Source organism: Sciurus vulgaris, assembly GCF_902686455.1.
Source record: "Sciurus vulgaris genome assembly, chromosome: X".
Lineage (NCBI taxonomy): Eukaryota > Metazoa > Chordata > Mammalia > Rodentia > Sciuridae > Sciurus > Sciurus vulgaris.
The window spans coordinates 41887437-42031615 of NC_136471.1; the positions used below are offsets into that span (position 1 = coordinate 41887437).

Here is a 144179-nt window from a genome sequence, read left to right on the forward strand (position 1 = left end):
CATTAAATTTGTGGGTTGCTTTCATCAATAGGCCCATTTTAACAATATTAATTCTGGCTGTCCATAAACATAGAAGTTCTGTCATTCATTGTCTTATTCAATTTATTTCTTCAGTGTTCTGTAATTTTCACTGTAGTGGTGTTTTCCCTCCTTGGTTGGATTTACTCCTATATATGTTTTTTTTGAGGCTACTGTGATTGATGTATTTTTCCTGATTTCTTTTCAGCAGATTCATTATGGGTGTATAGAAAAGCTATCAATCTTTATAAGTCGATTTTGTATTCCATTACTTTGCTGACTTTATTAGCTCTAGAAGTCTTGTGTTGAAGTATTTTGAGTCTTTTAAGTATAGGATTATATAATCTGTAAACAGTGATAGCCGGACTTCTTCTTTTCCTGCCAGTATCCCTTTAATTTCCTTCCCTTGCCTGATTGCTCTAACTGGAGTTTCAAGATTAAATAGGAGTGGAGAGAGTGAACATCCTTTCATTCTTCCTGATTTTAGAGGAAATACTTTCAGTTTTTCCCCATTCACTATGATTTTGGTTTTGAGTTTGTTAAAGATAGTTCCTTCTGTCCCTGGTTTCTTGTGTTTTGTCATGAATGGGTACTGAATTTTGTTGATGGGTTTTTCTATAACTATTGAGATGATTATATGATTCCTGTCCTTAATTCTATTTATGTGGTGAATTACATTTATTGATTTGTGTTTATTAAACCATCCTTGCATCTCTGGAAAGAGACTAATTTGATGATGGTATACAATCGTCTTAAGATGTTGTTGAATAAGATTTGCTATTATCTTATTAAGGACTCTTGCATGTATGTTCATCAAGGATGATGTATATTTTTCTTTCCTTGATGCATCCTTGCAGTTTAGATTTAATGGTGATATTCATTTCATAGAGTGAGTTTGGTAGTGTTTCCCCTTTGTATTTAATGAAATAATTTAATCATTGACATTAGTTCTTCCTTAAGAACCAATGGTGGAAACCAGGTGTGGTGGTGCATGCGTGTAATGCCAGCAACTTGGGAGGCTGAGGCAGGAGGATTGCAAATTGGAAACCAATCTCAGAAACTTAGTGAGGCCCTAAGAACTTAGTGACCCTGTCTCAAAATAAAAACTGAAAAGAGCTAGGGATGTTGTTCAGTGGGCTGGGGATGTGGTTCAGTGGTTGAGTAACCTTGTGTTCAATCCCTAGTACCAAAAAAAAAAGTAATGGTAGAATTCAGCAGAGAATCCATTTGATCCTGGGGTTTTTTTAGGCTCATTTCTTATTATTGGTTTGTTTAGATTTTCTGTATCCTCTTGCTTTAATTTTGGTAACTCATATGTGTCTAGAAGTTTATACATTTCTTCTAGATTTTCCAATTTATTGGAACATGAGTTTTCAAAATAGTCCTTAATGATTCTCTGAACTTCTGTGATATCTGTGGTGATATTGCCTTTTCATCTAATTTTATTAATTTGTTTCTTTATGTCTTTTGGTTAGTTTGGCTAACAGATTATCAATTTTGTTTATCCTTTTAAAAAAACAAACTCTTCATTTCATCAATTCTTTAGTACTTTCTGAAAATTTGAGGCTGGCTATTCTGTCTTCCAGCTCTGAGATTCTGTCTTCTACTTGGTCCACTATATTGGAGAGATTCAACTGAATATTTTTTGTTTATTGTGCCTTTCATTTACAATATTTCTGTTTGTTCTTTTCCAATATGTGTATCTATTTATGGAATTTCTCATTCATGTCCTGTACTGACTTCCTTAATTCATCTGGTTGTTTTTCTGTGTTCTCTTAGAATTCCTTCATCTTTTTGTAATCATTATTTTGAATTCCTTATCCAGTATTTCATATGATTTGATATCATTGGAGTCAGTTTCTGGTGAATTATGAAACTTAGGGAATGTTATGTTACTTTGTTTATTCATATTCCTTAATTCCTGTGCTCAGATATGTGCATCTTTTGGGATGGAGTTTTCTTCAGCTTTTATGTGAGGGCCTTTTTGAGGCACTTATATCTCTTGGTTAAGTATTTTGGGATATCAGGTTATTGTGAATTGTTGAATAAATTTTCAGGTGGGTTTCATAGTGTAGTTTCTCTGCTAGTTCTTATTAGTATACTTTTATATAGTGTACATTGTATCAGAACTTGAATATCCCACTTTCTCTATAGGTCTCACAAGACTGGGGTTGATCTAGTAGGTCAGAAAATTGTGTTGTATACAGCAGGGTATATGGGGTTATACCCTCTGTGATTATTCTTCTAGACTTAACAACTCTTGTATTGTAAATGGGCATGGGAGTTATCTAGGTTGAGGCCCCTGTAGGTGTGGTAGTCACAGACTTTTGGTTATTTCTCCCTGCTATTGCTGTAGGAGTGGATGTCCATGAGTGGGACCTGAGGTCCCTCCCTAAGCATTCCTACTTGGGGGATGAATATCAATTTGTTTTTTTTCTCTCCACTATTCTTTGTGTTAAAGTACTGCTGAAGTTCAATGGGTTTGGTTGTGTGCGGAGCAAAGTGTTTTGTCTCTTGTCTGAGTTGTGGGTGTAGCTCAGTAGATGAGTCTCTATCCTGTAACTTGTAGCATCACAGTAGATTCCCTGAATGTCACAGAAAAGGGGGAAATACACAACAATGACAACAGAATCAAACAATATACAGCATTAATATAAATACCAGATGCCTATTATGACATCTATAATACCAATAACCACAAAACACAATGATGGAGTCAGAGATTAACAACCACAACAAAAGCAAACAACAATGAACTAGTTATAGCAATAAATACCAGATGTAAACTATGGCATCCACAAAACTAATAACCACCACAACATGAATTGTTGGGGTAGAAATTGTATAAGTGAAATAATTTTAAAAGATGGAAAAATGCAGTTCATTGGGTAGGAAGGCAAAAGAGGTTTAGAATATTTATAAGGTAGAAAAAGGGAAGGCAGAAGAGAGGTAGAAATGAAGGCCATAAAAAAGGAGGAGGAAGAAATGAAAGAGAAAGGACAAGAGAATTTGACTCTTAGTGGGAGAACAAAGGAGATAAAAATAACAAAACCAAAACCAAAAACAAACAAAACAAAGCATACAAAAACTCACTAGCTCTCAAAAAAGAAAAAATATACATATAATAAGAAAAAAGGTAGTGAAAAGAAACAAATATGTATATATACAAATCAATCAGCCAATATAAAAAGAAACAAAAAATTCTTAATGAAAAATGAAAATATTGTCTTTGTTGAAGTGTCAAAACTGTGGACAAGGATGGATATGCACTGCCTATACCAGACTTCCATAATTTCCACTACTTGGGCTATGCACCTGTTAAAGTGAGTAAGGGCAAGGAGATATTAATCCCTCTCCCCCTTTGTGTTGCTTATTAAGCTGCCTAGTGGAGTGGCCTGGAACTGAAACTAGTTGAAATAACTCAGCTTCTCTGCTCACCAGTATAAGGTAGAATGGAATGGGAAGTACTGTCCATCGAAATTTGATTTTGACTGATGAACTTGATGCACTCCCAGGTTGGGGATGATGGTTCTAAATGGGAAGTTCCAGTGACTGAGATTCAGTTCTGATAGGAACTTTGGAACTCTGTCAGGTTGTATCTACACCAAAGCAATTAGATCAACATATTCCTTGGACCAGGCAGATGCTGATATCTGCTAGGCATCTGGATCTCAGAGGTCTCCCAAGATTTCTGCTCATATGGCAGGGTAACCAACCACCATTGGTGGAGGGGATATAACAGGTTTTGTGCCCTCCACTGCCCATGAATATGATCTAAGGCTCAGTCCCCAAGTGAAATCATACCTGCCTGTTTGGTTTTCCCACCTTCTTCAGCTATGTGAGCCACGAGACTCAGGGAAAGCAAGATTACTCCTCTCCATATCTTTGACCTGAAACCTCCTGAAAACAATCTTCTCTGTGCCAATGTAAATTGTGTTCTGCCAGGTGCTCCTGAGGTCACACAGTAGGTGATGGCAGGACAATGTGTCAATGATTGTTAGGATCTTCCAGGTTCCCACAGCAGCAAGCTCAATCGTAACCTCCCCAATTGGCACCTGTCTCAAGTCTTTGCTTACAAGTTTAAAAATTTGGAGCACTTTTCAAACACCAGCTCGCTGTGCAGCCTTTGTATCAGCTAAGTTCAGACTGCCCTTCCATTCTACAGGTGTTGCCATGCCAAATTTATCCACTTTGTTTCTCTTTTCCTTTGTGTTATCAGTTCCCTCTGCAGTAACCTGGCACCACTGCTACCACTGATTTGGCTCTGATGTACTCTTTCTTGTCCTCTGTTTGAAACATCAGAATTTCTGAGTCTCGCTAAGTCTCTGACTCTCCAGTATTGAATTTCAACGAATTTCCTCGGTCACCCACCTCACTTGAGAAGCAGTATTCCTGCTGCTATAATTTGGAGCCATGGAGCAACTGGAACATGCAGCTCTCCTGTATTCTGCCATCTTTGTTCTGATCTCCCATCTAGTTAATTCTTTTTTAAATAATTTTTTAGTTGTAGATGGACACAACACCTTTATTTTATGTGCTTTATTTTATGTGGTGCTGAGGATCAAACTCAGTACCTCACATGTGCTAGGTAAGTACTCTGTCACTGAGTTACAGTCCCAGCCTCCTCCATCAAGTTAATTCTTAACTAAACTTTTCATACTTATTTTATCCATTTTAAAAATTATAGTAAAATTACATATCATAAATGTTTCTACTTTTTTGAAGGGCATGATAGTTTATTTTTTAAAATTGTACCACACTGATCATAATGACCATCATACACATGATAATGGCTTTTCTCTTGGGTATCAACATTGCACCATTTTTGTATACTGAAATGTTTCCATAGGAATGAGAATGTTAAGAGAATAAAGATCTTAGATGAAAATGGATACCAATAACTCTGGAACGCTAAACCCCTATGAATCAGTGACATAATGTTATCTAATTATGAACAACAAAAGTTTTCTTAGAAGTAGGCAGCATGAACTCATACTTTTTGTGCTTTAATCTTTAATTTTTATAATTTAAGCTTGGTCCATCCTGGCTAAATGTTTCTATTTTAAACATTTAAAAACATATAGTATAGTAGTGTTAATTATATGTACATTACAATGCAATAGATCTATAGAAACTTTTTTATATTGCAAAACTGAAACTGTTTATATAGGGTAATAATTCCACTTTTCTTTCTCTTTCCAGCTCCTGGTAATCACCATTCTACTAAGAGTTTGACTATTTTAGATACCACAAAAGTGGAATGATGCAGTGTCTCTCCTTTTTGGTTGACTTATTTCACCTACATAATGCCCTCAAGCTTCATCCATATTGTGGCATATTTCTCGTATGTATATAGCACATTTTCTTTATCCATTCATCTGTTGATGAACACCTGGGTTGTTTCTACCTCTTGGCTATTGTGAGTAATGTTGAAATGAACCTGGGTGTGCAAATATCTCTTCATGAGCCTGCTATCAGTTCTTTCAAATAAATACCCAGAAATGGAATTGTTGGAGCATATGTTAACTCCATATTCATTTATTTAAAAACATTTTTTTTAGTTATAGATGGACACAATACTTGTATTTTATTTTATTCATTTTATGTAGTTCTGAGGATGGAACCCAGTGCCTCACATGTGAAAGGCAAGAACTCTACCTCTGAGGCACGATCCCAGTCCCTGTATTCATTTCTTGAGTAACTGTCATATTGTTTTCCATACTGACTGCACTATTGTATATTTCCACTACTGACCAATCTCTCCACATCTCTCATGCTTCCTACTCTCCAAAGTCTCTAATTACTACTTTTCCACTCTCGACTTCTGCACGACTTTAGATCAACATTTTTGAATTCCAAATATGACTGAGATTTTGTGTTGTTTTTCTCTCTGTGCCTGACTTATTTCACTTAACATGTTCCCCAGATCTATTCATGCTGTTGTAAATTATAAGATTGCATGCTTTTTAGATTGAATAATATTCCATTGTGTATGAATACCACATTCTGTCTATCCATTTGTCTGATGATGAATATTTAGGTTGATTTCATTTCCTGGATATTGTGAACAGTGCTGCAAAAAACCATGAGAATGTCTCTTTGACATGCCAACTTCATTTCTTTTGGGTAGTCATTCGGTAGTCATATTTTTGCTTTTATGTGTAATCATATTTTTTCCACAAGTTATGCTAATTTATATTCATACCAACAGTACAACCTCACCAGAATTTGTTAATTTTTGTCTTTGAGAGAAGGCATTCTAACTGGGGTGAAGTGGTATTTTATTGTGATATTAATTTACATTTGCCTGATGATTAGTGATGTTAAGCACTTTTTCATACTTCTGTTGTCCATTTATATCTTCTTTTAATAAATGTCTAATCTTGTCTATTCATGTCTTTAGCCCATTTTTTATTTATATTACTTGGGGTAAATTGCTATTGATTTGTTTGAATTCCTGAATATTAATCTCTTATCAAAAGTATAGTTAATACATATCTTCTCCCATTCTGTAGGTTGTCTCTTCCCTCTATTAATAATTTCCTTTTCTTGGCAGAAGCTTTCTTTATGTAATACCATTTGTCAATTTTTGCATCTGTTTCCTATGCTTTTTGGGTCATGTCCAAAAATCCTTACCCATTCCAATGTCCTAAAGTGTTTCTCCTATGTTTTCTTCTAGTAGTTTCCTCATTCTGGGTATTAAATTAAAGTCTTTAATCCATTTTGAGTTGATATTTGTAAACAGTGAGAAACAAGTATCTAATTTCCTTTCTTCACCATGTGGATATCCAATATTCCAGTACTATTTATTAAAGAATCCATTTTTTCCCTCATGTGTGTTCTTGGTTCCTTTGTCAAAAATCAGGTGCCTATAAATACGTGATATTATCTCTGGGCTCTCTATTTTCTTGCAATGGTCCGTGTGGCTACTTTATGCAAATAGTATGCCATTTTAGTTACTATAGCTTTGTAGTATATTTTGTAGTCAGGTAGTGATACCTTCAGCTTTGTTCTTTCTCAAGATTGTTTTTGTTATTTGGGGTCTTTGGTGGTTCCATATGAATTTCAGGATTTTTTTCCCTATTTTTGTGAAGGTTGATATTGGTATTTTGATGTGAATTGTATTAAAACTGCAGGTTGCTTTGGATAATAGAGATATTTTGACAATATTAATTTTTCAAATCCATGACAGGATGTTTTTCCATTTTTTAATCCTCTTTGATTTATTTCGTCAATATTTTGGTAGTTTTCATCATAGAAATCATTCTCTTTGGTTAAATGTATTCATAGGTATTTTTGTAGCAATTGTAGGTAGGATTATTCTCTTGATTCCTTTTTCTTTTTCAAATAACATATAAAAATGATGTTGACTTTTGTGTGTTGATTTTGTATTCTGTAGGTTTACTGAATTAGTTTATTAGTTCTAACTTTTTGTGAAGTCTTTAGGATCTTCCACATCCAAGATCAGATTATAATAAGTTTGGTTTTCTTATTTTTAATTCAGATGCCTTTGTTTCTTTATCTTGTTCTCACTAGGCCTTCCAGCACTATGTTGAATAACAGTGTTGAAAGTCATAATCTTTATCTTGTTCCAGATCTTTGAGAGAAAGCTTTAAACTTTTCCCCATTCAGTATGATGTTGTCTATGTGTTTATATTATGTGGCCTTTATTGTGCTGAGGTACATTTCTTCTTTACCTAATTTGTTGAAATTTTTCATCATGAAGGGACATTGATTTTTACTAAATGATTTTTTTACATCTATTGAAAAGGGAGTATTGTTTTTGTCCTTGAATATGCTAGTATGGTATATTGCATTTATTGATTCATATATATTGAAACATTACATTACTAGTGAAGCAGACCAGGTACCACCACTCAAAAGATCCTTACCATAATTAAGCTTCTCCAAAGACCCTCCCCATAATTGTGCTTCTTCTTACCAAGAGTTTACAAAGAGTGTCAACAGGATTTCATAGGAGTTCTGCAGAGAGCTCAGAAGCTCAGCAGAGAGCTCAGTGTGGTTTGAAGTTTCCTCTTTGTTGTAAATGCCAGGTTTGCCCACAAAAGCTGTAATGGATTCTGTCTCTAGCTTGTTGCTATACAAAAGATACTATCTCTGTTTTCTTGGTAAAAACTTGTAAAACCTCTGTCTAGCCTGAGAATATGGGACAAAGAGTAACAGTTAAGTTCCCACCCATTTATATGTAACCAACTACCCCACTGAGTATAAATCTAAAAGAATTTTCAGAATAAGCGTCCTGAGATATTTAGGCACTAGACCCTCTGGAAAGCTGCAGCTTAAATAAACCTGCTTCCCAAAAATTCTTTGGGTGTCCAGTCTCATCTGTCCTATATCACTGGGATGGATTACACTTGATCATTGTGAATTTTTTCATGTGTTGTTAAATTCAGTTCACTGGTATTTTGTTGAGGGTTTTTGCATCAATATTTATCAAGGATATTGATATGTAGTTATGATGTATTTGTTTGATTTTAGTATCAGATTTATGCTGGTCTCATCAAATGAGTTTGAGAGTGTTCCTTCTTCATTTTTTTTCAGTTTATGAAGGATTAATGTTAATTCTTTTTAAAATGTTAGAATTTCCTGTTGAATTTACCACTGACCTTTTTTTAGTGGAAGATTTTCAATTTTCATTCAATATCCTTAGTTGCTATAGGTCTATTCATATTTTTATTTCTTCTTAATAATTCAGTCTTGGAGGTGGTATGTTTCTGGAAATTTATCCATTTATTCTAAGTTATTCAATTTTGTCTTGTATGATTGTTCATAGTCATATCATATTATTCCTTTTAGTTTTGTGGCATCAATTGAAATGTCCCTTCTTTCATTTCTTTTTTTTAAATTTGTATGATTTTTAAAAATTTTTACAGACCGTATTTTGATTCATTGTACACAAATGGGGTACAACTTTTCATTTCTAAGATTGTACACGATGTAGACTCACACCGTTCGTGTAATCACATACGTACATAGGGTAATGATGTCTGTCTCAGTTCACTATCTTTCCTTCCCCCATTCCCTCCCTTGCCTCATTTTCCTCTACCCAATCCAAAGTTCCTCCATTCTTCTCTTACTTCCCCCCACCCCAGCCCCTGTTATGTATCATCATCCACTTATCAGAGAAAATATTCAACCTTTGTTTTTTTGGAATTGGTTTATTTCACTTAGCACGATGTTATCCAACTACATTCATTTACCTGCAAATGCCATAATTTTCTTTTTGTGGCTGAATGATATTCCATTGTTTATATATACCAGTTTCTTTATCCATTCATCTATTGAAGGGCATATAGGTTGGTTCCACAATCCAGTTATTGTGAAAGGAAAGCCAATCAAAGGAGAAACCAAATCAAGTTAAAAACTGAAAATAAGTCCAAATGACCAGGAATACAAATCATATCTCAATAATAGCCCTGAATGTTAATGACCTAAACTCAATCAAAAGACATAGACTGGCAGATTGGATTAAAAAGAAAGACCCAACAATATGCTGCCTTCAAGAGATTCATCTAATAGAAAAAGACAACCACAGACTAAAGGTGAAAGGATGGGAAAAACCATACCATGCATACAAACTTAGTAAAAAAAAAAAGCAGGGGTTTCCATCTTTCATTTCTAATTTTTGTTACTTGAATCTTTTTTTCTTAGTCAGTGAGTGGAAGAGTTAATCATGTAGAATCTATTCCTTTGTGATTAGAACTAAAAGTCCTTTTCCTCGTCCAGTCTTTAACTTTAAATGAAGAGGTCAGCTTCCTATGTTTATAGTGATTGCCAATAAATTTGGATTCATTTCTATATTCAACATCTTAATTTGATCTTTCTCTTTGTCCTTCCTCTTCTGCTTCTTTTCCTCCACCATTTCTTGCTTTTTAATTTTTAATATGTGTTTCTGTTTACATTCCTTTTCTATTTGGAAAGTATATGCTATTTTGATTATTTTAGTGATTACACTAGAAATGTCATCATTTGTATTTAATAAAGTTCAAAATAAATAAAATATATCTGCCATCATCCCAAATAGTACAAGGAACATAGAACACTTTAATTCTGATCCTTCTGTCCTGGCTTATATGTATTTATTGCCCAGCATTTCTGTTCTATATTTTTGACCCCACAAATTACATATCATTTTACACAGGCAATGTTTATTTTAGCTTATTCATCTCTTTATCACTTTCTAAATGTCTTAGATTAAGGGTGGGAAATGTAATATTCATCAAGGCAAATCCATTGGCAGAGGTGCACTCTCCCAAGGTTCAAGATCGAATGTGTTGGAAATTAAGTACTTGTGATGAACATTAGTGGATCACTAAGATGACTAATCAAAGCCTGGTCTCAGCTTTGTCTCATCACAGTGACCTAGTTGATAAAAGTGGAAATAATTGAATTTTCTTGATGTACTGTAGAGGAAGGAATTCATACTCTAGTGGAATTGAGTTTCCTGATCACAATAGTAATTTTAGATTCTTGGAGTGGTAGAGTCCAAATAGTGGCACTTAACCAATGGAAATAAAGATAGTACAATTATTGTGATATGCCACATGGACAGAATGGCAGCCAGAGTATTTTCAAATGTAGGGGAACTGTGGTTTCGGCTAATTGGTAACAGAATTCCTCAAGATGAAATATAAGCAGTCTAATGAAATGCTGCTTATTTTATATATGTGGAAAAAATTAGGTATGTTAGAAAAAAAGTCTAACTTGCGGCAGTACATTGGGGATTCACAAGCTGTTAACCAGTTTTGAGACAGAAGTTGGTCATAAAACTTCTGAATTTCTCAGCTGGGGAGATGGGTGAACCCCTTTGAAGAAGCACTCTGCAACATGGTCAGAGGCATATACTGTCACTCTTTTTTCAGCTTTTCCCATAGGGACTTTTAGTCACACAGGGCCGCACATACAGGGGACTGTGCAGTGGGTAAAGGATCATAACAGAATTCTTGATTATCTGTTAGATACCAGCTTTCATTCACTGGGACAAGAGATCCATTCTATAGTTATTTCCATAGCATCAGAATAAATAGTATGAATTGGTATACTTAGCAACTGACAGAAATCCTACTTCGGTTCACTGATCTGAGGCAGGAGGTCTCTTATGGTAGGAAGAGTCCAAGTAAAAGCTCTTGAAAATTCCCTTAATTCCACCCCTAGACATAAACCAAAAGTAACACCCTATTTCTGGAGGAATTTCAGTGATAAAAGTAAAGAGATGGAAGGTGGTGACTTCTCTAACATTCCCATTTACTTCATCTTATTGACCAGTGTAGAAGTAAGATAGTGGGCTGGGGGTAGAGCTCAGTGGTAGAGTCTTGTCTAAAACATTGAGGCCCTGGGTTTGATTTGATCTCCAACATTGAAAAAAAAGAAGATAGGATAATGGCCTTAAATTGTTACAAAACTAACCTGGTGATGATGCACACTACAGCTGAAGTTTTGAACGTTATATTTTTACAAAAAGCAAATTAACACAGCTCCTGGTTCCTGTACATAGATGTTCACTGGCAAATGCTTCCCCCTCCCATTCCACCTAGTAATTAAAAATTTTAAAAATATAGATGACTGTATATGTTTATTTGACCTCAGAGGTATTCTAATTTTCCTGTTCTATGTCATAATATAGTTTAGAGGGACCTTGACTACCTTGATATCCTACATAATATCACTCTGTTCCACCAAACCCACAATATTATACTAATTAGACTTGATTCTTAAGGAGTAAAAATAAAACTAGATAGCTTTGGAAAACAAAGTATATCATAGAGAGAAATCAGTATCCTGTCATATAGGTGAAGTTTCTAGGGGTTCAGTCTGGAATATCTTGAGATACACTTCTAAAGGGAAAGAAACATTGTTCTTCACCTTGAAGAAACAGGCTTAATGATTGGTGAGCCTATTTGAATTCTGAAGGCAATATACACTACATGTGAATATGTTTAATCAGATGTTGTTTTGGGGAAAGGTCTAGAAGAGAAAAGGATCAAGACTGTAGGGCAAGATGCTCCACCATTTTGGTCTTATGACCAGTAGTTTCTGAGTCTCTGGAAAGCACCAAAGAAAATTATATTACAGAAGCTAAAGGTTGGAGCAAGTCCATGCTCTCCTCAACTTAACGATGCTTCATTTGAAAAGCACCACTTGGCTTACTAATAGTGGGGACTGAATTTCTGAATATGGGACATGTGAAGACAATACCACTGTACTTCCCACTGAAGTGGTTGTGTTTACTAATCCACTGAATCCTAAAATAAATATTTGCATCAGTATTTTACTATAAAATTATAATAGTATATACAAGACAGGGAATAAACAGATTTGAAAGGCATGTCCCATGGTATTTGTTCCTACTGCTTCATTATCTCACCTGTAACATCTTTTGTCCTATGGACTCATGGAGAGTTCTTTTTGAGCACTTGCCATGATTTGAATGCTTTTGTCCGTCCTCCCTAAACTCATTCGTTGGAAACATAACAACTAACGCAGCAGTGTTGGTAGGTGAGGCCTAATGGGATGTATTTATCATGAGGGCTCTGCCCTTGTACATGGATTAATGTCATCATAATGCCGTAAATAGGACTTGCAGGAGTGGGCTTTCTCTCTTCTGTCATGTGAGAACATATTGTTCCTCCACTCCAGAGAAAGCAACATCCGAGGCGTCATCTTGGAAACACAGAACTGGGACTTAACCTGTGGCATCTTAATCATAGGCTTCCTGGCCTCCTGCACTGTTTGATAATAAATGCCTGTTCTTTATAATTTATCTAGTCTGTGGTATTCTGTTATAGCACCATAAAATGGACGAAGACAGTAAGGGAAGAACTGCAGGCCTGATTTAGCCATGGGCTTCCACAATAGACCATGAAATAACTGGAAATGGATAGTCACTCCCCTGTAAGCCTCTCTTGGAGGCCCTGACAGTGAAGAAGGCAATTCCTCAGAGAGAACTGAACTTCAGGTGGAATATCTAGATGTCTACTTTGTGTGGAAGGAGATATGACCTGAGATATGCGTTTACCTGTCAGGGACTTGGAAATAAAATAATTGGACAACCAAATGGCAGGAGATCTAAGGAAAAATACATAGATGGATCTCTTGGGAACAGACACATAGTGTGAAGATAAGGATGCCCTATATAAATGCCCACCAGAAAACACCTAGTGCAGATAATCCTTAGTGAGCAGGTGAGAAAGATGAGGCAGCCAGTTGATGTCACCTAGACTCTCTCTTTAGCCCTTTCAGTACTTGCTCAAGAGGCCCATGAAGAGAGTGGACATGCAGGCACAACTGAGGTTGAGTCTGGACTCAGCAGCTTATTAAAACTGATTCTGGCTATTGCCTCTACTAGATATCCATCCCGTCTATAGCACAACTAATATTGAACTCCTGGTATGGCATTATTGCCTGGGAGGACCAACTGACTACTTGGTAGCAGGTCAATTACTTTAGACCTCTTCCATTATAAAGGGGGTAGTACTTTTTCTTCAGAGGGATAGACACATATTTCAGTATAGATTTTTAAAAAAAAATTTTTTGTATTTGTTCTTTTTAGTTATACATGACAGTAGAGTGAATTCGACATATCATACATCATACATGGAGTATAACTTCCCATTCCTGTGGTTGTACGTGATGTGGAGTTTCACTGGTCATGTATTCATAGATGATGATGGGAAAGTGATGTCCCATTCATTCTACTGTCTTTCCTATTCCCATCCCTCCTCCTTTTCCTTCATTCCCCTTTGTCTAATCCAATGAACTTCTATTAGATTTTTCTTAACTTTTCATAAAGCTTCTGTCCAGTCACCATTATTAATGGAATTAAAGAATGATAAATCTCTACCAGGGTAACTCATTGTGATCTTTAGTATTACATGTCAACTTGACTGGACCATGGTGTCCAAATATTTGGTCCAATATTATTTTGGATACTTTTGTGAAAATGTTTTCTTAGATGAAATTAACATTTAAATTGGTGGATTTTAAGTAAAGCATATTACTTTACAAACATGATTGGGCCTCATTCAGTCAGCTGAAGTCTTTAAAAGGTGGAACGTGAACGCAGAAAAATCTCATATATACAAATAAGTCTACTCTTTCTACCTTACTGGTTCACTTTCACCAGCAGACTTCGCATAAGTGCATCTGTTGGTGATATCTAGTTCTCATGAAAAATTCTAGCTGTAGGAGATTCTGAGGTGGAATGGAATTAGAGTCAATCTATCAATAATGTTATCACTGTCTATTAAGTATTATATAGTATTACTAACTACCCATTTCTGCATAAGGTTGTGCAAAACACTAATTTAGGGATATTTCTTGCTTACACCTGGACTTTAGAAGCTGAAAAGGAGATGATTCACAAAACAGGTATGTGTATGTCTTACAAATTTATGTGAAAATTACTTTAAATAACTAATTAGAAATCAAATTTTGTATTAAATAAAATATCAATTCTGGACCATGAAATTGACAAACATAAATTTAGAATATACTGAAGTTGGTGATATGGCAACAAAATAGACACTTTTCCATCATTCCTTATTGTTAATAGCATAAATTGGTCCAAATATTTTGGAAAATAATTATACCCTACATGTTAAGAACCATTAATGATATACCCTCTGATACAGTAATTCAACTTTTGGGAATCTATCCTAAAGTAGCAATCCTAATATATTGTAAAGAGGTTTATATTTAAAGATATACATTGCAAGATCATTCGTAATAGGGAAAAATTAGAAACTACATATATAATAATATAAATGGTTAAGTACATTTTGGAACTCACACAAAATTAAATATTCTTCAGGCATAAAACAAGACATAAGTGAAATGATAATAATGATAGCCAGAGGCTTTTATTTTAATCCATTAAGCACTGTAAGCACAATGCCTAAGGTCCATGAATTTTTCAGGTACCTGCAAAGGGGGTTGAAGTCTTACTAAAGTTATTGACTTCAAAATATGAAGATAACTACAAAATCAAACTCAATACATGTTTAAGGAAGTGTCATGATATAATTCATCAATTATATAATTATTACATTTTTTAAAAATATTTTTTTAGTTGTGGATGGACACAATACTTTTATTTATTCCTTGTTTTTTCAATGTGGTGCTGAGGATCAAACCCAGTGCCTCACACGTGTGAGTCAAGATCTACCACTGAGCTGCAGCCCCAGCCCCAATTATTATATTTTCAATTCAGAAAAATTTCAATACATTGGAAAATTGTTATTTGGATTATATAATTTGTAAGAATTCCTGAATATATATAGTCTTTGTTAAGAAGTATAAATAATAAATATAAAAACAAAGCTTTAAAATTTTCTACATTTTTAGCAAGATATATATTTTACATAAGATATAGATACATGTCAAATCATATACGATAAGGTATGGGTGGGGTCTCCAAAAGCAAAAGTGCTGAGGACTTGGCATGGTCTTAAATTGGTCTGGTAAAGAAATGACATGGTTTGAGCACCTACTGTGTCAAAGACACTTAATGCATCATCTAATTTATCCCCACATCTTTTTTGGGATGTATTTTTGTTTATGATCCTTTCTTTCATTTGACGAAAGAGCGGCTTTAGGGAACTTAAGCCTCATGGGCCACACAACCAGGAAAGGCAGAACTGTGATGTGAAGGTAAATCAGTTTGATTCCAAAGCCTGTGCTCATAATGAGAACATATGCATGTTAAAATACCAAATTAAAAAGAAAGTTAACAAAGTTGTATACCTGGGTTGATTATAATTTTGGAAAAATACAATATTCAATGAATACAAATATTTTTTCTGATTTGTACTTTTCTGCATTAAGAATATTTAAGAATATTTTTACATAATGATGTTTGTCTCATTCTGTTATTTTCCTTCCCCCCACTCCCTCCCACCCCTCTTTTTCCTCTATACAATCCATCCTTCCTCCATTCTTGACTTCCTCCCACCCCCCGTTATGTATCATCATCTGTACAATGAATCAAAATAAATAAATTTTAAAAAAAGAATATTTTTACAATGGACACATAACACATTAAATTAAAAATTGACATTAGAGGAGTTTGTTAATACATAATGGTATAATAGTGACATCCTGTGGCTATGTGGGATCATTATAGCCTTCGCTTAAATTTCAGTTTGGGAGCAGACTACTAGAGGGCAGCATCGAGCTTTGTTTTGGTCAAGTTTTCTGGACTGAAAATGGTGGAAAACTGGGCAGGATACCAGCTTACCACTTAAAAATGTACAAAAACAAACACATTTATTATTCCATAAATATATACATACATATATGTAAACAAAATTATATTTATATATATAAACAAAATATTTGTATAACAACACACATGCACACACATGTGCGCACGCGCGCGCGCGCGCGCACACACACACACACACACACACATACACACACACACACACACACATGCACATGCACATACACAGACAAAATGCCTCCCAATAGCTAACCTGAAGCAACATAGCAAAGCATAGCAAAGCTATTGTCAGGCTCTGGAACCATGCTATCGGAATTTGAGTCATGACTTTCCTGTTTACCAACTATGTGACTTTGGCCATGTCAAATAATCTCTCAGACATTTATTTTTTCTTTATATGCAAAGTGAGATTAAGAATTGTACCTATTTCTTAGGATTGGTGTAAGAAAAACATGAATTGATATACTGCCAGTTTACAGGTGTTCAATAATAAGTAATTATTATGTTGCCTGTGGCCCTTAAGGAACACAAAGATGCAGCATATCTCTTGTTGAACACAATAAGCACTATACACACAGAGAGAAATTTGTTATTACTACTGAACGGGCCAAATAACTTTCAGTGAGACAGGATTATAGTATAATTTTAAAACAAGTTTCAGAATTGCATCTCAGAGCCCTTCCTGGATATAGGTAAGATGTGGAGATTTGTCTGATATATTTTCTTATAGTTTTCCTCTTTCACTCTCACTTGTCTTCCTGCCTACCTCCTTTGCTCCCAGGTTTTCACATGACTTCGTGACGTCAAGGAACTACTTGTCCTAAGCCTTGTTCTGGATGATTAACCAGGACTATACCATTCAGAACCTATTTTTATAGCCATGCCCCAGCTCTGAATCTGTCTTAAAAGGAACACAAAGATCCTGGGCTAATGTCATGTAAGACCTTGGCAACTTTCCCATGATGTATGCAATTGGGGGTTCTCTGTAGTGTTTAGTAATAAAAAATAATTAAATGTAAAGGGTTGTGTTTTTGTCTTTGCAATGACTTTTAAGGGGGAAGCTAGAGTGATTTGTCTGGCTTCACAGTTTTGTGGAGGAAGAGAGTGCTATTTTGAATCCTTTCATTCCATGGCTCCTTAGGAAGTAACAATCATCCAGAGATCCCTGAATTATATTAATTCTTAGGCTTTGGCTTTAGGAACATAGAATGTGAACCTATGTGAGTAGAATCCCATGGATGTTGTGATGCTATAGGCCTATGAAAACACTGATGGCAATGCGTTATGAGATGGCATAGTGAGGTGCTGAGATAGTGCTTCTAAAAGGTCTGTAGGAATGTTCACTAAGTTTGTAATCATGAATGGATTTGATACGTCCATATATTTTTAAACTCACAAGGACACCAAATTGTTTTGGATTTCTGTTCTAAAGCCATGATTAAATTTTATTTTAACCAACATGTAGAGATTCATTGAGAATTTTTTGAGCATATGGATAAATCTAATGGGCTCAAATCTGTGATTTCTTCAAGAGGCAGTGGTTAAAACACTTGACTTTTTACTGCTAGGTCACTTATTTTCATGATTTGGTTCCATATTAGCTGAGTGTCCTTGGGCAAGTTATTTAATCTCTCTGTACCTCAACTCCCTTATCTTTAAAATGTGGATAATAATACATACCCTAGAGGACCATTATGATACTTCAAAGAATTTGTATATGTAAAGCTCACACAGCAGTGTCCAGCACATAGTAAACCCTCAATAACTCTTATCTATTATTATTAACAGAGACAAATGTTTGTGGGGCTCTTAATCAAATGAAACAAACTCACTTTAGAAGTTTTGTTTATAAGATAATTACCAGATCCTCCCACCTATACATTTGGAATGCCATGTTTATTCAGAATTTTGGAGCACTCCTTGAATGATGTCTGCCTAAGCATCCTAGTCCTCTTTAGAACTTTATTGTGAAATACATGCTGGGATTGACTCATGGCACTGTGTATCAGAAGGCAGAGGAGGATAGGAAGGCCTCAGTTGCATCAGTATTTCCATGAGGGCAACTGAAATTCTATAATTAGGGATTGGTTCTTTTGGGCAATCATCTCTTTTCTTGGAGACGCTATTAAAATTTAAGCTGTCTTTGGAGGGATGGGACAAGAGGTGCATTAGTGGAATATAAGAAGGGTAAGCATGAGCTTTCTTGGATCCAAATAGTCTTGGATTTGAATTCTGACCCCACTACTTCAAATTCTGGGTTGGTTGAGTGACTTTAGATAACTTTCTGTAACCTCTTTGCAATTCTGGAAATTCAAACAATGTTTGCTTCCCGGGGTTACCGTGAGGAACAGAGAAGTTAGGGCTTCCAAAAATGCCTGTCACACCATCAACACTCAATAAATATTATTATTGAGTAATTATCTCAACTGTGACATCCTCTTTTATATAATGGGGAGAATAACACCTACATTCATGGTTGTTATGGATATAAAATGAGATGATGTACCATAAAGATGCTTACTAAAATAAAAAGAGTATAACAAGTATTGGCAAAGATGTCGAGAAATAAGAACCCTCATAAATTGCTTATGGGAATATAAAATGGTGCAGAGACTTTAGAACACAGTTTGCCAAGTCTAAGACTTATAATCATATAATTATCATATGCCCAGCAATTCCCTAGATATGCACCCAAGAGAAAAGAAAACAATAAGGCCACATATTTTTTACAAAAAGTTAATATTAGAATTATTAGTAATATCCTAAATGAGGAAACAATTCAAATGTCTGTCAATTGATAAAAGTGGTATAGCCAATGAAGTGAAATATAATTTGGTCACCAAAAGGAATGAAGTACTGATACGTAATGGGACTTGTGTGAATCCTGAAAATAGCACACTAAAAGAAAGAAGCTAGTCAAAAAAGACCACATGTTGTATGATTCCATTGAAACAAAATATCCAGAATAGGCAAATCCATATAGACAGAAAGTAGACTGGTAGTATCCTGGGGCTAGGACAAGGAGAGGAACAATGATTTTTAAGCAGACACAGGCTTTCTTTGTGGGGATAATGAAAATTCTCTGGAATTAGAAAGTGGTAACAGTTATACAATCTTGTGAGTATACTAAAAAGAAAAAAGCTCTGTATACTTTAAAACGGTATCAATTAAGCTGTTATAATAATGTGTGTCATATTAGCATTGTTCACTTAGTAAAAGTCATTTTTAGCCATTAACTCCTCAGTCTTAACCTTAGGAATCTAGAACAGTTCACTTAATGAATGAGGCTCAGGACACAGGTATACTGATAAGGAAAAAGATAGCTGTGAAGTCTAGGGGTAGGAGTGTGTACGTGCCTAGAAGTGTGTGGGGGAAGTTGGGGGTATTGGAAAGAAAGACATGCAAGCCCTTAATAGGAAGAAAAGAGGGAAACAAACTTCATCTACTTTGAATTTTGCAGGGAGCCATCCTGGATCATCTTTCATATCCTGGACTGGAATTACAGTTGAGTGTTCTGGCATTCAGAGCTGTCCTGGAGAAAAGGCAATTTGTAGTTATTAGAAGGGAAAAAGGCAGAACACAGCAGTGAAATCTGAGGTTATGTGAGTTTGACTTTGAAAGGTAGAAGAAGGCAGTAGTCTATGGAGGACGAATTTCTCCAGAGGTGTCTAATTATTTGCTGTTCTCTGGGTCAAGGCATTTAGGTCAGCCCTAACTCGGCGACAGGTGGGATCAATTTAAAGGATTAGAAGTGTCACTCTAAATCCTAATCCAGGTCTTGGTCTGGAGATGCTGAAGCGTGATTTTAAAAAGGTTTACTATCCCTCTCAATTATTTCCCCCATTAGTGGAATTTACCAATGGACTGAAGTCCTCGGCAGGATCATGACTATATAGAGGATGCACGGAAATGGACATATTGGGGTAGCCATGCCAGAAATTTGCATACGCAGGGGGTAAATTGAAGACATTTGAGCAGTGAATTACATGTTGAGTAGTTGACAGCTCTGGTTTATAAGAAAGATTGTAATAGGGAGGAAAACACAGCCCATTTATGAGTTCAGACTCTGACTGAGCTATGTTAGTTTTGCTGCAATATGTAGTAAGAAAATTAAAGAATGAAAGAGGGAAAGGAAAGAAGGAATGACACGGGAAAAGCCTTAGAAACACTTTTAAATCAAGGTTTCGGTTTATAGGCTTTCCTCCAAGCTTTCATTTGGTTTCTCTCATGAGTCTTTTTTATTTCTTCCTGATGTTGTCTTATACAAGCTGTTAACTTGATTCAGGCTGTAACTGCAAAGATCAATCATCCATAGAAGTCTTCAACTTGACAAGCTAGGATGAGGAGCCATTTCCCTCAGAGCTATTTGTCATAGTCTTTCTTTGTATATGTTTAAAGAACAGTGTTTTCCTTGAGAAACCAGGCTTCCCACCAATTCGTGAAAGCTACCTGAAATAAAATGATGCATCCCTATAATCTAGTCACTTTCCACGGAACCTGATCTCACGCAGGTGTTCATACCTGAGTTACCTAGGCAACGGCCCCTGAATAACTGTGGGTCAATAGTATTCTAGTTCCAAAATTTCATACCTTCAGATTTTATCTTAGTTTTGTCCGTATTTCCTGTTAACTCCAGGGGAAGTCTTCAGCTGACTTGTTTTGAAAGCAATAGACAAGGTCTTTTGCACAAGAACTCTATAATTTTGTCTTTAAATCCAAACCAGCAGATGAAGCTTTAGGGCATTCTTCCTTCTCTCTCCCTCCTTTTTACCCTCCATCCAGTTCTTCTCTCCCTCCCTTCTTTCCTTCCTTTTTTAAAAAAAATAAGTTGTCTGTAAAATCTTGGGTTGGGGGATCCAGACTAAATCCAAATATTTGTTGAATATTTACTATGTGTTAGGCATCATGCAGGTCACTGGAGATACAAAAATGGACAAAGGTAAGCTGGGGACTTACAATTAAGCATAGATTTTTGCTTTCTCCCTCCTAATATACTTGATTGCTTTTCCTGATGAGACTTCTTGGCTAGGTCCCTATACTCCGTTTTTTTTTTTTTTTTTTTTTTTTTTTTTCTATTTTGTAGTAACAGTCCTAGCATAAGTGCAGCACAGAAAGAAAGAGGGGTCTTCACATTTTAGGTACTCGATAGAGGATTCTAGGTCAAACAAAAAATCAGGAACTGGCTCTTCCAAATAGAAGTAAGTAGAAACCACATGGGGATATCTAACTCTAATAAGAAACCTACTAGAGCACCAAAGGGAAGGGGATAAACTTAGAATGCAGCTTAACAATTGCAGAGGTTGGGAAAGTAACTGCCTGGAAGAAGGACAGAGCCCGGGATTAATATATGTCAGAGAAGAAAGAGACTTGGCAGGTCCTATAGTCCAGTTTAGGGGGAACAAAAAAGAGACATAGTGGAGGGGAACAATTTGTCTAAAGTCAAATGGTGCATCAGTGGCAGGGGTGTACCTTGGACCCTGGCCTCCTGATTCCCAGTACACTCCTCTTTTACAGTGGTATTTATTGAAAGATAGTCACATGTTTAACATATTGACTTTTTAGTTCCTTATCTCACAAGAATTAAATTAAATCTACCCTTATTTTGCAGATGAAGAAATTGAGAATTAGAGCTATTGTTCTCAAGGATGTACTCCAAAGACTTCATTCTTCATGACAAGAATTAGCTGTATATAGAATGCAGTGTGACTAGTGGCCCCAATCTCCAAATATGCAAACATTAGACCTTAAGTCATGGACAAGTGTGCCATCCCAGGGCTGGATTTAAACACCAGTGGCAGATTCCTTCCAGTTGGATATTGAATATCTGAATTCTCTTCCCAATTTATTCTGCCCCTCCCCCTCTTTATCTAATTAATCTTTCATAAGAGATTAAAAATACGAGTGAGTCATTCAAATTTTATTTGAGTAGCATAGAAGGTATAATAATGGTGGGCTCAATGACTTTGTAGAATAGGGGCTGTCTGTAAGCATAGTAAGTGCTCCATCAATTGGGGTGCAAATTCCCCTTCTAAAATGCTGTGCCCTCAGGCAGTTTACTTACTCTTTCTGAGTATTGACTTCTTCATTTCTAAAAGAACCCAACTACTATGTATAGCCATAAAGCTCTGATAAGAAATTAAAAATAAAAAATGATGATTATACCTACCTGTGTGCTGTGATGAGGGTTTTTTTTTTCTGTTTCTAAATTAAGTTGATACATGAAAATAGTATAGCAGAGTTTGACACTTAGCAAGAACTCAGTAAATTTTCGCCTTTGTTATTCAACATGGGAATTTCTAACTTAAATTTACAGATTCTAGGAAAGAAACTGTCAAACTGGTGTGTTGGGGGCGAAGAGGCAGTTGATTTTCTTCTTAGTCCATTTAGTGCTGCTATAACAAAATACCTGATGCTGGGTACTTTATGATGGAAAAGGCTAATTTAGATTGCTGTTGTGGAGGCAGGGAAGTTCCAAATCAGGCAGCTATATCTGGTGAGGTCTTCGTACTCCACTATAACAAGGTAGATGACATTGTATGGCAGTAATGCATAATAGAATAATGAGTGGGCTCATGTGAAAGAGAGGTCATATGCCAAGAGACTGAGGAGAGGTGCTAGGCTCACTTTATAAGAACATACTCTCTTGAGATCGAATCCATTCCTGTGATAGTGAGAACTCACTCCCTCAAAAAAAAAAAAAAAAAAAAAGCATTAATCCATTCTCACAGCCTAATCACTCCTTGAAGGTCTCACTACCTCTTGCCATTACATTGGAAATCGAGCTTCCACTTGAGTTTTGCCAGGCCTAAGCCACATCCAAACCATTGCAACTCCCTTGCCTTATTGCTGTGCATAGGGTTCTGTTCCCCATGCAGAGTTGCCCTCTTTGTTGCCCCCTCCTTGTGGTTGAAAGAGTGAGGTCCTATAAGAACAGAAACATACAGTTCAATATCCTTATTATAAAACAGACCATAAACGGGGACCCCTCAATGCTACTCCAGAGAAGGGGTTACTCCCCAATTTTGCCAAGACAGAAAAGACTGGGGCTGGAGGAAGGTGGGAAGAGAAGCATGTGGCTCTTGACTAGTTTGGCTTGTAGTCTACTACTTATACTTCACTGTGTATCTTGTCTTTGTGCTTCAACATAGCACACCAAATAGATCTATTGGAAGTGGGGAGAGGTTGGACCATATTATCTTTGAGGGTCTAGGAATAAATTTGAGGTTTTATGCACATAGCCATCCCAGAACTGCTGTTCCACCACCTCCAAAGCAAGGTTGAAGTTTTTCCCTTGTACCCTACACACCACTCAGCCTCCGTCTCATGCCATTTTGTGATAGCTCCTCCCCTAACTCTTTCTTGACCATTATTTAAACTTGCCTTCACCTGTGTATGAAGTTGGGCATAGTATTATGGTGGGTCTTTAAGATTCATCAAGTGTAAACCGTTTGTGGTGATACATGCGTGTTATCCCATTGATTCAGGAGACTGAGGCAGGAGGATAGCAAGTTTGAGGCCAGCCTTAACACCTTAGTAAGAACCTGTTTCAAAATAAAAAGTAGAAAGAACTGGGGATGGAGCTCAGTGGTGGAGCACCCGTGGGCTCAATCCCTAGTACTGTCAAAAAAAAAAAAAAAAAAAAGGTTCACAGATGTGTCCCATATTTGTGTCTTGAGTAGTCAGGGTTTCTCATAAAATTAGGGATGAAAGTCAAGGTAACAAATGGAATGGCATGGGCAGAACTGTTGTTGGCAATAAATAACCAAGTGGACCTGACCAGTATATACCGGTGCTGACTGTCACTGAAGAGAGTTATGCCATTATTTTATATGTGATTAGAATTAAGGATTTACTAAGGCTTTTCCTCATTAACATCTCTCCCAAGCAATTAATTTTTCTCTTTTATTTCTACTGAGGTTATTCCTAACATTAGATCAACTTGAATGTGTTATTCATTCATTTCATAAACATTTATCTGATACCCACTAGGTGCTGGGCATCTGGCTAGGTGTTAAGGCTGTATGTGGACTCTGTAGGAGCTTGCATTCTAGTTGATAGTTGCCTTCATTGTCTATTATGGTTTGGATGTGAAGTGTACTCCAAAAGCTCACATGTGAGACAATGCAGAAGTTTGGAGAAATGAACCTAATCAGTGAATTGATCCCTGATGGGATTAACTGAGTGGTAACTGGAGGCAGGTGGGTTATGGTTGGAGGACATGGTTCATTGGGGGTGTGGCTATGGGGTATGTATTTTGTATCTGGAGAGTGGCGACTTTCTCTCTCTCTGTTGCCTAAACATAATGTGAGCTGCTTCCCTCTGCCACACTTTCTGCTGTGATGTTCTGCCTCAACTCAAGCCCTGAGGAATGGATGCAGCCTTCTATAGACCAAGACCTCTGAAACTGTGAGCTCTCAAATAAACTTTTACTCCTCTACAGTTGTTTTGTAGAGGGGCCTTTAGTTGCAGCAGCAAAAAAAAGCTGACTAAAATATTATCCTTCACTCCTTATGGTTAAAAGTATAAGGTCCCATAAGTATGACAATGTCAAAGAGTTTTGTATCCTTGTCACAACACAGACCAGAAATAGTGACAGTTTATAATCAGGGTGATACCTCTCTAATGGGTACAAGTATAAGGCATTGATGGAGATACAATGAACTCAATCTGGGGTATTAACTAAGACTGCACAAAGCAGTGAACACTTCAGTATGGTCTGAAAGGCGGAGTTCATCAGGAGAACCTGAAAGGGGAGAATGGAAATAAGGAGGGGATTTCAGGAAAAGTGGGTGACATTTTCTAAATCCTGGGCTTGTCAGATGATGGAACACGTGTCTGAAGAACTACATGATATTTACTATAGCATGAAGAAAGAACAGTGGGAGATGGGTTGTGGAGAAAGGCAAAGGCCAGAGACTGCATTTGTCATCTTGAAAGAGTTCTCTACATTTACTGACTCTTCTTCATTAATTCCCATTTATTTTGTATTCATCATGGCCCAACAATTTCCATCCTTACTCTCTGGGTCCAAATCCAATGGATACCTTTCTATCTTTAGCTTACTTGACTTCTTGGCAGAATTTGATGTTAATAAACACTTTCCATCCTCAGAGTTTCATCTTCCTTGGTCTGTAAACTACCATTATCTTCTGGATTTTGCTGCTTTTCTGGGCTTTTAAGCCTTCATTATGGTCTCTTTTCTCTCCAACTGAACTTAAGTGTTGTGAGTTCTCAGAGTTTTGTCCTTGATATTTTAATCTTGGAGGAATTCATCTTCATTCCTCTGGGTCGTCACTACTACGCACTTGGTCTAGCATTATTTCTCAAATGGATTACTATATCACCTCCAAAACAGGTCTCCATGCCTCTCTTGTCTTAATCCCTTCCAACCCATTATCCACACTGCTGCTAGAGCAAACCTTTAAAATGGAAATCTGATAATACCATTTCTTTACCTAAAACCATTGTTGAATCATGGCATATAAGACTCTTAGTGATCTGACCATTGTCTTGGCTGATATCACAGACACAAACAGAACCAGTGCTTTGGAATTCTAAGAATCTAACCTCATAACATATTGGAACCTCTGGGTCTTTCTGCATATTGTTCCTCTTGCCTGGAAGCCTCTTAGCACCCCCCTTGCAACAGCATTCACTTGACTAACTTTACTTTCAATACTCAATCTATAGAGACCTCCCTTCTATTCCCTCCTCCCTTTCCTTCAAATCTGGATTTTGGTGACCCTACTTGTCTTCCTTTATCTGTGCTATATCAACCATAGCACTTTCTACCCTGTATTACCGTTATCTGTTTATACCCCTCACTCTCCAGGAAGGCAGTATGGGGGAGAAATGGACATATTTAAAGCTGTAGTGATGATAATAATATGACCAATATAGTGCTTATGAAATGCCACGTCCTGTTATAAGCACTTGTTATATGTTAATCCATGTCATCATCAAAACACATTGTCAGGTGGGCAGCTATTGTTTTAGTTGAATCAACAGGACTTGATGATGGATTTAAGTGGAGGTATAGAAGAAGGAGTTTTGGTAATTCCAAGAATTTCTGTTTAAAGCATGTGGGTAAACAGTGGATGAGATAAGGAATACAGGAAGAGTAGGAGTTTTGGTTGGAGTGTGGGACAGAATTTTTCACTTTGGGACACTGCCATTCTTTTATAATTGGTATTTCTGGAAGTTTCAGAAATAATGTAATTAACAAGACCTTTCCTCTGATTGACAGGCATTGGAAACCCCACTGTCCATCTAGAGAGAGCAGAATAATCCTCTGGTATTTTATCATTAGCTTTCTGGAAGCAGGATGGTTATGTTCCTGGGACCCTGACCTTTTACTTGCCTTATGCTCTGGTTTGTGATTCCCAGTAGACTGTCAAGAATTCATGGCCTTGGATCTTTCAAACTCAAGTGGTGCTTGTGCCTCCTGGCCCTTATGGCTCTTCTGCAGCAGGTGTGGGCACTCTTCTACAAGGTAGGGGTGGTGGGCCCTTGGACTTGTGATTCCTTGTTCTAAAAGGCCCTGCCTGAGGTTGCTGCTCGTTAACAATTGAGTGAATTAACTGGGACCCATCATTAGACCTGGGTTACACTTTTGAATATGTGTTTCTCAGTGAAGAATGCCAGACTTCAAGGGCCCTCTCCAGTTTCATTTCCTACCACCAGATGGCCTCAGGATTTATTGACCCTGCCAAGCCTGGCTACTGCAAAGGAGCTCCTGGGAAACAGCTGGGACAAAAGGATTTTTCCCTTGGGCTTGTGTGAATCATGAATTAGAAAATAAAGAGAGCTACCCAGCCTTTTCTTGAACACTCCCTTCTCCCTTCTGGGTGCTTATAACTGTCATGAAGTATTTCCAGTGGGCTCATGCTGGAGTCATTTCCTCAGATGAAGACATTTAGGTGCACACAGCCAAACAAATTGCAAGTGCTCTTCGGAGCCACAGCCTACCTGTAGGGGTCGTCCTGACCACAGGACAAGACAGCCAAAGCATTCAGAAAGCTCTTCAGTGCATTCTCCAGGCAGACAGAACAGTGAGTGCTTTCTCCCAGTTGAGATTTAAACCTGGCTTCAGTGAAAGATATCACAATCTCCACAAGGTTTTCTGCCCTTACATCATAGGCTAGCACATTCTTTCCTAGTTCTTTATATGTTTGCCCTCTTTCACTCATACTCAGACCCCAAGATACCTGGTTCCGAAGAGTCTATCTCACCAACTTAATAGAGGTACAAATAATTCTGTGACTCAAATGCCCTTAGGTGCCATTGCCTGCTCTCAGCACCTGGGTGGGGAAGAATGGTATCAAGAGTCCTGTAGCCACAAATTCCCTCTGTCCTTAGGACCATGGTAGTTTCAGAGTAACCAAAGGAAGATGTTCTTATGACTTCATTTTTGTCTATTTTATCTCAGGGGAGATTTATCTTCGACTCCCTTCTGGACACTTTCCTTCCTAGCTGCCCAGTGCCCCTGTGTCATTACATCTCACTTAGATCCTGTCTTCTCCACACTCTCAATGACTCACTATCCCCCAAAGTAGAGTTTTTCTCCCTGCAGCATACAGCTAATTGATATGGAGGTACCTGATAAATGAAAGCATATAAAAGTGAGAAGACTGCCAAAATATTAACATGTTTTCCCTTACAAGGAAAGTTTAATGTTCAAAGATGATTCTTGCAAATACTGGGTAGGGAATTAGAGCAAATTATATTCCATGCTTTTATAATTATGTCAAAATGAATCCTAATGTTATGTATAATTAAAAAGAACTAATAAAAAGTTTTTGTGGACTATAAAAAAAAGATGATTCTTGCAGAAATAATGGGTACAGTATGAAGCAAAGGACTTGACCCATTGAAGTTATGGTCACCGAGGTGAGTTGAGTAGAATTTGAGGGCCAGGGGTGGGAGGGTGATTCCTAGTTGTCTGGAGTCAGATCTCTTTTACTTATGCTTACCACAAGCCCTTGCGACACTTGGTTTTGATCTTTTCTATTCAGTTTTTTAACCTCCACTTTACTTTCCTCTGGAAGTGGCAGTGATTTGTGGGAACACTGTTCTTTTCCCCACTGCAGCCCCTTAACAACTTTAGGAAGGATACCTCAGAAACTCCTTGTCAAACTGATTACTTCTAGAATTATTCCTGGTCCCTATCATTTCTTCAACGTAACAATGGGCTTCTTAGGGTATGGTCCAGCTTAGGCTGGTTTATAACCAGAAGCCCATTTTAAGTTTCAAGTGTCTCCAGTATAGGACCTTAATTATGATCATTATGAGAGGATGAGGGCAAGAGTTTTTAGTTCCAGGAACTATAGTAGTCTGCTTCCAGCTCCCATCTACAAGATCCTATAATATTAAGCAATCAGTGTGGCTCTGATTATTTCATAATAGAGCTTGATATTTTTAATGCAGAGCACAGAATTATTTTTAAAGATATAAAACCATTTCCAGAGAGGAATCATGCCAGAAACAGGCTAACATATTTAGTATCATAACTTTATAATATGTTACAAAACTTCACAAGCCCAATGTCTCTTGCAAGTTTACATTCCATGAGTGTTTCACATCCCACCCATTCTAAATAGGATACTTTGAAATGACATTTTGGCCTCTACCATGAAATGTTAAATAAATCCACATCCTGAGGCTCTTTAGGCTGTCAGACTGAGAGGAATTAGGACTGAGTGCTCACCACCCACAACCCCTTTGAGGCAGGGAGGAAGCAAATGTATATACTATTGCCCTACCATTAGAGATCCATTCCTTCAGGTCAAGGGTTCTCACTCTGACTGCATGCTAGAATTGTCTAGACTTTTCAAAATGACTGTTGCCAGAGTGCCACCTCTAGAGATTCTGATTAAATTGGTCTTTGGTGGGGCATCAGAAAAGTTATTTTATCCAGTTTCCCAGGGCTTCTAGAGTGTAGTCGGGGTCTAGAACCCCTGCTTTAATTAATTTGTTAATGAAAACACAAATGAATGTTCTTCACTTGAAGTGACCAGTCATTTTTGTCTTAATATGACTTTGTTTTATCAGATTGTTTTCTTTGTAACAGTATGGATTGGCCCACTAAGGGAATGGAAATCTGGAGATTAGGGAGAAAAGAAAACTAGAAAAAATGGTTTTGAAAGACCCTGAGTAGTAAGGACAAAAACAAAACATGGAGGAAGTACTCAGAAAGTGTGATAAAAGGAAGTAAAGATCAAGCTCTGTAATCCAGGATGTTTTTCCTCTGGTTTCTGACAAAACAGGCAGATTTAGATGAGGCATATGGGGGACTTCAGTGACTTTAGTCAGAATGTGAGTAGGGGAGGGGAAAGGGAAACTGAGTTGTCAGTTGGGCTGTGGACTGAGTATGGTATGACTTTAGGTAGCACGATTTATGGTGTTCAAAGGGGAGTATATGATACCCACAATTGGTAGAGCTGGGTATTGGTATCTGAGGGCATGCCAAGTGGTGGGTGAGGTGTAGTAGTGGGAGTTATGGAAGAAAACTGTTGAAGTAAAAGAGACCTTATCATTTTGGGCCACTGAAAATGGTTCTCTAGCCAGTGGGAGCATGGAAGCAGGATCCAGAGAATGAACAAAATTAGAGTATCAGGGCTCAAGCCAAGTGGCCTAAAATTCAGGGCACATTGGTGGTCCTATTTGAAAACTGGAGATCAGGTGAGAAACAGCCAGAAGCCAGTGAGTATGGATCAGGCCAACATCACAGTGAGGAAGGTGGCAACACACCAGCCCAAACCTCTAGTGAATTTTCCAGCTCCTCTCAACTAGTGAAACGGAAGCTACCAAGTATCCCTGGCTCTTATCTATCTTGAATGAGAAGAACAAAAAGGCACAGGGATTTTTGTGTGACCTTAGCTGAGATAGGCCAAGAAAGGTAGAGTATACTTTCTTCCCTATTTTGCTGGCTTTGAGGCAACTTCTTAATACTGTGGACCTCCAAGTAAAACTTCAGAAAAGGACCCTTTGTGACATACAAAATTCAGTGGAAAGGGACGCTTTCCTTTGGAGGGGCTTGGCAATATCCAGGATAATGGAAATAGCAGGTCAGTGGTGATAGAGAAGGAGGGGAGTGAGTAGCAGGCTATTACTAGCTGGTATGCCACTTGTTTCTTATAATAGTGTTTAGGAAATATAGCTGGTACCTTAATGGGATTAGAGGAAGTGTCTTTCTCAGAAACAGGCCTAAGTCATGCTTACACAGTACCAAGGCAATGATAATCTTAATAGTAAAGTAATAGTAACAATAATAATAGCAGCAGGCTCTTGGGAGGGAAAACAATGAAGATATTATGACATGCTGCCATAGATACAATAAAAGCAATCACAACACTACACTTAAACAGCACTCTACAGTTTATAAAGCTTTGCACATAATTTCATTATTTATCCCTCAATTTATCCAGGAGATAGGGGTTTTTTTTTTCTCTCAAGTTTTACAACACCTGTGAGTCTCATAAGAACAAATAGATAAGAATAGGCATTATTAACATGGAAGAATGGGGTAAAGTCTCAGAGAAGGAGGATTCAGCCTCTTTCAGATTCTCAACTTATTTCCCTTAAGCTATGGGAGTGATTGCCAATTATCTTTATTTTTGACAAAGTTAAATACAAGAGATATTGATCAAAGACAAAGGCCTCAATTTGTAGTCAGGGATACTAAGTGGGATTATATAGTTTGTGTCCTTTACAAGGGAACTTAGCTGAGTGGGCATGAGGGCCCAAATCCAGTCCATTCTCTGCTCCTCAAACCATGAGCTCTGTTGGAGGTTTTTGTCTGATGGCACAAAAGAGCATTCACTCACCAAGTAGAGCACCTGTGGGATTGCATTCACCCAGGAGGGGTTCTTTTTCTCATTTCTACAAAGGTAGCAGGAGACCCTACCTTTAGCTCTTTAAAAAACTTTTCAATTGGCTATTTCAAGCCCTCCTGCTTTCTCACCTTCTTGCCTACCATCTCTATGCTTGACTGATTGTGAAATCCTTTCAATTTGAGCTTACCCAGCTGTTGGACCATTTGGGGCTCCCTTTAAATCCTTCCAAATTGAGAACACTTCCTTACGATATGACATAGAATTACTGTCTCTTGTTCTTCCCAAATTAGATACCTTATTGCTATCTTTATTGCCAGGAACCTGGCTATCTTCTTTCCATCTGTCAAAGATTCTTGTACATAAAACAATAATAATAACAACAAAACAACAGTGATGATGCTAATATTTATTGAGAGCTTATTATGTGTTAGTCATTTTGCAAAGGCTTTATATGGAACATTTCATTTAATCTTGCAATGCCCCTATAAAGGAAGGCCAGTTATTGTTTTACCAACTTTATGAATAAGACTTCTGAGGCCAACTTGCCAATGTCATATAGCTAGTGAATGAGAAAGCTCGAATATGCATTCAGGTTGGTCTAAAGCAAATATTATCAAATCTAAGTGTTCACCAAAATCCCCTGAAGGGCTTATTATAGCACAGATTGCATGGTCTCTCCCTCAGTTTCTGATTCAGGAAGGGTGAGATGGGGTTCCAGAATTTGCATTTCTATCAAGTTCCCAAGTGAGAATGGATGCTGCTAATTCAGGGACTACACTTTGAGAATTGGTCTAATGAAAGACACATGCTCTACTGCCTCCCGTCCACTTGAGGAATGCTTCTAAAGCATATTCACTTGTGCTGCTGAGTTCTGTATATGACATATAATTTATCCCTTCTGTTTTTCTATCTTAACCTTTGGTTCCACCAGTGAAATTCTCTTTAGTGCCTCAAAATGTACCAGGTGCCAGTACTGTTTTTTACAGTGACAGTAATAGTAATAGTATGGCCAAGGGACATACATAGTGCTGATAGGATCTGCTGTTGATTAATATAAGCAAATATAAATGGTAAAAGGACAACTTGCTTTTATGAATGGATCTACTATCACTAACGATCAAATTATTAAAGACCCAGCATAAAGGGAAACGTCTAAACATCTAGGCTTCCTGCATTTAAGAGACTTATCAATATATAACAGTTTAGGAAAAGTTGGAGAAGACATATGTTGCAAAAAGGGAAGAAATATTATAAACTTATCTCAAGCTGGGAAGCAATGTTAAGACAATGAATGTAGTTGCAATATTAGTTTAATTGGGCATGAAAAAGAATATGCCCATGGTCTGATGAGGACAGAATACTCATTGAATGTATGTGTGTCTTCCATCATGCTGAGCTATTTGGACTGGTTCAACACTGGTGGCAGTTAAATGGTGACCTCAGGACTTAAGACAAAAAATGTGTGGGGTTTCCTCAAGTGATGGAGAAAGTTGCACCTCACTTGGTGTAGTGTTTTTAAAGTGTACTGAATCACTTTGGGAAGTGAGGCCACCTGCACTGAATCACTCTTGGGAGATGGTGCTGGGAAACTTTCAGAGTCCAGAGCCTCCCAACATCTTCTTATGCAGTTTTTATAAAGTAGATGGAAAAAAAATTGAGAGGAAGAGGGTTTGAACCTCTTTCATTCACAATATGTTCAGATGGAGAAATGAGACACTTGGGATACATCTGTATATGTCCCTCTTCCTCTGATCTGCCCTCCCTGCCCCTCAACAATTGTTAAAATGAAATAGGTCAAAATGAATGCCAGTGGAAGGAAATATCACAGAAAGGTTCACATGAAACACAAGGACAGTAGAATGTGGGTTTCTTTGCGTTGGGATCAATGCTGAGGGCTCACAAGTATGAATATGGCTCCTAACAACCTTTCCAGCACTAGATAGTGGAACCATTTCCATCTCAACAAGGTGTGAGATGAGGCTGAGTTTCCTCCATGGAGACATCTATGCCAGTAATCTGTGAGAGATGAAGCAATCTTTGCCTTTTAAGAAACATCAGGTCTTCTATCTCAGAGAAATATTGGATAGAGTATTTCAATACAGGCAGATAAATAAGGGTGACTTGGGAATTGGTTTTTCCTGGAGTTTTATGACTTTTTCTGCTGGTAGCATTGGAGGTAAGAAAGGATCCTCCATATCCTGCCATAGTTAGCCCCACAGTATAAACAAATAGATGCCAGACAGCTTGAGTGGGGCTCAGGTAGCCCAGAAAAAGTGTTAATATATCCTGGTGAGATGTGATCTTAGGAGGGTATATTTCCTGGTCCATGTTTTGGCTATAGACTGACTTGACTGTTAACAATTAGGATGGAAAATTATGAATTAGTATTATTTGGTGACCACCTATTGACCCAAATCTTGTCTAGGTTTTAAGGTTTCTCTATACTAATCCTTTCCTGACAACAACTTATGGGTCAAATCCCATTTTAATGAATGTAATTTTGAGATAATAAAGCTATTTAGTAAAACCATCTTGTAGAACAGATGCATCTATAAATCCCTGTTCACAAAGCACTCAATTTATTAAATTAAGATGCTGTTGTTTGAATTCAGTATTTATGCTTTCTACTTTAATTGTTTTTAATGGCAAGGGCTTTCCATGCAAAAAATCAAGAAGGCTGTGATCATTCCCTCTTGAGGCTTCCATTTCTTCATCTAAAAAGTGAGGGGGACAGGTTGGACAAGATGGTCTCAAAGAGTCTTTCTAGTTATAAAAATTTGGATAAATTTTGTATAAAATTCAGATAAATGCCTTTATCTGAAATGTTAGTAATGTGGACCAAGGAAAGAAAAATAAAGAAGAGGTATTCAGGTGGAGGGGTAAAGTCTTGGACACTAGGCATTAAAGTTAAGCTTGGTCTCTAACTGCCCGGCAAATATCCCTTCCTCCATCTTAACAATCCAAATATGCCCATATCTCATGTCTCAAGAGACCCATACAAATCACACAAGTTCACATCTTCTCCTTCTGAAGAAGCTTTCAGTATGCAATCATTAATTTAAACAACATTCAATGTATGCATAATATGTACCAGGATATGGAAATAAACAGGACAGTCTTTGACCTCAAGAAGCTCATAGTTTCATAGTAGAAGTTGACATAAATAAATAAGGATGATAAATCTGCATGTATCATGACAGAAGTAAGTTCAGGATATGGTGGGGGTATAATTCAGTATTACAAGTCAGTTTCCCTGGAAAACAGGCTGTCAGATGGAGTTTTGTGTAGTGAAGGAAGATAATTGGGTGAATGCTTTTGAGGATAACATATGTGAGGGAATGCTGGATTGGGCAGAGAGAATCAAACTTCCATGCAGTCACAACAAAGGCCTCATCTAGTCCTAAATGGAGGATGACCCTTCAGTGTTGTCCAGAATTGAGATGAGGAGTCTGGGCATTTCTAGTTCCTTGTTGATTAGTCATTAGTTGAAGGATAGCCCAGAGAAAGGTGTATAGTGTGGTAATAGTTAACAACCATCTCTGGGGGTGGGGAAGCCCTGATTTGTTAGTGTTTCCTGATTGCTGCAGTAAACACTCCCACCATGGCCAATTTCAGGCTACCAATACGATGCTAGCTGACTTACAGAATCCCTAATAATTTAACCACAGACTTGTGAATCAGGTCAAGCTAGCTTTAGCACACAACTGAAGGGATGTGACCTTGAGAAAGGTGGCTGTCCTTACTGAGGGCAGTACTCAGTGAGATATTAGTTATTAGTTGCTAACATTCCCAGCAGCTAGGGGACTGAGTACTTCAGTTCTGAAGTGTGTATCTGGACAGTGCCTCATAATAGCACCCACTACATCTGCTTAAGTATTTGCCATATTTTAACCAGTACAAAATACTTAGTTCCATTTAACATTTTCTATGCAGCAAAGTAATTTTAATATCCCTTAAGGAAATTAAATAGAATTGTATTGGGTAACCTTGGTCAGGTCATTTAATTTCTGCCTTTCTAGAAGAAAGATATTAGCATACTGACTTACCTGCCAAAAATACTGTTGGATGAGCTGGCCAACTAACTGAAGCACACAACTTAGCTAGTTCATTCCTTTCAATAGTCCTGTGACTGGACTAAATTGACCAAACAAATTCTTGTTTAATGGTATAGTCAATTGTAGAGGGTTATGCCTTCAGTTCTTGTTTTTCTTTCTATATCCGACTCTTGCCTTGTCAAACCTCTATGGCACTACATCTTCCCATTTTTCAATGTGCAATTATGATCAACTGAGGCTGAATACCTCCTGTGGCTCATGAAATAGCTCCAAAGATATCTTTAGAGAATTGTAAGGAAGGTCTGAGCATCAGAATACACGGGGAAACTCAGGGTATTTATTTAGAAGGAGTTAGTGGTCATTTCAAGTTATACTGTTTTTTTTTTTTTTTTGGTGTGTGTGTGTATGTTTTGTTTAAATCACCTTCATAATTTACTAGTTACATTTTTTAAAAAATGAGGTCTATCAGCTGTAATATGAAAGGCAAACTTTCTGGGAGTATTTAACAAGTGTAAATATTTTTAAAAAATAGATGAAGCAATATGTAAATGCCAAAGACCAGTCATTGAACGTAGTTAAGCACACTTAGTTCCTGAGATTAAAGGTTCCCTGTAAGTATGTATAATTAATATTTACCAATGGCAATAAGACTTTTGCCTTTCTTCAAGGAGCTCAGAATACTTGCCAGGCATTATCTAATTAAACTACTCAATGTACCTGTGAAATGCATTGGAATCTACATTTTAAAGATGTGGGCACTGAAGCACAAGTGGGCTTAAACTAAACTCATTTAGCATGCCAAGGACGAAATTGGATATAAGACTTTCAGTCTCATGATCTAGCTGCCATTCTTCAACCGTGGCCCCCTCTAATCCACTCTATTCTAGCATAGCCTTGCCAAACAACATAGTTTCATAAGTCTAGGAAGAATTAAATTGAGTGCAAAGTAATTCCAATTACAGGGAAGTTCAATTTAAAAAGTTGAGCATATCACCCATATTAGTAGCATTTATAGATGAATGTGCCTTAGTGCCATTCATTGTCTATAATGGCCTTGGTAAGGGTGAGAACAGGTGGCCAAAATTTTTGGAGTACATGTTTGTAGGAGGTGGACAATAAAAAGCAATAGTGATTATGGGAATATCTCCCCTCCTCTCCTTCTAGCCTTCTTATTCTTAGGTATGGGTGTACTTGCTATTTATTGAGTCCTATGTACTAAACCCATTACATGAATCATCTTCAGTCATCACTACCTCTCTGTGAAGTACATATTGTTACCTCTATTCATGGATAAGGCAGAGAAAAGTTAAGTAATGTACCCAAGGTTTTACAACAAATACTTTGTGGTGTTAGAATATTAACCTATCCCTTCCAACCCTAAAGCCTCTTTGTTATGGTATCTCCCATTTATTTTACCTGTTTTTGTTCCTATTGAGTGTTAGGATCTTACCCAGATACACAAACAAGAGGCCCTGAGCATAAACATCAACTTCAGACTTCAATCTCTTACTTATAATTGTAAGAAAGAAATCATGTGCAATTTGGTTAGAACACATTTGTTCATTTATTTATTTCTCCAATCTATAGTTTTGGGCACTACATTACACCAACAGATTGCTGTCATAACCTCCTTGCTTTGTCAGTTTCAGTAAATCATCATGTGTATACATTCCACCTTGGTTGGGGGAGAGACCCAGATACACAACTTGGAATGGACTAATGATCCGAAAATGCTACTCTGCTCTGCAGTTTACCTTGTAAGCACACCCCCTACCAGGAACAAAGCTCTGGGAAGACTATGATGCTGTATTGACCATTACAGAGGAGTTCCAAGGAAAGACCTTCCATGAAGCCTATATGGAAGAAGCAGCTAGGGCTGAAATTCACAAAATGTTGGAATCACACCAAGTAAGTGCATACTCACAGTTATTCTGAATTGAGAACCTCAAAAGTGTAGAAAGTAGCTATCTTTTCCTATCAATAGGAAACCCAATCAGCAGCAGGTGACCACACACAAATTAAAACACCTTTTGTTTGTAGAAAACACTTGAAGAACAGTGTTGGAGATATTTTAAGCAACCCACAATGACAACACAGTCAATGAAGCAAAAACAAAATATATTTAAGAACAGGAAAACAAAACATAAACGAATGCTGTTCAAGGGAACCTAATAAAATAGAAGTGTTATTTGTGACTGGAGTTTTGAGCCATTTCAACAATCAGACAAAAGAACATGTATATAAAAAATATAAACTTTAATATTGATATGCTAATATTTGGAGGGTGTAGATTCTTTCTATAGGCATTTGAGCTTCTGAATACTAAACCTTAGGTTGAAGTAGACTTCACCTACTCACTAGGCTTTCTGGGCCACTAGAATCCAGCTTCACGAGAGCAGACCTTTTGTAAAATATACTGTTTGGAGGAACATAGCAGAGCATGTGACCACACACAAGAGAAAGAAGATGGGAAGGGCAGAGGTACACATACGTAGGTCTTAAAAACAAGAAGTCAGATTAAGTCACTCCTCCTTTGTGAGAAGAAAAGAGTAAGTGGGTAAGGAGAGACCAGCAGTGTTTTGCTGTTAGAGCTGTCTTTATATTAAAAGAATTATTTGGAATGGGCAACAAGTCCTCCTTTCTAATATACAAGGAGGAATAATATTTATACATACACATGAATGTATGTATAGATATACTTAAGATTCAAATCATAGTCACTTAGGGCCCAGAGGAAGAAAAAGGAGTAGGGAGGGTATCAAAGTAGAGAAAAGGAGAGCAAAGACACAATCAAAGAGAAAGAGTACAAAGAAGACAAGGAAAATTAGAAAATTGGGGAGGCAAAAGACAGCAGTTAGATTAAAATGCATATACAGGTTTCTATAGGTTGGAGGTCCAAAGTAGACAGTAGACATTTTCAAAATTATTTAGAATGACACATAAAGAAGTTTAAAAGTTCAGGCATGTGCTAATGTAAGTAACAGGCAGCTCAACACAAATTGTCCTAAATAACACTTCTTTTTCAAAACTTGAAATAGGAAGTACTCCAGAGTTGGTTAATTCAGCAACTTAATGATGTTATCAGTAAACTAGGTTCTTTTCATCTTTACACTTTATAAGCTATAGCATGCTAACTTGCCCTTATGAGCCATTTCTTCTTATGGTTGCAAGATGGCTGCCACAGTTCCAGATATTACATACAGGTAGAAATGTCCAGAGGTAAAAATGGAAATTTCCCTCTCTTATGTTTCTGTTCAAGAGTGAATAAATCTTTCCCAGAAATTCTCCAAACAGACTTCTCCCAGATTGAGTCCCATATCCACTCCTAAACCAATAATCTGGAAAGGGGAATGAGACCATTGTGATTAATCCTGTAATTTCCAGAAAAGTGTGAACAAAATTATGATGCTGTAAGAAAGAAAGCTGTCAGGTAGGCAGTGGATAGGATCTAATATTCACACTTTCCATGACATTCTCCTTTTTATCCACCCTTTATTTATCTAGTGAGCTCCTCTCTCTCTCTCTCTCTCTCTCTCTCTCTCTCTCTCTCTCTCTCTCTCTCTTTCTCTCTCTCTCTCTCCCCCCACCAATAAGTGATTCAGATGAAACAGGTGTATATGTCTCTTTCTGCCATGATGACAAAGATTTTCCCAATTCTTGTTCTAGTAAGAAATGTGACTAGCAGAGTTATTAACAGTGTGAGTTTTGAACTTTACTACTACTGATATGTCTGTAATAAATCTCTCTCTTTTTCCATATAGAATGGAAAACAACTGCTCAATTTAGTCAACAATTACAATAATTTCTCAGATTGCTAAGGATGGTTGGTCAAAGCAGTTGTATGGCATTGCATTTATGGCCAATGATATGGCATCACATAAATATAGTCTGTCATCTTTCTACTTTGAGAGGTATGTGTGTATTGTACATGTGTATGAACAGATATATTGATATAAAAAACTCAGACCTTGTACTCTTGATATTTGATTCAATCCCTTTGAGCTTGTGGAACATAAGGTAATTAAGGCAAAAAAAAAAAAAAAAAGACGCCATTAGGTTGGTTGCTAGGCAGCCTGCTCTCTGCTTTAGACAAGGAAATAGAGCTGCAACAAAGAATCCAGAGCTTATTTTTAAAAAACTGGATTGAATGCATTCTACCCCCACTTTGCAGGTGTCTAGGCTAGACCTTCATAACCAAAGAATGGTGGAAGGTGAGACAATTATCTTCATGTCTCTGATAAACAAAACCCCCATTTTTCTTAATTATTCTGTTCAAAGGTATTTTTGAAGGCAGCTGGTATAGCAGAAAAAGCATATGATAAGGAGTTAGGCAAATTTGGGTTTAAATCCCAGCTTCAGGGGAAAGGTTGATCAATGGTACTAAGTTACAGTTAGATAGGAATATGTAAGAAGTTCTGATGTGCTTTTGAACTGTAGGGTGAATTATAGATAATAAAATATTTTGTATATTTCAAAAAGCTAGAGGAAAGGATTTTGAATGTTTTTACCATTAAAAAATGATAATGATTGAGTAGAGAGATATATTTAACCTGATTCAAACATTATACAATGTATACATGTATCAAAACATCACATGGTGCCTCATTAACATGCACAACTTTTATGTTTTTATCTATCAGTAAAAAATTAAAAAAAATAAAAATCCCAACTCTCAGTCTTACTAGCTTGGACGAGTTCGTTGGAGTTTTTGTTTTTTCAGTTTCCCTGTGTGGTGGGAAGTTATATCTGCTAGAATTATTGTGACTATTAAATGAAGTATAATGTATTAAATGACTAGCAGAGTGTCTGGCTCACAACTCTCTTCTTTTTCACTTTTTCTCTTTTGAGGCAAGGAAGACCTCGTTGGTGGATCATGACCCAGCATCTAAGTTATAGTCTGATCACTAGCACAGTGTCTCTTGATACTTCTGAATTTCAAAATTGTTTTGCTTTCAGAATTTTAAATGGTATTTTCTCAGGTCAAATTATATCATTCCATGTTTATCTAGAGAAAATTGCAAAAAAGAGAGACAAGGTTTCTGTTAGTGTCAGTTCACAAAACCCAACTGGGTGCATCTTTTATCAACTCCATTCAGTGACATCACTTTGGTAGCTTAAAATCAGGCATGGTAGGAATATTTGCATTACAAAATTTGGTAAATGCTACAAATAGGAGCATTTTTCCTGTCCATAAAACCATGTTAAACATTTATTTTCACATCCCTGCCTGTACGTGGTTCAAATGCTGGTGAAATAGATAATAAACAAATAAGTAAATGTATTAACAAGATAGCTGTATTATGCTCTTGCCCAAAATCTTTCATTGTAATTGAAATATCTGTATATAGGCTACATTGCCCATAGCAATGGTTTGCAACCTTTCTTAATTTATATCCTTGCTTCTTTAAAAGGTTTAAAAAAACAAACTATCAAAGGGATACATGGATGTATACATATAGTTTTAAAAGGCAAGAAATGCTGAAAGGCTTATGTCAAAAACAAAATGGTCCTTAGGTCACCCTCCTACCCTTCATCAAAAGTAACAATTTTCATATCTTTTAGATCTTTGTTCTGGCTTTTACCTATATGTTTCTAAATGCTATAATGCTATTAGTGTCTCTTGATTAGTCAATTTTGAACATTTGTTGCATTCCTAGCAAAGTTGAGGGAGAGAAGGATCCTTAGTTCTTTTTTACTTCCTTACCATCCCTCAAACCCTAAATATGATTATGTCACAATTTTAGTTAAATTCATTGTGTATGCTTTGTGTGTGGGGGGGCGGTACTGGGAATCAAACCCAGAGGCCCTCTACTACTGAGCTACACCTTCAACCCTCACCTTTTTTTTTTTTTTTTGATACAAAGGTCTTGCTGCATTGCTGAGGCTGGCCTTGAATTTGGCATTCTGCCTCAGCATCTGAGTTATTGGGATTACAGGTGTGTGGCACCATGCCTGACTCATAGTATTTTTTTTTTGTACTGGTGATTGAATGCAGGAGTGCTTAACCACTGAGCCACATCCCCAAGCCTTTTAGTTTTTAATTTGAGACAGAGTCTCACTGAGTTGCTTAGGGCCTTGCTAAATTCCTGAGACTGGCTTTGAACTTGCAATCCTCCTGCCTCAGCCTGCTGAACGGCTGGGATTTTTGGTATGAGCCACTGCTCCCAAGTACTATTTTTTACATAGCATCTATCTAAATATTATTCAGTGCTGAATCCATGTAATAGTTTATGGTTATAATTCATGTCACATGTAACTTTTTTATTTTTAGACTGAAGTTAAAAATTTCCTTACATTAATTGGAACTCCTAAGTCTGCCAACACTTTCTTTTTTTATTTTTATTTTTATTGTAAACAAATGGGGTACATCTTGTTTCTCTGTTTGTACATGAAGTAGAGGCATATCATTTGGTAATCATACATTTACATGGGGTAATGGTGTTTGTTCATTTTGTTATTTTTTTCCTTCCCCCCAACTCCTCCCACCCCTCTTTTCCCTCTATACAGTCCCTCCTTCCTCCATTCTTGCCCCCCCTCATACCCCCCATTATGTATCATCATCCGCTTATCAGTGAGATCATTCGTCCTTTAGTTTTTTGAGATTGGCTTATCTCACTTAGCATGATATTCTCCAATTTCATTCATTTGCCTGCAAATGCCATAATTTTATTTTTCTTTATGACTGAGTAATATTCCATGGTATATATATTATCATAGTTTCTTTATCCATTCATCAATTGAAGAGCATCTAGGTTGGTTTCACAATCTGGCTATTATGAATTGAGCAGCTATGAACATTGATGTGGCTGCATCACTGTAGTATGCTGATTTTAAGTCCTTTGGGTATAGGCTAAGGAGTGGGATAGCTGGGTCAAATGGTGGTTCCATTCCAAGTTTTCTAAGGAATCTCCACACTACTTTCCAGACTGGCTGCACTAATACTAATTTGCAACCCCACCAGCAATGTATGAGTGTTCCTTTTCCCCCACATCCTCGCCAACACCTATTGTTGCTTGTATTCTTGATAATCGCCATTCTAATTGGGGTGAGATAGAATCTTAGGGTAGTTTTGATTTGCATTTCTCTTATTACTAGAGATGTTGAACATTTTTTCATATATCTGTTGATGGCTTGTAGATCTTCTTCTGTGAAGTGTCTGTTCATTTCCTTAGCCCTTTGTTGATTGGGTTATTTGTATTCTTGGTGTAGAGTTTTTTGAGTTCTTTACATATTCTGGAAATTAGTGGTCTATCTGAAGTATGAGTGGCAAAGATTTTCTCCCACTCTGTAGGCTCTCTCTTTACATTGCTCATAGTTTTCTTTGCTGAGAGAAAGCTTTTTAGTTTGAATCTATCCCAGTTATTGATTTTTGCTTTTATTTCTTGTGCTATGGGAGTCCTGTTAAGGAAATGCGATCCTAAGCCGACATGTTGAAGATTTGGACCTACTTTTTCTTCTATAAGATGAAGGGTCTCTGATCTGATGCTGAGGTCCTTGACCCATTTTGAGTTGAGTTTTGTGCAGGGTGGAAATAGGGGTTTAGTTTCATTCTGTTGCATATGGGTTTCCAGTTTTCCCAGCACCATTTGTTGAAGAGGCTATCTTTTCTCCATTGCGTATTTTTGGCACCTTTGTCTAGTATGAGAAAACTGTATTTATTTGGGTTTGTGTCCGTGTCCTCTATTCTGTACCATTGATCTACCTGTCTATTTTGGTACCAAAGTTAGGAAAACTACCCAATTCACAATAGCCTCGAAAACAATAAAATACTTGGGAATCAATCTAACAAAAGAGGTGAAAGACCTCTACAATGAGAACTACAGAACACTAAAGAAAGAAATTAAAGAAAACCTTAGAAGATGGAAAGATCTCCCATGTTCTTGGATAAGCAGAATTAATATTGTCAAAATGGCCATACTACCAAAAGTGCTATACAGATTCAATGCAATTCCAATTAAAATCCCAATGACTTACCTTACAGAAATAGAGCAAGCAGTCATGAAATTCATCTGGAAGAATAAGAAACCCAGAATAGCTAAAGCAATCCTTAGCAGGAAGAGTGAAGCAGGGGATATCGCAATACCAGACCTTCAACTATACTACAAAGAATAGTAACAAAAAATGGGATGGTATCGATACCAAAATAGATAGGTAGATCAATGGTACAGAATAGAGGACACGGACACACTTTCTGATAAAGCTGTAAAATTCCCTGAAAACAATTTTTTACATGGTAGAACCTGTTTAATCCCTTATCAGTTTTGTTTTTGCTGATGCTCTCTACAGTCCTATTCTAATCTAAGTTTATTCTCCCTTAAGTTGGATGAACAATTATTATGGTGGGACCTCCATTTTCATCATACTAGAAATTCCCTTTCTCTCTTTTGTGCTAGATCCACTATTTCATGAATCTCATGAGTCCCATTTCTTTTTTTTTTTTTCCCCTGTCATTTTTGTAGAGCACATCCTCTAGTAGCTTCTGGTGAAGGTACACAGGAGGTAAATATTTGAGATATTGCGTGTCTGAAAAGTCATTATTCTATCTTCACTATTGATTGATAGTTTGGATGAATATATAAATCTAGATGAAAAAACCATTTTTCCTCAGTGTTTGGGAGACATGGCTTCTAATTTCCACTATTGGTATCGAGAACACCAATGTGATTCTTGTTTCTAATCTTTTAGTGCAACCTGTTTTCATTCCTCTTCATCTCCCCAGAAGCTTTTAGGGTTTTCTCTTTTTTCTGATGTTGTGAGATACCACAATGTTTTCTGAGTCTTTGATACATATTATGCTGTGCATTTCGTGGGGCCTTTTGATCTACAAGTTCATTCTAACTGGGAAATGTTCTTATGTATTTGATTATTTCTCCAATAGCATTGTCTTTGTTCTTTCTGGAAATAGTATTAGTTAGATGTAAGATTTTGTGGGTTCTTTTATTTGTCTTATTATTTCTCTTGTATGGTCCATTTTTTAATTTTAATTTTTCTTTCTGAGTTTCCCAACTTTGTGCTCTATATCTTTGTAAAATACATGTGTATACATGTAAAATAAGTAGCTATTGCATTTTTAATTTCCAAGAATCCCTTCTATTTTAATGCACATGCATTGGTTTCATAACAGCGCAGTTGTCCCTTGGTATTGGGCATTTCTTGTAGGACCCCCTTCTTATACCAAAATCCAAGAATGCTCAAGTCCTTTACATAAAATGGTGTATCTGCAGTAACATATACACATCTTACCATATTCTTTAACTCATCTCTAAATGACTTATAATACCCAATACAATGTAAATGCTATATCAATATTTGTTATACTGTATTACTCTGGGAATAATGACAAAAAAATTGATACATGTTCAGTATAGATATAGTTTTATTTCCAAGTAATTTTGATCTGTAGTTGTTGAATCCATGAAAGTGGAACATGTGGATACAGAGGCACAACTGTATTTTCTCTTATTTCCATGAAGATAAGCATATATTGTCTTTGAAATTTTCTTCTCTCTGCTCTATCTTTGTTTTTTTCTCAGTTCCTAATTTTTCATGTTTCTTTTTTCTAATCTTTATATTTTATGTTGTTTTCTTTGGATGTCTGGTGACTATAACTGTTGTTCATTTTTAAGGTAGAAGTTCTAAAAGGCAGATTTGAAGGTTTATATGTATGGGGGTTATTTTGACCAGTGGGTTTCCATATAGAGCAATTGTCTAGCTAACTGTTGTTTTGTTTTTTTGCTTGTTTGTTTCTGGTCATTATTGGTAGGTCTTGGCTCTTGGGCTAATTACTTTCTACAGATATGAGTCATCCAATCTCCTCATTGGGAGTTGTAATACTGGTGGCTAGTATTCTGGGAGGAATGTTGGGTGAAAGAAACTGGAATTCTCACTATTAATCATGAAGCCTTTAACTTCATCATTGGTTTTTGTGCCCCACCTCACTTTCAACTTCTCTGTGTCTAGTGTCCCAGCTCTGGAGCTTTTATGAATGAATTTAACCTGTTTCTTACAGAGGTCTGGCTCTTCTTAGCAGAGGTGGGGATAGGGGATATCTAACTGCTCCTTATACAGTTGCTCAAAGTGATTTCTCTTCCTTTTAGTGTCCATCCTTACCCCCACTTCTGTGGTACTTGGTGCCACTAATTTCTCAACCATTCCAGGATTCTCAGGGGGCAGATATGCTTATTGATTATCAATATTTCCCTCTTCAGGTGCTTAGGTTTGATTTCCCTTTACTCTGCTGAATCAGTCACTACTTCTATAGCAGTTTTCTATCTTCATATTCTGTGGTTCAGTTTTACAGATGTCTCTTAATATTATTATCTTATCTATGGAGGTTTAATGTTTCTGTTCCTTATTGTCCTTGTTGTTTGAGATTGGTATGTGAGAGGAGGAAGACAGTGAAGGAAAAAAATCTTGATTTCACTATCTTTAATCAAGACGTCTATGTAACGTAATAAAGAAAAAAAAGAATAAGAGTGAAAGTGGTATTCTTTTATTGATGAGTTTACCACAGCCTAATAATTAACTTAGCAGGTATTCACTAAGCTCAGATAGAGTACATTGCTTTGGAGGCAGACTACCCATGTGTACATAAGCTCAATATTTCTTCTTTTCCTCATTTTTAATTTGGGAATAATAATTATACCTACTTCACAGGATTTTTTGAGGATTAAAAGAGTTAATATACTAATGAACTTGCCTGACACCTAATAAACCTTCAATAAGTGCTAACTACTATTAAAGTTGTTATTATTACTGTGAATCAGTTCTCTTTAGGGGATATAATGGAGAACACAATAGAAAGGAGATCTTGGCCCAAGTGAAGAACAGATTTGCCATTTCAGGACATTGGGTCTATAACTAGAACTCTAAATTTGATCACAAATTCAAGATTAGGACAAGGAACTTGAACATGATACTTCCAGGATGATGTTACCTGTGTTCTGAAATGAAAATAATAGCATATAGTTTATATTCAGTGTTTATTCTGTACCAGGTACCTGACATAAATAATCCAATAGAATTCTCAGAAAAATTATGCAAATTAGATATTAATATGTTTCATGTATAAGGAAACTGAGAATCAAGGTATCTTGCCAAAGGTCACATGGGTGGCAAGTGGCAGACCTGGGATTCCACCCACATCTGCTACTAGAACCTGACCATTTAACCATAATTGTATCTTATTACACTGTACTAATAATATCTAGTGCTGATACTCTACTCAAGCAAAGTAGTATTACTAAGTAATAAAGTAACAACACTCTGATTTGAATAGTTTTATTGGATTGTTTTCCTCTGATGTAGGAGGTTCTAGAACTTTATGATGACTTGTGAAAATAGAACAAATAAAATAGATTTGGAGGTGTGAAACTAGTGACAAACTTCTTAATTTGGTCTCAGGATGATTGGTCGAGGATTATTACTTTGTACCTTTACACTTTGGCATAAGACAGACTTCTGAAATTGGGTTTGGATGCCTGCATTCTTCCTTTTTATTGTATTCCCAATGTTTATTTTCAAAGAATTTCTGTTGGCTACCAGTGCATATTTCTGGAATAAATATTTTGAATGTTTTATCAAAATGTGGCCATTTTAGTTAAGCAAAAAATATCTTCTATGTTTCTAAGCAAGTCTAGGGGACTTTATGCTCCACCTATTGTTTTCCATTATCCTAAATGTAGGTTCCTGGAAGGGGACTGCTAGGCTGAAGGGAATGTAGGTAGGACTGGAGCATTCCAGGAAGTAGCCCACCAGACAGGTCATTAGAAAATGTTGCCAAAAGCTCACAGTGGCTATGATTGTCTTTTTTAATTTACTTTTTTATTTTTACAGACTGCATTTTGATTCATTGTACACAAATGGGGTGCATCTTTTTATTTATATGGTTGTGCACAATGTAGATTCATACCATTTGTGTAATCATACATGTACATAGGGTAATGATGTCTGTCTCATTCCACCATTTACCCCACTCTATAAATAGAGGTATTGTGTTCATAAGCATCAAATCAAAAAGATTGGTCTATTATCCATCTCTTGGCCAAGTCCAAGGGTTGAGGCCATGTTTTAATAACAAATTCAATTACTCTTTTATTTCTTGATCTCTACATGTGTCTAACTTTTTATTAAAAAATGGTGTTGCCATTTTCTCTTTCAGGCATATTTTTATGTGCACTTCTGAGAACAAAATTGCTTGGAAGCCAGTTTTACATCTTGAGCAGAGTAAATTTGAACTGATGATAACAACGGCATGAACCATTAAACTGAAAAAAATCCAAATATCACTGCTTCTAACCTAGACCTTGTTATGGTTAAAAGCCTTAAAAAGCTTAAGGTAGAGCTATCTAACGTCATTAAATAAAAGTCAATGATACATTTTAATTTTCATTCATTTATTCAGGTCCAGTTCTATACAGTAGGCAAAAGCAATAGATTGAATCATCAGTGGTCTTGCCATTCTGGGCTGTGGTGGCAATAAGGTCATCAATCTGTCAGGAGTTCTTGCCTGTTCTGTCTTAACTGCTATGGGGTTGAAGTGAGAGGCCAGGACAGAAGGCCATAGAGTGTTCCTTCTTCTTTTATTCCGTCCTCCACCTCTTCCCTTTCTCATTATTTCCAGCAAGTGCAACTGGAAAACTTTTGTGACTACTGCTAACAGAGTATGCCTTCCATTTATGGGAAGGGGAAATTCCCATTGCTGAATGGCAGAATGGGTGAAATAGGAACTCAAACCAACTAGAACATAACCCAAGCCCTTACATGGAGAAAGGACCATTGCAACAGTCCATTTTTTGCAACCGAATGCTGTAGTTACAGATATCCTCTTTTCCTTAGTTTCAGATTCCTCTAACCACAATTTTTTTGTGTGTATGAATGTTGTGTGTGTGTGTGTGAGTGTAACATGGAGTAGACAAGATAATCCTGAAGAAAAGGCTTCAAGTTTTGGTAATCTTAGGGAGAGCTGACAGTAAGCTCTTAACAGGGGTCAATCCGAGGACACAAATGGCAGTGCAACCTGGCCAGCTGAAAACCTAGTGTGATGGGTCAACTCACAGGTGGGGGTGCTGCTTTCAAAAGTTTCAGTCTTTGCTTTTGGCTGTAGGTAGATGAAGGTCTCTTCCTAGAAGGCTCTGTGCCTTTTGGAACAGAACACTAGCCTTTTCTCTGCTTTCAGGGGATTGTTGCCCTGTGGATATTTTTTACTCATTTGCTTTATCAGTATAGATTTTATGCTCTGCCTTCTATCCTTGACTTATTGTCATAACCTATCAAAACCCTACAAAGTAGTCAGGGTCTTGCAAAAATCCTAAGCAATCAAATGGAGCATCCATGAATGTCAGGAGGGAGAATTAGTAAAAACTTTAAAAGGGACTCAATGTGTGGTAGGCAACTAAGGGTGGATGCCTTGGTGGCAGCATACATCATCCATTTATCATCTATTTCTACAGTGCTTGTTGAGGGAGTGTGGTGAGGAGAGATCATCAGAATACAACACAGGAGATGGATGTGGATTTAAACTCTGCTTGCAGTTGTCTCTGTTATCTGGGACAAAATTTTTGGTCTGAATAACTGGAAGAATGGAAAACCTATTAACAAAAGTGGGAAAACTCCTTATAGATGGAGTAGGAAGATTTGGACTGAAGATCAATATTGGTATCTTGAAATTTAACATCCAAGTAGAGATATCAAAGTAAACATTTGACTATGTGAGGCTGGAATATAGGAGAGAGGTGCGAGCTAGAATAAATCTGGGGCATAGATAAAGTATTTACAGCTATGAGACCAATAGAGACCATCAAGGGAAAGAGTGTACAGATAGGGAAGAGGATCAAGGATTGAGGTTTGCAGCATTCTAGCGTTAAGAAGTCAGAAATATCTTTGCCACTCATACTTCAGATAGAGCACTAATTTCCAGAATATATAAAGAACTCAAAAAACTCTACACCAAGAATACAAATAACCCAATCAACAAAGGGCTAAGGAAATGAACAGACACTTCACAGAAGAAGATCTACAAGCCATCAACAGATATATGAAAAAATGTTCAACATCTCTAGTAATAAGAGAAATGTAAATCAAAACTACCCTAAGATTTCATCTCACCCCAATTAGAATGGCGATTATCAAGAATACAAGCAACAATAAGTGTTGGCGAGGATGTGGGGGAAAAGGTACACTCATACATTGCTGGTGGGGTAGAAATTGGTGCAGCCACTCTGGAAAGCAGTATGGAGATTCCTCAGAAAGCTTGGAATGGAACCACCATTTGACCCAGCTATCCCACTCCTTGGCCTATACCCAAAGGACTTAAAATCAGCATATTATAGTGATGCAGCCACATCAATGTTCATAGCTGCTCAATTCACCATAGCCAGATTGTGGAACCAACCTAGATGCCCTTCAGTTGATGAATGGATAAAGAAACTGTGGCATATATATACAATGGAATATTACTCCGCCATGAAGAATGATAAAATTATGGCATTTGCAGGCAAATGGATGAAATTGGAGAATATCATGCTAAGTGAGATAAGCCAACCTCAAAAAACCAAAGGACGAATGATCTCACTGATAAGCGGATGAGGACATATAATGGGGGGTAGGAGGGGTTAGCGTTAGGGTTAGGGTTAGGGTTAGGGTTAGGGATAAGGAGGGTGGTAAGAATGGAGGAAGGAAGGACTGTATAGAGGGAAAAGAGGGGTGGGAGGGATGGGGGGTAAGGGAAAAAAACAGAATGAATCAAACAACATTGCCCTATGTAAATTTATGATTTTTAATTTAAAATAAATAAATAAAAAAAAGCTGAAAGGAAGGATTTTTAAAGTTTTTACCATAAATTAATGACAAATGTTTTAGGAGATAAATATATTTAACCTGATTTAGATATGATTCAATGTATGCATGTATTTAAAAAAAGGTGCTCCATTAATGCATGTTTTGTTTTTATGTATCAGTTTTAAAAAGATACTTCTGTTGCTTGAAATAAAAGCATTTGAGAAATTTAAACACACACACACACACACAAAAGAAGTCAGAAAAATGAAGGACGAAAATACAGGCCAAAAAAAAAAAAAAAAAAGTCTGCCTGCTAAATTTGGTCCCTGGACTAGACCAAGAGTTAAGAGTATTTTTGTTGGAGTTTATAACCAGAAAGGATCACAGAGCACATCTTTTCCAATCAAGAATACTAAATTCAGAAACAGAAGCTCTGGTTTCTAGTTTTGGTTTTATGCTTAGGTGAATGAACTTGACAGGTTACTTGACTTCCTTAGATCTCACTTTTTCTACCTATACCAGGTAACTTGTAATGTTTAGATGGTCATTATTCTGTATCCTCATTTTATTAACAAAGAAACTGAACTCCAGAGAGAGGTGATAAATGATTACCCAAAGATCGTGACATTAGGTACAGATCAAAGGCCAGTGTGTTATCTTCTATTTTTTGTTTTCAAAACCCTGTTTGTGTGTTAGAATCCATAGGGAGATTTTAATAGCAACGATTACTGAGCCCTAAACTTAAAGTATCTTGTTTTGTTGGTCTGGGGTGGGTTTGGCATTGGTATTTTTAATGCTTCTCAGGTAATTTTAATTTGAAGTCAGAGTTGAAAACCCCCTGCTCCACATTAACAAGGTGTGGCACTGTCTTGTTAGCCTCTGCACCTCTGTGCATTTTGACTTGCATTTCCAACATAAAAATGATTTCCTTAATTTTAAATCCTCCTTTTTTTCCCCAAATGAAGTTTGTTACAGGAGGTTAGCTTTCTAGGCTTTGCAAAACCTAAGTAGCAAGTATCAACTTTCTCTGAAGCTTGGTGAGATGACATGACCATAGCTTTCTTCAACTCCATCCTAGGAAAAAATAATTTTATGGAAAACCGTGAAGCCATCGTCATATGTGGTGAGGAGAGAGGACAGAAAGGGAAGAGTTTGTTTGCCTTTTCTCTCATACATTTTGGGAAAAAAGATACAAGGTTTGTTACAAAAATAAACTTAACAATGTTAAAGAGCAGTACATCAGGCACTATATGGAATATTATGACTTTTACCATATTTATTTAGCAGATAAAATCATACAATATACTATAGCATCCTTATCACTTTTACAGTGACTTCTCACCAAGACTTTGCCACTTTGCACACCAATAAAATATAGGGTTTCTTGACTAAAGTCAGCATTTTCTATACATTTGGCCCTGTGACTGTGTATGCAAATATGTGCTTAAAACTGGATTCCATTCAATCACCAGCACCACACACACAAAAATCAACTGACCAACCAAACAAATCCCTGGATTCCAGGTTCACTTTCTGTGCGGAGCATGTGTCTGAAAGATGAGCTAGTTTAAACTAAGATGGGGCACAGACATGGACTCTTGAGACACATTATTTACAGTCTTTGCACATACACACCTTTCACTGTAGTAGCACTAGCAAAATGATTTTTTCATGCATATTGCACCAGTAATTAACCTGGGAAATTTCCTTTGAACTCCCCTTGTCTATTTCATACTTGTTTTTTTAGTGCCCTTTATAACCCTAAATCACTTTCTTAGTTTAGGAGCATAAAAATATATTTTGTATGACTTGGTTTGCTCATAAAATTGTCATATTTGATATATTTAAAGATGTGAAGACCTGGGGGAGAAAAACAGAAAAATTCAGGGGAGAAAGCAAGCAAGTTCTCAGAAACATTTTCCCCTCTGGGTCTTCATAGCTCTACTCCACTCAGACGTGCAGCACATAATAATGAATACAGGCTTGGAATATACACTGAGATTGCTCTAGGGCAACAAGGGCTCAAGATAATTGTAATTTTTTAAAATAGGTTTCACCATTGTTTGGAACCATCTACAATTCAATTTACTTTATGGCACAAGCCATGAATAATGCTATGAAAGAAAATGGACAGGCTAATACTGCCAGTCTGGTTCAGCATTCCAGAAACAAGCAGTTCTATGGATTCAACCAGTTGATAAGAACAGATTCAAGTGGAAATGGAATTTCAGAACATGTAATCCTGGATACCAGCTGGAAAGAATGGAAACTCTGTAGTATCTACACTATGGACATGGAAATGGAACTACTATGGTTGAGAGGGACCCCTATTCACTTCCCTGGTGGCAGGCCCCCTACAGCGGATGCAAAATGCTGGTTTGTGGAAGGGAAGATTTGCCGAGGAGGTAAGGAATGGAAAATCACTGGTAGTCAATTTAATTCAGCTTGGGTTGGTTACAAGGGGACATCTTTAGGACCAGACATATTTTAATATTGAAACAATCATAAATTCAGTCATTTGCATTTCGGTGACATCAATATCTTGGCATTTTATCTAATTTAAAATAATAAGAACAATGGGAGGTACTTTCCAGACTTGAAAAATTATTCATGATTTCAATGCCCCCCACCACTCATTTTTTAAAGGATCTCATTCTTTCCCAAAGAGGTTATTCTAATAAGAGGAAGGCATTTTATTTCTCCTTGGTGTTTGATAGTCTATGACCTGTGATTTTTTTACTTCAGCTAGAAAGATCACCCCTCTGTCCCTTGATGTATTCAAGTCTTGCCAGTCAGGTCCTACCACAGAAATATATTCTCTATATCCTCTTCTCTCTGAACTCCAATTGCACAGAAAGTCTCTACCTTACAGCTTAGTACAAAATTACTTTTCAATTGTTTCTTTTGTATTGGTTGTTTCCCCACTTCCCAAATATAACATTGCTTGAGGGAAGGGATCATAGCTAATAATTCTTATGCTCCCTGCAAATGGCCAACACAGTAGGCATCCAGTTAAAACTTGCAGTTTGATTGACTGGTAGGACTCCTCTTGTTTGTAGAAGAAGGGAAATATCATCAAATCTCTGAGAGCCAGAGGGGAACTTTGAAAGGACCCATATTATTCTTAGGCAAGTGTAAACTACACCCTTCCAAAATCAAACACATCAATTTAAAATGGGCCTTGATTCCTATTTTGCTTTAGCATGACATACCAAACTACCTCTCTATTCACCTCATCATGTATTTCCCTCTGAAATCAAAGAAATTTGTTCAAACATTTAGATTTTACAGAGAACAATTTACATCCTGATAACTGCACTAATGATCAAAACCAGACTTACCCTCACCTTTGAAGGATGAGTATTATATTTTTCATCTGTAATCCATGAGGTTTGTGGGATCAGATGAATTAAAATGGTCTTTTATTTTATGAAGTAATGTAATGCTTACCCTTCACAGGTGAGATAACATATTTATTCTTAAGAACTCTATTGCAGTCCAACTTAAATTAAGGTACTCAAAGTTTTCCATTCGTGGACTTTTTCCTCCAAAGAAACACTCTGGCCAGCCTTAATTCATGTGATTTGTTATTGTCAGAGTGGTGAGTGGTTTTGCTTCAGAACAGTGAAATTGCTTTCTGTGTCCATAAAGTCAACAAGACAGACTGTGCTGGAGAAAAATGGAATTAGGTTAGGTAGATGCGGCTTGATTTTAGAGTCACCAGAAAGCATAAGGAGTCACTCTGCAGTACTCTTTATTTACTGCCTTTTTCTGATAATGTCATCCTTCCTCTTCCTCTCATTCTCTGCAGGCATTGACCCAACCTTTGCCATGATGGTCTGCCTTACTTTGCTTATAGCCCTGCTGTCTATTAATGGATGTGCTTACTTTATAAGGTACATTTTTTGTTCTTTTTGTATACACAAAACACAAGCCCATAATAGCCTTGTTAATATTGATTTCCAGGAAGCCATGTTTCAGTACAATTGCCTCATTACATGACCCACTGATTTTCTCTTTTCCATAGTGATTTACCATCCCTACCAACCCCATTTGGAGTGAAGTGTTTTCATGATGCCAAGAATAACTTCCTCAGCTGTGTTGTCAGTGTTGTTGACTGCGAGTAGATCTGGCTCTCGACACAATGGTGAAAACAGAACACTAATACTTTAGAGCCTGTCTACCCTCTATCTGTCCTCCTTTCCCCTCAGCAGTGTCTCCTATAAGTATCTCCTTCCCTGAATGGTATGGTAGGGAATGGAGTTGGGAGATTTTAATGAGTTCCAAGAATTAGGCAGAAGCTGGCTAGAATTCAAGCTTTAGGAATAGTGGATTGTACTGGGGATTAAATAAACTAAAGAAAGAAAACACTTAGGAAAGTACCTGGCTCATAGTAGGTGCCTAGTAAATGACAAAACTCAACCACTTCCTAGGCACACAGGACTCTCTTGCTAATTGTTGGAAGCCCAGGAGTCTCACTTTGATATCCATGCTTTTTGTCCAGGCAATCCAGATTTCTGTTCTTTGTCTTCCTGGAACAAAAGCTATCCTGTCTAATCATCAAAATCATCCTTCTCAAGTCTTTGTCTCCCCACTCAGATCCTTAGTAGATGACCAACTAATCTGATGAGCTATTTCAAGATCAAGGATTAATGACTGAAGATTGCTTAACGTGGCACCCCTTTCTTCTGATATTTACACTTTTAACTGTTGAACCCTCTGCATACTAGGACAGTTTGGGGAAAGTGAAAAATGAAATCAATCACAACCCTCCCATTTACCCCTTACACTCCACAAACTATACATTTGTCACCTCCTTGTAAGAGTAGTCCTGACAAAAATATTACATAGATTAGTAGGGAATGGAGTGGAGCTATTTTGTTGAGTTCCAAGAAAATTTGTCCAGAATGTATTAAATAGCTGTGTGACCTTGGACAAGCCACTTAACCTCACTTGGCCAGAATTTTCTCATTTGCACTGTGAAAGAATTTGATTAGATGATGTTTAAGAGCCTTTCAAGCTCTGATATTTTAATGAGCCTGTGAAATCTTGGATTGAAACCATAGCAGGTGTTACTCTTAGTGTTTAATGTTGTTATCACTGTGAAAACTACTATTGTCCAATCTCCCCAGTATTAGAAAATTGATAAGAGCAAAAACAGCTTATGAATTGTTCAAATGCACTTGATAAAGACATTAGTTCAAAGGAAGTTTCTCTTCTACTTTCTGTGACTGTGACATATCCCTGCTAAGAAAAGAAATTTAGTATCTTTAATTTAGCTGCTGCCAAAGAATAAAGTATTTAATTAGCATCCAAGGATGCAAAACTAAATGGCATCCAGTCAAAAAGTTTCCCCCTCTAGAGAGATTTGAGGAGTAGTGGGTTCTGTTTGCCCAATGCCAAAATATCCCATGGCAAGATGGAAAATGGAGTCACACTCAGCTGCTTATATTACTTGTCAATCCCCTAAATGATACTTCTTGCTGGTGTTTCCTGCTGAATGGACTGGTTCTTTGGGCTTTGAGTGAGCCCAGCCTGCAATTCTTGGGAAGGGAAGGAGAAAAAGAAAAAAAAATAAAGCACAGGGGTGGGGGTTTGTTTGGAGCTTGGGGGCTGAAGGGCAAAGAAGACTGGAGAGGAAAATGATTGGAGAGGAACATGATTAGAGAGGAAAATGATTGGAGAGGAAAATGAGTTAGAGACAATTGGTACTTCAAGTGGTCACAGAAAACTCAGATGGGAGAGAGGCACATCATTTCCCAGAGTCACTTGGTCCTTGGTTCTTCAGCTAACAAAGCACAAAAGCTGCCCCCTCTTTGCTGCCTTCCTCTCTCTCTCTCTGCCCACCACGGCTGCAATCAGAAGAGCTGAGCGACTGATGAGTTTCTGTAATAGACAGTGATTACTTGCAGGAGAGTGACTCTCTGTTCCTTCCTTTCTGTGTGTTTTGATTGTTTAAGTTTTTTTTTCAGAAAGAAAGACGTGCAAAGAACCCAGCCACCCCAAAACAAAGGATTCTTTGAACTCCTCTTTTTCCCTCGACTCCTCCAAAGCAGATTGCATTGCTTTTCTATAAAGCTCTTCCATGCTTTGTAATACTAATGATGATAATGATAATAATGAGCCCTTATACTTTCATAGTGCTTCACGCTTTTCAGAGCACTTTCACATACATTATCTCATTTGATTTTCAAAACAACTCTATAAAGCGTGTAATGCAAGGACTATTATCCTGCCAGATAGGAGACACTGAGGCATGAAGAGGTTAAATTATTTATCCAAGGTGACCTGCACCTGGCTAATTAATGACAGAATGTGTACTGCCCCCCAGGTCTCTGGATTGGGAGTCCAATTCATTTTCTATGAGAGTATATTCTGTAGCATGATTATTTTTGGTTCAAGACAATTCACTATGCATATGAACCTGAAAAGTTAGAGTGACACTTTACTTTGCCAAAAGATTCATGTGCTCTACCGAAGAATTCACTACAGGGCTCTTTTAATTTTCTCCACAGGACAGCAGCTCCCATCGTGATAAGGGAAATATTTGTTGGTAGACAATTAGAAACACATTAATTGTTTGTTTACAAACCAGTGAAATCACTGAGAAAAATTGACTGGGTTGCCAGTACTTAAAGCTACAGTGACATTGTAGACTTCTTAGAGCAACTTGACCAAGCATTCTGATTCAGTGGTTGTTTTCCCTACTCTGGCTCTTGGCTTTAGTACATTCCACAGAGTGACCATTATGGGGTTATGGAAAAAAAACAAAGCCAAAATGAGGCTGTCAGAGTCCCCAAGACAAAACAGAACAAAACAATCATACCTACTAATCTAAAGTTCCCTCCAGGTCCTCAAGTTGCCTGGTCAGACCTACCTGACTATGTGGGTAGACATCATAAACTCTGTGTATCTAGTAATTGATTTGTAGAAAATAATTACATTCACTGCAAATTAATGGGCATGTTTGGAGAGAATTGTGTTTAAACTGTGTCTATGTAATGCTCGGACAAGAGACCAATTCAGTAAGAGAAAAAAAAACTCAGTCAGCCTACTTGTTTGGAATCATGTAGACAAAGCAAACAAATGATTGAATTTTTCTACTTTTCAACCTGTTGCTTTGGCAACGCATTGATGCAACTTTGCAAGACAAGTGGTCTTATGGGCAGAAATCTGGGCCCACAGCCAGGGACCAAGGATTCAAGTTCCAGCTCTGCCTAAGGCTAGGGGAATCTCACACAATTTGCTTAATTTTGTTTTGTTTCCTTAATGCGTTTTTTTTGTGTATAAAATGGAGATTAATGATTTTTGGACCTGATATTATTAGAATAAATACTATGAGAATGTGTGTCAAGATTTTTAAAAAGTATTCAATGGCATTGTTTTCAATGTGCTCTTGACATAGAATCACCATTTTATTAGTTTGAGATATAATCCCCAAGTAACCCCCTCGCCCTTGTCTTTTGATGCATCTTCAAGACCATTTTAATTTTTCTCTTTTGTTCTTTGTAACTCTGTAAGTTGTAAGGGCCAGGGTTATTGCCTCCCTTTGCTGTGGGTGTTATGGTGAAGATCCATGTGTGGTTTTATTCCCAATTGTTTTGTACATCCTTTAACCAGTATCTTAGGGCAAATCAACCCTGGCTTGGCAAAAACATCCATTCCCCTGCGACCCTCTGATTTCATGTTTGTTTTAGACATCTTATCAATAAAATTGAGTTGAGTAAAGGACCATGAGACCACTACTGACTCTGGAAGATGTAACATTTATTAATCCCCACTTTGAGCACTTGACATATGAGTTGTGTGGCTTGTGATGTGCTGTAAGAGTAAAACACACACTGGATTTAGAAGACTTGGTATATGAACATGTGAAATAGCTCATTAAAATAAAAATGATCAGATATTTTAAATATATTGGATTAAAGTATATTTTTTAAATTAAGTTCTTCTTTTTGTGTTCTTTAATGTGATTGATAGAACACTTAACCTTAGAAATGTGGCATGGAATATTATTCAGCCACAAAAAGAATTAAATTTTATCATGTGCAGCAAAATGAACAGAACTGGAGGACATTATGTTAAGTGAAATAAACCAGGCACAGCAAGGCAAATATTGCACAATCTCCTTCATATGTGGAATCTGAAAAACTTTATTTCATAGAAGTACTGAGTAAAAGAGTGGTCACTAGAGGCTAGGAAGGATAAGGGGGAAGAGGAATAGATAGAAGTCAGACAACCAGGATGGAAATACAGTTAGATAGGAGGAATAAGTTCAAGCATTATACAGCACAGTGGGGTGGCTATGATTTACAACTTATGATATATTTTTAAAGAACCAAATGAAAGGAGTTTGAAATTTCCCAATGTAAGGAAATGGTAGATGTTTAAGGAGATGGAAATACTTATTTCCTTAGTTTGGTCATTACACATTGTGTATATATAGCAAATGATCACAATGTACTGCATAGATGTGTAAAGTTAATGTCAATGAAAAATTGCTAATGTGCCTCATATTACATTTCTATTGGACAATGCCGACAGACCAGTGTTGTGGAAATAAATGCAGTGCACTTTGGTCAATAGTTTGTTTCAATTCATATAGAAATTTTTTGTATCTGTTTTGAATTTTAGTTCCTCAAGAGCAGTGATATTTTAAAATGATAGCCCATAGCACCTGACATGGTACTTATAATAAAGCAGGCACTTGTAAAAGTTTGGTGAATGAATCAAGTAGTAAAAAATGTCTGAGTTTCACCAGGAGTTCTAGTTGTGATTATGTTGTAATAGGTGATCGTTATTAAGGACGTGCTAGTATGTCCTAGCCCTGGGCTAGGCTTTGTGAGAGGAAACATGTAGTCCTTGCCTTCAAGGGCATTATACTTAAGGTAGAGAGACAAATCATACTATAGATGAAAGTTAACAGGTCCCAAATTGCAAAAAAGAAACCAAAAAGGCAATAGTACTCAAGGGGAGGCAAATCAGTGAAGAGAGGCTTTTCAAAAACCCAAAATCAAGGCTGAATAATGAAGAAGGAATGATAGAATTTGTCCAGGTCACAGATTACAAACTAGTTTTTACTTTTTTTGACCCTCATAATTATAAAAAAGTAGAATTTTTAAATTGTGAAATTACACATAAAAAATCTGTATAATCTGTATCTTTGAGTTTTCTTTAAAAGGTGAGTTGTAAGTATTGGTGTTCTATTATAAAAGGGTGATTATAGATAACAATATTGTATTGTATAATCCAAAATAGCTAGAAGAGATTTTAAATATTCTCATCAGAAAGAAATGATAAATGTTTGGGATAACTTAAGTATCCTGAGCTGATCATTAGACAATGTACAAGAACTGAGACATCACTGTACTCCATAAAGATATACAATTATTATCTGTCAATTTTTTAAAAGTTGAAAGATTTGTCACTCTGTGTCTCATGACAACTGGCTAAAATGCAGTAGTAGTCGACACAGTTTTCATCAGTCTATATTGTCTTATACTAAATCTGTTTTCACCGATTTTTTATCTTCCTGGCTCCTATAGGCATCCTAGATAGAGAAAACAGAAGCCTAGAGAAGAAATACATGGGGAAGAGATTTGCTAAAGATGGCTAGTGTGTCTCTTTATGACAGTCAATGTGGCTGTGCTAGTCTTTATAAATTCTATAATGGTGGTGTCAGAATGTAGGGAGAGGGTACAAACATATCAAATTGTCTCCATGTGCCATTTACTATTCCTACAACATAGTAACATGCTTCAGAATTTCTCTCAGTTTCCAAACTGGTCATTTGCTTAAATGTGACACTGAAAGGTATATTTAATCAGTTGCGTGTGAGAATGGATTTATACAATAATATTTTATGTAGTTGGAGTCAAATGAATTGTTCAGCTGTTTGATTTAGTTCTCATTTACAACTCTAACTCTTACTTGTTTAAATCATCAGATGCTTTTGTAAGGTTGATATCATGTTCCTTAAAATGTATTGCTAAAAGCCAAAACTATCTCTGTGGCTAAAAGGTACACTCTACCCATATGCTATGAAATCCCCTTGATATTAGTCTCCATTTTTAATCCCACCAGAGGACACTAGGACTAAGGGTAGTAGAATTTGGGTTTGTCATACACAATATGTCTTGTATGAAATTCCCTATCTCAAGTGATAGAAAGTATACATGCTGAAGTACAAGCTTGGAAACAAGTCCAATATATAACTCAATACTAATAAAAAAGTTTTTGATTTCATGGCAAGATATTTCATCCATAAATGGATGATCAGCAGTAGAAGTCATTGTCTAAATGTAGCAAAATATAGTTAAGTTTTGCTCGAAAGAAATAAACCTATTTTTAAAATTACTACTTCTTTGGGGTTATTCACATCAAAATGATAGTTCACATAAATTGTGTAGATGTTTGACTGTAAAGTGTCAAAACAAAAAACAGCTCAATTTTGGTCTGACTTAGCCTTTTTCCTTGTATAGGCCTTTCAATAGTCTAGTGAAATCTATAAAACCTCCACCTATATCTTCTCATTTGTACTAACACATAAACTATATTTAGATGACTAAAGCATACCTGTTTTTGCTAAATCACCATAAATAGCAAAGTAGTGTCATCTTCACATAAACAGAGTGCCTGGGATTTTAAAATCTTGCTCATGATGATAGATCTTTTCTTTTTTACCTATGCATTGACTTTGACATAATGAGAATAAAAAGAACACAATCATCACCACTTTTCTCCATATAAGTGAGAAAAAATGAATAGCAAGGGGGATTGATAGTCTTACAGGGAATGTTTTTGTTTATTTGGTTGTTTTATTATCTTGGCACAGGTGGAAAAGGATGGCATTACCCTAGAAGAACATAGCTCTTGGCTTCCAGATCTCCTTTGGCATTTGGCTTGTATCAGGGATTCTGATGGGAAAAGATAGGGGAAGCATACATTTTCCTTAATTGCTCTGTAGTCACAAACTTGCAGCTGGCTGTGTCTAATCAGTCAAGAAGCCAAGCCAAGAATTCCATCCAAAAGGAATGTCTGAAAGTGTAAACTCTTGGAGAATATAAAACTAATTCAGTCTAGAAAAATTGGCAGGTTGGGAGAAGTCAGGTTAGAAGAGGAAGTTTTAGAGTAAAGTGAAGCTGAAGTCTAAATGTGTGTGGATTTTGGCAGGTTCTATCACTTTCTTCTTTGCCCTGCATGGAGAGGTCTATGTCTCAATATACAGATCTAGGTGTTCCTGCTGGGATATGAAAATAAAGAAAGAGAGGAGTAGATTCCTCCCTGGGCTTGCTCTGTTGGGGAGAGTTCAGGTTAATGCAAAGTTTACGTGAAGAGTCAAGTTTTACATCTTATAGGGACTGAGTATAGTTTAGCATTCATTGTCTTGTAACTTTGACCGTGATAGTCTTGGTATAGAAGGAGCTTAGTTTAAGACTAAGTCAACTAGTGATCTTCAGTTGATCAAAGACCGTTAATGGCAGAGTGTTAGAATGTACTTAAGATTAATTATTATTGGCAAACAAGAGTGATATAAAGCATGATGTGGGAGAAAAAATACAGGACCAGGATATATAACTCCAAGAGTCTTATTCTGGTCTCTATATCCCTTTACAGATCTCTACTTCCTCATTCTAAAAATGAGGGTGTTGGAGTTGGAGGTGGGGGCTAGCATAAATAATACCCCAAACAACTACTAGTTCTGGATTGATATAATTTTAAGGAAGACACATTTGAAGAAATGGAGAAAATATTGAGGAACCTGTTGATTTATTATGCCTTCATGTGAAATAAGTCTACTACTTCAGTTGAAGATATAGAAGTTCAATTTTAAAGGTTAACACAGATTGTAGACACCCCTTTATCTTGTCATTCAACTGTGAAGTTCCCAGCCCTCTTTTACCAGTCTTAAGTGTAAAGGTTAACAAATCAAGGAGAGGAGAATTTGACCTATTTATGACTCAGACTTATAAATTATAAGAAGATAATCTACACACTCTGTCATCTTATTGCTTTCTGGTATACCTTCTGTCATTAATCTCATCTATACAAAGATGGATACTGTTATGGTTTGGTAGGCCCCAAAATCTCATGTGTAAGACAATGAAAAAAGTTTCAGAGGATAAATTATTGGGTTGTAACAGTCTTAACCCAATCAGTGAATTAATTTCCTGATAGGATAATTGAAGTGGTAGGGTGTGGCTGCAGGAAGTAGGGATTTGGGCATAGCTTGGGGGTATATATTTGTATCTGAAGAGTGGAGTCTCTCTCTCTCTCTGCTTCCTGATCATCACGTGACCTGCTCCCCTCCACCTCACTCTTCTGCCATGATGTTCCACCCTACCTCAAGCCCTGAGGAATGGAGCCGGCCATCTGTGAACTAAGATCTCTGAAACCACGAGGCCTCAAATAAACTTTTCCTCCTCTATAATTGTTCTGGTTGGGTCTTGTAGTCACAGTGGTGAAAAAGCTGACTAAAACAGATGCCATTCAGTATAATGTAAAAAAAAAAAAAAAAAGAGAGGCAGTCCTTGGAGTCAGGAGAGTGGGATACTGTTCTAGTTCTGATTTTTTTTTTTTTTGCAAATGTTAGACTTTTATAAAAACACTTGCTGTTACTTAATCATGAACTATAATATTGATAAACTCACTTACTTTTTTTATCTCAGTTTCTTGTCTATAAAATGAGGATCCTGGATCAAATTATGACTGGTATTACTTATTATCCCCCATGTCTATTATTCAAATTCTCTCTGGGAGAAAGAAGTGCATGAAAAATTTTACTTTTTTTAAATTCATTTTTATTGTAAACAAATGGGATACATCTTGTTTCTCTGTACAAGAAGTAGAGGCATATCAATTGTGTAATCATACATTTACTTAGGGTAATAGTTTTTGATTCATTCTGTTATTTTTTCCCCCACCCCTACCACCCCTCTTATCCCTCTATACAGTCCCTCCTTCCTCCATTCTTGCACCCCTCACATCCCCCATTATGTGTCATCATCCGCTTATCAGCGAGATCATTTGTCTGTAGTTTTTTGAGATTGGCTTATCTCACTTAGCATGATATTATCCAATTTCATCCATTTGCCTTCAAATGCCATAATTTTATTCTTCCTTATGGCTGAGTAATATTCCATTGTGTGTGTGTGTGTGTGTGTGTGTGTGTGTGTGTGTATCACAGTTTCTTTATCCATTCATCAACTGAAGGGCATCTGGGTTGGTTTCACAATCTGGCTATTGTGAATTGAGCAGCTATGAACATTGATGTGGCTGTATCTCTGTAGTATGCTGATTTTAAGTCCTTTGGGTATAGGCCGAGGAATGGGATAGCTGGGTCAAATGGTGGGTCCATTCCAAGTTTTCTAAGGAATCTCCACACTGCTTTCCAGAGTGGCTGCACTAATTTGCAGCCCCACCAGCAATGTATGAGTGTACCTTTCTCCCCACATCCTTGCCAACACCTATTGTTGCTTGTATTCTTGATAATTGCCATTCTAATTGGGGTGAGATAGAATCTTAGGATAGTTTTGATTTGCATTTCTCTTATTACTAGAGATGTTGAACATTTTTTCATATATCTGTTAATGGCTTGTAGATCTTCTTCTGTGAAGTGTCTGTTCATTTCCTTAGCCCATTTGTCGATTGGGTTATTTGTATTCTTGGTGTAGAGTTTTTTGGGTTCTTTATATATTCTGGAAATTAGTAGTCTATCTGAAGTATGAGTGGCAAAGATTTTCTCCCACTCTGTAGGCTCTCTCTTTACATTGCTGATAGTTTTCTTTGCTGAGAGAAAGCTTTTTAGTTTGAATCTATCCCAGTTATTGATTCTTGCTTTTATTTCTTGTGCTATGGGAGTCCTGTTAAGGAAGTCTGATCCTAAGCCGACGTGTTGAAGATTTGGACCTACTTTTTCTTCTATAAGATGCAAGGTCTCTGGTCTGACTCCAAGGTCCTTGATCCATTTTGTGTTGATTTTTGTGCAGGGTGAGAGATAAGAGTTTAATTTCATTCTGTTGCATATGGATTTCCAGTTTTCCCAGCACCATTTGTTGAAGAGGCTATCTTTTCTCCATTGCATGTTTTTGGCACCTTTGTCTAGTATGAGAAAATTGTATTTATTTGGGTTTGTGTCCGTGTCCTCTATTCTGTACCATTGATCAACCTGTCTATTTTGATGCCAATACCATGCCGTTTTTGTTGCTATTGCTTTGTAGTATAGTTGAAGGTCTGGTATTGTGATACCCCCTGCTTCACTCTTCCTGCTAAGGATTGCTTTAGCTATTCTGGGTTTCTTATTCTTCCAGATGAATTTCATGATTGCTTGCTCTATTTCTGTAAGGTAGGTCATTGGGATTTTAATTGAAATTGCATTGAATCTGTATAGCACTTTTGGTAGTATGGCCATTTTGACAATATTAATTCTGCTTATCCAAGAACATGGGAGATCTTTCCATCTTCTAAGGTTTTCTTTAATTTCTTTCTTTAGTGTTCTATAGTTCTCATTGTAGAGTTCTTTCACCTCTTTTGTTAGATTGATCCCAAGTATTTTTTTTTTCAAAGCTATTGTGAATGCGGTATTTTTCCTAACTTCTCTTTTTGAAGATTCATCACTTATGTATAAAAGTGCATTGGATTTATGAGCATTGATCTTATATCCTGCTACTTTACTGAATTCACTTATGAGGTCTAAAAGTTTTCTGGTGGAATTTCCTGGTTCCTCTAAATATATAATCAGGTCATCAACAAATAGGGATATTTTGAGTTCTTCTTTTCCTATTCATTTTCCTTTAATTTCCTTGATCTGTCTAATTGCTCTGGCTAGAGTTTCGAGGACAATGTTGAATAGAAGTGGTGAAAGAGGGCATCCCTGCCTTGTTCCAGTTTTTAAGGGAAATGCTTTCAGTTTTTCTCCATTTAGAATGATATTAGCCATGGCCTTAGCATAAATGGCCTTTACAATGTTAAGGAATGTTCCCACTATTTTTATTTTTTCTAGTGTTTTGAGCATGAAGGGGTGCTGTATTTTATCGAATGCTTTTTCTGCATCTATCAAAATAATCATGTGATTTTTGACTTTAAGTCTGTTGATATGGCGAATTACATTTATTGATTTCTGGATGTTGAACCAACCTTGCATCCCTGGGATAAAACCCACTTGATCATGGTGCACTATCATTTTAATATATTTTTGTATGTGATTTGCTAAGATTTTGTTGAGAATTTTTGCATCAATGTTCATTAAGGATATTGGTCTGAAATTTTCTTTCCTTGATGTGTCTCTTTCTCGTTTAGGTATCAGGGTGATATTTGCTTCATAGAATGGGTTTGGGAGGATTCCCTCCTCTTCTATTTCATGGAATACTTTGAGAAGTATTGGAATAAGCTCTTCTTTAAAGGTTTTGTAGAACTTGGCTCAGAACCCATCTGGTCCCAGACTTTTCTTTGTTGGTAGGCTTTTGACGACTTCTTCAATTTCATTACCTGTGAAATTGATCTATTTAAATTGTGTATGTCCTCCTGGTTCAGTTTAGGTAATTCATATGTCTCTAGAAACTTGTTGATGTCTTCAAGATTTTCTATTTTGTTGGAGTATAGATTTTCAAAATAGCTTCTAATTATGTTTTGTATTTCACTTGTGTCTGTCGAGATATTTCCTTGTTCATTCCAAATTTTAATCATTTGAGTTTTCTTTCTCCTTCTCTTTGTTAGTGTGGCTAAGGGTTTATCAATTTTGTTTATTTTTTCAAAGAGCCAACTATTTATTTTGTCAATTTTTTGGATTGTTTCTTTTGTTTCAATTTCATTGATTTCAGCTCTGATTTTAACTATTTCCTGTCTTCTACTACTTTTGGTGTTGCTCTGCTGTTCTTTTTCTAGGGCTTTGAGCTGTAGTGTTAGGTCATTTATTTGTTGATTTTTTCTTCTTTTATTGAAATGCAATCCTTGAAATTAATCTTCCTCTAAGAACTGCTTTCATAGTGTCCCAGAGATTTTGATATGATGTTTCTTTATTCTCATTTACCTCTAAGAATTTTTTAATTTCCTTCCTGATGTCTTCTTTTATCAATTCATCATACAATAGCGTATTATTTAATCTCCAGGTGTTGGATTAGTTTCTTTTTTTACTCTGTCATTTATTTCTAATTTCAATCCATTATGATCTGATAGAATACAAGGTAGTGTCTCTATCTTCTTGTATTTGCTAACATTAGCTTTGTGGCATAAAATATGGTCTATTTTTGAGAAGGATCCATGTGCTGCTGAGAAGAAGGTGTATTCGCTCTTTGTTGGATGGTATACTCTATAAATATCTGCTATGTCTAAATTATTGATAGTGTTATTGAGATCTATGGTTTCTTTGTTCAATTTTTGTTTGGAGGATCTGTGCAGTGGTGATAGAGGTGTGTTAAAGTCACCTAGTATTATTGTGTTGTGGTCTGTTTGGTCCCTGGAATTGAGAAGGATTGGTTTAAAATACATGGATGAGCCACTGTTTGGGGCATAAATATTTATAATTGTTATGTCTTGCTGATTTATGCTTCCCTTAAGCAGTATGAAATGACCTTCTTTATCCCTTCTGACTAACTTTGGCTTGAAGTCCACATTATTGGAAATGAGGATGGATACTCCAGCTTTTTTGCTGTGTCCGTGTGCATGGTATGTTTTTCCCCATCCTTTCACCTTTAGTCTATGGGTATCTCTTTCTATGAGATGAGTCTCTTGCAGGCAGCATATTGTTGGATTTTTCTTTTTAATCCAATCTGCCAGTCTATGTCTTTTGATTGATGAGTTCAGGCCATTAACATTAAGGGTTATTGTTGAGATATGAATTGTTTTCCCAATCATTTGGCTCTTTTTTTTTTTTTTGACACCACTTGGTTTTCCCTTTATTTGGCTCTTCCTTTAGTTTACTTTCTTTTTTGGTGGTATGTGGAAGTTATGCTAAGTGTCAACCATGAACTAAAAAAAGTTTTGAAAGATAGGGAATATTAATCAATTCCATGTCTTCAAGTTTCAGTTCATATGGTTACTTCCTTTTGAATAAAAAAGAAAATAAAAACAAGATAAGCACAGTATCTATACCATAACTTATTATTCTGTCTTAAATCATGAGAATTTTGTTCATAACCTTCCTTTCCTATTCTTTTCACACAGAGGAAATCATGCCAGTGTAAGCTTCCAGATCATCTCAAAGATTCAAAGTGGGAAGTCCTCAAGGCTCTCATTTTCTTCGGTGAGTCTAGCTCCAGCTACCTATGAAGACTCCAACATAGCAATTTATGAGGTAGGACATCCAACAGCCATCTAATCCGCTGCCTTCTGGAGTTTTAAAATGGGGCAGTGATTTAGGCATCAGTCTTTGAGTAAAAATATTGAGACTTTTTGGTAATTCTTTCCATTTTTTTTTGTCTGTGTCCACTTACAAACTTGATTGGTTAGCATTTTTGACAATGACTTTCCTCAGTAGCTAATCTCCTTACTGATAACTTCATTTACATTTCAACTCTGTGCATTTACTGTGCATGTGGAAAAAAGTATTTGAGACCCAATGCTTAAACATATCACTATCTCAATGTTTTGTGTAGACATAAGGGACAAGAACATAATATGCAATAGAATAAATCGAAGACTAATAATAGAAGAAATGACTCCCTGTGCCTACACTTGGGATGAGTTTTCCAGAGACATACTGTGCAGTGTAGATCCGAGGGTACTACTTTTCTTAAAATTGTAGTTGATTTTCCTATACTTCTTATCCTCTAATATTATTGAAACTTTAAAAATATTCATTTATTTCTTTTACTTAGCCTATGTTACTTTCTGTTGGATAAAATATCAATCCTTTTATTTCACTGAATTTTCTCTTTCAAAATTTTAGAGGCTACTCCCTATCCCATGTTCTAAGATACTAGAATTTGGCAATCAGTACAAATCATTCATCAATTGAAGAGAGGACCTGTTTCTTCTCAGCAGGAAAGAGTTAAACAGGTGGTAAATAGGAAAAAAGACAGTCCTTCTGTCCCTCCTAAGTGAGACCTTCCCAGTGTGGTTTCTTGTTTTGAAGATACTCCCAAGAGCAACAAACACCCTCAACTTCAACAGTAACTGCAAAGAAAGTCCAAAACAAGAAATAATGACTTTTCAATTATGAACTACATTGTATTTTTCAAGAGTATGTTCCCCTCCACTAGATGAATAGTTCACAGGGCCTTGCTAAGATTTGAATGTGTCACCTCCAAAATTTAGATATTGAAATTTAATGACTAAATGTGGTGATATTAATAGATGGCTTTTTCAAAAGTTGATTAGGCCATGAGGACTCCTCCCTGATGAATAATATTAAAGTTCTTATGAAAGAGATGTCGTGTTGCATTTTCTTAGCTTTGCCTGCTACCTTCTGCCATGTGAAGACACAGTTTTCCTCCCCTTTAGAGGATACAGCAATGAGATGCCATCTTGGAAGTGAAGAAAATGCCCCCACTAGATAATCAAACATGCTCTTCTTTGATCTTGGACATCCCAGCCTCCAGAACTGTAAGGAATAAATTTCTGTTCTTTGTAAAGAACAGTCTCACAAATCGAATAAAACAGCCTACAACACCAAGATGACATGGCATATGCTTTTTCAATATACCTGAGAGCTTTGACTTAAATTCATAGCAGGAAGCCTCTGGATCTTACTAGGGATTTAATTTAATTAGAGAGATTTGCCTTAACTGTAAACTTGAATTATTGGGGAATTGGCAGCTCTACTCTATCAAGGACTAAAGGTAATATAAACTTTTGAATGTCAAATGGAATGGATTGGTGGCTTTATAAATGTATTAACACTTCTAAGATTTTGAAGTAAATCTTAGTAACTTTGGTTTTTCATCTGCGAAATAAGGGGTTTAACCGAATTCCTAATTCTGACTGCTCAATACAATGTCCTTGGGTAACTTAAAAATATTTGTACCTCAGCTCCCACTCCTAGCAATTCTGATTCATTTGGTGTGAAGTGGGGCCCAGGAAATATTATGTTTTTAAAGTTCTTGATATGTGCAGCTAGGCTTGATAATTGCTGGACTAGAAGACCTCTGAGGCCTCTTCTAGCATGGATATGCTATGATACTCTGATTCTATGGAAAAATTTATATGTTGAATTGTGGTATGTTTTATTTGGTGGGGTTGGAAGGTTATACTGTAGAATTGAGAAGGGGGAAAATAAACTTTTGCATGTAACTAACCTTTAAGAATCTGTCAGATATTTCCTTGTTTTGGAAAGAGGCAGGGAGCTGAGTTAGTTCCTGGAATGACTGTTAATCAGTCAGATCATGAATGTGTGGGTGTGTGTTGGGGGGTTATCTTTACAAAAGGAGATTGTCCAGGAAAATAACATCATATAGTAGAGTCAAGATCTGGGTGATGGCAGGGTGTGAAGGAATACAGCTAAGACTAGAAAACTGCCTGCTAGGGCTAAAGAAGTCTCTGGGAGGGAGCATAGGTCAAATGAATCAACAGATCAAACAAAGAGGTCTGGTGTGTCTTCTGAAATTTTCCTTCATTAGGAGTGCTTTAAAGAAGATGAATTGTCTAGTTTTGTTTAAAAACATCAAATTTTAATAAGACTTTTTATTGGAAGTCTTGGAATTTCCAGATAATGTACCAGATAATGTTATGAGTAGCAGATGTCTAATAACAAAGGACAGGCTTCTCTTGGATGTACCATGACATGAATTTATGTCATGTACTACAGTGACATAAATTCACATTTTCATTGTATATACAGATGCATAACCTTCAGAATTGCACAGTAACATTGGCCCTTATTTCACAAATACTGTTTGAAATGAGTAAAGGAAAGCCAGATGATATGACTGCTGGACAGAAAGAGTTGTGAATGACAGAGGTGGTGGGGACATGCTATGATCTGCTCTAATAGCCATAGACTAGGGAAGTTCAGGGTGAAGAGGGAAGGAGTGTAATTATGACACTCAGGAAGAGCCCACTGAATTCATCTTTTCTCTTCATTTTCTAACCCTTTGTGCCTCTCTACTTTTCAGCCTTTCCCTACATTTTCCTGTGTTTCACCTTAATGTTTCTTCCCATTCTTTTCCCTTTCCCAGAGCCTTTTTTCTGTCTCTGCACTTTCTTTCTTATAGATCTCTGTCTACCCCTCTCCCTTCCACCAATCATTTCCTCACTCTCTACACAGAGTCATAGATCATCAAAGCTCAAAAGGACCTAAGAAATCACCAAATAAGTCCAGCTCTATAGGTGGGGGAACTGAAGCTCAGGCTGATTAAGTGGCTGTGCTAAGGCCACCCTTGAGTTTGAAGCAGAGCCAGGTCTAGGACCTTGTTCTCTGTTTCTTAGTTAATACACCATGGCCTTAGTGAAAAACTGATGGACTTTAAATTACTTCTAAAAACTTTGGTGAATAGAGTTTGATGTTTCTTGCTCTTAATTAAAAAGTGAGTGATGAGTGAAGTATTTTATCATTCTCTCTTTTAAAAGAACAAAACAAAACAAATAGTGCATGTGTGGTGAAGATAAAACCTGCCCATTTACTCCCTTTTCCTCATTATTCTTGAAGTAGGATGCACACAGACTCAGTAAAAATTGGCTTATAAAGTTTGTGAGAATTATTTAAACCTTAAATACACAATTCCCCCAAGCAAAAGGGAGTCCCATACAGGGAAAGAGCAGCAAAGTGAAAGATGGAAGATCTTGGTTCAGTTCTGAATCTGTTGTTGCCTAGGCTTTTGAACTTAGACAAATTAATCTCATCAGGCTTCAGTTTCTTTATCAACTACGAAGGGATTGCATTAGGAACACCTAAGACCATTTCCAGACCTCAAATTTGGTGATTTGGCAGGAAAGAGCTATACTTAGTTACTTGTGGTATTTAATAATCTGGGCAGAATTCCAAGTCATATCTGCAGTAGGGTTGACTCCAGGAAGAAGGTATCAGGTGCCATCTGTAAGGCAGAATCAGGACTTACTGATGTTCAGGTTGTGCGCTGTGTAATGGATACCATTTGTAAGAGCATTCTATTTACAGTGATAGTATACACTAATGTATATGAGAGTGCTGCAGGAGTATTCACAGAGATTCTGGCCTCCCAGCTTAGTCCTGGAATGGGGTGAGGTACAGAACCTTCTGACATCTAAATCTATACCAGTGTACCCAACTATGAATACACGCAGTAACTGGTAAATACATGTGTACTTAAATATACACTATGTTGACTATGCCCCAGAAATTCCTTGAGGTTGATCCTCTACCCTGCCTAATATTCTTACAGAACCAATCCTAAATTCTACTCCCACTACTATAACCTGACTCCAAACCTGACAAAGAAGCCTTACTTAGCAGGGAGAGCTTGGTGATGTGTAGAACATCCATGCTGCAAGAGAAATTTGCTCCCTTGTGTCTGACAGATATGTGGGTAAATATGAGTATAGAACAAGGGAGCCACTAACTGTAGAAGAACTTTTTTGTACTTGCATAATTATTTTTTTGTACTTGAGAGAAAATGCTCACAAAGTTGCCATAGTGGTTAGTAATGACTACAGACTGAGAGACATCGTTGCAAATGTACTGAAGTTTTTTGTCTACCAGCTTATCCCATACATTGACTGATTTGGTAAAAATCGTAGTTAGAGATTTACTCTTTCAGTTTAAGATTTAATCTTTGATTCCTCTATAGGGTAAAGTCCTCCGAAGGGTGAAATTTCCGGTTTATAGTTGGGCCCTCCTGACTTCTATGAATGACTTTTAGATCTCTGGCTGAGATAGATGATGTTGAGAAAAACTTACTGAAAGGTTAATGGGGAGGTTATGAGTAATGGGAGTAAAACAGAGAATGAGATGAAAAAAAGCCTGGGGTGTTAAGTCACAAACTTTAACATGTACGAGAATCACAGAGGTCTTGAGAAAACACAGATAGCTAGACCCTCCTCCCCACACATAATTTCTGATTCCAAAAATGTTGGGTAGAACTTCATTATTGGTCTTTCTTACCAGTTCCCAGGTGAGGCTGATGGTGCTGATCCAAGGTCACACTTGGAGAATTGCTGGATCAAATATTTTGACCATTCTACTGCAGGCAGGCTCTGATCCTGGGCTACCATTCTGAACTCTATGAGCAATAAGCTTGGCTGGTGCAGTTTTCTCTAGCTGCTAAAGGTCTACTGGAGCCATTCCCTTGTTAAAGGGCTTTGAGCTCCTTGGCTAAAAGATGCTTTCTAACACAAAGTGCAGGCGAGTTAAGCCTGCAGCTCCTATTAGCCTTTGCCTCTGGCAGGTTTCCAGATGCACTGCTACAGCTGGATATATTCCTTAATAAGAAAGTGGTTACACTCTTTTATTTTCAAGATTTGATTGCACAGGGCTTACTGCTTTATTATCTCTACTTGATAACAAGTTGGTGCAGCCAGAAATGGAATCTCCAGGCTATAGGTAATAGATGTGAAAGCACTTGGAAGAGTAAAGAGCATTGTGCAAATGTAAGACATTATTATTAGAGAGAAACAGGAATCTCTGTTTGTATTGCTTTCTTAAAAAATTTGGGTTGAACAGAACTAAATAGGGTTTGATGATTGATGCATCCTTGAGGCTATGCATGGAAAAGAGAATTCTCTCTCAGGCACTGGTGTTAAAGTGAAGACAATAAAATAATTGTTGTTTTTGACTTGGAAATAGCCCTAGAAATAGCAATTTTATACTTTAAGAGTCAAGAATAAATGTACAACTGCAAAAAATGGGATCCTAATTAGAGTAAGTTATACTCCATGTATGTATAATATGTGAAAATACACTCTACTGTCATGTATATCTAAAAAGAACAAAAAATAATAAATTCTAATACCTGGATATGATTATTATACATCATGTACCTGTATTAAATCATCACACTATACTCCACAGATATGTAAAATTTAAAAAGTAAAGTAATTTTGAATGAAAAACTTCAGAAATACACTTCGAGTCTACATTACTTATATTACTATGTTATTACATTTGTGCATTGAAATAAAGAATGTTTAATCTACATTTAAACCAGTTTATGATTAAAGCATATAAACCCCCTAAAATGGCCTGTCCCACAAGAGAAAAATGGATCAAGGTAAATGCAGAAAACATTTGCTGCACTACATCTCCTGCCCTATGTCTCCCACCATGGATGCCTCAAGGCAGTGGGAATCGCAACCGCAGACCATCACCATTAATCACAGTAAACCTAGTGCTACATCACTTAGCTGTGAGTAAGTGAAATAACCTAGCACTTTCTGCAGTTACTTAAGTGAGGCATTGCATAAAGTCGTATCATTCCTTTTCTGTCTGCATACCTGCAATTGTTTCCCTGTCTTGAGTTAGCTTGTATTTTTAACTTTAATTTCTCTGCACAGTCTCATTTCAGCTCAGAATACAGAACTACCATGAGGTGGAGGATGGCCAAGGAGGAAAAAGTGTGTTTGTATTGATAGTATTACTGTAATCCGTTCTTGAGGAAGGGACCTTACTCTAAAGCTGCTGGCAATTCTCATCACTATTTTCTACCTTTTTCTTTCCAGGGTGACTGGATGTGGCTGAAACAGTTCCCTCCTGGAGATTTTGGAGACTTTAATGTCCATCAAATCAAGTGCAAATGATGTATTTGAAAAGGTATGAGAAACCCTCATTTATATACATTCCTACTAGGATTAGTCCTTTCTCCAAAGTAAGTAATACCAGCTGTTTAGGAACATTCCCTAAGAAATCTGTGCAGGGAAACTGTAGGGTTGTTACTGGCTTGGTGTGATCATGAGATGCAATGACAAAATTACAGGCTCTGGAATCAAAGAAACATGAAGGAATAAAATCCCAGCTCCACTGCTTAAGAGCTATATATTAATCAGGGCAAGTCACTTAAAGCCTCTGAGCCTTAATTTCCTTATTAGTAAAAAAAGAGCATAGTAATGTATACTTCCTACTACCTAGGTTCAGGTGAGTACTAAAAAATACAATTTATATAAAACTTCTTGCACATGTCCTGGCACACAACTTCTTTGTAAAATAGTATCTTTATGATTATTATCAATTAAATATACCACAATTATCCAAATTCCCATTATTCAGAACTGAAAAACCAACTAATTTCTGCTTAAAAATGATTATTTCCTTAACTCCACTAATTATGTTCAAAGAGTCCTTGATTAGTTTACTTAAGGAAGCAGGTTGTAGATAAGACAAGGATGATCCCTTCTGAATAATTTAAAATCTTGACTCCTCCTTAAACTTTGAGTCCATAAAAGATTTGTGGATATTGTATTAGGTTCCTTCAGACTTTCAAGAGCAGGCATTTAGAATGTGATTATAGATTTCTCCATATTTATGAAGCAGACAATTCAAATCATTCCAACAGATCTGAATGAGGCACTTGCTTCATCCAGAGCACTGTACAAGTAAGAAAACAAAGGAAACAGGGTAAGTGACTCATAGATATCCAGTGTTCTAGTAACAGTTATTTTAAAATAGCTTTTCTTTCTCCATTGAATTAACTTTACAACCTGGTGAAAAATTAACTTAGTGTATATGTGCACAAGCATTTTTGCATTCCCAATTCTGGTTCATTCACTCATTAGTATACCCTAATGCTAATATCACATCTTGATGATTACCATAGATCTAGAGAGTAAGTTCTGAAGTCCAGTGGTGTAAACCCTTCCAACTTGTTATTTTTCAGTTTAGTTTGGATATTGAAAATCCTTTAATATTTCAATAAAGTTTAGAATTAACTTGCCTGAGACTCCAATAAAGACTTCTGAAATTTTTGATGTGCATTGCAATTAATTAATAAATAAATCTAGGTAAAATAAACATCTGAGCAATATTGAGTCTGCAAATACATTAATGTGTATATATCCATTTATCTAGGGTTTCCTCAATTTTTCTCATCAATGTTTTGATGCTTTTCACATAGTGTTGATAGAAATGATGAGGGTGACATTTTTGCCATGTTTAGACTGAGGAAGAAAAGGATTCAGCATTTTACTCTTAGATCTAATGTTACCTGAAGAGTTTTCATGCCTATCCTTTTCCTTATAATTCTAATTTTCTATAAATTAATTTTTATCTTGAAAAAGTTTTCTATTTTTTAAGACTTTTTGCTACCTGTTTCAATGATTTCATGGTTTTATGCTTTCATTCTGTTAATATAGTATATCACATTGTTTAAAAAGAAGTATTGTACAAACCTCACTTAATATTTCTGGGATAAATTTCAGTTGGTTATGATATCCTTTTCATTGTGATTTTTATATATTGATGAATAATATTTGCTAACATTTTAAGGATTTTTGCATTTATTTTTATGATGAGAATGATATAATTTTCTTTTAATGTCTGTCAGTTTTATGTTTCAGGGTTATATTTGGCTTCATAAAGCAATTTTGGATGTTTTTGTTTACTGGAAGACTTGGTATAGAATTTGTATTATTAAAATTTTCATAAGCACTTTAGTCAATTTTTTCAGCACTGTGAACAAAAGACCTGACAACAACAATTAGGGGAGGAAAGGTTTATTTGACTCATAGTTCCAGAGGTCTTCATCCATAGACCCCCAGATCCATAGCCCTGCACCAAAGGTGATGCAGAACATCGTGGTGGAAGGTTGTAGTGGAGGAAAACAGCTCAGGATATGACAACAAGGAAGCAAAGAGAACTCCTCGCACACCAGGGACAAAATATAAGCCACAAAGGCACGCTCGCCAGTGACCCACCTCCACCAGTCACTCCCTACCTTGCTGCAGTTATCAGTCAGTTGATCTATATCAGTGGATTAATACACTGTTTAGGTTAAAGATCTCATAACATAATCATATTGATTATAAACTTTATTACATTGTCTTACATATGACCTTTTGTGTGGTACCTCATATCTAAACGGGAACAAAAAGTTTCATCAGTAAAATCACCTGATCCTAGGACTTTCTTTGTGGTAATGTTTTTAAAAACAAATTCAATTTCTTTGACAAATATAGGATTATTATTTTCTATTGTTCTAAGTTTGTTTGTTTGCTTTGGTACTGGGGGCTGAAACCAGGGGTGCTTAAACATTGAGCCACATCCCCAGCCCTTTCTTGTATTTTATTTAGAGTCAGGGTCTCACCAAATTAATTAGGATCTTGCTAAGTTGCTGAGGCTGGTTTTCAACTCATGATCCTCCTGCCTTAGCCTCCAAAAATGCTGGGATTACAGGCATGTGCCACCATACCTGTCCTATTTTTTCTAGGTTTAATGAACTGTGTTATTCAAGAAGTTCATCAATTTCTTTTAAGGTGTTTTTGTCATCATTAAGTTGTTTAAAAATTCCTTTCTCACTGATATTTATGAGGTTTGTAGTGGTACCACTTGCTTCATTCATGATATTGATAATTTGTATTTTTTTCTTAATCGGTCTTATTAGAGATTGATCAAACATTACATTTTTTCAAATAAAAGGATTTTACTTTATTTCTTCTTTTTCTGTTTTCTATTTGTATGATCTCTGCCCTTATTGTTATTATTTCCTTCTTTCTACTTATATTTGGTTTAACTTGTTCATCCTTTCCTAAGGTCTTGAGAAACAGAGATTATTAATTTTAAGCATTCTTTATTTTAACATCCATATTTCCCTTTAAGTTCTGTTGAGCTACATACTATAAATTTTAATATATTTTATTTTATTGCCTTTAGTTTGAAATAATTATAATTCTCATTTTATTTATTTATTTATTTATATGGGTACCAAGGATTGAACTCAGGGTCACTCAATCACTGAGCCACATCCCCAGCGCTATTTTGTATTTTATTTAGAGACAGGGTCTCACCAAGTTGCTTAGTGCCTCACTTCTGCTGAGGCTGGCTTTGAACTTTCAATCCTCCTGCCTCAGCCTCCTGAGCTGCTGGGATTACAGGGAAGCATCACTGTGCCTGGCTTTATTTCATTTTTGATCCACGTATTATTGTGAAACCTATTGCTTATTACCAGCTATTTGGAGCTCTTAAAGATATTACATTTAATAGAGTCCTTATTTAACTCTTGTGACTATGAGTTAAATAAACTATATCATTTGAAAATTCAATCTTTTAAAAATTCTAAATTTTTGCAGTTACATATGCGGTCTATCTTAGTCAATATTCCACATGCACACTAAATTAGTGGATATTGCACAGTTGTTAGTTGTAGAGTTCTATCAACATCAATTAGGTCACAATGGTTGATGGTGTAATTCAAATCTTCTGTGTTCTTATTGCATTTTATTAATACTTTTTATCAATTACTGTTAAAATTTCCCTATTATTCAGTTCTGTGAATTTTTTCTTCTTGTACTTTGAAACTCTGATTTTAAGTAGACATACATTAGTGTATGGGTAAATGTTTCTCTGCTGATATTCCATATCTGTGTATTTGTTTTGCTTGCCTATTAGATTCTCAAATGTATTTTTTAATTTTATGTGTTCTTTTTAGTTATACATGACAGTAGAGTGAATCTGACATATAATATATACATTGAGTATAACTTCCCATTCTTGTGGTTGTACATGATGTGGAGTTTTACCAGTCATGTATTCACATATGAACATAGGAAAGTGATGTCCCATTCATTCTACTGTCTTTCCCATTCCTATACCCTTTTTCTTCCCCCCACCCTGTCCAATTTGGTGAACCTCCATTCCTACCCTGACCCACCTATAGTAAATCAGCATCCCCATATCAAAGAGAACATTTGGCCTTTGTTTCTTTGGGATTGGCTTATTTCACTTAGCATGATATTCCCCAGTTCCATCCATTTACTGGCAAGTGCTATAATTTCATTCTTCTTTTGGCTGAGTAATATTCCATTGTGTATATGGACTGCATTTTCTTTATCCATTCATCTGTGGAAATGCACCTGTGTTGGTTCTATAGCTTAGCTGTTGTGAATTGAGCTGCTATGAACATTGATGTTGCAGCATCACTATAGTATGCTGAATTTAAGTCCTTTGGTATACACCAAGGAGTGGGATAACTGGGTCAAGTGGTGGTTCCATTGCAAGTTTTCTAAGGAATCTCCATACTGCTTTCCAGAGCGGTTGCACCAATTTGCAGTCCTGCCAGCAATGTATGAGTGTACCTTGTCCCCCACATCCTGGCCAACATTTATTGTTACTTGTATTCTTGATAATTGCCACTCTGACTGGAGCGAGATGAAATCTCAGTGTAGTTTTAATTTGCATTTCTCTAATTGATAGAGATGTTGAACTTTTTTTTCATGTATTTGTTGATCATTCATATTTCTTCTCCTGAGAAGTGCCTGTTTAATTCCTTTGCTCACTTTTTTTTTAGGGGGGTGGGTGCCAGGGATTGAACTCAGGGGCACTCAACCACTAAGCCACATCCCCAGCCCTATTTTGTATTTTATTTAGAAATAGTATATCACTAAATTGCTTAGCACCTCACTTTTGCTGAGGCTGACTTTGAACTTGAGATTCTCGTACCTCAGCCTTCCAAGCTCCTGGGATTATAGGCATGTGCCATTGTGCTCAGCTTTTGCCCATTTATCGACTGGGTTATTTGGGTTTTTCTTTTGTGTGTGTGTGTGTGTGATTTTACATGATGTGGTGTTTCACCGGTCATGTATTTATGTGTGAACATAGGAAAGTTATGTCTGATTCATTCTACTATATTAAGTTTTTGAGTTCTATATATATCCTGGAGATTAATGATCTATCTGAGATGCAGGCGGCAAAGATTTTCTTCCATTCTCTAGGCTCTCTCTTCATGTTCTTCATTGTTTCCTTTGCTGTGAAGAAACTTTTTAGTTTGATAAAATCCCATTTATTGATTCTTGATTTTACTTCTTGCACTTTTGGCGTCTTGTTGAGGAATTTGGTTCCTAAGACAATATGTTGGAGATTTGGGCCTACTTTTTCTTCTAAGAGGTGCAGGGTCTCTGTTCTAATGCCTAGGTCCTTGATCTACTTTGAGTTGAGTTTTGTGCAGGGTGAGAGATAGGGATCTAATTTCATATTCTATTACATATATATTTTCAGTTTCCCCAGCACCATTTGTTGAAGAAGCTATATTTTTTCCAATGCATGTTTATGGCAGCTTTGTCTAGTTTGAGATAATTGTATTTATGTGAATATGTCTCTGAGTCTTCTATTCTGTACCATTGGTCGACGTGTCTGTTTTGTTGCCAATTCCATGCTGTTTTTCTTATTACAGCTCTGTAGTAAAATTTAAGGTCTGGTATTGTGATGCCTCATGCTTCACTTTTCTTACTGAGGATTGCTTTCGTTATTCTTGGCCCCTTATTTTTACAAATGAATTTCACGAATGCTTTTTCTATGTCTATCAAGAACATCATTGAAAATGTAATAGGAATTGTATTAAATCTGTATAGTGCTTTTGGTAGTATGGCAGTTTTGACCACATTAATTCTGCCCATTCAAGAGCATGGGAGATATTTCCATCTTCTAAGGTCTTCTTCAATTTCTTTCTTTAGTGTTCTGTAGTTTTCATTGTAGAGATCTTTTGCCTCTTTTGTTAGATTGATTCACAAATATTTTATTTTTTTGAGGCTATTGTGAATAGGATAGTTTTCCAAATTTCTCTTTCAGTAGATTCAGCCCTGATGTATAGGAATGCAATTGATTTATGGGTGTTAATTTTATATCTTGTTACTTTGCAGAATTCATTTATGAGTTCAAGAAGTTTTTTGGTGAGGCTTTTTGAGTCTTGTACATATAGAATCATGTTGTCATAAAATAGGGATAGATTGAGTTCTTCTTTTCCTATTCATATCCCTTTAATTTTTTCATCTGTCTAATTGCTCTGGTTAGAGTTTCCAAGACTATGTGGAATAGAAGTGGTGAAAGAGGGCATCCCTGTCTTGTTGCAGTTTTTAGAGAAGAATGCTTTCAATTTTTCTCCATTTAGAATGATGTTGGCCTTGACCTAGCAAAGATAGACTTTACAATGCTGAGGTATGTTCCTACTATCCCTAGTTTTTCTGGTGTCTTAAATATGAATGGATGCTGTATTTTGTCAAATGTTTTTTCTACATCTGTTGAGATAATCTCATGATTCTTGTCTTTAAGTCTATTGATGTGATGAATTACATTTATTGATTTTTGTATGTTGAACCAACCTTATATCCCTGGGATGAACCCAATTTGGTGATGGTGCACTGTATTTTTAATATGTTTTATATGCAATTTGCCAGTATTTTATGAAGAATTTTTGCATCTATATTCATCAGGGATATTGGTCTGAAACTTTTCTTTCCTTGATGTGTCTTTGTCTGGTTTTGGTATCAGGGTGACACTAGCTTCATAGAATGCATTTGGAAGGGTTCCCTCCTTTTCTATTTCATGGAAAAATTTGAGGAGAATTGGTGTTAGTTCTTCTTTGAGGTCTGGTAGAACTCAGTTGAGAATTAATCTGGTCCTGGGCTTTTCTTTCTTGGTAAACATTTAATGGCATTTTCAATTTCATTGCTTGAAATTGATCTAATAAAATTTTCTATGTTCTTCTGCTTTGATTTGGGTAGATTAAATGACTAGAAGTTTGTCAATGTCTTCAAGATTTTCTATTTTACTACAGTATAAATTTTCAAACTAGGTTCTGAATATCATCTGTATTTCAGTAGTGTGTTGTGATATTTCTTTTTTCATCACAAATTTAAGTAATTTGACTTTTCTTTCTCTCTTTGTTAGCTTGGTTAAGGGTTTATCAATCTTATTGATCTTTTCAAAGAAGCAACTTTTTCTTTGTTGATTTTTTTTGGACTTTCTTTTTTCAATTTCATTTATTTCATCTCTGATTTTAAATATTTCCTGTTTTCTATTGCTTTTGGTGTTGATTTGTTCTTCTTTTTCTAGGGATTTGAGACATAATGTTAGGTTGTTTGTTGACTTTCTATTCTCTTAATGAATGAGCTTAATGCAATGAACTTTTTTCTTAGCACTGCCTTCACAGTGTCCCAGAGATTTTGATAAGTTCTATCACTATTCTCACTTACCTCTAAGTATTTTTTTATTTCATATCTGATTTCTTCTGGTATCCTTTCACCATCCAATAGCATATTATTCAGTCTCCAGGTGTTAGAGTAGCTTCCTTCTATTTTTTTATTGTTTTCTAATTTCATTCCATTATGATCTGATAGGATACAAGGTATTATCTTTATTTTTTTGTATTTGCTAAGAGTTGATTCATGGTCTAAGATATGTTCTATTTTTAGAGAAGGATCCATGTGTAGTATATTCAGTTCTTGTTCGATGAAGTATTCTATATATGTTTAAGTGTAAATTATTAATTGTATTTTTTTTCTATAACTTCTTCATTATTTTATGTATGGAGTATCTATCCAGTGGTGAGAGAAGTGTGTTAAAGTCATCCAGTATTATTGTGTTGTGGTCTATTTGCTTCTTGAAATTGAGAAGGGTTTGTTTGATGTACATAGATGCTTCATTGTTTGAGGTGTAAATATTTACAATTGTTCTCTCTTGTTGATGTACAATTCCCTTAATCACTATGAACTGTCCTTCTTTGTCCCTTTTGATTAACTTTGGCTTGAAGTCTACTTTATCTGATATGAGGATAGAAACCTCTGAGTGTTTACAAGATCCATGTGACTGATATTTTTTCCCATCCTTTTACCTTCAGTCTGTGGGTATCTTTGCCTATGAGGTAAGTCTCAGTGACAGCACTTTGTTGGGTCTTGGATTTTAACGTAATCTGCTCGTCTATGTCTTTTGATTGGTGAGTTTAGGCTATTTATATTCAATGTTATTATTGATATATGATTTTTATTCCCTGCCATTTTGATTTATTTCTAGTTTTTATTTTGAATTATATTCTCCATTGATTCACTGTTCTTTTAGTGTAGTTCCTGTCATTGCTGGTTTTCACTTTTATTTTTCACTTCTTCATGAAATATCTTATTGAGTATGTTTTGTAGTACAGGTTTTCTAGTTGTGAATTCTTTTAACTTGTTTATCATGGAGCCTCCTGAAAATGTGGGTTCCTTTAATTCCCTATCCCTCCACTATGCTCATAAGGGACAGTTCTGACTGGTGCTTTCAACCCAGTTTTGGCAGCAGCTCTGCCACTGGGGTTTTCTTTCTTATTTTATTATATCCAAACTCTTGACTCCCTGTTCTGCTTTGACTGTTTAGTTTTAAATTTCAGTAAAGTATCTCCACCTTTTTTTGTTTGCCCACCTTGTAGAGAAGCTGCCTGTGTGCTTTCTTTTTTCACACCACAGAGCAGCCAGGAAACTAACCTCTTCTATTCTGCCATCTTGAAAAGCCCCTCAAATGTGTTTATAATATCTGTGTTAAAGTCCTTTTTTGCTGACTGCAACATTTGTGTCTTCTCAGGGTTGATATCTACTGGCAATTTTACCTTTGAGTATAGGTCACATTTTTTGTTTCTTTGTTTACCTAAGGCCTTTTGGTTTGTTATTGAACATCATTAGTCTGGATTCTGTTGTGTTGATTGAAAATTACTTTTTGTATTTGAAGGAAAATTCAAATTTTACCCACTTTAGTTTCCTGTAAGTGTAGCTTTCCCTCTAGTTTTCACTGTCTTTCAATATATTTTTTGCTTTCATTTTTCATTTGTTCTTTGTAGATATACATGACAGTAGAGTACATTGTCAAATATTTCTACAAACATGGAATACATCTTATTCTAATTGGGATCCCAGCCTTGTGGTTGTACATGGTCTATATGTCACTGTTATTTGGTTTATTAGTAACTTAAATGCATTGTTCCATTGCCTCCCTGTTTCTGCCTTTTCAAATATCTAGTGATTTTTAACTTTTATTATATGCCAAATATTTTACATTACAAAACTATAGAGGTTCAAATTAATATGTTCTACCAATGACAGTTTTCTCTTTCTATCTGTTAGGTGGGCAGGATAAGGCATAATCTCATTAATCTATTCACAGATTGAGCTAGACTGAGGTTATGTTGCCACTTTAGTTTCACTCCACCTCTAGGTCTATACTGTTTCTCAGGTATATTCCTGAAGAATACGTAGGCTCCATTCAAAAGATTGGAATATTTGGACTGCACCCCAAAAACTTTGGTCTTCACTGTTTTGTTTCTATTCTCAACATATGGTGCTTCAAAATTTGGCAAATACCTTGAAGAAGAACCCAGCCATTCCTCCAGTGAAGCTTTGTTTTCTAAATATCAGGAAATTACAGGAGATTTCAGTCCATCTTATAGAGAATTTCCAGTCTCCTCTATAGTTCCCAAACTCACAAAATGTGCCATGATAGAAACCCAGCTCACATGTAGGTCTCAAATTTATTAATTAATTGTGACTCTAGTCCTCAATAATTACCTAAAGCATTGCTTGTTTTCACTTTCCCCTAGCAAAGTCCTTCTGCTAGACTAAACCCGATCTTCAACTTGTACTATGTACCAGTAAATGTCCCCAGGGAAGAAAATGGCTGGCAAAGGCCTACTTATCTTAGTAGGACTCATCATGCCTCTTCAAATTTTAGGTCCCTTTTTTCTTTCTAAATCTCTTCAATATCTTTTAAAATATATTTTTCAGTGTATCTGGTTTTTCAAAATTGTAGAATTAGAAATGTATTCTGCCATGGTTTACTACATCCTGCTTGGTGTTGGCAGTCCCTATAACCAATCACTTTCAATATAGAAAATGCTACTTAAAATAGCATGCTAGATTCTGTATGATCCAGGTCTTCCCTGCCTCTTTAGTCTTATCTAACCACCATATTTCCCTCCAGCCCAGGTAGGACTTCTAATGTAATGCTAGATGCTATAACAAATATGCCCCCAAATATTTATTTAAATTTTTAATTTTTGGTGCTAGGAATTGAATCAAGGATCTTGCCCATGTCAAATACATGCTATACTCACAGCTCCTTGCTCCAGATGCATTGGCTTTTATTCAGTTCCAGTATTGTGATATGATACCAGTACAGAGCCTGTTCACCTGTTATTCCAACTACTGGACTACATTTATCTCCCCTCTTTGCATGGCTAACTACATTTTATCTCCCAGCTCAATTGTTACTTCCTAGCATTCCTCTCTCAACTTCTCTGATTGATCAAAGGCTCAATTATGTATACTCACACTATGCACCTGTCCTCCATAGACATATCAGAATTGCAAGTTTATGTTTATTTGTGTAATTATGTAATTAAAATAAGGGGTCATGTACCATGTGACATTTTGTTCACCATTTGTCTCTAGCCCTAAGGCCATGGCCTGACGTATAGTACATATTCAATAAATGTTTATTAAATTAATAAATATTGTTGGTGGAAAATACAGCATTGGAGTCTTCCAGTAGTACCAAGTTAGTATGTTTTAAATGAACACTGATTTCTGGGTTGTAGACAATGGATAGGTTGATACAGGGATAAGAGTTATTGATCAGTGGTTCTGTACAACAAAACAACAAAATAAAGTGCTAGACACAGCCATTAGTTCATGGAGATAGTTAATGTTGCTGCCAAAATAGGTTTCAATGGCTGATATAATCATGGTGGGTTCTGATGTTGAGAATATTTTCTTAAGAGTGTCCATACCTACCTCTAGGGTGGCATTGTAGCTACTGTGGAAAATGGCAAGTTGAAATCATTTCTGGTATTATGATGTTCCAGGAACATTTTTCTTATACTGGGGTTTTAACCCAAGGGTTCTTTACCACTAAGCTACATCCCCAGCCATTTTCATGTTTTTATTTAGAGACAGGGTCTTGCTAAGTTGCTTAGGGCCTTGCTAAGTTGCTGAGGCTGGCCTCAAACTTGAGAAACTCCTGCCTCAGCCTCCTGAGCCTCTGGGATTACAGGTGTGAGCTACCATGCCTGGCTACCAGGAACATTTTTAATAGTATGAAGTAATCTTAAAGATAATCTACGTTCATGTTTGAATCAAGAGGAGGTATCTGTGTTGTATGCTTAAAGGTTTTATGTTATATATAAGGCTAACAAAATCCTTGGAGACAGAACACATTCTACCTTTGAACATTTGATGGTGGTCATATTTGATGGTAGGTATTATGGAAGTAGTGAATTACATGTCTACCCAAAAAATGTTTATCTTGCTCAAATAAGTATTCCAAATATTCTCTGCATCTTGGGGTTGTCCAGAGGGATATGATTGCATGGAGATATCTACCTGTTTCCTACAAAGAATTTTCCCTAATGGTTATAGCTGAGGACAGATGATTGTAAAGATGTGGCAAGGATATCAACCTGAAATTTTCCAAATTTGAAAGGATAGTATAATGCTAAATACTGTAACAAATATACTCCCAAATATTTAATTTTCTTTTGGTGCAGGGAATTAAACCCAGGTCCTTGTGCATGCTAAGCACATGCTCTACCACTGAGCTATATTCCCAACCAAAGTGAAAACAGCAGAAGTTTAATTCTCACTCAAATAATAATTCAAAATGGTATTGTTGATTTATAGGAGACTATCCTCCAATATTGTGATTCAAGAACTGAGTCTATGACCATCTTAGGGCCTTGCTGACATCTGCATTTAGCCATCGAAGTGGGAATATAATGTGGAAGGGAATGTATTTGCTGCTTAAAAGCCTTAGCCAGAAATGTCACATATCACTTCCTCTTACATTCCATTGCTTAGAATTCAGTCATATGGCTATACTTAGCTCCAAGAGAGGCTGGTAAATAGGGTTCAGCTCTTTACCCAACAAGAAAAAGAAGCAGATATATTTTGAGTAGCTAGCAGTCTCTGACTTAACTAATTTGTACTCTTTCTTCTGATAGAGGTCTAGAGCCCAGTAGTTTTGGCTGCTTGGTTCATAAGAGAATGAAATCATAGAAGAAGATACCTAATTTTTAATGTGTGGGCTGAGTTTCCATGTCTGCCTTAAGTAATTTAGGTTTTAGTAGACTAAGAGAATTGTCATGGGTGTCAGACTTTTCTAATTAGTAGGCAGTTTTGGTGGTCATTAACTGCCATTCCCACCAGGGATAATTTAACCTTGACTTGGGTCATCTTGTTGGAAAAACAAACCCATGTTTTAAGTTCCAAGGTGCACTCCATCTCAGTAAATGGCCCACCATCCTCTCATTGCTTGAAATAGAATAATCCTTGATTTCATTATTTCCTTACTCCCCACACCAATAAGTAAAATAATTTAGAACTCTTAAATCTATCTGCTTGTTTCACACTACTACTATTCTAAGTCTGTGTGTGCATGCACACGTGCCTGACTATACACACACACACACACACACGCGCATATATATGTATATATATATTTATTCACAGTTGTCCCTCAGGGTCTATGGGGGATTGATTCCAGGACACCCCATTAGATAACAAAAATCCATGGATGTTCAAATTCCTTACATGAAGGGGGCTATATTTCATACAACCTATGCACATCCTCCCATATATTTTAAATTATCTCAAAATTATTTATAATACCTAATGAAATGTTAATACTATGTAAATAGTAGTTGCACTTTACTATTTAGATAATAATGACAAAATATCTGTACATATTCAGTATAGATGAAAATTTTAAAAATATTTTGGATCTGTGCTTGGCTGAATATGCAGATGCAGAACCCATGAATACAGAGTCAACTCTATATATGTATGTAAGTATGTGTGTGTATGTAAACATATTTGCATGGTAAGTTCCTGTAATAAATAATTTCTTAATTTTACTTACTTATTTATATGTGATGCTGAGATAAAAATTTCTTAATGGTCAAATTCACTAGATACTTTTCTTCACATTACCTGATCTCTCTGGTATTGATCACACTTTCCTGAAATTCTTTCTGGCATTTATCTCATTTTCCTGAAACTTGTCCCGTATTGTTAATGATGTTGTTGTAAATAGGCTCTTCTCCACTTCTTTGGTCTCTCTTCTTAGTCTTTATGTAAGCTGTTTTTCATTTTTCTATCATTTAAATATTGATACATTTAGTTTTTCTATTTTTTTCCTAAAAGATTTCCTTGGATAACTTCATCCATGCCCCTTTATTTAACCTATCATTTATATTCTTACAATTCCTAAGTCTGTTTATCCAGATCAGACCTCTTTTGTGACCCCCAAACCCTGAATATACAACTGTCTGAAATAGTTCTATCTTGATATTCCACAGGTACCTTATTTTCAATATGTCCCTAACAGAATATAAAGCCTTCCACACCATCAAATTGGCTTTTCTATCTGTCTTAGGTTGGAATGTCTAAAAGTTGAGTCTAAGATGGAAGCTCTTGTTCGAATTACTTATTGAGAGAATACTCTCGAACGAAAAGAGTAAGGGAAGCAGGATATAGCAGAAGTAAAAGTTAAGCAAGTATTTAATCTCAGCTGGAGACTAAAGACAGTATGATCTCATGGGAAAATGCTGGAGCACACGTTATATCATGAGTCCCACCTTGAGACTAGAGAACTAGACATTTGTATCATCCCCAACCAATCATTGCCTGAGATCTGAGTGGACTTAGACTCCAAAGTAAGGTGACCTACCTTTGGTTTAGGCTTTCAGATAGTTTTTCTAAGAATAGGGTAACTGGATTATCAACCAACACTGATAGCAGCTGGGGGATGCACAGTAAAAGGGATATGGGTGGTACACCATACATCCATTACTGCACTATCCCTGAACCTCTTGTACTGATGTATAGCACTGCCATCTACTCAGGAATTCAAGTAGAAATCTGAATATGATTATGGAGTTATTTTCTCTTTCTCATATGTCTTTTTAAATTTATTTTTATTTTCACAGACTACATTTTGATTCATTCTACACAAATGGGTACAACTTTTCATTTCTATGGTTGTACACAATGTAGATTCACACCATTTGTGGCATTTGCAGGTAAATAGATAGAATTGGAGAATATCATGCTAAGTGAAATAAACCAATTCCAAAAAGCCAAAGACCAAATGTTTTCTCTGATAAGTAGATGATGATACATAACTGATAACTGGGGTAGAAGGTTAAGAGAATACTCATATGTCTTTTCATAGAAATAGTAATAGATAACAATCACTAAGTTCCTATAATATAAATTTCAAATTTAATACCATAGTTCTCAAAGTCCCTTGGGATGTGACTCCTATCCATTTCTTTAGCTTATGATCACTAGGTCAGCATTGCTTGGAGGTGGACTCATATTCATCTGCTTCTCTACCTCGTTTTATAGTTCCTTTAGCTTATGATCACTGGGTCAGCATTGCCTGGAGGTGGACTTCCTATCCATTTCTGAAGCTTGTTATTTCATATTGTCTCTTCTGCACTCTCTTGTGGGCATGCTAGACCTGTTGCAGTTTCTTCAACACATGTCACTCTCAGCCTCTCTGTCAATTAACCCTCACATGGTCAATTCTTTCTTGTCCTTCAGTGTAGTCTAGATACTACCTCCTCAGGGAAGGTTTCTCTGACCCCCTAGACTGAATTAGATATTTAACATCTCTCAGCATCCTATGTCCTCTTCTTTCAGAACACATTTCACGGTGAAATATAATTGTCAGATTATTTGCCTGTCACTCCTCATTGAATGCCAGCTTTTTCAGGACAGTGATTGCATTTTGTTTATTTCTGTATGTCTAGCATGTTGTTCTCTGTGTTGGACATGGTGGGCACACACTAAATGCTTTTTACATTAGTGGAAAAAAGAGTGAATATGAAGAGAAAATGTAGCCAGAATTCTAGAGGGTTTTTCTGATACAAATTTTATAATGTCTAACCTTATGTTTATGTAGGGAAATTATTTTTACAGGTGCTGAGTAGGTAAGTATTCATAGAAAGACAACCAATATACTTTTTACTTCATTACTCCTCTTTTGTCTTCCATGAGTTCATTTCAGAGACTCCCAATCATGATGAGAGCCCCAGCTCCAGTATTTACTTATAAGTATGCTGAATGGAATTCCAGTCTGAAATTTTCCTCTTTGGTTATTGTATTCATTTTTCTATTACTGCTGTTAACAAGTTAACATAAACTTAGTGGTTAAAAACACCAATTGTAATGGTTAATTTGAATTGTCAACTTGACTGAATTAAGAGATTCCTCTGGGTGTGTCCACGAGGGCATGTCTAGGAATGATTGGAATGTGAGATAGTGAACTGAAGTGTGGGCAGCAACACCCAATAGGGTAGAATAAAAGCTGGAAGAACAAGGAAGCAGATGCAGATGCAAGCTCGGCTCTTCTTAAGCTTGTTCTTTTTTTTTTTTTTTCTTGATCGCTGCTTCTTGCTGCTTCTCTTGTGTGAGGACATTGGACTCTCATTTCTTCACTCTTCCAAAGCAGCTCTGCCAGTGATTCTCCAGATAGTTTCCAGAAACCTCGGTCTCAGACTAGGGTAGCACTGTTGATCCCTCTAGGTCTGTCTCTTGGACTTCTGCCTCTTGGACTTTGTAGCTGTTGGTTTTTCCAGCTCTCCAGCTGCAGATGGCCATTGTGGACTATCCAGCTTCTGGTCATGTAAGCCAATCCAATAAACCCCATTTTATAATCATACTTCCTATTGATTCTGTTCCTCTAGAGAACCCTGACTAATACACCAATGTATTATCTCACAGGTGTGTAGATCAGAATTTTAGCCAGACTCAGCTGGGTGTTCTTCTCAGCATCTTACAAGTTTGAAGTTGAGGGATCAATTACACTGGGTTCTTATCTGTATGCTTGAGGGGGAAACCCATTTCCAGGATTGTTCAGTTTGTCAGCAGATTTTAGTTCAGTAGAGCTGTGAAAGTGAGGTCCCCCTTTCCTCAAAGGCCATCAGTTAAAGCCTTTTCCCGCTTGTTGAGGCTGCACAAATTCCTTTGCTCATAGCCTCCTTCCTCCATCTTGAAGTCAATGGTGGCAGGCCTCCTACTAGGTTGAATCTCTCTGGCTCCTTTGTTCTTTCTCGTCTCCTTTTAAGGGCTCATGTGATTAGATTAGGACAATTCTGTTAATCTCCTTTATGCCCAGATGGCTTAACACAATCAGAGAATAGTGCTAGGGCTTAGAGTTCATGGGGGTGAAAATTCTGCCTACCATAACCACCAACCAGAATGATGAAGAGAATGTTATGTGCCCATAACTCTGGTCTCCAAATGAGACAAGACAGCTGTGACTGTTCTCTTTCCCTCCTCTTTCTCAATGAAAGACCTGCATCATGAGAACATTAACCCTTTATTGGGATTCTTCTATGATTTGGGAATGTTTGCCATTATTATCAAATTCTGTTCCCGAAGGAGCTAAGAAGACATACTGACAAATGGGGATGTGAAACTTAATGGATGTTTAAACCATCACTCCTGCTGGATCTCATCAAGGTTGATGAAAAGATATGAAATCTTGAATTTCCCCTATAGATTAAAACTTTAAAGTTTTGAGGTGTTTTATTTTCCTCAGATCATTGTGATCATTTCACTTTTTTTACCTTCCTTCCCCTGTTTTCACAGTCCTCTTGTTTATATTTGTTTCAATGTACTGATGCAGCCAATATTTACCTGCCCCACTCCTTAATTTGAGGACTGACATTTTTTAACTTCCTATCTGTCATCAAGCACTCTTCTGTCTTAAACAATCCTTTTTTTTAATACCACTTCACTTTTCTCTGTGGATGTGGGAAAGTGCTCATTCTCAGAATCTTTCATGCTACTTAGCCTCACCTCCTAGCTTTTACCTTCCAAAAGGTGGCTGAGTCTAGGTGATCAGTCTTTGCTTACCATAGGTGTGAACTGGGAACTCAGTACCACTGGAAAGCCAAAAACTGTTGATTCTATAAGCCAGTACCTCAATTCTCTGTTCCAAGGACTACTGACAACCAAGGAGGTACATGGAAGTTTCTATGGATGGGCTTCTTTGGAACACATGAACTCCATGAAATGATAGGCAAAATTTGTGTATGTGAATTATTAGGGGTTGATATGGGTAATTGATTACTTGTCAAGCATTCTGCATACTGAGTCTCGATTTCTGTATCATGGCCTAAACCTTTTCAAGTGGACTTCAATGGGAAATACATTACCTCAATTCCATTCTCTTTAAGATAGGGTGATTATTCTTCTTTTACAGAGGCTAAGAAAAACTAAATGGGCTATACTTTGTTATGTAGTGTCTGGCACACATAGTAGGTACTAAATAAATATTTATCAGCTAACTGTGAAATGGCAGAACTGATAATAGGATCCAAATCTCCTGATTCCTATTCTAATATTTTTTTCACTTACTCTGTAAGCAAAGCCCCAGTGGATTAAGGGTGAGGCCTTTAAATGATAGCCCTCTCAGTCCTATGATGAATGAAACCCAAGCTTTAGGAAACCTTGGGGAAATCTTTCCCATTGTGGACTCTACTTGGAAGTACTGGAGAGTGCAGAGATTTTTTAGAGCACTAGATGTGAAGCATCCAAATACAAATGGGTGTTGGGCTGCAAAACAGAGCAAGATACCTAAAAGTACTCTTAGCATAAATGGTTATGAAATGAGTGCACTAGAATATGGATGTATTTATATGTATAATGGTTAAGCCCATCTGATAGTGTCCTGATAGATCATATTTGAATGTCATGAAAAGGCCGCCATGGAAGAACAGAGATCAGTGATATTCAGCTTTCATTTTCTTTTTTTTATCGTCTATTTTTAATTGCAAAAATGACATATTAAACTAACACAAAATCAAAAGGCATAAGTATATATGAGACAATACTGACATTTACCCAACCATTTTTCTTCATAGCCCCCGCCCCCAAACTTAACGATTGTTAACAATTTAGTGAATGGACCTGTGATTCATTTTACCTATGTTTATATACATCACAGATGATGTTTTGTTTGTTTTTTAATATGTGTGCCGTCACTTAGTTCTGCAACTTACTATTTTTTGCTTATATTATGGCGTAGAGTTCTGTCAGTACATACAGATATGCCTTATTCTTTTTCAACACTGCAGAATATTCAAGGACATGACATAGATGTAGCCCATCCCTTAGTGATAATTAGTGTATTTCTAATTATATACTATTATAAAAAATCTGGAATGAGCATTCTTCTATCTGTCCCTTTGTGCATATATGCAAACATTTCTCTGGAGAAGTAGAATCTGTGGAGCACAGGGTTCGTGTGTTTAAAATTTTATAGTTATTGCTAAATTGCCCACCCAAAAAGCTGTACCAGTTTTCACTCTTGCCAATAATGGATGTGGCTTACATTAGACCTGTTGGAGAAAATCAGAATTACCAAATTCCTGGCAATTATGTTTCCATCCTGTTTCTGAAATGTCAATAAATCTCCAAGTAACACATAATTCTCCATATACACATGATGTAATTCTTCATCAAAGCCTACCATTTTAGAGCTAGAAGGGTCCTAAACACTTTGTCAAGGGTTTGTTTTGCCTGCGTATAAGAGAACAAGCTGAATTCTGGATCATAATAGCTCATGCCATTAACAATATCAGAAAGTGGCTCTAAAAGCACAAAATAGTTAAATAAGTTACTAAACAAATTCTGTTGTATCATTTGCAGGGCATGAAGTACTTACACCACAGAGAGTTTGTTCATGGGAAGCTAAAGTCTTGGAACTGTGTGATAGATGGGCGTTTTGTACTAAAATTAACAGATTATGACTTAAATGACATTTTAGAAATGCAGAGACTTTCTGAAGAGGAACCTTCTGCAGAAGGTAAGCAATGAATTGTGCCCTTCTGTTGCACACAAAGTAACTCCAAAGCTCAAATGAAAATATGCACTGAATTAAAGCTTCAGGCTCATTTCAACTCCTCACTTTTGTTGAAAATCCAGCCTCATTTCCAAACCAAAGGACTTGAATAAAGTCTGCATGCTGTAACCTCAGCCCAGCCTAGCCTTCCAAACAAAGCCAGTGCAATAATGTTCAGTTCCCGCTGTGGCAGGATTAGGCTGCATTGTTCAGAGACCCCAGCAGTCCCTGGAGAATCTTGCTGAATGCTAGGCACACAGTAGGTGCTCAATAAATACTTGTCAGATTGAATGGAGGGTAATTTGGAAGATGGACCCCTACAAAGTACATTCTAGAATGGGATGTCACTAGAATATACCAGTACTCTCCGTCAGAGGAAGAAACAAGGAGGGGCTCCAGCAAATAAATGTTTCATGGGTTATGTGGATGGCTTCAGATAGAACTATGGCCTAGTAAGTAGGCATGTCTATGGTCCATTTTGTGTTTTGTCTTCTGTCCATTGCACCAGTGGTAGCACTAAGCAATGCCTGTAGGGGTCACAACAGATCCAAGAAATAGGAGAAATCTAAGATGTGGAGGTAAGAAGGGGGGCGGAAACAAACTGATAGAAAAGGAGAAAGAAAGAAAGGGAGAAAAAGAGAAAATGAAAAATTTTAAATACATATAGGAAACTTGGACATTGAAAGTTTTAACTATATTGTAAGGTGAAGAAGAGAGGTAATGACCCAGAAATGCAGAGAAACAGACAACCCAAGAAGACAGAAGGAGAGATGCAAAATTACAACATACAACCTTATTCTTAAGATGATCTTTGGCATTATAATTTTGTTTTATTTTATTTATTAGTGCATTATAGTTACACATAATACTTGGGTTCATTTTGACATATTTGTAAATGCATATAACATAGTTTTCTTCATTTGAATCCCCAGTACTACCTCTTTCCCTCCCTTTCTTCCTGATCGATTTCCTTACTTTACTGTATTGGTCTTAGGAACCAAGGGGGAGGGAAGAAAGGAGGAAAGGGAAAGAACTGGGCAATAAAGTTGACTGAATTATACTGGGTGCATGTATGAATATACCACAATGCATTCCCATTTTATTTATAACTATAATGCATCAATTAAAATCAATAAATAAATGGCATTATAAATTTTAGAACTGCTGACTTTACTTCACAGGAGAAAGAATAAAAGATGCAGAGGGAGACACATGCACAAATAGAGACGAACAGTCCAGTTCTCGGTGGAATCATCTTTGCACTTTACAAGTCTTAGGAAGTTATGTAGTCCAACTATCTCATTTCACAGATGAGATAATTGAGACTTGTGATTTGCATGTACTTAGCAGCAATTCTAGACCTCCCATTCAGGTTTTCTGAATCCTAGGTCCTATACCCAGTCAAATGAAAACTTTAATTTCCTCATTCTTCTGCCCATTCATGCTTTGGAAGTGTCGATGCTTCTGATAATCACAGTGAAAAGCATGTGATATTGCCACTCTGTTTCTCTCTGTGGGCATGTTGACTTGGTTGGTAGCAAGTTCTTAACTTTCTGTCAAAGTTTGTCCATCTACAAAAGGTAAAACAACCCTTACCTTTCTAGAGTTCCATTTAATCTACAGACTGGCAACTTTCAAGCTTAAGGACATTGAGTCTTAGAATAAGTAAATTATACCTTCTCTCTCTTTCTCTTCTGTGTGTGTGTGTGTGTGTGTGTGTGTGTGTGAGTGCGTGCTGTCTTTCACTCTTTTCATTTCTCTTCACTCTCCAAAATGAAGTCTGTTCTTCACACTGCAGTCTCAGGGAATTTGATAAACTGCAGATCTGATCATGTTACAGCCATGCCAAACTCCATTGAATGGCCATTGCTCTTAGGATAAAGTTCAAATTCCTTTGTATAGCTTATGGGTCCTTCCTGGTCTGGGCTTTGCTTAGCTACTCCTAGTTCATCTCTGAGCTCTAGCAATGCTGAACTCCTTCCAGATTTATTTTTATCCCAGGTTCTCCCTTACTTCTTGTTCTTTACACATGATATGCCTTCTGCCTAAGACGTTCTTTCATATACTCCTCTGGGTCTGGCTAAATTCTATTTCTATAGGACTGAAATACCACTGTACCAAGAAGTTTTCCATGACTCCCTCTGCTCAGCTAAATTGTCCTCTTTTTGATCCTTTAGAACCCTGAAATTTGTTGTAATACTGTAGTTTGTTAGTATTATTCATTTAATTAGCTGTCTCATCCCCCCAACAAAACTATGAGCTCTGTGAAAACAAGAATCAAGTTTGCCTCCTCAGTGATTTTATGGTACCTGGCAGAATAAATATATATTGAATCAATGGGTGAATGAAATAAAATGAAGTGAAGGAACTGCTTCCCTGCCTTACATGACAAGGCTAATAGAAGCTTCAATTGGAATGACTTTGGAGGTCATCTAGCTCAACTTCCATTTTGCAGATGGGAGAACTAAGGTTCAGCAAAGTGAGATAATTAGTAGCCAGACTGAGGTTTTGAACCCAGGTCTTCTGACTACCAGTTCTGTCTTATTTTGTACTGTACCACACTGGTTCTCCAAAGTGATTTAATCACCATAGCAAGGCTCAGAGATAGTACTGGTTCCAGCTAGTACAAAAAAAAAAAAAAGCCAAAGTGATTTTTCTAGTTTTCCTAAGAGTTCAAGTTTAATGGTAGCTAGTGGCTGTTACTTGTTTCTAGAGTGGGGATGAGGAAATGGGGTTGGGTTGTAAGTGTATTCATTATTATCCACTCTCAACTATATAAGTACAGTGCAGATAAAGCCTCATTTTAGCCATTAACAACATACATGTCAGAGCTCTCTGAAAATACTGTTTGGTAATGATTGTATTTAATAACCTAGCTTTTTACCAGAGAGTTTTGCCCTCTTTTCCATTCTTGTGCTTTTAAATGTACAGGGAGAGGGGATGCCAGGAAGAGGCAGCCATATACCATTTTCCGTGCTCTCAAATGTCCACCCCTGCCCTCCCTTCCAAAACCATTGTGTTTGAAATCCCACAGTCAGGAATGTATTTCTTTGGCTAAAGTATCATGCAGTCTTTTCAGTTTTACTTGTAAATATCTGTCCTCATAGAGAAGGAGACATCAGGACACAACCATCATAGTGAGTGTATGAGAGACTTTCACAGGGGTAGGTGGAAAGTCAGCAGGGCCCTGTAGAGGTACAAAGCCTGGGAACACCTAAGAGAGCAAAGAGAGAAAATGGTTGCATGATTAAGAATGAGGCTAGAATTTCTTGTCCCATCGTTTTGATGAGGGTTGGCTGAAAATAAGCATTTCCAGAGTGGATTTCTCTTCCCTGGATTTCACTAATAAACCACAGTAATCTCTGAACTTTCGTCCTCCTTCTTGCTGCATAGGAACTTCCCCTCTAGGCTCCCTCCTTATATCACAAATTTAACAAGATGAAAAGTTAGCCATCACTTTTCCTCCGACACTCCCACCCTGTGCAGATTTTCTTCTACAGTCTCCCTATCTGAATGTCAACCTGTTTACTTCAACTCTCTCCCCTTCACAAAGCACAGTGAGCCCATCCCCAGTCCTGTCATTTCCTTCTCCATTGTAGCCTTCCAATATATCTGGTTCCTCATCCCACTGCCCCACCCCCATTCAGGCCCCTTTCACCTCAGCTACTGCAATAACTTCCTAGCTAGTCTCCCTGACTCCAGCCTCTCCTTCAATCCAACTTGTGCAGGTTGCCAGATTAATCTTCCCAACAAGGCTTTCATCAAATCCCTCTCCAGCTCCAGCACCCCCTACTGCCTTTTGTATTCACTCCAAATGCCTTCATTTGGCTCTCAGGGCCTCTCACCTTCTGCCCCCATTCTTCAAGCCACCCTCCCTCCCCCACTTCATCAACCCCATTTCTCCTTTCTCATTATTCCTTAACAGAGCCCTTCTCTTCAGCCAAACTAATCTGCTTACCACCCTCCTACCACCCACAATTTGCTCCTTTCTGCCTCTTGTTCTTTTGCACATACTGTTCTTTCTCCCTGCAAAGCCCTTACCCTCTCAGCTCCAGAAAGCTGCATCCTTGACCTTCTTAATGAGTGCATATAAGACTTAACTTTTCCAGGAAGCCTTCCTGGATTAATTTGGTCTGCTCAATTTTTTATTATATTGAACCTGATGAAATTGCCAATATCCAACCATTTTCAACCCAGATATGGCAGTTTTATAGGGTTCAATCCAAAAGGTACTCCCACAATATTTGACTACTCTTTATAGTATCAAAATATATTGCTGCATATATTGCTTAAATTGCCCCCTACAAAAATTTCTGACATTCCGATTGCCATAAACAGTGAAAGCTGAGATAATATTTTGTCCTCAATGGGGCTGAAATACATAAGAGAACACAGTGGGTATTCAAATTTGGCTTTTATTCGATTCATTACATTGTATGATATAGTGGTTATCATCACCATCTCTCTTGTATTATACATAGGGGCACCCAAGGCTGTCTTGCCCACTGATTTTTAGATACCTAGAGGGCAAATGCAAGGTCTGATTCACCTCTAGTACTGCCTCTTCACCTCGCACAGTGCCTGGTACATAACAGACCCTCAAGAAATATTTGCAGAACTGAGTTAAAGTAACTTCTGTATCTTTTTGCTCTGCAAAGAACAGAGGAGGCCTGGGCATCCTCTAATCCTTTTAGAGAAGACCTGGAGAAAGCAACATGTGAATCCCTGAGCCCCGGCACAATCAAATTACCAGACACATATAGATCTTAGCAAACAGCAAATCCATGGCAACCAGTCTGGCAGTGCACTTGCCTTTCCCTGGAAACCTGCCAACTGCTACTTGCAGGCTCAAGAGAGCAAGAAAGCAAGCACCAGATAATGTCTACTTCAAGCTTCTTGCCCTTCCCCATACCTCTGCTGTGTCTGTCTGCATGGTCCTGGGGTGGAGAGAGTAGTATGTTTTCTCTATGCATAATAATAGATTCAGACTAGGGAGGGTAGCATGCCAGTCTATCTAATAAAAATATAAAGCAGTCAATAAAACAGTACCCTCAGAGCCCTTAAGGGCATTGTAGATGTCAGTTAATCCTCCCTACATTCATTACACAATGCTTTCTTTGCAGAGTTGGTGTGGACTGCCCCTGAACTGTTGAGAGCCCCAAGTGGCAACAGATCAGGTTCTTATGCAGGAGATGTCTATAGCTTTGCCATCATCATGCAAAAAGTGATGGTTTGGGGAACCCCATTCTGCAGAATGGATCTGCGTGCTGAAGGTAAGCAGGAGGTGAGAAATTGGTACCCGAGGCCCACTATGCCCCAGATCATCAGGCCAACCCAGGCTGTTGTGATTTGTCAGAAGAGTGTTTGTACTAACAGCCTGCTAGTCTGCAAACAGCCCACACTGTATGCAGGTGGGACCTGGAGCCAAATGACTTTAAGCATCTGGAAAATATGGGGATATCCAAGCAGCTGATCCTTTTTTGAACTGTGACATAACCAAAGGCCCTATAGGACCTATATCAATACTTTTGTCCTCTTTTCCAGTACCTTCTACTCCTTTGAGACACTTATTGCCAAGTGTTTCAGTATTCCTCATGATGCTTCTGGATGTCAGTCTTTCACTTTGATATGACACATGTTTTCATCCTTATCACCCACTTAAAACTCATGGCTATCAGGTAAAATCCATCAATGGATATTAAAATAAGTGGGTGAAAGTTTAAGGAGAAACAGGCTATCTGCATATTCTCAAAGCATGAACCCACAAGATATTTACTAATTACAAATTGAAAAATAGTAAGTTTACAAGTGAAGGATCCTGCAGACACCACATTACACAAATGATCACAGTTGCTATTACCAGTAACAACATGCAGACCTGGAATGATGCTCTAAGAAGGGCACAACATTACCTCTGGGGTGTTCTTGCCAAAAATTTGCATAACCTCAACTTAATCATGAGATAACTTCAGACAAACCCCAGTTGAGATATGTTCTTCAAAATAACTGGCCAGAACGCATCAAAAGTGTCTAAGACAGGAAAAGAATGAGAAAAGGTCACAAACTGGAGAAAACCAAAACACATCAATTACATGCAACACGAAATCTGAAATTGGATTGTGACATTTAAAAAAATAAAAAGACATTAGGGAAACACGAATGAAATTCAAATAAGGAGCCTAATAAAGGCATTGGACAAATGCTAATTTCCTTTGTATATGGTTATATAAATTACTAACATTTGGGTAACTAAGTGAAGGATGTGCAGGCAATTGTACTATTTTTTGCAACTTTTCTAAAAATCTAAATTTATTTCAAAATAAATTTTTTAAAAAGGAAAATAAAACCATTTAGCTATCTTTTGCTGCTCTCGGGATCCTACACCTTCCCATCACTGTTAAATGAAGCCCAGATTTCTCACACAACATACAAAAACCTTCCAGTACCATCCACTTTCCACTTCTCTAGGCTTATTTTCTGTCATTCCCCACATTCCAAAAAAACCCCATATTTGATGATGCCCTGAAAATCTCATGGTCTCTCCCACTTCTGTGCCTTTTTACTTGCTGTTTATAGTACTCGGAATTCCCTTACCTCCTCCCAATCTTGCTTCCTCCAACTTGTGTCAACTCTGGGAAGGCTTCCTTGACTTCTTCACTATGGGTCAGGAACCCCCTCTGTGTTTACTTGTCCCTATCTCTGCTGCACCTTTGTGTTCTTTGCCTTTGTTTAACTCAATTGGACTATGAGATCCTCAAGGGCCTGAATCTTCCTGGGCCTAAGCAGAAAGGTTACCCATTCAACTGCATGGTGTTCCGAGACAGGGAAGGGCTCCCTCTAACAGAGAGTAGATGGGGCATTCACATTTCAAGGGGTTTATTCCATGAATGTTGCACCAAGAGCAGGATGCAACACAGGCCGCTCTGGGAGAAGTAGAAGGTGTGATGTCATAAGGAGATGAGTAGTCAGAAGCAAGAGTTGATCTGTTTTCATACAGGCAAGGGGCACCTATTAGGGTTTGAAGCAGCACAGTTTGCGCGTCATAGCCAATGTAGGAGTGGGAAGGGTACACTGGTGGGCCAAGCAAGGTTTGGTTCATGAAGTAAATGTTAAGAGTTGGGATTGATAGAAAGGGTATTAAGATGAGAAATGAGCTCAAAGAAATAGTCAGGGGCCATGTTAAAGAGCCTGGATTTTTATTTTGCAGGTAATGGGAGTCATGAAGAGATTTTGAGCAAGACAGTGATATTGCCAGATGCATGTTTTAGGAATGGTTTGGAAGAGTCTAGGCTATAAGCAGAAGTCAGTGTGAAGCCCAATAAGGTTTGATTGGGACACTGAGGACTAAGGATTTTCTCCTGCTTCCAGGGAGTGAGTTTTCTCCCTTTGTAAAAAGGTCAGTCTGGGTGATCTAGATCTTTGGTCACTTAATGGCTTTTGGGTTTGAATAGGGGCCTAACTGAGGTCCTAGGTGTTTGAAAGCAGAACAGTGTGGTAGATTGAGATTGCCCTTGTTTGAATTTGAACTCTGTCACTTACTAGTCAAGTGACTGGGGAAATTGCCATCTGTTTGTAGTGAGAATCCAATGAATAATACACACAAAGTGCTCAACCCACAGTCTGATATATAGTAAATATTCTGTTGGAAGTAGCCTTCATTGATCATCAACCAGGAGGATCTTGATAAAGCCCTAAACTGTTTACTGCTGTTCTTAATTCCCTTTTCCTAGAGGCCAGCTAGAGTCTAAAACCCAGACCTGTGGTGGACCTGAGCTTGCAGGGAGAATTAACTGGGTCTCCTGTTGGTAAATTTTAGATGATTTGATGGTGAATGAGGGAAACAAGGTTATTGAAGCATTGGAATTGACGTCAGTAAGCTTCATCAAAAACCTAGCAGAAGCAGGATAAAGCTATGCCTAAATGATACCAATAGTTCAATTGATTAATTTATTACCCCCTTTCCAAAGGTTTGATACAGAGTTTCGCTCAGATACAATGGATTTTCAAGTCCCCTAAGGAGAAAACAAAATCAATGGTCCTGCATTTTCTCCTGAGAAACCCCTTTCTTGGCAAAAGCACAGTTATCTCTGTTGATTCATGGTACTTTTTCCATAATGTGTAAACCTCTCTTCTTTATATCTGGACATAAATCATAGACATGCTTAAGAAGTGTCCTCTTGTGTACAGACCAACAGTTTTTCCTGAGCCTGTACCTCTAGAATGTCTGCAGCTCATGAAGCAGTGGTGGACTGAGGCTGCAGAACAACAACCAATGTTTGATGAAATATTTAACCAGATAAGGACTTTCTGAATCTTATCACTGCCCACAAGCCATCTTAAAGCCAGCCTACTCAAGAGCAACACATTGGGTGTTTATCATATTGTGGAAGAAACTTGCAAGGGAAAAGGACACTTCTCTTGGCAACCTGGGAGTGGCTACTTTGAGGTCCTTGGTGCTGGGCCATCACCAGCATATCCTCCAACAGCCCATGGATTGATTCTGGCATACTTCTGAGTCTGAACATCTTTTCAGACCATCCAGAATCTGGCCTAACCAACCTTTCTACAATGGAATTGAACTAGTAGGTATTTGCAAGGATTGGCATTGAGACTGTCAGAAGATATCATGGAATACATGGGGCTCTTCATAGAGCTGAATTTGCTTTGGAGATCTCAGGGAACTCTGATAGTACATCATTTATGTAATGCCAGGTTAGTTTTGGAGGATCAGGAAGAATATGCAAAATCTGAAAGGACATTCAAAAGGGAATGTGCAGATAGAGAATGCAAAATTAGGAGATTCCTTAGGTTCCCATGGAACTACTTGAGGCAATAGGTACATGGATAGTGATAACCCCTCTTCATAAGATACTGAATTTCTAAAGAGGATAATTCTTTCTCTAAAAGTGAAAATCAGAAGGAGAGATGGGGAAAGGACAGAATGAGCCCTACTAAGGAATCTAGGGTGTGAATCTTTTGTTGATGCATGCAGTGTAGAATTTTGTTGAAATTACAAGATACCAAAACTGAGGGTACTCTCCAGGAGTGCCTTGTCAGCTCTGACAGAGAGGTTTTTGAGCCTGGCTAGAGTACAGCACTGAGATGCTTTATGAGTGGCAGGTATCTGAGGCGGAAAAGAGAAAGAGTTGGACTGAAAGCCTGAAGGGCCCTGCTTATGAAGTCATCCGTGTCCCCAGCTAACAATGCCTCCATTAGCCTGGCTGGCTTTCTTGAGGACACTCAAACAGGTGTTCGATAGTATGGAAAAAGCAAAGGACCATTAAGGTCAGATTTCTAAAAACTTACTGTGAGGTAGGAGATAAAGCATTTGCCCTTGTGTTGATGCTAGAGATGTTATTTCAGAAGGCAACAGAAAAGCTGGTGATGGATAGGAGTATGCATCATGTGACTTTCAAACAAGACATCACTGGAGTTACCCTCACTAAAATGCTTCAGTAGAAATTTAGCATGTCTGACTATAAGGCTATCCTCCCAACTTTCTGCTGCTAATAACATTTTAATAAGAGAAGCATTTCCATAAGTTAAGCAACAGGGGGAGCCCAAAGGATCTGAAGTGGCTGCTGAGGTTACCCCCAGGACCTTGGTGGACAAATATAAGTGAAGAAAGCTCATAAGGAAACCCATAGTATTCACCTGGAGTGAACTCAGCTGTGTGCATGCTGAATATAACAGTAAGGGAGCTACCCCTCTTGATTCTAATGCTAGGCCAAATTTCTTGTAGATGGACAAGGTCCCAGGACAGTACACGGAACATCTGTGGCATGTAGCCACAGGGCCTAGGATAGGGCAAGACAGTTGAATTTCTACCTGATCTGACAGACCTGAAGGGCAGGTACTAGGGGACAACATGTTCTTGGACCCCATGGCAAGGAATAGGGGTAGATCTGACCATCAGATCTTTTAGTGGTCAGGGAAACTTTCACCATTCACTGGCAACACAGAAGCATTTGAAGATAAGTATAATTTAGTAGGCTGATGATCTAGAAGGGTAAAAGGTCACTTCCTGCATTCTTTCCCCTTACCTCATTCGCAACTGGCCTGGGTTGAAGACCAAATCCTGTTGCCTTTAAAGTGACTACTGTTCTAGTGATAGCATCTCAGAACTGAAGGAGCCTAACTATAGCACATTTATTCAGACTTGGAAGACTTAGAGGGGTAGAGAAAGAACTACGTGGGGGTGAAAGAGTCCTGTGAATGGGCAAGGGTGACAATGAGGGTGGATGGTGACTTTTCCTATTTATATCAAGGTTCATCTTTCCTGCTTGGTATTTTACAGGACAGGATTTGTGATAAGGGGGTCTGCTCCATCATCTGTGAATTTAGGGAATAAGCATTCCTTGGCTCCTCTTTCTGATTTACTTCCAGTTTAAAAATTTTGAATGGAGGGAAGAAGTCCAATATCATTGATTCTATGCTTTGGATATTGGAGCAATATTCTGGCAACTTGGAAGATTTGATCCAAGAATGGACTGAAGAGCTGGAAATTGAAAAAGAGAAAACGGAAAAGCTTCTAACACAGATGCTACCGCCGTATGTGTGAACACCTGAGGAGTGTGAATCCTTATAACAGTGTGTTCTATTAAAAAAAGAAGAAGAAATTATCCATCAACTAACTGCTCCCTCCTCTATCCTGTACCCTCTCTACTCCCAGTGGGTTTGAGTCACACCTTTAAATCAAAGTAGAATTGGAAACCAAGGGAGCAAAGCACACATCCTAATTTTCCACTACCTGTGGATCATGCTGGTCATTTAAGTTTTTGGTGCCTCAGTTTTTCTGTATGTCACTTAGTGACTTTGCCAGGATGTTGACCAATTAAAAGACTACAGCTCCCTTGAGCATTTACAGGAAAGTAGCAGGGTTGTTTTTTTCAGGCTTTTTTTTTCTTCTTTAGTTTAAAACCTTATTTGTTATAATCCAAAATTTCCCAAGCACCTTATCGTGTTGTAACATGATCTTCTAGGAGATAATTGGGAAAATTAGTCTCATGGAAAGGCGATCATCAGGGAACATTCCCTGGGATGGGGGGAATTAAAACAGAAGTATTGAGAACTGAAAAAAAATTCCATGAAGGCAACTTGGAGCAGGTCTATCTGTTCAGTGTGATACTCCAGCACGTGACACAATGCCTGGCACATCATAAGCACTCAATATATATTTGTAGAATTAGTGAAGGAATTAGTGTATTTACCCAGGTGACAGTTTCTTTCTCATCGTTTACTTGGCAGTGGTTTTTGGAGAAATCATGTTCTACCAGGTGTGTATGGCAAAGGGAGGCTAGTGTCTTCTTAGGAATAGCTATATCTGCTTTTCATATCAGTTGCTGAATCCCTCAAAAAGGCTACACAGTTGAACCTGAGGGATTTGATTTGATCACCTTGTGACATTGCAGGCTTCACCACCATCTCAGCCATGAGTGAGCCCACTGAGGTGGTAGATCTTCTGAATGACCTGTATACACTCATCAATGTGGTCATTGGCAGTCATGACATCTACAGGTATATTAATTAACATAGAGAATGAGATTTTTACATGAAGTTCACCTGTGTGTATTCCAGATTTGAAGGATCAGTTTCACAGGATGTTGTTCTTTAGGAATGAAAAGTTAAGCAGTACACCACTTCTGTTAGTTTCCCATTGGGAATGAAGGTCAAACGGAATGCATGTCATTTCCCACTTTACAAAATAACAACTCTCAACCCAGTCAGAGATTGCAGTACAGATTCCTTCTGAGCTGTTTTCTAGAACTGGGACTAAGAAGAGGTTGAGGCTAAGAACTCCTGCACTTCAGTAGCTGAGTTCCCATAGTGCAGTCAATATTGTTCTAGGCACTGAAGAAGAGACAGAAGTACTTTTGTTTTGCCCATGGTAGTGGCTGCAACAGTTCATCATGGTAAAGTTTGTGCAGATCTAATACATGCTATGAAAATTTGGTCTCCTTTAGGTACTGTTTTTATACAGGAAGGAAGTTGGCATTATACCAGGGAGCTATTGGACCCAAGACTCTTTGGATTGCTACAGGGTAATCCAAAGTTGCCTTACTGATTTGAAGTATGGGGAAGTGATTAATTGTATGGTTGCAAGCCCCTGTTTCTACCTTCCCCAACTCCCCAGCCTATCAGCTTCCACTTTCTTTGTCAAAGGTTGCAGAAGAACCTTCACTCATTTTGGTGCCATGTTTCCTTACCCTTGTTTTTATATGTTGTTTCGTCTCTAGGCACAAAATGACTAAAGGTATTATAGCTGTGCAGGGATATTTCCACGTTGTCTGCAACATGGATACTTGTCTTATTGATGGAGAGATGCCCCAGGCATCCCAGAATTTAGACAGCTCCCCTGTCCCAGGAACCAAGGTAGAGCTGGAGAATGAGTAACTCCATTCATTGGATCCTTCACAGTAGTCTGAAATGTTCCAGCTTTTAAAGCGTAGGGCAGTGTGTTTATCTCAGATTAGACAGGGCCCTTTCAGGTCAGGTAGAAAGCCTCAGGGCTAGGCCAAACCACCTAAATAGGGCTCAGAAATAGACATCATACCTGTCAATCAACAGGAGCTGCAAGCTAATCAAGAAGCACACATGGAAACCATGGTGAAGGAAAAATCCATGGAATCAGACTACCTGTCTTAACTTGTTGAACTCAAGCAGCCTGAAGAGAAAAACAAATCACTGAAGGCTAATTCAGTTGAAACTAAAATCAAAGATGATTCAGCGTGGGCAGTAACACAGCCACCAGTTTAATCAATTCAGCTGATTCTGTTCAGACAATTGTTGGGGGTCTTTGAGATGAGACCATTAATTATTTTTGGACTTCACGGCTACAGTAGGGAGTTAGTGGGCTGCTCCCATGATAGAGCAAGGCTATATGAATCCAGAAATGGAATCTAATTTTTCAGTCTTGTTTATTAAAAACAACACAGTGCAAAGGAAATAAAAATTGAACCAGCAGTGAATCACCAAACCTGTTTGTATTTTCATTTTCCTTACCTGTAAAATTGGAATCACCTCCCCTGGCACTTGATAATCTGAAATGGAAGTGAGAAGGCTACAGCAGAATTATGGAGTTGGTGATTTGTTTTCACTTTCAGTTCTCCTGCCACCACCTCCATCTCAATCAGACCCTTTTCTCTATCTTCCCTTCCCTTCCAGTGTCCTTATGCTGGCTGATGCAGTCCATAATTCCACATACAAATCTACACGCCAAGGCCCAGCAGTGCCCAGGCTCCCTGCTCTTCCAATTCCCTCATACATATCCTTGGGGCTTCCTGGGTAACTGACTTATCAAAGCTGAAGAGCCAACCACCAGGCTCTGATAATGACCAGCCTTTGAGTTTCCACTCCATATAGCATTTGTGTATCAACTCTTCTTTCCTCTGTGCAGGCAAGCATGTCTATTTGGGGGCAGGAATCCTTCCATCATACCATACCAGGTTAGGAAGACCCTGGATGGAAGCATGCTAAGAGACAAAGGACCATTGTTATTGGCTATATAGAAAATCATGATGAGGGTCTATTGCCAATTACTAAACTTCTTTCTCTGGAGCTGAATCATAGCCACAGTCCTAAGGCTGATTTCAAGACATGACCTTTTGGTGATGATGATGATAGCTTACTTTAAGTGTTTTGACATACTATTTAGTCCTTAGAAAACTCTATGAGGCAAGTGTTGTCATTATTCCTATTTTACAGATGAGGATACTGAAAGACACGGATTAAATGACTTGCCTCAGGTTTGTAAGTAGTGAATCTGGGATTCTAAGCAAGGCAGTATGACTTCAGAGTTTCATTCTCTTAACTTTTGCACTCTGTAAGTGTAGACCTCTAGGAAAACATAAATTGTAACTAGATCCAGTCCTGTAGTAGCCCAGCCCAACTGGACCATTTTATAGAAGTTCTTTCAGCTTACTTACCTTTTGGATTTACCTAAAAAGCTTTACTGGTTGTCTAAAAGAGTGAGCACACTTCTATGGGGAATGTGAGGAGCACAAATTTGCCTTTATTTCCCAATGTTTGGCCCTAGCTGGCCCATATAGATCAGTTGTGGACCAGTATTGCTGCCCCTCAGGGAGGTAGCAGTAGAAGAGAAGGTGGCAACTTGTGAGAAAAGACCTAGTTCTTATTCCCAATGAGTATGAAAAACTAACTTCCTCATATTTTAGAGGTAATACAAAGACCAGAGGGAACAGATTCTTCCTTGTCCTGCCTTTCCATAGGCTGCCCTAGTTCATTTACCCAAAGTTATCTACAGAAATGCTTGCTGGGGGAGCATCTTAGGCAGCTTCTCCTTGCGTGCTCCCCCTTGGACATCCTACAGACAGTTCCAGAAATCTCCCCTTTCCCTTCTCTCCAAATTCCTTGGAGTCTGATATTTCTCTAAGGTCCTTCAGGAGCCTGTGAAGTAATTACACTTACTTCAAAATCTTTGGGTTGGGGGGGCCTAGACATCTGTAATTTTTAAATAAAACTCCTTAGGAGATTCTAATGTGCAGCCAGACCTGTAAACCATTAATAGGTTTCCTATGACATTCTCACTTTACAAGAAGATCACCTGACTGCCATCCTATCCCTAACACAGTGAAAAAAAAAAAAAAGAAAAGAAACACAAAGAGGTTACTTTCTTGCTAATTGTACTTCTCCTGATTCCCAGAGACCATTGGAGATGCTTACATGGTGGTTTCAGGCCTCCCAAAGAGGAATGGAGGTAGGCATGCAACTGACATTGCAAATATGTCCCTGGATATCCTGAGCTATGTGGGCACCTTCAAGATGCAGCACATGCTGGCAGTACCAGTATGAATTCAAATGGGCCTGCACTCAGGTAACAACAACCAGTTAAAGTAAGAGAAAACATTCCCATGTATCTTAAGGAAGACTGGAGAAGGAAGGGGAAAAGGTAGTTCTTCCCTGATTCCTGGCAGCTGAATTACTGAGGTGTCTAGGGCTGCTTTATGCCTACCCACGTTTACCTTCTTTCCAGTCCCTGCACCACCACAGTGAGCAGCACCCCTTGTTTAGCTATTAAACTCTTTCAGTCTGCCTTTCTGAGTTAGAACCAACATTTCCATGTTTGATGGTGCTACAAGATTACCAAGTATATTATATTTAGGATAATTTGTTTAATTAATTGAAATCTCAACTCCTGAAGTATTTTTGTCCACCCCGATTCCTTCTTGTTTGGACATCTTCAAGCTCTCCCCCTTCATTGTATCCTTCCTGTTTTACTTCACACATTTGGGTATGTTGAGAGACATCTCATTTGATGCCACAGATATCTCACCTACTAGTCTCTTGGTATCCTCTGCAATCCTCACTTCTTTCACTTTGATCTGCTCCTCTGTCTCCTTTTCTTCCTTCATCCTTTTCATCTCTTTCCTATCAAACTTTGAAAGAGTGAATGACCCACTATGCCACAGTGAAAAGGCTATCCCCCTTAACCATTTGCAATCCAACTTCAGCTCTCACCACTTTCCCCGATCCTTGTCTGCCTTTACCTGTCTGTAGCATTTGGAATTCATGACAGTTCACCCTAAAACTTCTTTCAATTGGCTATCATGACTTGCTCCTCACTATTCAACTGTTGCATTTCCACTTGCTGTATTGGTTTTCTTAGCTTTTCTTCTTCTTTTTTTTTGTGGTGCTAGGGATATCGAACCCAGGGCCTTGTGCTTGCAAGGCAGGCACTCTACCGACTGAGCTATCTCCCCAGCCCCCTTAGCTTTTCTTGTTACCATTTTCTGCAGAACATTCAGTATGGTAATCTCCTTGCTTTACTGCATATTATCACCTAATTTATTTTTCAACCTGACTCCAACCAGGAAGCCAGGCTTTCATCTTCTACCATTCCAACTGGCTTTCATTTTCTATTACTGTCTGATAATTCCTTTTGTCTTTATGTGTCTCTCAAATAATGGTGTTCCCCAGGGTTCTGTCCTGATCTGCTTTATTTCCCCCTCCACACTACTCTGGGTTATTTCATTCTTGTCTATGTTTTAACCACCACTTATATGCTGTTGACTTTCAACTACACATCTTCAGGACAATCTTCTCCCTTAAGTTTCAGCCTTTGTATATCAGGCTTCCTGCCGACATTTCCACCAGAATATTCCACATGATCCTTTGGCTCAACATTTCTAATACAGAAATATTTTCTTCCTGTATAAACTTCCTCCTCTTCCTGTATAAACTTCCTCTGTATTCTCTATTTCAGTTGGTGTTACCACCATTGACTCAACTACTCCAGTTGGTCTTGAATGTCATCTTTGACTCCTCCCTTACTCTGACCTTTGGTATTCACTCAGTTACTAAATTTTGAACATTTTCCCTTTTAAACATTTATTGCGTCTATCTTGTCTCTCCTTGATTCTCAGTTCCCAAATCTAGGCCACCAACATCTCTTGCCTGGATCACTGCAATAACATCATTTTGCTTCCAAGCTTGCCTCTTTCCATTCATCCTTCTCATATTAATCAGCACAATCTATGTTTTCTTTTCTTTTCTTTTCTTCTTTTAGACTTTAAACTCTTTGGAGGCAGGAACTATATCTTATTCATGTTTGTGTCATGAGTGGTTAGCATATGGGAGGTGCGCAGTATTTTTCTTACAATGAAAGAACTCACCTCTCATTCGTACTCCAATTTTCCCTCTCCAACCCCCTCAACACACCTCTGCTTAGATAATTTGCCATGATTTCAAATTTAACTTATTTAAAACTCCAAATAATCTTTTCTCACAAGGCAGCATAAACCCATAAGCCCATGCCAATTTTCTGTTGATCATCAATAGGACAGCCAACAAGTCCGTTGATTCTTCTTTCACAATATCCTTCTTTTATCACCCCTTTTGATCATCCACTTTCCATCATCACCTTTCCAGTAACTTCTTAGATTACAACAGCCATCTAACAGGTTTTCCTGGTTTTACTTTTTTTCCTTTTTAATGTATTCTATACACCGATCTGAGAGATTTAAAAAAAAAAAAAAAAAAAAGGATTTTAAAAATATAATTTCCTGTTCAAAATTCTCTAGTGATTCAAGGTCCTCCGTCATGTACAACCCTAATCCAATCTCATCTCCAGTTTCTCCCCAGCTGCATGAACTGGTAGACTGCTTTGTCTAAGAGCTTCCCCAAATTACATGCATGCTCAATCCCAACCTTGAGCCTTTGATTTATGTCCCTTTTTGCCTATTCAAAATTCTATCCACCCATCAAGATCCAAATCAAATCTTACCTTCTCCATTGGCTCCTTCTTGATTGCGTTAGTTCCAAATTAGCACCTTCCACACTTTCTAAATTGTTGTAGCCTTCTGTCTGTACTATTTATCTTGCTTCAACCATACATTGTCTTCTGGTGTTGCTTAATTGCTTCCTGTTTGATAGTTTCATTCCTTCAATTGGATTTTAAAACACCTAGAGAACTGAGACTATATATTACATTTTTTACTCCCCTTTGCTTCCTAGATTAGTGCTCAGTGGATGATTCTGAATGAGTAAGAAGGGAATTAAAATGAGAATTTTTTGTATTTCTTATTTTTATTCTCAGAAGAAAGACATTTTTGAAGCAAAACAATTATTTTCTAACTCAGGAAGCATCAAAAATAGTGCTGAAAAATTTAAACATAGAAATAACAGATACAGAAAGTTAAAGGTGGGGAACTTTCTAGATACTGCTGAACTAACTTTTCATTATAGCTGCTAAAATTCTTTCGGTTACCCTGAACACCTACTATAGACATATTAAAATGTGGGAAGAAATCATTTGAAGAACAAATAGAAAATATCCTTGGATTAACTATATATAGTGTTCTTCCACTCCCTAACACAGATAATTGAAAGTCAGTTTTACTTGTTTTCAAATTTCCCAAACTGTGTTAGCAATAGTTCTCTTGGTAGAGTTTGAGGCATGGATAGACCCATGAGATACTTCCAACCCTAAGGCACAAGAAAGAGTCACATTTTTTCCTTGCAATAAACATGTTTGGATCCTGAGTCCATGTGCAGGCTTTTCTGGTTTGGTTTTGTGCTTATTTGTAGTGTTGACAGATATAAGCATCTTGGGTGTAACTGTTACTTGGAGTAGAGATATAAATCAGAAAGGTAGTCATGTCTGCATCATTATAAACTTGCTTTCTCATAGAGCGAAGAGTTTTTAATTCAATTATAAGTCTTCCTTCAGATTCCCAGAGCTATTTGATGGTAACTTTTGTTCTTTCACAAAGCTACATTCCTTCCTGTTTCAGTGGTCCTCTATTAGCATTGAGTGCATACTTATGGACTGTAATCCCTCCTGCTACTCTTTAGGGCCAGTTGATGCTGGAGTGGTGGGTCTCATTATGCCCAGATACTGCTTGTTTGGAGACACCTTGAACACAGCTTCTCAGATGGAATCAAACAGGGTTATATGAGTACCTGTGCATGGATTGATGGAATAGTAGCATCTACTTTGGGGAAGTGATTTTTTTTCAGGAGAGGATAAAAAGAACAGGGCACTTGATTTTTTCATGCTTTAAAGAAAAATAAAAGATAATTTGAGAAGATGAAGATTTATCACACATTTTCCTAGTCTCTAATAGCAAACCAGTAGGGGGTGATGTTGGACTGAACATGTACCTTCCTTGTTCTAGAAATAAAGCTGTAGCTAAGTGACACTGAAACAGCCAGTCAATTTGATCAAAACAACTTTAAAAAGTCTTTTGGGTAAAGGAAAGAATTGGCCAGCCTGGTGGGTGTGGGGGAGTCATGTTGAGAAAAGAACTAGGTAAGAGACTGACATTTTCAGTTTTTCAGCTAGTTTGTGAAGACACATTGGAACCAGCTGCCTCCCAGCTGGCTGCTATTCACTGCTCTAGTCCTCTTTTTGAACTAGTTAGGACCCCAGGAGTTCTGGCTTCATCAAATAACCCCTAGAATTTAGCTAACAATAATCCCTTAATCTAGGGAGCTTGGAATTCTGAAATAATTAATTCCAACTAGACTGTATAAAATCTTTAGTTTCTATCAAAACAAACATAGTATCGAAGATCCCACTTCTTCCTCCCTTCTTTGAGAATAAAACTACATAAACCATTATGCCACTTGTCTGTTGCTGGCAAGATGCTGGCTCTACCCTTTCTTGTTTATTTACTGCCACTACTGAGATAATGTTAGAATCACAATGTGCCTTTTACCTATATCATGGTTGAGCAAAGCAATTTTTCATGCTGTTATAGGAAAATCATAGAGAACAACATTAAATTTTATATGCAGTTTGTGTGGATTTTATGTTAAAAAGAAAGAAACCATTTAAGCTCTTAGGACCCCTGGCTCTAGCAGCTACTAGGCAAGACAATCTCTTCCCCAACTTTGGCAGTATACTCAAACTAGTCCCTGATGATATGGTGGCCTATATCACAGTGGGTGGTGCCCTGTCTGACCCCACTTCCCATCACTCATGTGCAGAAACAGGCTTACACAATGGGTCCAGTCTTAGTCAATCTATCCTGTGCAGCCATGATTAAGGAGGCAGCACGGAACTTAGAAGCTGTTGTCAGAATAAATTTTCTGACATCTGGGAAAGTCTTCAAACTCTACAGATATGGCAGAGGCCATGGAAGTAGTCAACCAGGAACCACTGCGTGAATATGACTTTGCATATGACTTTGCTCTTGCAGTGCAACCCAAGATGAAGTGAAATTGATCATGGAACCGCAATGCAGATTTGGCACAGTACTCTGGACTGATGTAAACTTGTAGAAGGCTGAAGTCATATTCTGGTCTGCACTATGGAAAACTCCACACATTTTACATTGCAAATACAGAGTTGAAAGCAGAAATTGAATTTTGAGATTTAGGCTGCACCTTGTCCAGTGATCAGGTTAGAAGAAGAAAATGAAGTGAATTATCCACAGCAGGTGTTTATTAAGTACTGACTATGCAAAGAAGGCATTGTGAGGGATACAAAGAAGCATACACATGTGATCTCTGCACTACAGAAGCTGGTTAGTGTGCTTTTCTGAAAGCTAATGACTGTGAACTGAATATGGCATTAGGCTCCACAACTGACTGAATATCTGTAAAGAGGTAACTTCTAGCTTCACGTTGAATATGAAACCAAGACATGTAATAGGTCTTATAACAGAAAATCAATTTTATCAATATCTCATTTGTATCCAGTTGCATCCACTGAGATTCTAAGGTGGAAGTGACTAGTCACCTAGCCCTGGAGTGATTCTCATTACCATATCACTGGATGGTAGTTAGAATCGGCCATCCCTCTTTCTCCACCAGCAGGATCACCCTGCTAAAAATCTCCCTGAAGAGAGGATACTAGTATGATGGCACAAGTTGGACTGGGATACACTGGCCAGGCATGTGGCTTTTAGAAATAGGACTTTTGAGCAGAGGCACTGGGTAACTTTTAATCAATGAGGAACATGTAAACAACAGTATGAGTGTGTTAAGAGAAGGAAAGTCATTGTGAATATACATGGTAAAAATTCCTTGCAGTTTTTTCAGTCATAACTTCCCATTCAGATTGTAAAATATGAAACCACTCTTCTGAAAGAGTGGTTCTGAAGCATGTGTGAGAGCAAGTTTTGGACTTTTATATAAGACCCAGCCTCAATAAGGTATCAATTCATAGAGTGACAGTTTTCAGGAAGATTAAGGATCTTACCCCAGTTAAGAAGCAATTCATATGGGAGCACTGGTGCATGCCTGTAATCCCAGTAGCTTGGGAGGCTGAGGCAGGAGGATGGCAGGTTCAATGCCAGCCTCAGCAACTTAGCGAGACCCTTTCTCTAGATAAAATATAAAAAATGGCTGGGGACGTGGCTCAGTGGTTAAGCCCCTCAGAAGGAAGCACTATTTCCTTCATTAATTATTCATTAAGGAATTAAACTTAGATTTAGGCACTTAGTTTCTAAATATATTTTAGATTGGTAGTTTCTCAGGTAAAGTTCTTATCCCAGGTTGACTTGAAAAATAATACATTCTTGTGTGTACACAGTTAGAGACACCAACCTAAAGGACAGGTGTGAATGTTGTCTCCATAAAATGTTTGTTGACAGAGGTCTTGGAGTATGTCTCATTGATGTTTCATTTAAGTACAGCAATACTGAGAGATAGTTGTCAAGATGCATAAGCTTTTGTCTCTTAAGTAATATTATATTAGTATTATATAAAGTTTGGGAGTTCAGTCCAAATAGCAGCATTTGAGAGAAGTTGCTGAAGACAAACTTCCCTGAGAGGAGGTCACATTTCAGCTGAGAGCACAGTGGTGGTTGCTGGTCTCTCCATCTCAACCTTCAAGTTAAATTAACACCTTTCTATTGCATGGCCTTTCATCTGAGATGGTGTCTAGGAGGCTGATAGGTGCTACAGCTAATGCCTTATTTGAGCCTGGGGAGAAGGCCATCATTCTGCCTCCTCCTTCTATGCAACTCTAACAAAAGCTCTCTCTCAGGATTTTGCTTAGGATCTAGTACACTTTGAAGTGGAGTCACTTATTACATTGAGAATTTATCATTGATTTTATCAATGAGAAAGGAGCCAAAGTCAGACCTCTTTCTTTTTGGCCTTACCACATTCATGTCAGTCTCAGCACTGTTACAATTCTTCAAACTCTGAGAGAGGGCTGACTTCAAACTTTCTGAGTAGAGTTTCAAGAAAGAACAGAGCTCAAGGTGTAATGTTCTTTTGTTTTTGGAACCAAACCACTTGGATACACCTGCTTCTAGAGAGGTCATGGTCTGCTGAAAGAGCTTACCTGAGATTCTGAGACTCAGAGCTCTAATTTAGCCAGAATCTTCAGCTCCATCTGAGGTTCCCAAAACATTATTCCCTTCTGCCTCAGAATTTTTCCTCTTTAAAATATGACTAAACAATCCCACCCCCCAAACCAAAGGTTGAATGTTTTCACTGATATGTGGGTGCTAGCACACAATAAGGGGGTGGGATAGAAGTTCAGTGGATTAGATGAAGAGGAATGAAGGGAAGGGTGGGAGGATGGGAAAAGGACAGTGGAATGAATCTGCCATAACTTTCCTATGTACCTACATGCATGTACCACAGTGAATCTTGCCATCTTGTACATCCACAGTAAATTAATTTTTAAAAATAACTATGGTAACTGGCAAAAACTACTATCAGTAGAGTAGAAAGAGGGGAGCAAGGCATGGGAGGAGGGGAGGGAGAGGAAAGGTACTGGGGACTGAATTGGAACAAGATATATTCTATGCTTTTATAATTATGTCAAAATGGATTCTACTGTCATGTAAAACTAAAAAGAACCAATAAATGAATTAATGAATCAATAAAATTATATGAAATAGGTAAAAAAATATGTCTTAAATGGCTGGGGGAGGGATCGTTGAGACTACTTCTGCTTTTTTCAGACTATAAGTTGCACCTTTATTCCCTTACAAACTGCCCAGAATTCAGCTTTCTGAATGAGCTATATTGTTATTTTCATTTTTTTAACTCCCATTTTGTTTACTCTTTGGCTGTGTTGGACATTGTTTTATAAGCAATAGTACTGGTGAGTTTGGGAATTCTATTCACCTACTCAGTGTTTGCCCTTTTCGACTTTTCATTCACACCACTGGCTATTTACAGAGAGACTTTATGTCTTTCTCCAAGGACCAGAAGGAACAAAGTCAGTTCCTATGAAAGACAGTTTGGAGCACCATTTCTCTTTTGGGGCTACAATTGACCTGGGATTCAGGACTGGAATAACTTTCCTTTTTCCATTTCCACTGAATTCTTCTCATCTACTTTTGGATGGTCCCTGAACCACTGATCAACCTAATTATAAGAGACCCCAGCAATATGATAATCTAACTCCTTCATTTTCAGATGAAGAATCAAGGCCAAGAGAGGAGAATCAATTTGAGCAGGGTCACACACTCAATTGACAGCAGAATCAGGACTAAATTCAGAAAGTCTGACTTATTTCCATGATACCACAAGGCATGTAGATGATTTTCTTAGTGATTATTCTTGGGAAAAGTAAATGCAGGGAACTGGGTGATGTGCAATTTGTTTCCCCTAATGGTGATAATTTACATGTAACTATATTTCAGAAGTTAAATGTTGGAAGACCTGATTCTAATTGATCACTTCCTTTTTCTGTCTGGTCTTAGTTTTTCTTTTTAAATAGTTTCTTAATATCTTCCAGCAGGTGGAATGAATCACAAAGGAACAGAGGCTTCCCCCCACCTCTGCAGAGAACTCACATAGTGAGGTTATGGGGGTAGGATATTACTTGGGCAGTAAATCAAATTGCCCAAGACTTTTGTGATCCCTCTATACATCCTGTCATTTCTTAACAGAGGAGGACAAAGGTAGCTGGGTTTCCTGAAGCACTTTCCTCTATATTTCTTGACACAGAAATTTCATTTAAAAGCTGAAGAAATGCCACTTTAGAAGCTGAAAAAGGAAAGATATGACCCCACTCCCATAATTTTTATTACCCCACAAATTCTAGTTAGAAGCACTTGCATCTTTGGGATTTTTGAGTACAAAAGCAGGACTTATTTCAAAAAGGCCCTTTGCAGCTTCACTGTTTCCCTCATCCTGGGGAATTTGGGAACATTCTACAGCAAGTTGGAGGGAAAGTCATTTCCGAAATGCCACATTGGGCATTGGTTATTGGGGCAGCAGGGGCCTTAGGGGGAAGAGAGATTGAGAGGGAGATACTGAAAGAGGAGAATGGGCCCTAAAGGAAATGAGGGGAAAGAAGAGAAGACACAAGAAAAGAAGGGAGAGGACAGGAGATCCTTTCTGTATTTGTACCTTTCATCTCACACAACTGTGCCTGTAACCACAACTACTCAGGAAGCTGAGACAAGAGGATCATAAGTTTGAGGCTAGCCTGGGCAACTTAATAAGACCATGTCTCAAAAAAGGCTGGGGATGTATGTCAGTGATAGAGCACACTTCAGTTCAATCACCAGTACTTCAGGAAACAAAAAAAGTATTTGAATTTCAGGTCTGTAAACATTGGTACTATTTTGTGATTTTTCTTCTTTTCCTTATCTCTTTTACCCCACCCTTACTCAGCCCCTCACACACACACACACACACAAACACACACACACACACACACACACACACATCAGCAACTGAGCTAAGAAATAAAGAGGTTGTATTGACAGATTCATGAAGGTCAGAAGGTCTGGTCTCTAATTCTTGCCCCATCAATGGCTTAGTGTGTGACATTGGACAAGTAACTTTATCCTCTCTGTGCTTCCGTTTGTCTACATAGAAACCTCTTCTGACCTGTGATTATTAGGAAACCCATTAATCTCATGACCTTTAAAATTCCCAACAGTTGTTTTTTGACATCTAGGCCTGCCCCTTGACCCCAGTGTGTTGGAGAAGATATGTGGTATGGAGGGAAGAACATTTAAAATTTGAAGTCTAGTAGACTTGGATTCAAGTCCCAGCACTGTCTACTGATTGAAAAGTCATTTAATCTCCACGAACCTAAGTGTCTCCATTTGCAAAATTAGATTAATAGCAAAACTGCCTTCCAGGATTTAAAGAGAAAATTAAATAAGACAGTAGGTGCCAAAGTGTTTTAAAATTGTTGTGCCAAAGCAAGCTGTTATTATTTGGGAGGTCTCTGGACTGCCCAGGGACTGATATTGGGTCAAAGAGTTTGCTTAAGACTTCAGTTGTTGCCACACTTGTTTCCCCCCTTCCCTGTCTTCAGCAGAATTGTGGAAGTGGAGTGGGTAAACAGAGAGCTAGGATTCTAAGAATTCTCCTGGATGAGTTCCAAAACCTCAGAGTGCCCCTGGAGCTCCCCTAAATACTTTGATTTGGAAGCTTGCCTGAGCCCATAACACTCCCATCTTTTGCAACTACCAGTTTTGGCATCCTAGTGTGTCCCAGGACCCACCCAAATCTCTGGATAATCCTGGTATCTACAAAACTCCCTTGACAATGTTATTCTAGTGACCTCTGGATCTCAAGACAAATAGTCAAATATGGATGTGGATGGGATATTCAATTTTGAGGTTTAATAGTGTGTTTTACCAAAATGAAGTCCAATGAGACTTAAGTATTCAAAGTACTCAAGGGTTGAGATTTCCAGTTAATGGAACACTATGATTATTTCCTGAGCAACTGTCTATACAAGACACTTCACTAGGTACTATGAGGAAAAGAAAAGCTTTAGAGGCAGAAGAGTTGGGCTTAATGGATTTAGAATTGAAATGATGATCCAATAGTTGTTTTTATTTAATGCTAATTGTTCGCTTGCTTAAGGATGGGTCATCTCTATAATCTCAATCCTGGTACAGGAAGGACAAAATAAATACAAGAATGAATGATGGAGCATATTCTCAAGATTTTCATCTCTTCTAAAAACAGAGTAGTCATAAATATATTTGCCCAATTATCTGAGGTTTAGGGTGAGTTGGGTACCAGTTAATGGGAGTTGGGCTATTGTGGTATTCTTTTCTACTTGTCTTCTGCAGGGTTTGTTCAGAACCTTGAACCAAATATTTGCAAAATGCTTTGAGATTCTCCAATTAAATGTGCTATTTATTGTTATGGCTATTGTCTTCATTATTAAGGGATGACTATATGGGATGTAAATAGGGAACAGTGGATTTGATGTGTACAGGGGGCAAACCTAATTGAAATTTCTAAGTTCTACAATTTAGAACTGTTCCAAATGAGAGCTGCTGAGAGTAAGACCATATTTCAGATTAATGGCTTGGAAACACATCCCATTACTTTTCTCAGTCTTAGTAAACACATTTTTTCTTATAGATTGGAAGAAGTGAGAATACAGTCAAAAGAGAATTGAAAGGAGGAAAGGAAAGCACATTAAGAGGAAGGTTTACTAGAAAGAGGGGAAGGCAGATTAGAGGCAGAAAATTAGAGTCCTCTGATGTCATCATGCAGGCCTGGGGTTACTAGTTCGGGTTTACACTCCTTTTCTCTCCTCAGACCTATAATTCCTGACAAGTAACTAATTGAAGCCTCCTTGTGGTATTGTACCCATAAGAATCCCATAGGGGAAGAAAAGAGTACTGGAGAAATAAAGATTTCTCAAGGCAACCAAATAAAGTTGCACAGTCTGTTTTCCATTTCTGTTCCCTCTTTAGGTTTTGTGAGAACTATTGGATCATAAGGTATGAAGAGAGGTAGACTCTGAATGCATACACTCCACATGGAATGGACAATAGCTTGCCTAATATCAAAATATCGGGGCAAAAATGACAACATCATCAATGGAGCATCCAGATGTTTTGTTGCTATTAAGTCAAACATCCACATGTTCTCAAAGATGGAGCTGTGGTGGTGGGTAGACAAAACTTCTGAGGGACAGCTTGATATGGTGTTTACTTTTCATAGATTGCCGCTCTGGCAATCTATGGAACATGCCTGAGCATCAGGTAAAGAAACCTTGTTGAAAGGAAGACTCCAGGGAGTGGTGCCAAGGGGAAAACAGAGGCAATTTCTGAGTCAACATGAAAGTTTGTACCCTACCGACCAGAAGCCTTTCTAGGAAAATTGATTATAGTGTGTTTTAAGCCCATTTTTTTTCCTATAATATGGGCAAAAGCACAGAGAAGACCTTCTGGCTGGTTGGAAAAAAAAAGTCTTCATGAAGCCCCTTCCTGTGCCCCCACCAGCGGGCAAAGATGAGTAAGTGGAGTTCACACTTAGAGTTTTCCTATTTCCTACTCTGCCACACTCTCTTCACTCCCTATTTTGCCTGCCCTGCAGGCAAGTGGGCCACAGCCTGCAACCAGCAAAGATTGCAGCCTTCCAAAGAAGAAAAGCAGAAAACAGTTGGTGAGAAGCAAGCCATAAGGTAATAGCCAACAGGAAAACAGAGCACAGGAGCTTGCCAGATTTTCAAAGCTGGGGCTCCCTTTGGCATGTGTGCCAGTCTCAACCTTCATTCTATTGGCAGAATGTGATGGAGCTGGTGAACTTCCAATCTCCATTGAGTTGGGCAAAAACCTGGTTGTAGGGAGGCCTGCTGCAGAGTGAGCTACACCTGAGGGAAGTTGGCTGCCCTGGCCTGAGAGAGACCCTTGCCTTCTGCACTGATAACACATTTGAATGCTAACAAGACTGGCCTTGTTATTCAGTTATCAGGCAGCAGCACCTGCCTTTTCCATTGCTGAGCATCTGGACCACAATGTGAGCCACTTCCAGCCTTTAGAGACTTACATCTATCTAGGCAACCCAGCGGTATTGAGACTACCTCCTTTTCCTGGGATCTATTGGCAAGACCATCTTAAAGGGGATGCTTATGTCATTTCTCTGGAGGCACTGCCTGATCCCTTCCAAGATTGGTACTGCCAACCAAAATAAAGACTGGCTACTCTTTGACTGCCTGACTTGGATTCAGGATGATTTCCCCCATTCCTCCTTCCCTGCTAGATGAGATGATTCTGAGGCAAAAACAATCACCTAATTATCAAATAGTCTCACCACCACATATTTATTTCTGAGGAATTCATGCTTTCTTGTTCTCCTTTAAGTATTTTGTCTCTTATCTTGATTGTTTATTCTCTCTTCCATGGAAACATTGACCCTAAAGCCCATTTATCCCTTTACATATCCTTGATTCACATATCACAGTATACTAAGATAAACATCAGGACACCTTCACACTCTCCCACTCCCTTGTTCTCAAGCATGGTCCAGAATAATCACAATGCTAGCATCAACTACCAAAGGCATTCACACACTTCCTGTTCTCCCACTAGCTTCTGTGGACTTTGTCAGCTCTTTCTCTCTTAGTCTTTGTGACTCTTTCTCTCTTAGAAACTCCAGTGCACTTTCATTTCTGCAATAATAACAAGTATACTGTACTAGTCATAAACAGTTCTGCTTCAGAAAGGCTTCCGTTCTCAGCAAGCCGCTACTCTGCAGCCTCCTGCACCACTCCCTGCCACACTGCCACCTGGGATCTGGCTTTGTTCTTTCCTACTGACCAACACAAACAGATGAGCACCTGGGACACACAATCATCCAACTTCTAGAAACATTCCCATGGGTAGGGAAACACAGGGACACCTTCAGTCACAGTCTGTTTCTCTGTCTCTCTTTCTCTCTTTCTGTCTGCTGGAAAGGGTTTGGAAGCTCTTGGAGGATTTTCCCTTCGTCAGGATGGTATAGGCATCGAAGCTACCATCCATTGAACATACCCATCCATTCCTAAGAATGTGTTGGAGAGTGCAACAGAAGATGCTGTAACTGAATCACTATCATCAGTTCTGTGGCTGGTAGTACTTTCCTGTCATGCAGATGGATGTAGCTTAGGTCATTTACAAACTCATTCATCTGGACCACCTTGACAGAGAGCCAACTTCTGTGGACTGTGTTTGTATGAAACATTGAAGCCACTGGCCCAAGAGTGGATTCAACCTCTGATCTTGGCCTCATTAGTATTTGTGCTTTAATCAGCATGTTAATTGATCACAATGGCCTTGATGGTCTGTGCAAATCACAAAAATCCCCAAGAAGAGTACCCTTGACAAATTTCAGAGGGTTTGGCCTAAATCCATGGGCTCTCAGACACCTCTCATTAAATGTCCTACGTTAATGTTATCCAGAAATATCAGCTATTCCAGAATGTTTCCAACATTTATATGCCAACTTACAAAACCCCCACAAAACCTATGAATGGCTCTGACCTGCTGCCACCATCATGGGAGACTTTGGGGGAAAAACTAAAACCTTTGGCGAGCCTTGTCGGCTCAGATGTGGAGGAAGAAAACCTGCTGGGAAAGGAGCCACAGCTTTGGTGAACTGATTACAATGTCTGCCTCCTAGGCAGGGCTCTTGTGTTGACCCAGTAGCTCACACATCATGTCTCCAAATATTCACCACTTTTCAAACATGCTTTTCACTTTATCTGGTTACTGTCCCTAAATTTCACCAACTGAGGTCAATTTGAGACTGACAAACCACCTCTTTTAATCATAGACACATCTTTTGGAGTGTAAGAAGTGGTTAATCACCAATATTTCAATGAAGGTGAACTAAACTAGCTGTTCAGGAGAACTTGGAGGTCTCATTTTGATTAGGACAGGGAGAAGTGAGGTTGGCAGTTCTGAAGAATGGAACACAAAGTGGTGGGCTTTGGAGAACATAAGAGCCATGGATTCCTAGGAGATGGGAGAAGGGTAAAAACAAATGTGGAGGTGGAAATGTTAGTTTAGACTCCACTTCTTTTAAACATTTTCTTTGAGTTTCCTTTAGATTTAAAAAAGCAAGAAGAACGCACACTTGTCCTTTTGCTGTCAGACCAAGGACCCTCACCAGAACTCTAATGTAACTCTGTTCCACGTGGGTTAAATCAGCCTTTGTGGACTAGCTAGAAACCTGACCACCCCATACATAGCACAGTTTCTACAGAGGAAAGCATTCCAAGTTCCAAATCATTGACCTATAAATCTTTAGGACACACCTCATTAGTAAGTTGAGGACCACCTGTATATTAACATGCCTCCTTTTTTGTTCAATTTGTAAAAACCCTTGTAAGTAGAAACACCTAATTATGCAAACCCACAAATGTAATAATGTTTATTTGCTTAATGGTCCAGGAAAGTTTAGCAATTTTCAAACTGTTCATAGAGTAGAGTCATAGTGAGGGCCTTGGAATCATTCATGTTGAAATCCTGTGTAAGACATGGAAAAGGTATGCTTACTGTTTTCTCTTTCTCTCACCTAAGAGTAAAGGCTCCAATATTTGAATTTCCTCTTGGCAAGACAATGGAGAAGCTCAATCCAGTTCAATGAATTGTTATCCTTGGGCAAGAATTTAGTGAATGACTATACTTCTGAGGATGACTGAACTCCTGGGATGTTCAAGCCTAATCCCAGTGGAAGGGAACTCCTGGGAAGTGACACAGCTCATAAACCTTGCTCATTACCCATCTATCACCAAGAAGTCCATCTGAATGTAAATGGCAATGAATGTGAGCCCTAAGGAAGGGTAGAGAACCACCTCCAAGTTTAGTCATTCCAAAAGAGCAGGCTCAACTTGGACTAAGATAAGAAGGTCTCTGTTTCACAGAAAAAAGGAGGCACTTTGTTTTCTTTTACATTTTGTTTGAATCTCTAGAAAGTATTTAATGAGCATAATTTATAACTCAGATACTATGAGATTAGTGCCAGGAAAAAAATCTTGCAGCAAACATACGTCTGAATCCCAGTCCACTGTGACCTCAGTTGGCTGGAATGCATAGGGAATAGTGGGGAGGAAAAGAGTCTGGTTAATTGTGTTGTTTGGATAACTGAGGGCTAAGAAGATGTTTCTTAGTTTTCTTACTGCTGATTGTTCAAAATCCTTCCAAAACTGTCATGGTGTCTTTTCCCATCTAAATAAAGAGAAACTAGGCAAAATAATTGAATTGTCTTTGCTAGGTGAGTATCTCACTGCACTTCAGGGTCATAATCTGAACATAAAGGATTAAACATAGGAGGTATTTTCATTGCAAAAGTCATAGAACCAACTGAGCAATTCCCTTTAAGTCTTGTCCATTCCTTCCTTCTCTTCCCTACCCTGCCTTTCAAGGCCCTAGACCTATCCCTAAAATAAATCCTTTTCAACATTTGTTTTTACTTTATGCTTTTAGTTTTCCAGATTCCTCATTCAAGGGGTTATTGGCAGTGGCTTGCCACAGTCACATGGACCAAGCAATAAGGTTTAAGTCACAGGCATATTTAAAATAGTTAAGCAAGCTTTTCCTCCCTTTTATTATAAAAATAATCTCTTTATTAAAACAGCTGAACCCAAACATAACAGCCAGTAAAGCAGTTAATTCTTTTAGAACAACACTTTTTAAAGAAAGAAATGCCTAAGGTACAATTTGATAACTTTCTCACTAATATTTAATTTTTCCATTATCAACTCACCCTGAATCTAAGCTTGAAGTCAAAAGCTCTTACCAGTTTTCCTTCTACCCTTATTCAAAGCACCCTTGTACTATTATCCTTTAACTTCCCTCAATCTCAGGTGGTTTATTTACTATACCAAAGCTGTTCAAAGGATGCAGAAAGGCTAATGTTGCCTTTCAACTTTCTTAAGCTGAGTTTCTAATTTCTTTTTGTAGAACTGGTAGAGATGAGGGAGAGATAAAATATCATCCTCTACTTGTGTCAAGTTCTCATCCAAAAGCTGACCTATTAAGACTTAACTTCTAGAGAGAGGCATGAACTTGTGAAAAATTTCAAAGAAACAGGGCCTTCACTTCTCCCAGGGGAAGTAGCACTACCCACTATTATGAATATGGAAGGGTCATTGGGGATGTTGGAGGGGGTCAGCTACATAAATAAGGATTCTCCCAGACAGAGCTCAGTTCTTTAGCCATAGGAGCTACAGCCCCAGTTTTGGGTTCTGAAAAAATAAGCACTGCCCAGTCAAAATCTTTTATTGAGCAATAAGATGCAAAGAGATTGATGCCTACCTGTATATCTGAACCTATCCCCTATTTCCCTCCTTGATTATAATTGATCATAATCCTGTATTTCATGATCATATCCTCCTTTGCTTGATTTTGTCTTGAGCCCCTATGTAAAAACACTTCATCTATTCTTGGAATTTGTTTTTCATTAATGTCTTCTGAATCGAACAAAATGAACTTTTCTTCAATTAACCTTGGTGTTTTAGCTATTTCAGAAGAAAAACACTCCCTACTCTCTTTTGATTTACTTAGTGGGATATAGTTTGATTTTTTACAAAAGCATTTGTATTTGTAGATGAACACAATACTTTTATTTATTTGCTTTTTTTAATGTGGTGCTGAGGATAGAACCCAGTGCTTCACATGTGCTAGGCAAGCACTCTACCACGGAGCCACAACCCCAGTCCCATAGTTTGATTCTTAAATACAAGTGTTTATTTCTCTCTTTCAGTCTGTTGCTCCCAGCACAGTGGCTGAGGTTGGTGGTTAAAGGGACCAAACCAATTTCTTCACAGTTGTTTTCTTAAGTGGCTTATATTCTTTGTATAAGATAAAATATTTAGAAAACAACTTAAAGTTTCCAGAGATTTGAGTGAGTTTCATCATATCTCTTGTATCTTCTTGTTGTCTTGTGATTTGTCTCTTCTTAAAATGGATTATTAGGAAAGAAAGCCAATGCTAATGAACTATAGTAGAGTCAGATTTTGCTTGAGGTTTTATTGTACTTTGCAAACATAATGAAGTGGCCAGCCCATGAGGGATTATTTAAGTCCTTTTTTTTAGATTTTTTTCCCTACAGATCTCAACAGCAATATATGTTCATTGTAGAAAATTTAGAAAACACAGATAGGAATAAAGGATGTTAGAATTGCTCAAAATCATTTTATATCCTCTATTCTATTCTTTTCCTTCCTGTTTGTGTTCACTTCACAGATTATTACATGTTATTATATCATCTACCCACTCAAGGAATACCTTAAGTTAACTGATTATCAAATTAATCCAGTCTGCTTTTATTTTATTGTTGGCAATTTTTGCTCATATTTTTGGTGGTAGAGGTCAAATTTGTTTAGATGGTGGTTAACATTCAGTGATCCACTTCTGTATTTCACTTGGCATAGCAAAGCAGGAGATCACAGATGTCTATCTACCTCATCACAGCAACTTGGTTTACTACATAAAGCTACTCTATCAGGAAGTATTGTTCCAAGAACTCCCATTCTGCCTACCTTGTCTTAGACTTAGTATAAACAACTTTATTACAAAACTACTCATCTCATCACATTCTTGTTTTTAATCCATATGAAATCAGCTTGCAAGGAGTGGGAAGTGGCAAACAGCCAAGTAGTAATACTTCATTCACTGGGTGGTCACATCTATGTGACTTCAAACAATTGAATGTAACTTAAACACTCAGTTGAATCAAGTAAGCATTAATTAGCAGAAAGGCCACAATGGTTTGACCATTTTACTTTAATCTCCCCATCAGTCAAAGCTGGATGACCTAATCAAGGATATTTCCCATCTGGCTGGTTGATTGTATAGCCCATTTACTTAATGGGGTCTGCAATAGAATTCTCTCTCACTCTGTCTCTCTGGTTCATGCCTTCTTCTCAGGTCAAGATGACTAATAGGTAGACCACAGAAATGTGTCTGTTGTTTGTATGTTATTAGGGTTTTTTTCTAGAATGGTTTATAAAATATTGGCCATCTTACCTATTTTCCAATTTGGATTTGCTATAGGCCAACCAGTAATGGTTATATTTCAAAGAAAGACTAAGAGCAGAGGTGACTATTAATCTATATACTCATTTTGGCTAACTGAGAATTAATGTGGCTCTGGATATCACTGAAAAAATTTCAAATATGACTAATTTCAAGCAAATAAATATGTATATATAACCATAGAATTGAGTACCTTTAAAGACTGTCAAACCCCTTCATTATATGGTATATAATATGGGGTTCAGAAAGGAGAAACTGTATTCCTAATGTCACCATCTAGCTAGATGAACAACCACTTTTACCAAGTCAAAAAAGATATATGAGCTATCAAGGACAGTTCCTGACCTTTAAGAGATACTACTTCTTAGAGATCCTGGGGTAAAATCCCTAGCTGTATGAATGAGCGTAAGATTGACAGAAATACTCTTGATTGGGGGGTGTTTTAAGCTAGGTGATGGTGTCATTAATCTTATTAATCTAAGACAGAAAAAAAAGATTCTAAATTATTTGTCACTAAATCACCTTTACCATGCAGATATGATCTTATCCATAGCCACACAAGTGCCTAAGTTGATTTGGTTCAAGTGGATAGAAAATAAAACTCTAATTATGCCTGACTCTGTGGATTCATTTGTAGTTTATAGCACATGGCCTCAGTCCTATATAAATGAAGTCTAAGAAACACCTGAGGCAATGGCTGATTGCAGAAAACATCAGGAATATTTTCAATGTGTCTATCATCCAAATGAGATCTTCAGTAAGTAGTGAGAGAAGTTAGAGGAGAACCAAGCCTAAAAACTTAACAGCAAGAAAAAAACTGAATCTGATTATTACTTGTTGACATCAAACTTTTTCCTCTAGAGCCATGAAGTCTCCTGAGATTTAGACACAGTTGTGTAACCAGTGGGTATAGGCTAGCAATAGAGGGACTTTGCATCAGTACCAACTGACTCCAGGTACTTCAGAGCTGTTTGAACCCATCGTGGGGATTATTCTCAGATGAATTTCTTATGATCATGGATTCCTAGGATGAGAGATCAAAGGAAAAACAATTGCTCCAAGTAGCATTGGCAATAAAAAAATGCCCTCTAGGGAACTAACTGATAGAGCTAGATTTGTTTTTTATTTTAAATAAATGTCAGCATCTTAAGCTCATTTGAAGTCTTTGGTGTGGTTCAGAATCAAGACCAGATTGATGTTTTGAGCTTGGTCCAGGATCAATCTAGACTCAGAATAAATATTAGGGATGGTTGTAAGTCTGTAGAACATGCCTCATTAGATGTATTTGAGTTCACTTAGTTACTGACCCCACAGCACAAACAATAGCATGAAATATCCCCATTTATGCCTGTAATTTGAAAGTGCAACACTATTCTAATGGGTTTTAGTGGTAGTATTAAAAAAAAACATGTTATGAGATGGTCATCTTACTCCAGAGAAGTACTTTTTACCCTTCCTTTTTATATCTTTATCTGTATTTTAGTGAATTTCTCTGGGATTATATTTCAGATATTATAATATTCCTGTCCTGAACTTCAATGTTCCCCTACTCTTTATAATTTCTTTAATTAGATTCATATATAGGTTTTCCTACTCTCCTTATATTTTATTCTTTAGTTCAGTTCTATTGCTTGCTCTTTCCCTGCCTTTTTTCTAATTCATGCCTTTATTCATGCTGTTATTTCTTCCTAAAATTTCTTTTCTTCCTCCCAGCACCACATGTCCATATTCTACCCATTCTCCAAAGTCAAGTATCATTTCCTTCCTTTTAATCATATGTCCTTATTTCTGAACTCATATAATAATTTTACCTGTATTTTATAATGATTATGCAATATTCACTTGTTTTATAGCTATTTGTACACTTGTCTTGTTGCCCCTACTATACTTTGATCTAAAGAAAAATATAAATGTTACTATCTTCTTTAGGGCAGGAACCATGTTTGGTTCATCTTTGTGTATTACACAGTGCCTGATATATTAAGAGGAACTCAATAAATAATTATTGAATTATTAAATGAATATTTCTCTCTGTGTATGTAAATTTTCTCTGCATTTTCTCTTTTCCTATTTTACTTAATGTTCTTTCTGTTTCCATTCATGTGTCTGTCACCACTCCCTCTCTTACCTCCATCAAAACTATTATTTGAAAGCAAAGCAATTTTTTCTTTGTTGTGTTTATTGGAGGTTAAATACCATTCTCTTTATCTGAAAAGCAGTAGAGTGTTTTGATACTCCCCTCATAAAATTCCAAAGAGTCAGATTAGGTCACATTTTTTATTACATCATAATTGGTTAACATTTTTTTCTTGACATAACTAACTTTGATAGAAAAATATTCTTTATTTATGCATTGAAAAGAATTCAGTTTTTGTTAACTATGATTTTCACCTGTGGCATAAAGGAGAGTCAACTTTTAGGAGCTGTAATACTTACCAAGAGAAGTGGACACCAAGAGATAAAGGGGAATATGATAGCTCATTTTATATCTAGGAAAGGATATCATGGGGAACAAGGTTTCACTTTGTTTTATGTGACTTCAGAAAATAGAATCTGAGTCAAATGACAGAATATGGGAAGATAGAGTCAACATTTCTAGTAGTTTCTAGTAGTCAGAACTATCCAAAAAAATGAATATTAGAATGTGATGGGGGGAGAGAGAGAGAGAGAGAGAGAGAGAGAGAGAGAGAGAGAGAGAGAATTTTGTTATTAGGGGTATTCAAACAAAGGGTAAATGATCACATGATGTGGAGTAGATATTTCAAGTATTGTAAGTGGGATCTTTTATGATCCCATCCTACTCATAGTCTTTGGTTCTATGATTCCCTTGCACACCTTCTTAAAATAGACTTAGGTGTTTTTCAAATGTTAAGAACACATCAAAACAGGTTAGTTCAAGCAAAACAGAGGAAAACATGTTATAAGAAATCCAACAAGAAGCCTCAGACAGTCCCATGATAAATCACTGTATTTGACCACTAAATTTCACTTTGGGTTTCTTGGCAGTTAAAGCAAAAAGGGAAGAAAACAAACAAAAAATTGAGTTGCATGGTTCTCTGTTGAGTTAAAAAAAAAGAAAAAAAAATGTCTGTGGGTTCATCTGCCTAGACAGATTTATTTCTCCTGTCTGAATTCAAGGTGGAATTTATCATATAAATCCTTATATAATAGTATTTTTTGATAATAGACAATGTAGTTTTTACAAAAGTTAGAGATGTAATTTTCAAATGGAAATGTATTTTCCTCCTCTTCAAAAAGGTACTAAAGAGTTCATGCCCAAGCCCAGGGAAGGAAGCTTCTCTGTCGGATCTGGCCGCTCTGCGGGACTCTAAGGAAAAGCTCCCACCAGGTAGACCGCGACTGCCACCATGGGTAAAGGAGACCCCAACAAGCCAAGGGGCAAAATGTCCTCGTATGCCTTCTTCGTGCAGACCTGCCAGGAAGAGCACAAGAAGAAACACCCGGACTCCTCCGTCAACTTCACCGAATTCTCCAAGAAATGCTCGGAGAGATGGAAGACCATGTCTGCAAAGGAAAAGTCAAAGTTTGAAGATATGGCAAAAAGTGACAAAGCTCACTATGACAGGGAGATGAAAAATTACGTTCCTCCCAAAGGTGATAAGAAAGGAAAGAAGAAAGATCCCAATGCTACTAAGAGACCACCATCTGCTTTCTTTCTGTTTTGCTCTGAACATCTCCCAAAGATCAAAAGTGAACAACCAGGCCTGTCCATTGGGGATACTGCAAAAAAACTGGGTGAAATGTGGTCTGAGCAGTCAGCCAAAGATAAACAGCCATATGAACAGAAAGCAGCTAAGGAGAAATATGAAAAGGATAATGCTGCATACCGTGCTAAGGGCAAAAGTGAAGCAGGGAAGAAGGATCCTGGCAGGCCAACAGGCTCAAAGATGAAGAGTGAATCAGAAGATGAAGAGGAAGAAGAGGAGGAAGAGGAGGAGGATGAAGAATAAATGGCTGTCCTGTAATGATGTGTGTGGAGTATGTGTGTGCTCAGGCAACTGTTTTGCTAAGAATGTGAATTCAAGTGCAGCTCAACATTAGCTTCAGTATAAAAACTGTACAGATTTTTGTATAGTTGATAAGATTCTTTGTAGAGAAAATACTTTTTTAAAAATGTAGATTGTAGCTTTTTGAAGGGCTACTACATACAGTTAGATTTTAAAGCTTCTGATGTTGAATGTTCCTAAATATTTAATAGTTTCTTTAATTTCTTGTGTATGGTAGCACAGCAAACTTGTAGGTATTAGTATCACTAGTAAATTTTGGTTTTTTTAGGATGTTGCATTTTGTGTTTTTTTTAAAAAAAATGTAATAAAATTATGTATATTTAAAAAAAGGTACTAAAGTCTGAAATGTCAAATCTTGAGCAAATAACTCCTTTTACCCTAGAAAGCTAAGGCATTATGGTTCAGATAAGTTAAGTTGCTTTCTGTTCCTCTAGCATAATATGGGGCCCAGACACAAAGAACCTACAAGAATGGACAGTTAACATGACCCTTATCTGCCCTCAATATCTTCTATATGAAATAATCCTCTGGATCACAGACATTTCATTGTTGAATTCTATGAGGATTGTCTCGAGGAAGGTTGAGATTAGGAACCAAGGATTTGTGATCTCTTCCAATTATTTGCTGGCAAAGAATGATGAAAATATGTATCCTGGTTCTACCTACCTCACTGGAATGCTAGGATGGAAAAAGTGAAAACTGATGTCAAAGCACTAGGAAAGTTACAATTTCTAACCAAATGTCAGAGATGAGGGATAGTGCTATTGCTTACCAGACTGCATCTCACCAGGGCTCATGCCTTAGGGAGGGCTTTGGTGGTTAGCTACTGGGAAAGGCCAATTTGTCAGATCTGCTATGAAATGTCATTGAATATCTACAGGGGCACAACATACGACCTCAGAGAAAGATGATTTTATGAAATTAATGAAACTCTTATGGAGTAAAGGACTCTCCTTGACCAGTGTCACAGTAGTGTCTTGATCAAAGGCATGGTCTAGCAATCAAAAGTAATTTCAAAATAATTCAAGTTTTTATACTAATCAGAAGACATGAAGGGGATTTGGAACAACTCATTAAATCCGATTTCCTCTCCTGCTTTTTTTTTGGCATAATATTCCACAGATTTTCAGTGCTTCTCTGTTTAATTCATCCCCACTCCTCAACATTTTCTAGACCTTCAGGTGAAATAATTCACTTTTCTCAATATTCTCCTCTCTCTGAGCACTGTATTATGTATATTGGCTTAGATTGTAGCCTAAATTCTTTCCCCTGTCTCTCACATGTACTTGCTCTCTTTTTGATTCTGCATTGCAAAGGTCAAAGATCAATTTTGCCAAAAATAGGAGGAAGAGATTAGAATGGTGAGAATCTTAGAAAACAAATCTAACCTCTCTTCCCCTCTTTGATGCATTGGGGAAAGAAGACTGTGAATGTATACACAAAAAATTTCACACCATCACAGTATGAAAAAATGTTTAGTGAATTCTTCATTACAGAGAGATGGCTTAACTAAATCACTTAATTTCACTGTTTTTGCTATTAATCAATTTCTCTTCTTTGAAATCCAATTTATAGTCTATGATTCCATAAAAATTGGAAATAAAGACCTCTGGAAACAAACAGTTAATTATAGAAAAACTTGATAGTAAACGTGGCCATAAAATTTAGCAAGTCTGATGGAAGGGCTGGGACTCCTCTTGGATTGGTCCTATATTTCATTCTGAGAGATGTCATCTTTAGCATGCAGAGGGAGTAATGAGTGACTGCCTAAACTTCTCAATGCTTCCTAAATCTGTCCTCTGCAGTGCAGTCTCAAGATTTGGTTTATGGTGTGAAGTTGCTAAGCATTAGGAACACATTTTTAAATAAAATTCCAACCCCAAATTCCAAAGCCAAATGTAAACATTTCGGTAACCATCCTTCCCTATTGACAAAGACCATGGCTAAGAGACAGAAACTTGAATTTAAAGCACTTGAAATACATGGGAATATCATCTTAATTCCCTCAGTTTTGGCCTTAAAATATGAGCTGTAGAGTTAAAGAAATGCCATCTTATATACATCACAGAAAAGGTAAATAAGTATCTATCATAGCTTTAAATTCTGGATGTCTTCAAGGTTCCTCACAGACTAATAAAGTAAATCACTTTAGTGGTCATTGTAATGTTATTGCTTCATGTAAGTAATGGGGGTGCTGAAACCAGATGCAGCATACTCTCTGATTCTATCTGGTTCTATATATGAAGAATAATAGTTGGCATAAACACAGCAAATGATTCATAGTGTTGGCACAATGTTTCAAGCACTTAGCAAAGGCTCTGACCCGTATTTTGAAAAAGCAGGTCAAGCTTAGTGGTTGACGACAATGGTATATATCCCTAGGTATTTACTCAAATGTACCACAGACAGGTCCCCATATATTCAGTTTCTGTAACTTGTTGTTCCTTTCTATGGTCACAATAAATTGATTCATAGAATGTCAAAGCTGGGGGAGGAACAAAATGATCATTTGGTTCAACTTCTTATTTCACGCAGTGGAAAACTAATTCCTGAGAATAAAGTAACTTCTCAAAGTTTGCACAGCTGGTTAGTGGCAGAACTGGGATTAGAACTTCATTTCTCCTGGTTTCAGGTGCATAGTTGCTATTAAATTCAAATACTGGCTGTAAGCAGAGTATCCACTATTGAAAATGGACTAAGTGTCCTTAAATAACTTCTGCAATTCCATTCAATATATTTGGATCCCTTTCCATTATGAAATTAATGAATCATTAGTGATTAATTAGGTCTTCTTAGGGCACTATCATTCTAACCTGCTTTATGATCTTGCATTTTCTCCCTTCCTCTTTGGCACCAATTGAAAAAGCTACACAAACTATTTTTTTGGACAAGCTCAGTTTGTTAGTTATATCACATCAGTAGAAAGGAAAGACCTCAACTTTTGATTATTTAGTCTACACTCATAAGAATTTCCTGACTTACTTTCTAAATGGACTTAGTCTTTAGACCTTACAAGGAAGTAAATCATGCTTATGTGAATAATGTATTTATTCAGGTTTCTCCTCTCCCATGGGAAAGATGCTTGAAGTTGTCAATCTATGGATCAGTTCATGATCACATATCTACCTTCAAGTCCTGTAACCCAAATCTTCTGACAGAATAGTCATAACCAGGGTAAGTGTATAACTTCAAAGTATTGCCAGACCTGCTAGATAACATCTTTTCAGATTAACTTCTTGAAATTATGCTTTCATAATATTGGGTTAACTGATTTAAGATTCCACCTTGTGTTTTTATCAGTGAGTGCTAATTTGATTAATTGTGTCACTCACAGGAGAGGTGTCCTCTATCTTGGGAAGAGATAATTGAATGAATTCAAAGTCAGTTGTTGGAAACAGAAACATGAACTTCAGTGGAAATATAGTTCTGACCTGTTCTTTCTGTCCCTCTCTTGTCAGTTACATATAGATAAATTTAGCTTCCAAAAGGACAATTTAATATGTTGAATGTTAATCATAGAAACAGATAATTAACCAGAAGTGTAATATACCATACTCCTGACAGATTCCAGTAAGATGATTTGCAATAGGCTTTCTTCTAGATTCTGTCCAAAGTGTTACTCATTGGAGTAATCATTCTTTAATCTGCATCCTGTGAGACCAGCAGAATATTTGTATAACCTGGCAATCCCTGGCATATGCACGGAAGTTTCTTCAGTAATTATTTTAAAAATCACAGTGTTAAAGAGGTAATACAAAAGGAAAAATACTTGGAGTTTATGTTTTGCCCCTCTTTCAATGTCATGTCAGAGCCAAGGAGTCAAGGCAATGTTGACACATACGGCAAAGAGATCTGGTGAATAATCTATTAATCAGATCCACAAAAACAGCCAAAGCAGATAAACATCTCCAGAGTGAAATTTTGTTGGCAGTAGGGGTGCTGAATTGATCAGGATTATCAAACTATGAGAAATCAAGTAGCTGTGGAATTTCCGAATCTATTTTTTTCTTTTGAAGCTTGTCATCCTTGGAGTAAACATCAACTGTGGCTATTATTTCCAGGTATCATTTGCTTTCTGAGGAGTCAGTTAACAAAATGTACATTTCAAATCAGGAAATTGCCAATCTAGTCCCTTTAGCAGCAAATATCATCATAATTATTAAAATTATCACTATATACCCAGTATGTGGCAGAAACTGTACACATGGAATCCCTTGTGATCCTTAAAACAGTTATAGGAGGCAGATGCTATTATGAACCTTAAATCTTATATGAAGAAACTGAAGATCATATGAGTTAAGCAAATTGTTCACAGACACAAAAGTGATAAGTAGCAAGTAGAATCAAAATCAGACTTATCTTTATTCCAAAACCTATGTGCATTCAACTATACTCACACAATATGAAATTACCCAAGGAGACCAAAAAACGTTTTCACTGCAGACTTTGCAAGAAACTAGTCTATTTGGAATTCTGAATTCTGAAAATTTATTTTCCACTTGAGGGAACAGTTTCCTAGCATTGAGGCTTGGTTCAATAGATACTTGATGGATGAGGCAGCTGCTGGGTGACACAGAGGGGTTGTGGGGAGCTAGCATAGTTAGAGTCTGTGTTCTCTGTATTTTGTCTGACCTAGTAGGTAGAATTAGGTTCCTTCAAATTTTAAAATAAAATAAGCAAAAATAAACCATTAAAACACATTGCTGTTAACTGAAGCTTCAGCCTCTTAAAGAAGTTTTGTTTCAAAACATTTGACACAGGAAAAACTATCTACTGAATCAGGTTAAAAAAAAAGTTACACGTCACTGATACCATCAGTGCTTCAAGAAGGTCTACCTCTGCTTACAGTGGGTGCCTCTGATGGATATTGAACACTGAAATTTGAATGGAACTGAATCAGGAACCAAACACTGAAACTACCCACACTCATTTGCAAAACCCCAGCACAACTGAAACCAAATATTCTCACTAAACTGTGACCTGAACCAATGTTTGTTGTTGTTGGTTTTTTCCTTAACATACAGTGAATTGACTCAAACTAAAATCCATGTTGTGTATTTTCTAAAGTAACTAAACCCAAACTAACACAGAACTTCAAAACAATCTTAACGGGTACCTGAATTGAATTGATATACATGTAGTCCAGTAAAATTCAATTATTGATTAATGATGCCTCTGAGGTCCCAAAGTTAGAGTCCTGCTCTGTGTTTAGAGATCCCACCTTTGCCTTGACTGAGCAACTCAGTCACACTGTCTGAAGACACTTGAGTCATGTTAGTCATAAATCTACCCATGTTTGAGAAAACATGAACAGTAGACCAAATTGAAAGATGATATCTGATTTCAAATACAATAGAATGTATGTGCATGCCATATAAAATGTGCACCAGCTGCTTTTCTGATCCTCAAACACACCATGCGTACTCCTGCCTCAGTTGTCACATATGCCATTCACTCCGCCTAGGATATTTTGCCCCCACATTATTTGCTCACTGCCATAAAGTCTTAGCTCAAATGATGCTTTAAAAGAGAATGCTCCCTACCAATTATGTATCAGAAACAGCACCCAAGCACCCATCATACTTTTTTATAGTACCCAAAAACACTTCACAAATTATCTATTATGTTTGTTTATTGACTGTCTCTCCTCCACCCCCTATATGAAGATGTAAGCTCTCTGAGAGCAAAGACTTTATTGTTCACTGCCCTTAGTTGTTAGAATAATCTCTGCCATGTGGGAGGTACTTAATAAATATTTGGGAAAAAGGAAAGCACGATATAAGATAATATGTCACAGGACAAGGAACATAGCTCTGGGAGTCAGGAGACCTCAGATTTACTGCAAGCTCTGTCATTAACTTGCTGTGGGACAATAATATTACCTGTCTGGGGATCAATTTCTTCACTGGTCAAATGAGACTATTTGATTCTTCTTTACCTGTCTCATGGGGATGTGTGAGCTTCAAAAGGAAATAAGATAAGTGGAAGTTCTTGGAAGAGAACTAGTTACTAGATTTGTGTGTTTTCTACCAGACTACTGACATTAGGTGTTCTGATAGAATTCATTTTCATTGGTTTAATCCTATGTAACATCATGTTGTCTTCTCATATTCCTAAACTAAGATAAGTTCCTGGAGACCAAAACCAAATAAGCTACTAGTTAATGGGCCTAACCAATCTCACCCCTTGGCATAATGTACTTCAAATCAAAAAGCCAGTCCAGCTAAAGCCAGAATCTTAACTGATTTGCTTTGCCCGAACTTGGGCTACTCCTGGGATTGAATTGCACATTTGAGACAGGGACCCAGACCAGTGGCCCTTTAGATCCAGCTACTTCATGAACCATTCAGGATTTGGCTAATTATCAGTTTGTCAAATGGCCTAGGATCATTAGATCCATGGAAGCAAGAAGCTGACCTCTTTACCAGTATCCTGTTCTGCTCTTATCTGGCTTTCTATCAACATATACTGAAGAGACCATCAGAAGTTAACAGATATCTTGGTGTCCTGGCAGGTGTTTACCTGCCCAAAGCCCAAATCCAATACAGGTAGAAAACAAACTGTGGATAAAATCTCTGAATTAAAGTTATATGAAAGGTGCTATAGTCTGTATGTACAAAGATTCTTATTCATTTCCCTTCATCACTTGGACATGCCTGTAGGGACTGTAGAATGGCATGTTTACTGTGATAAAATATGAAAACAAATCTGCTTTCCTCCCAAATTTCAAATGAATTGACTGCCCCTCCACTGGTTAACACCTCTGGAAGATAGTTCACCTCATGCCACAAGAGGATCCTGAACTTCAAAGGTGGTATGGGGGGTGGTGGGTAGAAGTTGAAACTAACTTGTGACTAAAGAGAGAGAAAGGTACATGTAAGAGCTCCCTGTTCCCTAAGGCATATGGATCTAAGATAACTTTAGGTTCTGAGGCAGGAAAAGGGGACAGGAAATAGGTCTCCTCATATAGGTTCCTGCTTACAGCACACTCCATTCCAGCTCTGACGTGATCACCCACTACTTTGATCTTTTGCTTCTAGGACTGGTTGGGATGAGGCAGAGAGGTTTTAACAAATCTGTTAGTGATCCTGGGAGTCAATTGCAACTCCTAGCCTCTGTCCAACCTAGAAGGAACCACCATTTCTTTGCATCAGTATGACCACACCAATCTCTAGCTCAGGAATTGAAGTACTCTTGGCACCACTCCCTTTCAGTTGTCTTATGACCTTAGCTTGCCCTCCTTCTTTGACAAATTTAAATTGGCACCAAACATACATAAAAATTAAGTTGCAAAAGACATACTTATTGACGATTCTTCAATAGTATTTGTATGAACAAAACAAGGAAAGATTCTCTGATCCCTCAATCTCCACCCCTGGGGTTAATGTTTTATGTAGTTTGGTACGTATAGTTATAGATAATATCCTATGTACTGTAAGTTCAGGCAATTTAACCAAATTGTTAAAAATTCCAGGGAAGTCAACTTTGAATCTTGATAATGCCAGATACCACAAACCACACAACAACTAGTGAAGGCAAAAATGCTCTGGGTGGCATGACTCTTTGAGACCCTTACTGGTGGGTGGCAATGCATGTGTTAGATAAATAGTTGACTTCCCATTAATAGGGTGCTAGGCAAAGCATATATGGCATATCTATTCCCCATAATGCATTACTAAAACAGCCTAGATCTTAGAATAACATTCTTAACTTCCCTAGCAATCTCCAGGTTGTGGCTGAAGCCAAATATCCATATCAAGGTGAGATATAAGATAGGTTAGTGAAGGTAAAAACCAATGTCTTTGATGAGATATTGAATTTTTCTGGATAACTTTCTGTGCTGCTACCTGTTTCACTCTGGCCTCTCTTCCAGAAATGACAGCTTCAGTCAAGTTTGTCAACTTAAACAATTGGAGGTTCTTGCAAGAAAAGTTTCAGGAAAGGAAAATAACAGATATCATGAGTTCATAGCTTACAGGTTATCCAAGGCAGTTTGGATGAAGATATGTGAGTCAAGGATTTATGCAATGATGTATATGATCTTTACATTCACTCCTTCATCTAGAGTACCCTCCATCTTTGTATCATTGAGCACCTTTCCTTGCCATTTCCTCACAGATGTTCATGAGCTACTATCCTCCTTGGATCATCAGTGAAGAAGCCATTCTAAGGTGGAGGTCAGTATTTCATCGGTGATAAGGACAATGGAAACCCCAGAAATAAGATAAAGAACTGAAAAGTTAGTGAAAGCCAGGAATTTCACTCACTGAACTGGGTCAATAGAGTCAGATTTTTAGCATGCTTGCAAGCACACACACACACACACACACACACATACGGACATGATGTTCTGATAAACTTGAGCTAATTTCTAACTCTTCTTTTATCACTTTAAAACTCCCTTGCGATATCCCCCATGAAACAAATTCTTTCTTTTAATCTTTCCAGTAGCTAAACAGATGAGCAAGAGGGGTGTGTGAAGTTCACATCAAGAGGCAATTAAATTATTAATAATAATATTTCCGTGGCTACCTACAGTTTTATTAACAAACACACATAGTATGCCTTCCTCTAGGCACCCCATTAAGCATTTGATAGAGCAGTGATTAGTATTAGCATCACTAATATCTGGCACTGACTGTGTTCCTTGTTCCTTGTATCTGAAGATTTACCTTTCAGGGCAGGAAGCAAAGTTGAGAAAACAGAGATAATAAGGGCCGGAGAGGGGAATGATATATTGCTGGAAACAGGATGGGTATTCTACTCCAGTACTCCTCAGAGTTTAGAGATTTTCCAAAGAGTAAAAATAATCACTTAATTTGGGATTGGCATAGGGTAGCGGACTTTTATTTTGTGAAACAAACAGAAAACCTTTGCAAGTGAAAATCACCATCATTTAATTTAAAAGTGACATTTTAACTCCAGAAAGGTAGAAAGAACAGAATAGATTTAGAGTAAATTCAATTTATATAAAAAGTTCAACTGCATTTCCCTAATTAATCTATTTTCAACACTGACCAGTGTAAACATGGTCTCAGTCTAGAATAATATACACTGGGCTTTGGAAAGTACTGATTTGCATGGTAGCTGACTATCTTAGCCTTATGGAGGCACCTGCAAGCTGGTCTGAGGTGACACTGGTCAGTTTTCCAGAACAGTCAGAAATGAGACATAGTATCAGAAGTTTCTAGACTAAAAGGGCAAGGTGAAAGGATAGTTCTTTCCATTATCCTTCTGAGGCATGAGGTTATCTAAAATTAGAGAGTTTTCCAGCAACAGTCCAGTTCAGCTTCTAGATAGAGCAAGGTAGCATCAGATCACCTCCCACAATATGGTCCTGTCCCCACCCCTTCAAACGTGCACACACACTTAGAACACCCCTTCTTTTCCTAGACTAGTTTTCCACATTATGTGTTGACAGAGTGAAAAGAGTCTTCTACTTAGACTCCAAATACACAAGTTCCAGTCCTTGTTCTGACTCCAGTAAGCTATGTGGTTTCTGGCAATTTCCCTCCCCTCTGAGTCCTAGTTTCCTCACTAGTACAATGAAGGACTTAGACTAGACTAATCTACAGGCTTCTATAACTCTCACTTACGTTCGCATCACCAAACCCCTCTCCCAAGCTGGTCTTAGTTCATTCCTGGATACTGGTTCATTTGAACCTGATGGAGGGTTCCTGGACAGCCCATTTCTTGTTTACTAGCATGTTGCTTATTTGGTCTCTTCTACACACAGTCTTCCTCACCACATTCTTTCTTTTCACATACTCTGTTGTAAATTCACAAGATCAGCTTAGGACTGCATTTCCCTATAGTTGTGTGTTATATCACTAAAAGAGAGCCTCATGCTGGTCTCTGTTAGCTGAAAACCCAAGGTCACTTCACTAATTGTCCATGGCTCTCTAGCTATTTTCTATTGTTCTAATAGACCAATTTGTCTATTTATTATAGACAAGATTGCCTTTGGTCCATAAACCCTCTCTGAGTGGATATTTCCATGGTATGCAGGCTGCTTTGAAACTGAATTACTGTCTTCCATTAGATATTGCTGGAGCTGTGCTATCAAGACAAGAGGAGTGTAAAGAAAGGAAAGTTCAAAAGAAGAAAGGCTGAAACAGGAAGGGGAAAAATAATTGAAGCAAAAGAGTCCACTCTTTCAAACATTCCTTTTCTTTCACTATATTCCCAGAGAGACATCATAAGCCAGACAGAACTGACTTCTTGCCCTGGCTCTGCAACTTATTAGCTGCACCATCATGAGCAATTATCTTAACTTCTGTGAGCTTCAGTTTTCCCATTTGTAAAGTTGGGAGGGATTTATGCAGATGAAATAAGTATAAAGTAAAAAATATATTTATACATAAATTTATACATATAATTAATACAAAACACATAATTACATATAAAGTAATTAGCATATGACATTCAGTAAATGGTAACTATTGTGATTCCTTAAAAACAGCTCTGTGGAGCTCTCTATGGGTATATAATGAAGCACTCACTGTCTTGCTAGGAAGGTCTGGATCATTGCCCCAACTAGACATGCCTATCAGAAAACAGGCCAGTATCCACAGAAGGGTGAAATATATACCCCTAGATTGACAGTGACAGGCAGGTTTGGTCATCCCTCATATCAGGGACCAGCTCATTGTAAGATGCCCTAGGGCTCATTATGTCCTGGAGAAGCTAGCCTGAAGGCTTCTAGGACCACCCTAGGGACCATGATCTTTCAAGGGACAAAGTAAACACTTTCTCCATGTTTTTTTTTCTTTAATCTGTGTTGGCATATGGTATTTCCAATCCTAACAGCACTGCTAGGGAAGCATTATGTTCTAATTTTGCCATTAGAGAAAGAGGCACAGATTAATTTCACATGCTCATGTACTTAGGGGGTGGCACTTCCCATCTGTTAATTAACTTAGCCCTGGGGTAATATTCATGTCCACTGCTATTTAGTTATACCCATACATCTCTGAGTGTAGGTCAGGAACAACATGCTCCCCCAAGGGACTGACACCAAAATGAGAAGTGAGGCACAGACATACACTATGGTACAGACAACGTCCTACATTCATTAGGTCCTGTTCCCCCTCACCTTCCTGGGCTCACAAGAAATTTACATTTTCTATCTTTCCTTGCAGTTATGTGGGGCCCATATGACTACATTCTTGCCATTGGGATGTGAAAGAAATGATATATGATACTCCCTAGCCTATCTCACAAGAATCATCATCCTTCTCATCTCCTGCTACAGAAAACTTGGAATCTCAGGCTGAGATGGTGCCATCACAGAAAGGAAAGATCCTAGATTTCCAAATTGCTCTGGTTGGAGGATTTTGATGACACTTATCAGAGTTCATGTGCACATGGAAGAAACTTTAGATGTGCCAGGTCACTGAGATTTAAGAGCCTATTTATTTACCAATCATATTTCTTCTTCTGTGAAGTGCTGTTCAGTTCCTTTGCCCATTTATTGATTGGGCTGTTTGGTTTTTTGGTGTTCTTTGTTTTCTTTATATATCCTGGAGATTAATGTTCTATCTGAGGTACAGGTGACAAAGATTTTCTCCCATTCCATTGTCTGTCTTTTCACATTCTTGATTGTTTCCTTCGCTGTGAAGAAGCTTTATAGTTTTTTTTTGGGGGGGGAAGGTACACTCATACATTGCTGGTGGGACTGCAAATTGGTGCAACCACACTGGAACGCAGTATGGAGATTCCTCAGAAAACTTGGAATGGAACCACCATTTGATCCAGTTATCCCATTCCTGAGCATATACCCAAAGGGCTTAAAATCAGCATACTATAGTGATGCTGCAACATCAATATTCACAGCTCAATTCACAATAGCTAAGCTATGGAAGCACCCTAGGTGCCCTTCAACAGATGAATGAATAAAGAAAATGTGGTATATATGCACGATGAAATATTAGCCATAAAGAGAAATGAAATTATGGCATTTGACCATAAATGAGTGGAACTGGAGACTCTCATGCTAAGTGAAAAAAAACCAGTCCCTAAAAACTAAAGGTCCAACATTCCCTCTGATATGCAGATGCTAATTCACAATAAAGGGAGGGAGTAGAGAAGAATAGAAGTGCTTTGGATTAGACAAAGTGAAATGAAGGGATTGGGGAATAGGAATAGGAAAGATAGAATGAATCAGACATTACTTTTTTATGTTCATAAATGAATACACAACCAAGGTATTTCCACAACATGAACAACCAGAAGAATGGGAAGTTGTTTTCCATATATGTATAATATGTCAAAATACATTCTACTGTCATGTATAAGTAAAAAGAACAAAAAGTGTATTTGTTATTATAATATAACCAGTCTAATTCCGACGAATCCATATCTCATTCGTATATATTTAGAAATATATACATACTCTAAAGAGACAGATGGCAGGGAAGGTGGTTTGTAAGGTTGGGAGTAGAGGGATAATTAAATAACAGAAGGACTAAGAGGAACCTAAGTTGGGAAGCTAGTATGGTGGTGCTAGTGGAATGATGATCAGAACATGATGATCTGGAACTCTATGCTTCTTGTTTCAGGTGAGAAGAAACCTCATCTTTAGTTCTCACTGAAGCGGCTTCAGCATCTAGAAGAGCAAAACAATGCTGGGAGAGAATAGTTCCAATTTGTTATAGCAAGCTCATGTATTAAATACCCACTGGTTGAATAGATGCTGATACTCAGAAACCCTTTGAGATAGAAGCAATTTTGTGGATCACTGAGTGTATTTTTCCTCAGTTCTTTCCTAGTGGAAAGGAAATTTCTGTTTTCTACTCTCAGAAGAGATAAAAAAAAGTCTCTTCTGGCTGGGCCCCATGATCTGACCCATCCAGGTTCCCTTCTTGATCAGTGGTACCAAATGTAACATTGGAATGTGGTCTCACTCCTCCACACCAGGGATGGACATCTAGCTCTCAACCTGCCAAAGATCCAGTTTGGAGATACCATCTGTTCCTTCCTGAAAGACTGGAACAATGTCTGCTGGCAACCCAGACGGTCCTGTAACCCTTCCCTAAAGCCCATATGCTGCAGTTTAAGGTCACTTCCTCTCATGTTGTTGTCAATAGAAACAGGGAAGGCCTCTTCCCATCCTGGCTAACTGCCTCCACCCAGCTTTGCCTCTTCCCTAAGCTGCTGAGCTAACTGCCTTTCATGAACCTAGGAACTCTTCCCTTTTTGGAAAGCCTCCCATGGTGAGGATTCCAGGCCTGACAGCAGCTGTACTCCTTCCAATTTGTAAGGAAGTCACTGAGCATTTTACAACCTCTTGATGAAGTCTTAAGAGGAAGTGAATTCTCAGCTAGTTTGGGGCATCTACAGTCTCCCAGGGGACTGTACAGTGACTTGAGGAAAACCTCATTCTGGCCTATTACAACAGTGCTGCCTTGCCAAAGTACACAGGGCCAGTCACTGTGCTCTGCCTTGAGCTGAGCCAGAGCAATGGAGGACAGAGTACAAGAACCACAGGGTTTCCCTGACCTGACAAGTCAGGTCTGGCTAGGCCTCAAGGCCAGGCAGCTCCATGCCATGCAGGAGTCTTTGCAGCCAAGTTAACACACTTGTTTCTACCCAGCCATGCTGAATGCAGCATAAATCTCCAAGAACTGCCTTTAGTTCTGATCCTAAAAGAGGTGTTGAAAAGAAATAGAAAGGATTAAAGAAGGAAGGAAAGGGACAGGGAGAGGAAGGGAAGGAAGAAAGGAGTAATAAAAGGGAGCAAACTCTACCTCTGAGTGTTTCTGGCCATGACAATAAACCATATTTCAAACATATTTGCATCTATTTAGACAACCAGAATGTGTGTGCCTAATAAATTCACAGCACTGGTATTATTCCAGGAACATAAGAACCAGGAGTCCCTCAAAACCCTGGTAGGCCTTATCCTGATATCTAAACACACCCAAAAGGACTCGATGACAATTCTAAGAAAGGATAGCAGATGTGAAATAACACAGTTCAAGTGGATTTACAGAAGTGCTTAGGTAATTTCCCTCATGCAACCTAGTGCCACACTATGGAGATAGACACTGAATTTCTTAAATCCTACTGTGTTACCTATTAGGAAGAACTGCTATCTGGTTCAACCTCAGAGCCAGCTGTAGATTCCCTCTGGCAGCCACTTTTTAGGACTTTGATAACTCTTTAAGGTTTTGGGTAAAATACCACACACCAGCAACCAAGTGCCCATTACATTCCACACAACAGGGAAAACATTGAAGACAACATAGGAATCATGTTGATACTTGTGCCACCAAAAGATATAGCAGACATCTTATATTTTTAGGTTTTTTTTTTTTTTTCTACCTGACATTGAACACAGGGGTGCTTAACTACTGAGCCTCAT

At 37.6% G+C, this 144179-nt stretch overlaps 2 protein-coding genes across 2 annotated transcripts; both read left to right on the plus strand.

Annotated features, from left to right (window-relative positions):
• Positions 1-26588: 26588 nt before the first annotated feature.
• On the plus strand, positions 26589-119448 carry GUCY2F (guanylate cyclase 2F, retinal; the record flags this gene model as incomplete). The annotated part of the gene is given in 40 exon segments (XM_079123607.1): positions 26589-26603; positions 26607-26789; positions 26793-26814; positions 26817-26830; positions 26834-26985; positions 26987-27011; positions 27013-27081; positions 27085-27174; positions 27178-27309; positions 36806-36880; positions 36883-36925; positions 36928-37055; positions 51976-52330; positions 53737-53821; positions 57623-57657; positions 57660-57729; positions 67086-67215; positions 73491-73538; positions 73540-73581; positions 90064-90162; positions 90166-90196; positions 90199-90239; positions 92433-92589; positions 97749-97898; positions 100782-100921; positions 103012-103023; positions 103025-103174; positions 103943-103985; positions 103988-104024; positions 104026-104142; positions 104862-104997; positions 106661-106727; positions 107288-107433; positions 107437-107458; positions 110938-111032; positions 114189-114249; positions 119203-119234; positions 119237-119280; positions 119362-119420; positions 119423-119448. Coding segments are annotated over 40 exon segments (3378 nt in total).
• A 9627-nt stretch (positions 119449-129075) lies between these two features.
• On the plus strand, positions 129076-129757 carry LOC306650741 (high mobility group protein B2-like; the record flags this gene model as incomplete). Its single annotated transcript, XM_079122988.1, has 1 exon — positions 129076-129757. Exon 1 carries the CDS (start codon positions 129155-129157, stop codon positions 129755-129757), a length of 603 nt encoding a protein of 200 aa, XP_078979114.1. The 5' UTR covers positions 129076-129154.
• Positions 129758-144179: the final 14422 nt, after the last annotated feature.